Below are 144,179 nucleotides of genomic sequence, written 5' to 3' on the forward strand. Positions count from 1 at the left end.
GGATGTGGACCTGAAGGGTCAGTTCAGAGTCTAAGGTACCCCTAGAACCCGGGGGAAGTGGGGACGGACTGAAAGATGTGCTATTGATCTTGATAGAGAAGTCAGGGGAAGGGGCACGTGGCGTAGGAAATATTAAGAGCTCAGTTTTAGATAGATTCAGTTTGAGTAAGTGGTTTGACATCCAGGCTGATATGTCTGTTTGTAAATCAGTGATGCGTGAGGAGATTGATGGGGTGAGCTGAGGGGCAGGGAGATAGATTTGGGTGTCATCAGCATATAAATGGTAGTGGAAGCCATGGGAGGCTATCAGCTGACCCAGGGAGGACATGTAGATCGAGAATAGCAAAAGTCCAAGTACAGAACCTTGGGGGACCCCAACGGTAAAAGGAGTTGTGACCATCCCACTCAATGTCTAGTCTTATCTTAAGAAAAAAATAAAGTTTTATAGTTTAAGGTAAAAGCACCCAATTGGTGATTAGCAGAACAGGTCGGCAAACTGAGATCTACTGAGGGACTGGCTGAAATGTTCTTGGCATGCTCTGGTTCCACAACCTGGTAATCATGTGAATAGAGTTTTCCTATTATACAGACATGGTGCGACGCAATGCCATATGCCGATGCAATGTAATCTGCCCAGAAAAATGAATCACACATTGGTATTCAACTAGAATAGTTTGGTCACTACAACTCCCAATTCATTGATAAGATATGTGTGCTGATACTGCAGATTTCTCATGAAAAAGTCTGCCTGTCTTACCGACACCTTGGCTTTAACAATTTCATGTAAGCCCATTGGAAATTCTAACTTCACTTTTAGAATGCTTCTTCCAGGTCAATAATTTGGTCAGTACTGAATCTAGTAAGAAGACTAACCTTTTCAGAAGAACACCAGCAATGGCACCTTAAGTATTTCCCAGTAAGGCAGGTGTGCTTAAACTCATTCCTCATTCAGTTGAATATATACACACAAGCCTTGTTAATGTAATAATAATGATAAATTGCTGGTGAGTGACACAGATTCTATCACATCTCTGTATTCAATAATCACTCATAGCGGGGGTTTGGAACTCCCCAAAATGTAAATCAGGAAAGAGATTTTCATTGCAGATGAGCCCAAATGTGGGATGGAAAGACTGAAGATACTAGGTGCTGCAGGTAATGTGGGTTATTATGATGGGAATGAAGAGAACCACTTGTTTGCTGGTCCTGTATGCCTGTTCTAGCAGGAGTGATACCTGAGTTGTGAACCTTCACCCAAACACTACTATTCACTTTACTTATCCAATTATGTGAAAAAATCATTTCTGTTCACTTTAGAGCTGAACTAAAGTCCCCCTGTTCATCACTGTGAGAAAGCGGGCTCTTTATTGCAGAAGAGACATGTAATACAATACTTACCTAGATGCTGGTGAGAGACCATTGGAGGAAAGTCAAGTATAGCTCCCTTTAGTTATGTTTTAAATACCAAACTGTGTGTAGATGCTTTTCACATGATTGCATAATTAAAAATGAGTATTCACAATTTTGTGAGTGAAGATTCCCAGCACAATAATATAGGTTGATAACAGTTTTAGAATAGTACTGGATCCTGTCTATTGATTTTCATTGACTGGTAGCGTATATTACATGACAAGACCTGTAACAGTCAAACATTTAACAATCATGTTTTCCATTAAATATTCAGCTTATGATAAATGTATACTGATTCTCAAGTACAAAGGAAACGTATATAAAAGAGTAGAAACAAATGTTACGCTTTGCTTTGGTTGCAGATTAGATGTTCTCTTCTCATTCAATACCCAAGGTCTTCAGTAAAGCTATTGTATTCTTCATGTACTGTGAATCTGGGTATCCTCTCCTGTTTACAGCAAACACAATGGCTGAAATACCTCCTTTATAAATATCCAATATAAAAACACATTTTCATACATTACCATAGTGCCTATGTATTCTCCTTATTTCTGTTGTGGGATCTTGTTTAGAATGTATTGGAAAGGAAAGAACCTAACCCAGGCTGCTACTACTGATAACTGGAATTTATGACATTTGTATTATTTTTAAAGATCAGCAGCCTTTTAACTTATTCTATAGAGCCGACCCTACCTTTAACTCACCACTGCATGATGTAAAGTTGTTATTTTGTTATTTTCTTGAAATCTTTACATTAAACTCAAACACAATGAACTTGGGTCTAATAACAATTGTGAGTGATACAAGTTTTCCCATCATTTCAAAAGAAGTCTCATTATAAAGATCTATGGTGTTCTAACACAGTTAAACCTACAGCCTGCTAATGCATAGGCCAATCATCATGCAGTTACTGCAGTAATAGACTCCACAGCAATTACATAGGATGTTATGCAATTTAAAACACACTGGGGCAGATCCACAGAGAGAGTACGCCGGCGGCCGGCGTTCTTTCAAATTTCCTGCGCCGTATCTTTAGTTTGAATCCTCAAACCAAGATACAACGGCATCTGGGTTAGATCCGACAGGTGTACGGCTTTGGATCTTAGATGCAATACTTCGGCGTCCGCTGGGTGGAGTTTGCGTTGTTTTCCGCATCCGGTATGCAAATTAGCTATTTCCGACGATCCACGAACCTACGCGCGGCCGTAGCATTCTCTTACGTTGTCTCTAGTCGGCTTTTTCCGGCGTATAGTTAAAGCTGGTGTTTTGCAGCGTATAGTTAGATTTGCCATGTTAAGTATGGCCGTCGTTCCCGCGTTTAATTTGAATTTATTTTTATTTTTTTCGTAAGTCGTCCGTGAATCGGAATGTACGTAATTCACGTCTAAATAAAAAAAATTACGTCCTAGCGACGTCATTTAGCGCAATGCACGGCGGGAAATTTAGAAACGGACCATGCACAGTTTATTCGGCGCGGGGATGCGCTTCATTTAAATGAAATGCCCCCTAATCGCCGATTTGAATTCCGCCGTCAGAGATGGACTACGCCACCATAACTTACGGCGCAAAAACTTTAAGGATTCGAAATAACGCCAGGTAAGGTACGGCGGCGTAGCGTATCTCTGTTACGCTGCGCGGGTGCAGATCTCTGTGGATCTGCCCCATTCTTTTTTTTTTTTTTTGTACTTCACATCTGCTGGCTGCTGTTTTTCTCTCTGTTAACCCTGTGTAATTAAAAGCCTTCACTTGTATTTTTGCTGTCAGGGCTACTGGAGGAGGATTCCTTAATTAAAACGATTTTAAAGGCATAATTTTCTTCCCCTCCAAAAAACATAATTATACACAGAATGGCCCCTCACCTCCTCTTCTGGTGCCCCCCGCTGGTGCTTTCAACTTCTCCTTTTCTCCGAGAGCACCTATAGCAAGCCATTTGCTATGGTCCAGCACAGAAGCCAACAGTGCAGAACGCTACTGGCCTCTGCACACAGCAATCAACTCTGCAGGCGCTCCAGGGATAGAATGCAATCAGCACCTCACAACTGCAGCTTGAGCTGGTGTCGGTGGATGGGCCTGCGGTCTCCACTGACAGCAACCCAGCAGAAGGGCTGGCAACAGGGCAGGGTTCTTCTGGCCTCTGCCCTCAACTAACCAAAGATGGATTTCCCATGGTAGTGGATTGGATTACGGTCTCCACCTGTATACCCCAGGGATGAGGGGGCAGCATGTGGCTGTGCAGACCACCTGTACCTCCTTAATGGATAAATACGGCCCCATGCAAGGATGTATGGATCTATGACCCTGTGTGAATAAGCTCTTAGGGGGGGGGGGGGCTAAGCTGCTGATACAACATTTCTACTGTGAAATGTGATTAAAGGGGTTGTAAAGGTTCGTTTTTTTTTTGTTTGTTTTTTCTAAATAGGTTCTTTTAAGCTAGTGCATTGTTGGTTCACTTACCTTTTCCTTAAATTTCCCTTCTAAATGTTTTTTTTCTTTGTCTGAATTTCTCACTAACTGTTCTGACTGACTTTCCACCGCTCGGATGATGGTGGAAAGCTTACTGAGGAGAAACAGGAAGTGAGAAATTCAGACAAAGAAAAAAAATATTTCGAAGGGAAGTTGAAGGAAAATGTAAGTGAACCAACAATGCGCTAGCTTAAAGGAACCTATTTAGAAAAGAACAAACAAACCTTTACAACCCCTTTAATTGCTCCACAATGCTTACAGTTAAAGAGGTCAAGCAGGTCTTGTTTTTTTATTTAATTTACTGCTCGATATCATGTATAATGTACTGTAAATACTTCAATGTCCTTAGCCTGAACACAGATTGACTTTAAAGTAACTATCTATTATGCAAACATGATCTGAGGTTGTCCTAAAGAGGTATAATGGTGCCAGAGAGAAACCAGTAGGCATTTCAAAATTTCAAAATGTAGTACATTGTTAACAAACACTGGGAAATACGAGCAATAGAATCTTCAGGCCATACTTACATTGCCTTCCCTCCAGATAGGGAAGTCTTATGAGGAATTTTGTGCCATGTCACAAAATCTCCGTCCTTCTTTGGTTCAATTTTAAATGTTAAGTTTTGGTTCAAAGCTTTCTCTAAAAGTGAAAGCAGCTTCTTCCCTTCTCTGTTTTCAGGTAAGTAAGCTTCAAAGGTCCCCCCTTTGTATCGTTCTCTGGGGTGAGGATCTTCTGCCTAAGTAACAGACAACATGATACGCTAGTCACAATATGAAAGGACAGCAAAAGAGAACCAGATTTTAGCACAAAACCTCCACTTCCTTAAAGAGTAGAATCCTCTTTTTGTATAACTCAAGTACATCAAAAAGTAACACTAGCTAAAAGGCTAAATACACAATTGAAGCACTCACACAGGAATGGTTTCACCGGTCAAAGGGTATGTAAAGTAATGTCCATATTCTTGTGGTCTATCCACCCCAGCTGCACAACATGGCTACAAATCTTAAAGTGTTACTAAATCCAGGACCCTGCATTCACTGTATCTGGTCCCCCACAGTACACAGAACATGGAAATGCAATTATTTTAGTAAATATAAACTGATAAATACATTTTCTCATCAGCAGTTAGAGCAGTCTTGTGACTTCTATCAGTATACAGCCAAGCACTGGTTAAAGCTTGTAGGATGCGTTTTCATTCTCCCCTGATTGTCCTATTAGGCTGCAGGACCCACGACCCTCTGTCTGGTCAGTGCTGATTGGCCCTGTGCTGATCACATGCACTCTCCAAAAAAATAACTCTCTAGCAATACACACCAAATTGAGCATGTGCAGCTTGCCCCCAAGGCTCTGTTCTATCAGCAGATAGACAGGGGACTGTGGAAGAAGGGGAGGATCAGAGAAGACAGGATCAAACAGCCTTTTTACACAATGCAGATGATTAACCCCTTAGGTTCAACAGTGAGTATAACAAGCATGCTTTACTGCATACATATACTGTACATACTTATTTTACTGTTGTGGGTTTAGAAACACTTTTTAAAGTTGAATTCCAGACAGCTAAAATACAAATACTATATGTTTAATCTTTGCTTACTATTTTACCCATCATGGACTTTTTTTTTTTCTTTATTGCTACTCTTATGAATTGCACATTTCGGCCACCAAGCATTACCAGGTAGACCAGGCTACTACTTTTTGATTCCACTTTCTTGATCACTTTATTTTCTAGTGCGCATGCTGGAGGCGATGCAGGGCGCTGCATTGCTGAACTAGAAAATAGAGAAGTGACGTGTCTGGCTGTGCAGTGTGGCAGTTATGTGTGAATCAGGGTAAATCAAAAATTGTACTGCTAAAAAGGGAACCTGGTATAGAGTCCAAGTGAGCATATGACATCAAATGTAAAAACCTAAGTTCCTGTATCTAGTCATAAACAAAGTCTTACAGCATCTGTAATATAAGATAGGGAGATAATAAGGGGTATTATATTTTTATTTATTTTTTACGTTCACAGGGGTCAGCCATATATCAATCTCAGCAGCCACCACAAAGCTGGGAAGGTCCCGGCTTAGAACAGGTAAAACAAAAAAGGCAGAGTGCAGAGCAATGCCAGCAGTTTAGAAACTTTATTTAATCTAAAGAAAGCATCTACCTACATGTAGCCTGGCTTGAGAAAGTGGCTAAAAAGCCCAGAAATGCGTTGCCTTTATTCTGTACAAGGCTGACAGTTTAGTACATGCTGGACCTTTCTCCCTTCCCAGCGTCCCAGCTCTAGTCCACAATGACTAATGTGCTGCTATTGCTGTCTGCTCTCATACATCGGCTTTGGGTTGAGGCTGAAAATCCTGGATCCTTCTCTTCTCCTCCACTTGTCAACACCCAGTGATGCTCCTGCTCCATTGCTGTGGCTGGAGTTCGCTAATTTAAATGTATGTGAATGCTTTTGTTAGAATGAATAAAGTTACTAAACTGCTGAAATCGCTCTGTGCACTGCTTTATTTATTTTCCATGTATAATTCAGGGCTGTAGATAATATAGGGTTGGGGGAAAGGGGGGTCCAAACCCATCCAGATTGTCTGCGGCACTGCAGCTAGCGCTGACAGAACACAACTCCTGCTGCCTGTGAGACTTCAAAACATGCAACGACAGTTTAAAAAGGGAGAGTTTCTCTTTAAGGCCCCTTTCACATGGGGCGGATCAGTAATGATCCGCCCCGTAAACCTCCGTATGCTCAGCAGGGATCGCTCCGTTGATAGCCGCTGAGCCGGCAGATGACAGGGCGGTCCCCGCACACTGTGCAGGGACCACCCTGTCTTTTCTCCGCTCTCCCCTATGGGGGGATCGGATGAACACGGACTGTGTGCCCGTGTTCACCCGATCCGATTCACAGACGGATGGAAAAGTAGGGTTTCATCCGCTGACATCCGCGATCTCATAGGGACCAATGTATGTCCAAGAAGCAGAGAGACCCTGAAGATAAAGGAAGCTACTATAGACAGTGATGGACAATACTCAGGATATTGATAGAAGATATACATTTTAATAAGTTGTATAGAAAATCCCTACATAAATAAAATCACAGCAAAAAAGCTACCAATAGCCAATCACAAAAACTAACTAATAAATGCCAGGCAATGTTGCACCAGCAAACAAAGTTTACTGTATTTTTTTGCATGTATGTTTTGGCTACCGCAGTAACCTCGTATAGGAGGAGTGACCACTTACAGGATCCCTAGGTCTATCTAACAGCACATCTATCGGGGGTATGTTCATTTTCTGTTGATTTATAACCAATGTATGTCCCTTTTATCATCCGCAAAGGGATGGATGAAAAAGCGGACATGCGGTCCGCTGGTGTGAAAGGGGCCTAACTCTTCTTTGGCCCTAGTAACATAACACACGACTTCCTTTTACTCTGATGCCCCTCTTGGTGAGGGGGATTCATTAAGTAGAAAGATCTGTATTGGGGGAGGGAAATCTGTGCTGGAGGGAGAGCTGTACTAGGGGAGGGGAATTGGGGGGCTTGGGGACTGAGGTAATTCCTTGTAATTAACTGTCCTAATGCCTGCACCTTATGCAATACAGAACCCTGTTAGAATAAATGCATATACATGTATATCCTTACGGGGCCATTATAAAATGACGCCGGCAGGAACCCTCCCTCTCTCCGGGTGGACGTCATATGACACCTTTTCTTCTAAAATTGATATTTATTAAATCAAAAAGTAAAAAATATTGTGTTTTTTTTTAAATTGTCGCTCTTCTTTTGTTTATAGCGCAAAAAATAAAAACCGCATAGATGATCAATAACCACCAAACGAAAGCTCTTTTTGTGGGGGGGAAAAAAAACAAAGATTTCATTTGGGTACAGTTTTGTCATTCAAGGTGCAAGGGGGTGAAATGCCCTGTATGGAAGTGGTTAAATAAAAATGAATCGATATACTCTGTGATGTATACTTGTGTTAACAATAGCATGTATTAACACTTACAGACAGTAAGCAATAAGGTGCATGCATACACTATAATAGTGCATAAAACAAATCAAATAAACAAAGTGCGATGTGCTCTTCTTTAACCGATATCTCTGAACAGAATCGTATAATAATGTAAAAAAATATCCACTTGTGATCTACAGTGCATCAGATTTCCAAACAATCAAAATGTGATAATCTTCAGCGTTGGTTCCAATATGCCACTATTCCAACTTTAGGTGCAGTGCTCGCTCACCTTAAATATTGACCTATAACAATATAGGTCAATACACTTTAGATATAAAATCCTTTCAGATCCACCATCATGCTATTAGTGCCCACTTCTCATGTTGGGTCCTGCTGCCTCCACTCCGTGTCACTCAAACATACAACAGGGACATTCTCATAGTGTAACACATTTAGAGAGTTAAAACCATTTATTTAAATCCAAGTTGCACTGACATAAGTTTAAAATTACTGTGTGCCAGATAAACCAGTAGCCATTTACTCACCACACTTCCAGTATTTCATCCTAATTGGATGTGACATCACAGGCTCTGCTGTCCTGTGACTTCCTCAGGAGCTTAGCGATTTCCGCCAGCAATTTAAAGCTGCTCACTGTTTACTGGTAGTCATTGTCATGAGTAAATACCAGCAACACAACGCATTGAGTGGAGCTGATGACGTCACATCCGGTTAGGATATTAGTTATTGCCTACGGTCCATAAGTTTAATACCTGCTTTTGTTAACACAAGTATACATTACAGAGTATTTAGATCATTTTTTTATTTAAAATGAGCAACGCACCACTTTTGTATTTTCATTTATTCTGTTTTATTGGTGTTTGAGTACTCTGATTGGGGGGTTGTAACAGTTCCACACCACTGATCTAATACACAGCTCACACATAGCAGCACATGAGTCCATCTAAATATAATAATATTTTTACAGACCCGTTAGACTTTTACTTGTGGCACAGTAACTAAAGAATATTTTTGAGTACAAGGACTGTGCTATATGTTACCATGCACACAGCGTATAGGGTCAAAATGTAAATCCCCTCCACTGTTAGACCAATCTTGCTGTGAGTGCCCCCCCCTCAATTATTTTTCTCAAAGTCCCCAAGTCTGAAATCCCCCAGGACGCATGTCAAATTTTGACATGTGGGCAGGAGCAAGTGCATGAATCCGAATGCACACGGCTGGCATTTGAATCTGTGCACCTGCTCTTATTTGCATATCACATTTTGCCCCCAGTGCCATTATGGCTGGCTGTGATCCCCTGCAGATCCACAGCCATATCCCCACATGTGTGAGCTTCACTGCGCTATATGAAAGGTCCTCTGAAGCCCACACATTATCAGGAGGTTGTAGGCAGGCAGGAAGGGGCCAAACTTCTGCCTGGAACACCTAGGCAATCCCAGCGGAAATGGGAGCTGGTACCTGTCATAACTATGTACCTGCTTCCCTCAAAGGAGAGGGTGGCAGGGTGGCCAAGCAGAAATTCTTTTTTAGGTGGCCCCTAATAGAAAATATTTACTAGTTCCCAATATGTGTGATGATGACAGGGGAAAGAGCACCCCATAATCCAGTGGGTGTCTATTCACAAAACAGTGTAAACACATCATACAAGGAATAATAGAGAGCTGGTCAGGAACTGTTTCACCACCATTTATAAAGTTACTGGACATGTATTCTTTATGTGCAGTACTGAGAGTTTGTTCTCTTTTTTTCCCTGCACTATTTTCTAAGCTCTCTGTTTTTCACTCAAGATATATCCTTGTTGAAACATTTTTGTTTTTTTGGTCACTTGTTTTTCAAAATGATACTTAGTATACATAGTTCTGTTCAAGGCTAGTGACTGAAACATTGTTTTTGTGCTGTGTATGCAACAAATCATTTTATCAAACAAAAAGAGCTTTCTTTTGGTGGTATTTAATCACCACCGGGTTTTTTATTTATTTTTTGCTAAATTAATGAACATTTTTGAAAAAACATGTTTTTCTTCATTTCTGTTATGAAATGTTGGTTGCTACTAGTAACTAACATCCACCATATCACCCAGCTGCCAGACCTCCATCTATCACTTCAGAGACAATGAACAGTCATTTGCGTTGTTTTGTTTTTGTTTATTGGGGGATATACCTTGGTAGGGGAAAGGGGGATATGGGATGCCCATAGAACATGTTGCTTCGCCATCATATTTCGTCAAATTATTTAGCCTTGAAGAACTGATGTACGTCTAACATTTACAGTCTCTTCTCCTGCATATCACCATGCAGATTATTGCTCCTTCTCCTCTGCACTAGCTCCTGCAGACTGTTGCTCCCAGGACTTCACTCCCCCTGCACATAACTACCAATGTAGAACTACTGTATCACTGTAAAACTATTAGATCTCGTCTCATCATCCTTATTATGGCAAAAAGGAATCACTCTTAATAATCCCAACTTGCTGGCTGTAGTTTCTGCATAATTACTAGGCCAGAGGCCTGCAATACCTCTCCCCGGAGGCCAAATGATTTAACAGCTTGTACTGACTGGTGGACTACTGATCCCAGCTATCCCGACTTGCAAATCCTGCGCCCTCAGGCCGCATCGATTTGGCACAATTCCCCACAGCCTCTCCTCTGTTCCGGGACTCCTCATCAATGACCGTGTAAAGATGAGGACTTCATCCATGACAATGTAAGGATGAAGTTCCCTATCAGACTTCCTGGCATGCCTCCGCACCCAGCACTCCCCTGTGGTACACTCAACGACCTTCACCTGCCCCGAGTCCATGATGGAGAACTTTATCTAAACATCTGTTCCAACAGCCTCTCTCCAGCCTCTCTGCTCCAGGAACTCCTCGTCTATGACCGTGTAAAGATTAGGATTTCACCCATGACTATGTAAGGGTGAAGTTCCCTCACAGCTCTCCCAGGCTCCTCCGCGTTCAGCGCACCCCCCCCCCCAGATGGGGGCCACCTTCTGCCACTGTCTAGTACTCCATTCTAGAAGTCACCCGGCTGACAACTCCTCCCCAGTGGCATGTCACCTCAGCTTAAACTGAGTGGGGATTGGTCAGGGCTCCTCACATGAGCTGCCTGCCCCTCCAGGCCTAGGCCCTGCCCCTCTTCCAGAACAATCTCCCAGAAAGCAGGGGAGGCGCCTCAGATCTAGAGCACAGGTGGTCACACCCACTGCTACACTAACCACTCCCTGCCCCCAGATCAAAACAAGCAGGCCTAGCCTGAAGCATAGACCTGCCTAAATGTACCTGCTTACCTGCGCTGACAGTTTCCCTAGAAAGATCCTATTCTAGCACCTACCTACGGTAGAGGGTGCTAAACAAATAATCTTTCTTCATGAATTTACAGTTTTTCTCCATTGTTTTGGCTCATTTCTTGAAACAGAAATGACATTCTCAAAACAACATGGACAAATCTCCAAACCACTTCGCAATTGTTCACAACTGAATGGCATTTCTCATTCATTTCATCAAATTGCAAATGTCTCAGTACATGTCTCACTTTCTCAGTACATCTTTCAAATGATTTAGTACAAGTAGCCTACATTTAGCACAATTTCCAATTGAATAGATCTTGTTGATCTAAACTGATTGTCATTTCTTCAGTCTAATGGTCGTTCTCTCCAAAACGTGTCAGCGTCATTTCATTGTTTAAGTCATCACATGCACAATAGTCTGTTCAATTGTCAAAATTATTCAGGAACATAATACCATGAATACCATATATGAATCTCTTGGAACATTTGATAAAATGATTACAGCAATTGACAGTCGGGTGCAACTAGAACTTGACTAACGAAGGAGGAGTTGGAGTTGGTCTCAGATGACCAATCAAACAGTATGTTTAGTTACTGTACCTGACAGGTGCTGTCCATGATTGTGAATGCTGCCAAACATGTATATATAGAGCTTGACCATGCAGGACCAGTACAATTTCTGATCATGGAGGCACATGGCCAAGTAAATGAACAATGGCAACTGCCTGCTCGAGGAAGAAGAAGAGGAGTAAGGGTGTGTGGTGGTGAAATAGGGGGAAGAGGCCGAGGAGCACGAAGACACCATGAAGACACCATGCTGTCCCTGATAAAATTCGGGCCACAATTATAGACCATGTCATCAACCATGGCCTCACAATCAATGATGGTATTATATAATGTACAGGACAGGACACTGTGCATAGAGCAACAAATATATTCATTTATATTCATTTAGTGTGTGTGATAGGCCTACAGTATAACAGTATCTTACCTCAGTGGGATGTTACGTATGATACTAACAATGACAAGAAAAATATTGTAGATGTAGCGCCTGTGTACTTCCAAGTACCGGTGCTATTACTGTAAAAGTTAAGGGATAATCAGAGTGTAGTTGACTCTGATTCTGATTGCAATTTTACAAAGGGTCTCTGTTTCAGCTGGGCTGTGCTGCGGGTCCATTCTGTGGTTGCTGGGGTGTCATACCACCCCGGGGCGGCAGTGGAGTCCAGGCTGGGGTGCCTCTTGCCAGCAGCAAATCGGGAGGGAGTTTCTCTCACGGGGCATGCTGGGGGAGGGTACTTCTGGAGCAGACGCCATTGAGGCGGGGTTCTTTTCCTGAGGTGGCACCCACCTTTAGGGTGACCACACATCACGGCCCCCCGGCGAGATGGCCTACCAGACAGGGGTGCGCGTGCCACCCGGTGTTCCTGGTTCCGGGACCATGTTGGCCCGGAACATTTAAAGCTGTGGCGGGGCCCCAGTATTCGACTGGGTCCCCAATTCTGAGAAGAACATGTAACCCAGGTTTGGAACCACTGGAATACTGTCCAGTAGTATATTGAACTTGTGGAACATAGAACATTCCTATGTAGCTGTCTGTAACTCTAGTGTATGACTCTTCTGTATGACTGATTTGATGTTTTCTTTTTTTACTCTATTGTAGAGAATAATGGCACTGGAAGGAAACGAGACCTCTCACATACCCGTGTATGTGGATGAGGCTGGCTTCAACCTGGCCAAGGGCCAAAGACGTGGCCGTAATTTTATTGGCCACCGGGCCACGGTGGATGTCCCAGGACAGCGAGGGGGCAATATAACTATGTGTGCTGCCATTTATGAGAATGGTGTGGCCACTCACATCCCCAGTCTTGGCCCATACAATACACAGAAGCTCCTCATCTTCTTGGACCACCTTCATTTGGATTTGATCCCTGAAAATGAGAGAGGTCTCATAGGGCCTCACCTACCACAATATATAATTGTATGGGACAATGTGAATTTTCACCATGGCCCGCTTATCAGGGCCTGGTTCACTGCTCATCCAAGGATGGATATGGTGTTCCTACCACCTTACACTCCTTTCCTCAATCCTATTGAGGAGTTTTTCTCCGCTTGGAGGTGGAGAGTGTATGAGCATCGGGGCTCAAGATCAGAGATCCCTGATCCATACAATGGATGCTGCCTGTGAGGATATTACAGGAGATCAGTGTAGGGGATGGTTGCAACATGCACACCGTTTCTTCCCTCGTTGCATCGCAAGGGAGAATATACACTGTGATGTTGACGAAAATCTGTGGCCAGACAGACAGCAGCGTGTGGATGGGCAGGAGGGTGAGGATGGTGGCCAGGAGAGGGAGGGTGAGGATGGTGGACAGGAGAGGGAGGGTGAGGACGGTGCCCAGGAGAGGGAGGGTGAGGACGGTGGACAGGAGAGGGAGGGTGAGGACAGCGACCAGTGAAGAGATGTTACAGTAGTTGTAAAACTCCAGCTTTATTTACAGCATTGTAGGCTAAATGTAATTTTCCTTGTTTTATGTTTGTGTATTTATATTTCCGTATATATTATGCTATATACATTTTCTTTTTACTCTGAAGTATGGAAGGTACTTTGTGTGTGAATGATAATGGTTACAATACTGTAAAGTAATTTTTCCTTGGCAGTATGAGTGCAATGTGTGATGTCAAACCTTGGAGGTGACTCTTAGGCCTTGTACACATGGGCAAACATGTACGATGAAAATGGTCCGCCGGACCGTTTTCAGCGTACATGTCTGCCCGGAGATTTCTGTATGATGGCTGTACACACCATCATACAGAAATCCGCGCGTACTCGATACGCGGCGACGCCCCCCCCCGGCCCCCCCGACGATGACGCGGTGGCGTGCGCGGCCCTGCCAGTTCAATGCTTCCACGCATGCGTCGAAGTCATTCGACGCATGCGAGGGATGGCGGCCGCTCGGACATGTACGGTAGGTCTGTACAGACGACCGAACATGTCCGACGGACAGGATTCCAGCGGGCTGTTTCTAAACATGTTTAGAAATATTTGCCCGCTCGAAAAAGGCCCGGCGGGCAAATGTTCGCTGGAATCCTGTCCGCTTGGCTGTACAGACGACCGAACATGTCTGCTGAAACTGGTCAGCAGACATGTTCGGTTGTCTGTACGGGGCCTTACCCTAAAATCGTTTCTTTTTTTTCAGTTTTATACACAATTGTATTCAATTAGCTAGACAAAAACTGTACAGTAACCATTGTCAATGAAGGACTGGGCTAAGACTGAAAGGTGGACATGAGGGATATTTCAATGGTCCTCTACCATAGAGACAAAACATCTAAACATTTTGACTTGTGGTGCTTACACAATGCCAAAGGGATGAAGCATTTTGGGGGCACTGACTATTTGAATGAGAAAGAAATTTAGTTTTGACACATGAGTGAACTGTTTTGGGAAAGATATGAACTTTTGAAGATGAACCATGGTGTTGTGCCGAACCATCCAGGTTATTTTGGCAAAAGCACCAAGAGAGCTGAGAACGTCCGGTCTGTATCAAGAAATGAGCCAAAGCAATTGAGAAGAATATTTGCCATTTTGAAGGTACTGACTCTTTATATGGGAAATTAATATGGTTTTGAAGCATGAGTGAACAGTTTTGGGAAAGATATGAGCTTTTGCACGTGAGTTATAGTGTTGTGCTAAACTGTAAGACTGTTATGCCAAATGATCTTAGAGTTTTGAGAATTTAATTTCTGTTTCAAGAAATGAGCCAAAACAATAGAGAAAAACTGTAAACCAAACCTGCTTTGGGGCATATATCAGGCGCGGCACCCACGCTATTCGAACGCTGCCATTGCTGTGTACAGCAAGAGTCACGGTGGAGTTTTCCCGGTAGAGCTTCTCAGAAGGTATGAGTGTTGTCATCAATATTGGGCCTTTATATTAATATAGTCTTGCCCCTTGTTTGATCATCTAAAGCTGTAGGTGGTTACATATGAGCATTCTAACCCCTATTAATTGGTTTGTGTTGTAGGTATTGCTACAGCAGGAGGAGCAGGCTCACCTACTCTTATGCTGTGTACAGACGATCGGACATTCCGACAACAAAACCGTGTTTTTTTTTTCCCGACGGATGTTGGCTCAAACTTGTTTTGCATACACACGGTAACACAAATGTTGTCGGAAATTGCGAACGTCAAACACGCGGTGACATACAACACGTACGACGAGCCCAAAAAAAAGTTCAATAGTCAGTGTGGCTCTTCTGCTTGATTCCGAGCATGCGTGGAATTTTGTGCGTCGGAATTGCGTACACACGCTTGGAATTTCCGACAACAAGTTTTGTTGTCGGAAAATTTGAGAGCCAGCTCTCAAATTTTTGTTGTCGGAAATTCCGGCAGCAAATGTCCGATGGAGCCTACACGGCCAGAATTTCCGACAACAATCTCCCATTGAACATTTGTTGTCGGGACTCGAGTCCCGCGATCGGTCCCCGGAGCTGAAGAACGGGGAGAGCTGTGTGTAAACACAGCTTCCCCGTTCATCACTGTGGCGGCGTCATCGATCGTGTGTTCCCTTATATAGGGAATCACAATCGATGATGTCACACCTACAGCCACACCCCCCTACAGTTAGAAACACAGATGAGGTCACACATAACCCCATCAGCGCCCCCTTGTGGTTAACTCCCAAACTGCAACTGTCATTTTCACAGTAAACAATGCATTTTAAATGCATTTTTTGCTGTGAAAATGACAATGGTCCCAAAAATGCGTCAAAATTGTCCGAAGTGTCTGCCATAATGTCGCAGTCACGAAAAAAATCGCTGATCGCCGCCATTAGTAGTAAAAAAAAATTTGTTATAAAAATGCAATAAAACTATCCCCTATTTTGTAAACGCTATAAATTTTGCGCAAACCAATCGATAAACGCTTTTTGCCAAAAATAGGTAGAAGAATACGTATCGGCCTAAACTGAGGAAAAAATTGTTTTTCTTATATATTTTTGGGGGATATTTATTATAGCAACAAGTAAAAAATATTGCATTTTTTTCAAAATTGTCACTCTATTTTTGTTTATAGCGCAAAAAATAAAAACCGCAGAGGTGATTAAATACCACCAAAAGAAAGCTCTATTTGTGGGGAAAAAAGGACGCCAATTTTGTTTGGGAGCCATGTCGCACGACTGCGCAATTTTCAGTTAAAGCGATGCAGTGCCGAATCGCAAAAAGGGGCCTGGTCCTTTAGCTGCATTATGGTCCGGGTCTTAAGTGGTTAAAGTATGGATTCTAACATAGCTGGCTTTCAGTGCATATGAAGCAACCTGTTGAGTCTGCAGACTTCTTTGCACTTCCTAGGCCAGAGTCCTTTAGTTCACTGGGGGACATGCCACCAGAGTCTGAAAATAGGACCCACCACCAGGGTCAGGAAGTTTAAATTAGCAGGGCAACAACCCATTGGAGGCAGACCACGAAGGGGCATTCGATTCAGGCTGGGTGAAAAGCAGGATTGAAACCGCGCAAAAAGAGCATCCATCAGGAAAACATCAGCAGTAAGCTGGGCATCAGGAACAGGTTTAGCAGGGACCATATCATCGGGCTAGGCAGCAGACTCTGGGTCACCAGGCTGAGCAGCGGGTCATCAGGCTGGGACAGCGGCACTTCAAGCCGAGCAGCGGGCAGAGGCACTTCAAGCCGGTCAGCTGGAAATGAACCAGACATGGTGAGTGAGTGAGTGAAACACTTGTAAAGCGCAGCACATGCGAACTGAATCGCCTCTGGGCGCTGTTTCCATTCCGTGGGAAAGGAACCCTATTTGACCTCAGAAGAGATGGGTTTTAATCCTTCTCCTGAAGGCCAAGTGGTCCGACTCCAGTCGGATGGTAGTTGGTAGCGCATTCCACAGCCGAGGTCCTTGGACTGCAAATCTTCGATCTCCTTTGGACTTGTATTTGGCTTTGGGTATTTGGAGTAGGTTTTGATTTGTGGATCGCAGAATGCGATTTGGGTTATGGGCTTTTATTTTTTCGCATAGGTATTGGGGGGCGTTTCCGTGAATACACTTATGCGTTAGGCAGAGTGCCTTGAAAGTGATTCTGTCTTTTACTGGCAGCCAATGAAGGGATCTCAGCGAAGGTGAGATTGATTCCCATGTTTTTTTGCCAGTCACTAATCGAGCGGCCGTGTTTTGAACGACTTGCAGACGAGTGATTTGGTATTTGGGGAGTCCTAGATAGAGGGCATTTGCGTTGTCTAGTCTGGAGTTGATGATTGTTCCCACCACGACTGCAATGTCCTCTTTCGGGATAAAAGGTGTGAGTCGGCGTAGTAGGCGCAGCAGATGGTGCGATCCGCTGACTACAGACCCTATTTGTGCATCCATTGTCATGTAGGAGTCAAAGATGACTCCGAGACTTTTGACTTTGGTACTAGGGATGATAGTTTTCCCAGAATGGGTGGGGGGGTCCCGGTTGACGCGGGATGACTTTTCCGGTTTGCGTGAAACAGAAGAAGTTCTGTTTTTGACCCATTGGCCCAGATTCAGGTATGACTTGCGCGGGAGTAAGTGTGATTTGCGCCGCGCAAGTACGGATTTGCTCCCAGGCAAATTTGCGGGTGACCCAGAAAGCAAGCTAAGCCTGAAATGTGCCATTTTTGCACGGAGGCAGTTTCTCTGCCCCGGCGCAATTAAGGGGCAATTTTGCTCAGAGAGCAACTTGCGCTCTCATGGTTTTCCCTCAGCAAATATGCAAATTAGGAACTGCCACTGATTCATAAACTTGCGCGTGTGAGGAGCATTTTGCTCCCAAAGCGCGCAAGCTGTTTGGCCGGGGCAAATTTGCACTTTATAAAAGCAGGGGCAAGTTAGCAACAGATGGCCACAGGTCAGCTGGAGAGCAACTACAGCACTCCTCACCGTGTGTAGGGACTACAAAAAAAAAAAAAAAAAACTTTGAGCATAAACTAAATATAGAAAAGCTCCTAATCTGAGCAAAAAAAAAAATATCCCCCAAAAAAAAAAAAAAATATACGCATAATCAAAATAAATAGAAAAAGCTCATTATATGAGCAGCAAGGGATAGGTAAAAAAATACAAAAAATAAAAGGAAAATATATATATATATATTTTTTGGACATCCTTGTGCCAAGGGTGCCCCGGCTCTGGCTCCTCAGTCTGCGTGGTTGAGCCTGTGGTGGGGATGGAGCCTGGGCTAAGGATGGAGCCTGTGGTGGGGATGGAGCCTGGGCTGAGGATGGAGCCTGTGGTGGGGATGGAGCATGGGGTGGGGATGGAGGGGGGGGAGGAGCATCAACCCCTACTTCCTCACTCCTGGCAGGTGGTGCCTGCATGCCCTCCATGGCGTTGGCCAGGCGGGTGAGCACGCTGTTGGTTTGGGCCAACATCCGCAGCTGCCGGGTGGTATTGGTCCTCTGCTGCCGCCGGGTTAATCTCCCCTCCTCCCGCACAGCAGCAGTGTTGGCCTCCACCGCACCTGCCAACCTGCTCACCTCCGCTGTTAGCAAAGCGATGGCGCCCTGCTGCTCGACCATGCAGGTGACCATGGCTCCACAGTTGGCACTGACTTCCTCCAAGCTCTCAGTATCTCGTATCCCCCGGTCAGCATGCAGGGTGAGGGCCTGCTGCAGAGAGGAGGAGGAGGATGCCAGGCTGTCCGCCACCCGCCTCAAGTCTCCCACCATGTCCCCTATATGGCGGGTCTGCCGGGCCTGCTCCTCCTGCAGACCTTCACGGAAGCTGGAGGGTACATCCCCCGGTTTTACATAGAGCCTTCCTTGGAGGAGAGGCTGGGGCATGAACTGAGGGAGAAGAAGGGGAGGGGGCCACACTGGAGGGGGGGACACTGGAGGGGCTTGCCCTGGAGGGGGATGACGTTATGGTCGGGGGGGTGGTGGGGAGGTCAGGGATGGTGGGATCCTCCTGGAGGTACACAGATTCATCCAGGTTGAGGATAATGGACTCCTCCACCACTTCCTCCTCCCTAGATGGACTATGGGCGATATCCTCCTCCACCAACATGCCCAGGATCTGCAGAGTGCCTGACTGCACCCCATGATGTTCTGGGGATGGCGTGGGTCGCCCTACAGCCAACGACGGCCCAGCCTCATCATCAACATCTGTGGATGACACAAAAAAAATATGTTGCTGGAGCAACACACTTATCATATGTTCCCTTCTACCCCCTCCCATGATACACAGCAGATATGAGAAAAAAAACGTACCAGTCCCCAAGTCCCCAACAGTGGAGTCATAGCCTGGGAGTCCCTCCACCTGCTCCAGCGCTAAACTCTGTGCGATAACCTCCTCCTCTGGATTTAATCGTAAAGAGCAGGCTGGTCCTCCTCCCGTGCCCCTGCTATGCTTTCTGATTAGGACAATTTTGTCCCTGACTCGACGACGCATGTCAGTAAATTTTTTTTGTATGTCCTCCCAGGACCTCTCCTCAATGCCCAGGGCATTTATGTCCAATGTAATAGCCTCATATATTGCCCTCCTTTGGGCTACGGTGGTATTCTTCCGCTCTGAACCAAAAAGAACGGCAGTATGGCGCGTCAGTGCCGCAAGCAGTATATCCATCTCAGCGGAGACAAAATTTGCTTTTCTTTTTTTTTTCTTATCAGGAGGTGCCATCTCAGAAAAAAGGGCAAAATTACCTTGCTCAGGGGGGGTGGAACAAGCAGGATGTAATTTTGCACAGGACCTGCGCAGGTCTGCCCCTATTTATTTGCTCAGTGCAAGCAGCTGGGCAGAATTTGCCCTGAAAATAGGCGCAAACCACTGCTGAGTGGAAAAAAAGATCATTTGCATAGGGCACACCCACTTTCACTTGCGCTGCCTTAGGCCCTGATTTTTGCCTTACAAAGGAGCAAGTTAGCAGACAAAAGGAATCCTGAATCAGGTGGCAATCTTTCCAATTTGCCCCAGCGCAGAGCAAATCAGCTGCTCTTCACATGTGCAACTAATGGGCAAATCTACCTGAATCTGGGCCATTGAGTTTAAGATAACTGGATGTCATCCAGCTATCTATTAGAGTGAGGCATTTCTCTAGTCCAAGAGAATGATCCTTTTTGTTGAAGATGCGGAAATACAGTTGTGTGTCATCTGCATAGGAGTGGTAAAGTAGCTTCTGGTTCCTGATGATTTCAAAGAGGGGGCGGAGATAGATATTGAACAATACGGGTGACAAGGGCGACCCATGAGGGACTCCGCATGATACCATACGTTTTTCAGAGCTGAAAGATCCGAGTTTCACTGTTTGTGATCGGTTTTCCAAGAAGGAGGAGAACCAGGGTAAATCACCTTCCGCGACTTTGGCCACTTCGGCTAGCCTAGCTAGTAGTAGTCCGTGGTCTACAGTGTCGAAAGCCGCGCTTAGGTCCAGCAGGATCAGGAGACAAGATTCTCCTTCATCAGCGGCCTCTAGCACGTCGTCCCATATTTTGAGCAACGCCGTTTCTGTTCCGTGACCCGGACGGAAGCCTGATTGGAATGTGTCGAGTAATTTATGGGTGTCTAAATGCCGTTGTAGCTGTTGTACAACTTCTTTCTCCATTACCTTGGAGAAAACATTTAGACCTGTTATCGGCCTATGGGTATCAGGAATGGGACCATAAGACAGGGCATCAGGAACAGGACCAACAGGAACTGGATCGTCAGGCTGGGTACCAGGTACGGGATCACTAAGCAGATCATCGGGCACCAGAACAACAAGCTGGACAGCAGGGACTGAAACATCAGACTGGAAAGTGGGCACCAGATCACACTTAACAGCAGGCACCTCTGAAAAGGCACAAGGGGCTGGACAGCAGGCACTGGAACATCAGAATGAACAGCGAGCACCCTAACATCGGGCTGGACAGCGGGCACATCAGACTGGACAGCGGGCACCAAAATGTCAGACTGGACAGCAGGCACAAGATCATCAGGCTGGAAAGTGGACACCGGAACAGCAGACTGAACAGCGGGAACCGGGGCATCAGACTGAACAGCGGGCACATCAGGCTGGGCAGCGGTCACTGGAACATCAGACTGGGCAGCAGGCACTGGAACATCAGACTGGGCAGCAGGCACAACAGGCTAAACAATAGGGAAATCAGACTGGACAGCAGGCACTGGAACTTCAGGCTGCCCCGTGGGCACAAAACTTCAGGCTGGAGCGGATCAGCTGGTGTGGAGACAGGAGTGGATAATGGCAGGATGGTATGGGTTGGGAAAAACTTCTGCTTCTTTTTGGCTTTAGCAACTGAAGATTTGCATGAGGATACATGGCTATAGGTAGTGGATGCAGCTGGTAGTAGCGGAGAGCAGAAGGATGGTGTGATACATTTGCCTATATGTCTCAGTTTACTGCTCCCTGCTAGCCATATGGGTAGAGGTAGAAAGGAATTTCATGTGTGATTCATTCCTCTGACAGGTTATTGACGTGCTAATGTCCCCTCACTATTCTAAATGTTAATTGATCTATTGTGTTGTGTGAAGAAGATCTGTGTTTACCCTTAAAAGATGTGTATTGTATCATCAGGCTAAATGATTAGAGAAGTAGTATGTTAATTATTCTGATTGCTTCAGTGTATTAATTAACTCCACTGATGTCTTTATCTAAAGAAACGTGTCTGCATGGTCGGCTCCGACTTGTCTCCTATAATCTGTATGGGAAACCCCACTGTGTGAGGGGGGGCGTTCCTAACAGGTTGTAACCACATATAAGCTGAGTTTTTGTAACATTAAAGTGTCTTGTTCTAGCAGTAAGCTTGGCATGTGTGGCTTTCTGGGCGATTCCAGGGATATCCCTCCTCGTGGAATATTGGGGTGATTTTCGTTATGGGAAGAAGGGAACGTTGACGGGGATATCATACCGATACCGTCACAATTGGTTGGTAGCAGTGGGATTTTCCCTTCTATTCCCCTTCACACCCGGATTCCAAGCAGACACTGGAAGAACTACTGGAAGTTCGTGGAAGGATTGCTAGCAACAAAACCAAGCGGGTCATCATAGCAGAATCAATGGAGATAGACCAGGAGGACGGGATTGCAGCAACGCCAGCAGTACAAGAGATGGAGACACCAGTGATTCAGGAGGAGGAATCGCCAGCCAACAAGCTAATGAGAGAGAAGCTAGCGTGGTTCGGCCCGAACCCAACGCCGGATGTGGTGCTGAAAGTGATGGACCTGTTAGTAAACGCAGAGCTACAGAAGGCTAAACAAATAAGAGACGCAGAGCTACAGAAGGATAAACAAATAAGAGACGCAGAGCTACAGTTAAAACTGGCAGCAGTCCAACAAGCAGCCGCACATCCTCCAAACAGTGAGTACAGCACAGCAGACACAAGGAAGATCCCGTTTAGCGCTTTTAAAGCTTTTGATGAAAAGGACTGTGAGATTGATAACTACCTGGCAGACTTTGAGCGACAATGTAACCTGCACCGAATAGCTAGAGGAGACTGGGTTGCAATATTGTCAGGCAAACTGTCAGGCAAAGCTTCTGATGCTTTCCGGACCGTGCCAGATCAGGATATCCATAGCTACGCCCGGGTTAAAGAAGTGCTCCTAGCTCGTTATGCAGTAACCCCAGAGTCCCATCGACAGAAGTTCAGGGACTCACGCAAAACCACGAAAGACTCTTACGCGGAGTGGGCATGCCAGTTGTCCCTGTCGGCCTCTAACTGGGTTAACAGCAGCCAGGCCACCACCGCAGAGGACATTTTGCAACTAATGCTCCTGGAGCAATTTTACAATCACATCCAGACGGATGTCAAAGATTGGGTGAGAGATCGCAGGCCCATGACTCTACCAGAGGCCGCGAAGTTGGCGGATGAATATGCGGATACTCGCAAGACGAACCAGGTCACACCACGGGTACAACCTCCACGACCAACGGCGCCCTCACACCCACCAGCCGCTAGATACCAACCTCCTAACAGACCGGTGACATCTAGCCCTCGCTACCCACGCCAGGAGGACAACGAACAACGCTGCTTCAGGTGCAAACAGCTGGGTCACTTCAAGCAGAATTGCCCCCTGAGTGACAACACCAGGTCAAATTGGTCTCAACCTGGGTACCGCCCACCAGCAGCAGCCCATTGTGTAGACTCGGCTTGGGATCTCCAGGAGCTGGGTCCGGAAGAACCATCGGACACCGTTTACGAAGTCCTCACGGTACAATCTGGTATTACGGACAACAGGGAACACCATTGTCAGCTGGTCATGGGCGACAGCCATGAGACGGAGGGGCCCTGGAGGGAGCTGGGCAGAAAGAGGCACCGCCAGCTACCCCCCAAGAAGAAGAGGTCCTGGAAGCCGTATAACAAGCTGACCTGGGAGGAGAAGAAGCGACTGGAGGAGAGGGAGTCGCAGCGGGCATCCCAGATGCGGGCCGAGATGTTCACCAAGGGCCCACCGGTGGCCCCTTACACCACCACCCAGTTCCTGATGATGAAGAACCACGTGGAAAGCCTGCAGGACATGAGCAAGCAGGAGCTGATCCGTGAGTACATAGAGCTGGAGGAGTGCATAAGCCGCATGGAGGAGGAGAACAACCACCTGAGGTCACAGCAGGCTGACCCCCCCAGGCTCCATGAACTGGAGATGGAGCTGGAGAAGCTCCAAGAGGAGAACCGGCGGCTGCGGAGGGAGCAGGGGGTGGCTGATCTTATGGGGCTCTGATTCCCCTCCCCCCCCCGGACTCTGAGCACCAGTGCTACAGCATTTCAACAAATATAACTTTTTCTTTTTATGAATCTCCTGTGATTGTCACTTCAGAGCCATAACCTGCCCCCTCCCATAGCGGGACACCTAGACGGCGGCGCACAGACCCATTCGCTGTCTTCACACTGACTTCTGGTGACTTTGCAGATCGCACAAAGACTTGGGGACTGACCGGCGTGTGATCTGACGACCCGGTGACATACCTGAGTCTGAAGCAGTTGCCAAGGGAGGTCAGTCATGCCAAACGGAGTTAACCTCGGACTAAAAGCTCTGAACCCGTCAACCCTACTGGACCAGGGAAGGTCCAACCGGGTTTGCCAGAGCAGGGAGCAAAAGGGGGGCCATTGTGATACATTTGCCTATATGTCTCAGTTTACTGCTCCCTGCTAGCCATATGGGTAGAGGTAGAAAGGAATTTCATGTGTGATTCATTCCTCTGACAGGTTATTGACGTGCTAATGTCCCCTCACTATTCTAAATGTTAATTGATCTATTGTGTTGTGTGAAGAAGATCTGTGTTTACCCTTAAAAGATGTGTATTGTATCATCAGGCTAAATGATTAGAGAAGTAGTATGTTAATTATTCTGATTGCTTCAGTGTATTAATTAACTCCACTGATGTCTTTATCTAAAGAAACGTGTCTGCATGGTCGGCTCCGACTTGTCTCCTATAATCTGTATGGGAAACCCCACTGTGTGAGGGGGGGCGTTCCTAACAGGTTGTAACCACATATAAGCTGAGTTTTTGTAACATTAAAGTGTCTTGTTCTAGCAGTAAGCTTGGCATGTGTGGCTTTCTGGGCGATTCCAGGGATATCCCTCCTCGTGGAATATTGGGGTGATTTTCGTTATGGGAAGAAGGGAACGTTGACGGGGATATCATACCGATACCGTCACAGATGGTAAAACAGAGGAAGCAGATTTTAAAGAGAGATTTAGTGGAACTGATGGAGGCAGCCAGGAAGAAGCAGAAGGGTTAAAAGCAGGGTAGGTGCAGCAGGAGGAAAGAAGGTACTGGTACTTCATTGGTAGCAGGGTGTATTGGGCGGCTGTGGTTGTTGGGGGTAAAGGAGAGGAAGACATCCCAGCAGGCTGGGATCTAGTCACAGAAATGGGTAGTTGGGAGCTGACAGAAGCTAAGTACAACAAGCTTGACCAGGCCTATAATAATGATTGCACAAAATCAGGTTTTCATACTGCTCGTCTGACCAGAGACTGTACTGAATCAATACATTCTGCAAGCACCTGTTGAGGACAAGCTGAGTATTGCTTAACCGCTTAAAGACCGCCCACGCCATATATACGTCGGCATAATGGCACGGACAGGCATTATCACGTACCTGTACGTGGTTCTTTAAATGCCTGCCGTGTGGTTGCTATCCCTCCGGCGGCGGCGCGCTTGTGACCCTGCCGCCTTCCCCATGAGTCGGACCGCGGGTCCCGCGGACTCGATCCCCGCGATCGTCTCAGGTATATAGCGAGGAGATGCTTGTGTAAACAAGCATCTCCTTGCTCTGCCTAGTGAGAATGACACTGATCTCGGCTCCATGTACTCGGAGCGGAGATCAGTGTCATGTGACATAGAGCCCATCCCCCCTACAGTTAGGAACACAATGCAGGGAACACTTAACCCCTACAGCGCCACCTAGTGGTTAACCCCTTCACTGCCAGTGTCATTTTCACAGTAACCAGTGCATTTTTATAGCACTGATGGCTGTGAAAATTACAATGGTCCCAAAAATGTCTCAAAAGTGTCCGATGTGTCCGCCATAATGTCGCAGTCACGAAAAAAAAATCACTGATCGCCACCATTACTAGTAAAATATTTTTTTTCTAAAAATGCCATAAAACTATCCCCTATTTTGTAAACGCTATAACTTTTGCGCAAATCAATCAATAAACGCTTATTGCGATTTTTTTTTTACCAGAAATATGTAGAAGAATACGTATCGGCCTAAACTGAGGAAAAAAATAAATGTTTTTATATATTTTTTGGGGATATTTATTATAGCAAAAAGTAAAAATTTTTGCATTTTTTTCTAAATTGTCGCTCTATTTTTGTTTATAGCGCAAATAATAAAAACCAAAGGGGTGAGCAAATACCACCAAAAGAAAGCGCTATTTATGGGGAAAAAAGGGCATCAATTTTGTTTGGGAGCCACGTCGCATGACCGCGCAATTGTCAGTTAAAGCAACACAGTGCCGAATTGCAAAAAGTGGCCTGGTCTTTGACCACCCAAATGGTCCGGGGCTGAAGTGGTTAACGAAAAAGGCTGAGTCATCCTCCAATAGCCAAACCAAAGACTCCTGAGCTGCACGATAAGGGGGTGTATAGTCATCACCTCCACTAGAGGCATCAGACAGGGCCAACTCTGCACAGATCTGAATCAATGGTTGCACGTTCTCAAACAAAAAACTGACTTGATCTATAAAAACATGAGCTAGAGGGATGCATTCTAACAACCGCTCTCTGGTGTGTTCTCTTAATGTCTGATAACAAAATAACTCTGTCATCTGTTGCCAAGAGCGAAAAAATACAGAATATCTTCCAGATGCATCTTTAGTAATTTAGCCAGTGCTCAGATCCAATTCCCAGGTGCAGCCGATATGATTGTATGGCTCCAGAATTCTGTCAAGGGGATGCTATACACAGACATCCAATACAGGTGATCAGATTGTTGGGCTGCACTTAAAGCCCTGGTTCACACTGGGTACGATTTGGAACGATTTGAGATGCGATTTGACATGTCAAATCGCATCTCAAATCGGCGGCATTTGTCGGCAATGGCACTGTCCGAATCGGTGCGACGCCGCATCTGCGGAGCTGCACCGATTTCAAAAAGTAGTTCCTGTACTACTTTTTGCGATTTCGGGCCGTGATTTACATTGAACCCTGCACAGATGTCTCTTAAATCGCGGCCAAAATCGAGGCAAAATCGCAGCCGCGAAATCGCGGTAAAATCGCGATTTTACCGCGATTTTGAATTCGCAGCAGTGTGAACCTAGCCAAAGGGACACTTAGGGCCCTTTCACACGTACGGACCGTATGTCCACATTTTCATCCGTCCGTTTGCAGATGAAAACGGGACATATATGGGTCCCTATGTGATTACGGGTGTCAGCGGATGAACATCCGCTGACACCCGTAATTTGTCCGCCTCCGCAAAGATCCGCATTTGCAGACAGAAGAAATCCTATTTTTCTTCCGTCTGCCGGATCGGATCAGATAAACACGGACATACGGTCCGTGTTCGTCCGATCCCCCATAGGGGAGAGCGGAGGAAACACAGGGCGGTCCCTGCACAGTGTGCGGGGACCGCCCTGTCAGCTGCCAGCTCAGCGGGGATTTTACGGAGGATCCCCGCTGAGCTTTGCGCACACACGGAGCGGATCATTACTGATCCGCTCCGTGTGCAAGGGCCCTTAAGGTTCTTGTTTAAAAATAATAACAAACATGTTATACTTACCTCCACTGTGCAGCTTGTTTTGCTCACAGTGGCCTCGATCCTGGTCTTCTGGGGTCCTTCGGAGGCTGTCTCAGCTCCTCCCCGCATCAGCTAACCCCCTTCATGGGAAGCACTCTCCCAAGGGGGTTAGTTGCGGGCACGCTCCCGTGATACAACCGGTGGCCATAGCCACCGACTGTATCACACGGCCCCACCCCCGGCGCAGCGCGTTATTGCATGTGATTGACAGCAGCGCGAGCCAATGGCTGCGCTGCTATCGATCCAGCAAATCTAGCCAATCGACGGCCAGACTCTGAGGAGAAGCAGAAGCCCACAGCAGATTCAGGGCTCGGGTAAGTAAAACGGGGGGCTGGGGGCCGTCATTGCCAGTTTTTTTTTCACCTTCATGCATAGGATGCATGAAGGTGAAAAAAACAAACCTTTACAACCCCTTTAACCACTTCCCGACCGCCGCATGTATATGTACGTCCACAGAATGGCACGTACAGGCAAATGGGCGTACATGTACGTCCTTGCCTTCTAGCAGGTGGGGGGTCCGATCGGGACCCCCCCCCCCGCTACATGCGGCGGTCGGATTCCCGCGGGGAGCGATCCGGGACGACGGCGCGGCTATTCGTTTTATAGCCGCTCCGTCGCGATCGCTCCCCGGAGCTGAAGAACGGGGAGAGCCGTATGTAAACACGGCTTCCCCGTGCTTCACTGTGGTGGCTGCATCGATCGAGTGATCCCTTATATAGGGAGGCTCGATCGATGACGTCAGTCCTACAGCCACACCCCCCTACAGTTGTAAACACACACTAAGTGAACACTAACTCCTACAGCGCCCCCTGTGGTTAACTCCCAAACTGCAACTGTCATTTTCACAATAAACAATGCAATTTAAATGCATTTTTTGCTGTGAAAATGACAATGGTCCCAAAAATGTGTCAAAATTGTCCGAAGTGTCCGCCATAATGTCGCAGTCACGAAAAAAATCGCTGATCGCCGCCATTAGTAGTAAAAAAAAAAAAAAAAATAATAAAAATGCAATAAAACTATCCCCTATTTTGTAAACGCTATAAATTTTGTGCAAACCAACCGATAAACGATTATTGCGATTTTTTTTTTTACCAAAAATAGGTAGAAGAATACGTATCGGCCTAAACTGAGGAAAAAAAATGTTTTTATATGTGTTTTTGGGGGATATTTATTATAGCAAAAAGTAGAAAATATTGAATTTTTTTCCAAATTGTCGCTCTATTTTTTTTGTTTATAGCGCAAAAAATAAAAACCGCAGAGGTGATCAAATACCACCAAAAGAAAGCTCTATTTGTGGGGAAAAAAGGACGCCAATTTTGCTTGGGAGCCAGGTCGCACGACCGCGCAATTGTCTGTTAAAGCGACGCAGTGCCGAATCGCAAAACCTGGCCTGGGCATTTAGCTGCCTAAAGGTCCGGGGCTTAAGTGGTTAAGGAATCAGGAACAGGAGTAAGTGAAAATATATATTTATTGAAAATAAGGACACACGTGTAATCAAACAACAGCAAACCATAAACAAGAAATTAATACAAAGAGAATACAACAAACCCCAAAAACACCTAATCTAACTATCCAACTAATATATACAAGTAAATGGAACACACATGCATAAACAAGGCAGAGATGAGAGACGAGGAACAGAAGGCCAGGTACTGGGAGCAGTTAGCAAGGGGGAGCTGGAAGCAGGTATCAGGGGACAGGTCTCAGGGATAGGATACAAGAAACAGAGTCCAGGACAAGGCAGGAAACGGATCAAGTTCAGGCAAACAGTTCAGGCAGGGACGAGGCTTACTGAAGGATTTCTGGAGCATTGAGCCTTGGTTAAGGGTGGCATTATATAGTCCAGCAGACCCAGATCAGGTGTGTTTGATGGCTGGTTGAAAGTCTTGGAGCGGAGACACCCTCTGGTGGCCACCAGAACTACACCCACTGGTGCCGAACACAACATTGCCACCAGCAGGTGAGCCCAGTAATGACACCATTCCTGACACAACCTTTGGTGATTAGTTACACTTTTGGGTGAGTGCACTGTTGTACCCCTGTATGTTCCTTCCTATATATACTCTTTATTAGATATATTTAACTTATTGTATTTTTACTATTTTTAAATAACTTTAGGAGTGAGGACCTTTGGTATACCTGCCCATTTTATCTTGATGGTTGTCTTTTCCCCATGATCAACATTCTCTGCACATATTTTGAAGATGATTTCTCTATGCGTTATGTACTTTGTAAGTTTGCTTGTACATCTACATACTGGGTTTGGTCCCTTGCTTATCGTTATCCTGTAGGTCTAGTTTTACTTTGAACACCAAGGATAACATGAATTACTTTAATACAATTCCATATAAGGTTTACACCCCCCCCCCTTTTTTTTTATGTACGGAGCAATCAGTGGCAGCCTGTGTGCTTATGAGCATCTCCATAGTTGTGGCTCCATTGTATGTGTGGTTGCAGTGTACAAGTAGTCCTATGCCCACAGGAGCCAGTATGTGTGCACAGGTGCCGCCCCCTCTCTCCAGCCACCCCCCACTATGACTAATGGATAGATTCATGCATAACATGAATCTATCTATGGCCACAGCTGCCACCCCCTATTCAGGCATCTTGCCCCTTTTCGGACGCAGGGTACCTGAATTCCAGCGGCGGGGGGTGTTTTTTTTTCAAGCACCTGATTAAAGCCATAGGCTCTAATAGGCTTAAAATAGGGGAACTTTGAGCGCAAAGCATTGCGCTCACAGTCTACCAATGAACCGCCTCTCCGCCAATCAGGTCACCTGATTGACTGAAGGCACAGGTGCCCTGATTAGATGCCTAGCGGACTGAAGAAAAGAGGAGGGGGAAGCATGGAGGACACAGGAGCCATCCCACAGCTCGCCGCCATCACCCGCTGCCTGACCCGCCACTAAGATGGGGTAAGTGACGGGCAGACAGCATGCGGACGGGGTCACAGTGGCAGCATTTGATGGGCACAAGTCATGGCATTTGGTGGGCACAAGTGGCTGCCTATGATGGGCACAGTGGCTGCATTTTATGGGCACAATGGCTTAAATTTATGGCACAGTGGCTGCATTTAATGGGCACAATGGCTGCACAGTGTCTGCATTTGATGGGCACAGTGAGGCTGCAATTGATGGGGGTTTTTTTTTCAGTTTGTTTGCGCCCCCACCCCAAAAAAAATATTTTGAGCACCAGCTGCCACTGTCTGTGTGTGTGTGTGTGTTTGTCCCCTATGGCCATGTGAGACATTGTTGTAATTGTCTTGAATACCAATTGTTATTATGATCATTTTTTAACTATATGGTTTACTGTTTTCTGTGCTTATTTAGAACACTTGCCTAAAGCTCCTGAGGAAGCATTGAAGCACGCAATATGTAGAGAAACTTTGCATCATATCCACTTCCACCTAGCCTATATGGACATGAGCTATCGTCTAAATACAGATGTTTGTCTACTACCAAGATTAGGTTATGGTGGTTTTAGTGGTATTGGTTATGATTAAACTGTTGCATTATCTCAAACCAGTCTGTCCATTCTCCTCTGACCTCTGACATCAACAAGGAATTGTTCATCCACACAACGGTCGCTTACTGAATAGTTTCTCTTTTTAGGACCATTCTCTGTAAACCCTAGAGATGGATAATAGAAATTCTGTGCCAAATCACTCAAATTAAAGTGCAGTGTGATTTAAATATTCATAAAAATAGTAAAATCAATAAGATTAAGCTGCTCCTCTGCAGATCAAGTGATACTTAATAAGAATATTTGTGGAAAATTAGGGCGCTAATTTGTGGTAAATTGTGTGTTAAACACTCCTTAACATACAAATACAAATAATATAATACACTTGTGTAATAGTAAATGACCATGTGTGAAAAATAGTGATAAGTCCAACGTCCAGATATTTTCACCACAGTGTACTCAATGTACACTATTAAATAGTCCCAATAATTAAATAGATTCCAATCACTCCAGTGCACAACACTTGAAAGTTGTGACGTAAATCTTGCTTATAGTGAAAAACTCCTTCACCAAATGCGATACTCTGTGTTCACCCAAAAGTGCTCAAATAATTGCTGCGCTTACCAGATGTACCTGACTTCTTTTGTGAGAAAGTCAGATAAAGCTTTTGCAGGATAGTGCCTGCATACACACCACACGGACAGGATACAATGCAAATGCCTCTTGCTCGGAGTTAAAGATCCGATATGAATAAGAGAATATAGACTTCAACGCGCCCTGAAGACGTTCATACGAAACGTACGTCGGCGGCGGACCTGGTCACGTGTTACCTGACGCCAATTCCGGAAATCCGGGTGCTGTATTGTTGCACGCACGCTACCACGGGGGGTGGTGAAAAGAGCGAAACACATACTTTGACAAGCGAGCAGCCTCACCTTTTAATGTAAGAGGCCATCTGGCCGTTTTTTATTTGATTATTTTAAAATAAATGTACAGTATTATGGGATGGGAGTCTATATTCTCTTTTTCATATCGTATCTATAACTCAAGCAAGAGGCATTTGCATTGTATCCTGTCCGTGTGGTGTGTATGCAGGCACTATCCTGCAAAAGCTTTATCTGACTTTCTTTCTCACAAAATAAGTCAGGTACATCTGGTAAGCGCAGCAATTATTTGAGCACTTTTGGGTGAATGCAGAGTATCGCATTTGGTGAAGGAGTATTTCACTATAAGCAAGATTTACGTCACAACTTTCAAGTGTTTGTGCACTGGAGTGATTGGAATCTATTTAATTATTGGGACTATTTAATAGTGTACATTGAGTACACTGTGATGAAAATATCTAGACGTTGGACTTATCACTATTTTTCACACATGTTAATTTACTATTACACAGGTGTTTTATATTATTTGAATGTTAAGGAGTGTTTAATACACAATTTACCACAAATTAGCGCCCTCATTTTCCACAAACCCTAGAGATGGTTGTGTGTAAAAAACGCCCAGTAGATAAACAGTTTTTGAAATACTCAGACCAGCCCCTCTGGCACCTACAACCATGACACGTTCAAAGTCACCTAAACCCCCTTTCTTCTAGATTCTGATGCTCGGTTTGAACTTCAGCAAGTCGTCTTCACCAATTCTAGATGCCTAATAGCATGCTGCCATGCAATTGGCTGATTAGAAATTTGTGTTACCAAGCAATTGAACAGGTGTACCTAATAAAGTGGCGGGTGAATGTACATTGGTATGTCTCAACCCTCTAAATGCTATTTTGTCTGAACAACTTTGTCTGTTACAGTAAGTTGAAAAAAAAGAGACATACTGGCTGGATCACCAGGTGAAACTATAGGAAAAAAAGAAAACAAATGCAGCCATCATATCTAAGAATTGGTAAGCTGCATTTAAAAAAAAAAATTGGTTCTTGGGTTGAACACTGCTTTCAAACAATGTGCATTGTAACATTTATAAAGTACATCTGATGTTAATGTTTAAAACTGTGAAAATACTTATAATAAACCTGGCTTACGCATAGGTATGAAAACAAACACACTTTTAAATCATAATTTAGTAAACTGTGAATAGGGTGTGTTTCCGCGCCAAACTTAAATAAGTATATAGAAAATTTAATCACAATTGAAAAAATAATTAATACTTAAGTGACAAGCTGCTCCTCTGTGACAAAACATATAAGAAAATATATTGTGCAATAGAATCGATGCGTCTAATCAGGACCCCGGCTGATTCTCGTGGGTCACTGCGTATGGAAGGCGCGTTTGATTGTTGCACAGTGTCGGCGTGTCCAGCTGAACCCGCGCCGACACGCCGACACTGTGCAACAATCAAACGCGCCTTCCATACGCAGTGACCCACGAGAATCAGCCGGGGTCCTGATTAGACACAAGCAGTCCTAGTGCCGGGCAGGCAGCCTCCAAGTAAGGGGCCAATCAGCGTTTTTTATATGTGTTTTTTTAATAAAAGTTAATGCACTTAGCTCTTTCCTGTTTTGATATTTTTTGGATGGATGTCCTGGATATTACTGGTTAAAAGATCTGCAGTCTGAACGGTTGAACAGTGTGCAGGCACTGATACCTGCTCAGCCTAATTGACCCATTTTTCACGAAAGGGGTCTGCCGCATCTGGTAAGCCTATCTCCTGACAAGATCACTTCGGGTGTAATCCTAGTGTATGGTGGTGGCTGCAGAAGCACTCAAGACCTTTTGCATGATCTACATTCTGTTGAATTGAATTCACTTATGGAAACAATCACCTATGGACTGTTTTTTTCTGTTTAGTTGTGTTATCCTACTTATTTGAGTTGTCACTTATGAGACGCACTATCGTCTAGTGTTTCCTGTATTTTCACTGATTGCGATAGCGGCTTTGTTGCCTTTAATTTAGCTGCTGTATGATTTATACTGTACACGATTTATTGGAGATACATTATATATATGATTCCTATGGTCACCAGAGTGTTTAATTATTTTCTATATCATTCTCCATAATTTTCCCATTCATACCTTTGGGACCCTCAGATTGAGGGTGTCCCAATTTCAGGTATTTTCTCACTAGCGCCCTCTTCCCCATTTATCGAATCACAGTAAACTGACCTTTTTTTGTTACCAGCGTCCGTAGAAGACCCAGGTTTTATGAGCAAAACAATATCAAAACTGACAAATAAGCCAATACTTTCAGGTTCAGTAATAGTACATTTGTAACGAGTAAAAGAATATCAGAGCTGAGCTAGTAGAAAGTGTAGTTGTATTGGCTAAAATTATTTAGTCAAAGAAGCAGATAAACCAACAAACCTATTCTCTACACACATTGTGGCAAAGAAACTTTGTCAAGAAGGAGGAAACAGGGAAAACAGGCGCCACTTGGGTAAAACTGTATAATTTTAATGAACAAGGTGCACTAAAAAACTCACATGGAAGTTTCTTTAACCACTTCCATACCAGGTACTTACGCAGCTTCCCGCCCAAGCCAATTTTCAGCTTTCAGCACTGTCGCACTTTGAATGGCAATTGCGCGGTCATGCTACACTGTACCCAAACAAAATTGGCGTCCTTTTTTCCCCACAAATAGAGCTTTCTTTTGGTGGTATTCGATCACCTCTGCGATTTTTTTGCGCAACAACTAAAAAAAGGCTGAAAATTTGGAAAAAAAATTACGTTTTTATTTTTTTCTGTTAATTTTTTTGTAAATAAGTAAGTTTTCTCTTTCAATTACGGGCACTGATATGGCGGCACTAATGGGCACCGATGAGATGGCACTGATGGACATCGATGAGGTAGTACTGACGGGCACAGATGAGGTGGCACTGATTGGCGGCGCTGGTATGCGACACTGATGGGCACACATAGGCGGCACTGATGGGCACACATAGGCGGCACTGATGGGCACACATAGGCGGCACTGATGGGCACACATAGGCGGCACTGATGGGCACTCATGGGCGGCACTGGGCACTCATAGGCGGCACAGATGGGCACTCATGGGCGGCACTGATGGATACTTATGGGTGGCACAGATGGGCACTGATAGGTGGGCACTGGGCATGGATGGGCACTGTGGGGTGGCACTGATGGACACTGGGGTGGCACTGATGGACACTGGGGTGGCGCTGATGGACACTGGGGTGGCGCTGATGGACACTGGGGTGGCAGCACTGATTTTTGCCAGGTTGCCAGTCAGTGCCCATTTGTGGGCACTGACTGGCATCTTTTTTTTTTTCTTTATGCTTTTTTTTTTTTTTTTTCTGTCATTTTTTTTTTTCTGTTATTTTTTTTTTTTGCCCACCCTGGTGCTCCAGGGTGGGCATCCCTGGTGGTCCAGTGTGGCGATCCGAGGGGGGGGGGCTGCGCTGATAAACAATCAGCGCTAACCCCCCCTGTCAGGAGAGCCGCCGATCGGCTATCCTCTACTCGCGTCTGTCAGACGCGAGTGAGGAAGAGCCATCGACGGCTCTTCCTGTTTACATCGTGATCAGCCGTGGTTGGACACGGCTGATCACGTGGTAAAGAGTCTCCGCCGGAGGCTCTTTACCGAGATCGGAGATGCAGGGTGTCAGACTGACACCCCGCATCACCGATCGCCGCGATGCGCGCCCCCACGGGCGCGCGCGGCATGAAATCCTGCAGGACGTTCTAGAACGTCCTGTCAGGATTTCATAACCACTTCCCGGACGTAAATCGGCCATAGGCCGGGCGGGAAGTGTTTAAAGAGGCATAGTGAAGTCCAGTAGAACATCAATCTCCGCTCTGGTAGCATCAGGTTTTCCTGTGAAGCCGTGTGGCACAGAGCCTGTCCTGTCCACCAGGATATCTTCCGGCTCTCGGTATAGGAACCAGAACGAGGTCTGGAGCGCAGTCACCTGGTCTCAGGAGCGGGCTAGAATGCAGCATGTAGCGGGATAACTTCACGGACGTGATGCAATGCGTTTCAGACTGCGCACGCTCTGATGCTACCAGCCAGAGCGGAGATCAATGTTCTACTGGACTTCAATAGGTCTCTTAAAAAAAGGGTTGTAAAGGTTCATTTTTTATTTTCTAAATGGGTTCCTTTAGCCCCCATTCACACCTAGGCGTTTTGTCGCCTGTAGTGTGACGCCGCAGCAGCCCCGAGACGCTGGAGGGATGAAAACACATTGCCCTCTATGGAGATGGTTCACATCTCCACGCCGAACGCAGAATGCGGTACGCCTGCCGCCTGAAAAAAAGTCCCAGACCTTTTTTTCAGGCGGCTTTCGGCGTTCGGCATAGGAGATGTGAACCATCTCCATAGAGGGGGTGAGGCTGCATTCACAATCGCGGCGTTTTGTCGCCGCAATTCGCGGGGACAAAACGCCACGATTTTGTACGCCTAGGTGTGAATGCAGCCTAAAGCTAGTGCATTGTTGGTTCACTTACCTTTTCCTTCGATTTCCCTTCTAAATTTTTTTTTTCTTTGTGTGAACACAGCGTCTCCCTGCAGGGATGTAGTTCCAAGGGGGGGGGCGAGCACGCTGACTAACCCCCAGCCAGAACGGCTCGGATGATGGGGGCAAGCTTACTGAGGTGAAACAGGAAGTGAGAAATTCAGACAAAGAAAAAAACATTTAGAAGGGAAATCTAAGGAAAAGGTAAGTGAACCTAGCACTAGCTTAAAAGAACCTATTTAGAAAATAAAAACGAACCTTTGTGTAGGGCCGGGTTACTTTCAAGGTAACCGGTGCTGTCGAAATTTAAGGGGTAATCAGAGTGTAAGGACTCTGATTTTAATTGCAATGTTTAGGTGGGGTCTCTGTTTCAGCTTGGCTGTACTGTGGGCTCATTCTGTTGTTGTTGGGGTGTTATCCCACCCCAGGACGACAGGTGGCACCGGTGGAGTTGAGGTTTGGGCGCCTTTTACCAGCAGCCAATCAGGAGGGAGTGTTCTCGCTGGGCATGCTGGGAGAGGGTACTTCTGGAACAGATGCCATTTTGAGGCAGGGTTCTTTCACAGTGCGGCACCCACCTTTAAGGTGACTGCACCACGGCGCCCCGGCGTTATGGCCTACCTGGCCAGGGTGCGCGTGCCACGCGGTGCTCCTGGTTCCGGGACCACGTTGGTTTGGAACGTTCGAGTCATGGCTGGGCCCCAGTGATCGACTGGGTCCCCAATCCTGAGAAGATCCCAAGCGTTGTTCCTTTGAGAGGAGGCTGTTCGGTGGGGAGTCTGCCTGAGGAGAGCCAAGAGAGGCTGGCAATCCAATAGGGTCTTGACAATCCACCGGGGATCAAGGTAACCGGACACTGAAAGGCTGGACGTTGGTCACCTACAGTAGGTGTTTGTGATATTGTGTTTTTAGCACGACAGCATCGCGCTGATTCTCGGCGACGTGGTGCCGAGATCTCGCACTCACTGGAATAGTGACAGCACATCCCAGCAAGCGCGTCATAGAAGCGACGGGAGATCCGACTTGGATTCCCGCCAATTCTACACGTGTGCGGCGTTTGTTATGAATCCTGAGGGGGAAGTCCCCGCCGGATTTTAAATAAAAATCCGGCATGGGTTCCCCCCTCAGGAGCATACCGGGCCCTTAGGTCTGTTATGGGTTGTAAGGAGAGCCCCCCCTACAATCCATACCAGACCCGTATCCAAAGCACGCTACCCGGCCGGCCAGGAAGGGAGTGGGGACGAGCGAGCGCCCCCCCCCCCCCTCCTGAGCCGTACCAGGCTGCATGCCATCAACATGGGGGGGTTGGGTGCTCTGGGGCAGGGGGGCGCACTGCGGCCCCCCCACCTCAGAGCACCCTGTCCCCATGTTGATGAGGACAGGGCCCCTTCCCGACAACCCTGGCCGTTGGTTGTCGGGGTATGCGGGCGGGAGGCTTATCGGAATCTGGGAGCCCCCTTTAATAAGGGGGCCCCCAGATACCGGCCCCCCACCCTAAGTGAATGGATATGGGGTACATCGTACCCCTAACCATTCACCTAGAGGAAAAATGTCAAAGTTAATAAACACACCACACAAGGGTTTTTAAAATAATTTATTTTTCTGCTCCGGAGGCTCCCCCTGTCTTCTTTATTAGCTCTAATACCAAAAAAAAAGCCCCCACCCCCCGGCGGGTTTTCTCCGGCGTCTTCGGCGGGGGGGCTTCTTCTTCCGCTATCCCGACGGGTCTTCTCCGCTATCCGGGGGGTCTTCTCAACTCTCCGGGGGTCTCCTTCTATGTTCGCCGCTCTCCGCTGTTGACTCGGCGCACCCCGGTTCTTCCTCCAGCTGTCCGGTGCCTTCTCCTTCAGCGCTGAACGTCTATCTTCTTCTTCCGTGCTGTGAAGTATTCTTCTTCTTCCAGGCTGTGACGTCATCTTCTTCACTTCTCCAGATGTTGACACGTCGCCTCTTCTCGCTGAAATGACGGATGCGTGCCTTGCATCGGACCTATATAGGCCTCACAGTCCCATCATGCTCTGTACCTACCCATGTGATACCTACCCACGTGGGTAGGTACCGGAGCATGATGGGACTGTGAGGCCTATATAGGTCCGATGCAAGGCGCGCACCGGTCATTTCAGCGAGAAGAGGCGACGTGTCAACATCGGGAGAAGAGAAGATGACGTCACAGCCCGGAAGAAGAAGAATACGTCACAGCACAGAAGAAGAAGATAGACGTTCAGCGCTGAAGGAGAAGGCACCGGACAGCTGGAGGAAGAACCGGGGTGCGCCGAGTCAACAGCGGAGAGTGGCGAACATAGAAGGAGACCCCCGGAGAGTTGAGAAGACCCCCCGGATAGCGGAGAAGACCCGTCGGGATAGCGGAAGAAGAAGCCCCCCGCCGGAGAAAACCCGCCGGGGGGTGGGGGCTTTTTTAAAAGCGACCCCCCCCGGCGGTGGAAGAGAACCAGACGGCGGCCCCCACCCACCCGAAGACGTCAAAGAAGAAGCCCCCCTGGTATTAGAGCTAATAAAGAAGACAGGGGGGGCCTCCGGAGCAGAAAAATAAATTATTTTAAAAACCCTTGTGTGGTGTGTTTATTAACTTTGACATTTTTCCTCCAGGTGAATGGTTAGGGGTACGATGTACCCCATATCCATTCACTTAGGGTGGGGGGCCGGTATCTGGGGGCCCCCTTATTAAAGGGGGCTCCCAGATTCCGATAAGCCTCCCGCCCGCATACCCCGACAACCAACGGCCAGGGTTGTCGGGAAGGGGCCCTGTCCTCATCAACATGGGGACAGGGTGCTCTGAGGTGGGGGGGCCGCAGTGCGCCCCCCTGCCCCAGAGCACCCAACCCCCCCATGTTGAGGGCATGCAGCCTGGTACGGCTCAGGAGGGGGGGGGGCGCTCGCTCGTCCCCACTCCCTTCCTGGCCGGCCGGGTAGCGTGCTTTGGATACGGGTCTGGTATGGATTGTAGGGGGACCCCCTACGCCGTTTTTTTCGGCGTAGGGGGGGCTCTCCTTACAACCCATAACAGACCTAAGGGCCCGGCATGCTCCTGAGGGGGGAACCCATGCCGGATTTTTATTTAAAATCCGGCGGGGACTTCCCCCTCAGGATTCATAACAAACGCCGCACACGTGTAGAATTGGCGGGAATCCAAGTCGGATCTCCCGTCGCTTCTATGACGGCTCTGTCTCCATCGCGGCAAGCCAGCTCGGCGCTGGCTCCCGCGATGGGGCTCGTAGGTGGTCAATCTCGCCGAGAAAGGGAGCGAGATTGACACAATATCGAGTTCACCTACTGTATCAGTCTGTGACCTAGCCGCAAACTACCTGAAGGAGATCCAGGCACAAAGTCTATCAAGGAGGATTGTCTACGTAATCTAAATTTTGGGGAGGGCCTGTGGCAGAGACTTTCTTCCCTTAAAGTTCCGAGTGATACTCTGGCTGCCAGGTCAGTGAGAGAGGCCTGTCCAGGTACACTAAACCCACTCTAGCGGGAGTGGCAAAGAAAACAAAGTGTTGTTGGAAGCGGGACTGTTTCCTTATTGTTACGCCTGAATCTGCTGTTTTTCCTCCTACTGCATCTTTACTCTTCACCTCAAGTTTTATTGTTTCTACCTCGTTGGGTAAATAAAAGCACAAGAAAAAGACACCTGCTGAACATTCCATTGCTACGGCTCTCATCAACTACCCTAGACGGCGGAGTCACAGAGGTAACATGCCGCCCAAAAACAAACCAGCAGCTCCTTCGGGGGTCAGTGCTACATTTACAACCCCTTTAAAGAAACTTCCATTTGAGTTTTTTGTGCACCTTATTCAATAAAATTATACAGTTTTACCTAAGTGGCGCCTGTTTTCTCTGCTTCCTATTTCTACATGTTTTGGAGTTTTGCTTCAACTCCCCTTGCAAGGCAGCCCTGGGCACAAAAGACTGTCATTTTACACTAGAGCTATGTAGCTCAAAGGACTCTTTTATGGACTTATGTTTACATTGTATGTCACAGTTTTGCGCCACTACCCCCTGTAATTTTTTAATGAAAATTTGTCAAGAGCTACTGGGTTGCCCTCTGTAGGGATCCTAAACATGACATCAACTCCAGGGTCAGACTTAGTTGCATCTTGGATGATGTCGCTTCTGTGAACAAGGCTCCATTAGTGGGCAGTGTTCTCATGCTTAATGGATACACCAGGCGGTTTTTATTTTTTGCCCCTTAACTGTGCGACTCAGCATTTCCTGACAAAGTGGCTGTGGAGCATGGTTTTCCTGGTTTACCTTACTTTGACTGGTAATCTGCCTTCTGCCTACCTGTGGTTTGAGTTCACTTATATTGTGCATCAACATACACCAAAATCAATAATAATGCTCTTACCCTCTGTACTCCATCAGGGACTTCATATTTAATTCGTATACAAGTGTCTCGATCATATCCTGTTAGAAGTAGAGTCGTACTACTATAGGTCATAGTAGCATTTAATACATTTCTGTTACCGCATACTTTTTTGTCAGCGCATACACGGCAAGAGTCCTTGAATGCTGAATGGCAGTTATCACAGATATAGTGGCCACAAGCTAGTGTACTTGCTTTGTCATCTCCCTTGCAGTGGTCGCAAACTCTATCAACTGGATCAGACTCTTGTCCTACTGCAGGTCTTCTCGGCTCAGATAGATTACTAGAATGGATTTTTTTTGCTAAAGATGAATCACAGACATCTGCCTGGAAATTATTGAGGTCAAAACTCTTTGAATTAAGTCCCTCTGGATCCTTTAAACCAATATCTGGAGTTTCTTGTAACTGATGAGGTTTCTGTATATTTTAATTTTGTAATGCTGGAAAGAAATTGCTGAAAGGGGCTTTATCTTCAATAAAGCTTTCTTTTTTGCTATCAACTAAATATTTTTTATGATCCTCTGTAGGTGTCATAAATTCACTTTTATTAAATTCAGGGGAAAAATCTTCTGGACCTTTCAAGTAATTTCTTTCTAAATACTTCACAGAATAATCTGGCTCATTCTCTTGCTCCTTTATAACAGTCGTTAAAGTTGAGTGAACATTATTTACCAAAGATAAGTTGTCGGGGTATTTACTTTTAAGCAAAAAGCGAGCACGTTGTTCGAGAACTTTTTTTTCTGTTACTTTAGGATATATAAGAAGCAGTGCATCTTTCTCCACTTTTAAACTCAGCTTGTCGGAGCAATTGTGGAATACATTGCACCACTCCTTGATTTTTGCATCATCTGGACCTTTAACTTCAAGTATGGAGTACTGAAAGTAAGATTTGGTATAATTCTCACGTTTTTCCTTGTACAGTGATTGCATGCGATCCTTTGCAGACCACACCTTCGTTTTGCTAGATGCTTTTAATTTTAACACAGTGAATTCACTGCGTTTCTCCTCTGTCAGTGTGACTTCAGCACACCAGGTGTCAATGTCTGATTTGTGAAACTCTTTCATATATTGCCAAAGCCAATCTTCCATTAATATTTCATCTTTTATTTCTGATGTTCCTCCTTGATGATCAGGTGAATCTTTGGCATAAACATTGGAAAAGCTACTAGATCTTCTAAGTTTGACTTCTGCTGGTTTAAACTCTATGGACTGAGGGAGAAAATCTATCAAGCTAGAGTAGGGATACTCACTTGATGCTTTAGCGATTCGGACAGGTTGAAGTTTTCCTACACTTTGTGTAGTGGACTTGGCCTGTCTTATATCTACTCTACCAGTTTGTAGTGCAGGAAGAACATCCATTTTTTTGATCTGTGCTAAACCTTTGCTACCAGATTTCTCACTGATTTGTGAAAGGCTGCAGTCTTCAACTTTATTAATATAAGATGATGTGGTATAATCACTTGTCCCCAGCGTCTTGTTACTACGCTCAAGATCAATCTGCTGTTTGTTGTTACTACTGGATGATGTTAAGTATTTATCATCTAGATGGCTCTTCAAGTATGCATTGCTGCCTGTGGATGGATTAAACATGGCAGCAATTCTGTTTCCCCCTTTAATTTTATAATTGTCAGAACTGTTAAATGAAAGTGGCATGAAATCTCTTTTTCCTACTGTAGAGCTCAACTGGCCTCCTGCAGCTTGCATATCATATGACTGTAAAAATCTAGATGGATTATTAAGCTTCAGGTATACATCACAGATGTGTTGTTTGCCTAAAGCCACATCACCACTGTTTCCAATAAGGAAGATATATTGATCATCTTCATGGCAAAGGAGTATAGGAAATAGGGTTTTGAGTTCTTCCAACAATAGTCTGTGAGTATCCTTATCGCTATTCCAGTCTCTCTTGTCGATTTGCTCTTTCCGAAGAATTAATTCCAATCCCTGGTAAAGCTCCATAAGATTGATCTTTGCATCTCTCAAATGTTTCATACAATCCTTATCTCCATGTGGGGTCTGTAGATAGATTGTGGTGATTTCATCGGAACTCTCCTCAACTGCTTCAATATTGTACTTGTTTAATAAATCTCTGTATTCCAAACTGTAAAATTGCTTTATATACCTGAAAATATCAGAGTCCCAAACAAATGGTTCCTGTAGCTGTTCAGTGGTTTCATCTCTTGGCAAAAACTTGACTTGATCAGCACTGACATATGGTCTTGAAGATGTATGATCCTTGACTTGTGAGACCACTGGCACATTTAAATGTTTTCTAAGTGTAGGCTGGTTAGTCTTTGCTTGCCTGTGTGTATTTGATGAATTTTCCTTTGAGCCTTCATGGTCAAATTCAATGCGTTTAATAATCTCTTGGCTCAGTGTCTGAACGTTTGTGTATGATCCACTTATCTCACAGATGCCTAACTTTTCATTAAAATCAAACTTGACTTCTTTGTAAGTCTCTCTCAAACCCTTCAGAAAGTTTTTCAGTTTTTCAGGAAGTATTTTGTAGTTCACAGATAAAGAAGATTTCTTGAATACCTGCAAAAAAGTAAGCAATATTTAAACATAGTCCACGCCCAAATCCAAACAGTCTGGGCCAGATCCTTAAACAAATTACGCCGGCGTATCTATGGATACGCCGCGTAATTTTAAAGTTCCCCCGTCGTATCTCTGTTTTGTATCCACAAAACAAGATACGACGGAATCTGGGCTCGATCTGACAGGTGTGCGTCTTAGTACGTCGTCGGATCGCTGGCCGCTAGGTGGCGTTTCCGTCAAATTCCGCGTTGAGTATGCAAACTAGCTAGATACGGCTAACAACGAACGTACGTCTGGTGGGCACATTTTTTTACGTCGTTTGCGTTCGGCTTTTTCCGGCATATAGTTACCCCTGCTATATGAGGCGTATCCTATGTCAAGTATGGCCGTCGTTCCAGCGTCTAATTTTGAAAATGTTACGTCGTTTGCGTAAGTCGTTCGCGAATAGGGCTTTGCGTCACCGTCGTAAGAATTGGCTTGTTCCGGTTTAATTTCGAGCATGCACACTGGGATACCCCCACGGATGGCGCATGCGCCGTTAAAAAAAAACGTCATTTACGTTGGGTCACGACGTATTAACATAAAACACACCACCATCACATACATTTGAATTGCGCGCCCTTACGCCGCCTAAGTTACACTACGCTGCCGCAACTTACGGCGGGAAATCTTTGAGGATACAAAAAAAAAGTAAGTTACGGCGGCGTAGTGTATCTGAGATGCACTACGCCGGACGGAGAGAAGCGCCGCGCTTTGTGGATCTGGCCCTATATATTTTACCTGGACAGGTATAGTATGGTCAAGCATGCCATCTTAAAGTGGTTGTAACCTTAAAAAAAACATGCTCCTGTCCTTTTAAGGCATGAGATAGCACAGTGCTTCTGTCATGTGAATTGTCTCTTTCTATGTTGTACAATACGTGGTTGATCCTGTCTGTTCCTGTCTCCCCTGGTAAGCTGACTACGTTTATCATGGCTGCTGATCTCTGATAGTGTGGTCAGTTTACGTGCCTCCGCCATCCAGCTATCTCTTTAGTGTCTCTGCATCCCCCCCCCTTCCTCTCTCACTGTCTCTTTAGTCTGTGTGAGAGCCAATCTCCTCCCGCCCCTCCTGACTAGATAGAGCACTCCTCCCCTTTGTTAATATAAAAGATTATGTTACACTGGGTAAATGGATACCAAACGTGGAACACTTTAAAATTGCATACGCCTGTGGAATGGTGCCAAACTACGTTACCTAAAAATCTCTATTAGTGGCCTTTACATGTTACCAGTTTAGAGTTACACAGGGAGGTCTGGTGCTAGAAGTATTGCTCTTGCTCTGTATTGTGGCGATATTGTGTGCGATTATCGTTTATATATGCATTCGCGTTTACACATAAGCATGGGGGAAAGAGGCGCGTAAAAAAATTTATATTCACTTTAGTCAAAACTTTTTTGAGCACATTTAGGCGTGCACGTGCACGTAAGGACGCGCGCGCTCGCAGGTGGGGAGGGAGAACATCTATGGGATTGCACGGCGGGGAGGACGGACCGCTGTAGGTGAATGAAGGGAGGAGACAGCAGCTTTCACCCCGACACGCCGTGCGCTGAGAGCCGCACCAACAGGCACCATCGCATCGCAGCATTGGAGGGGGAAATCTAAGGACACACGCGGCCCCCCCCACAGGTTATACAGTCGGCGAGGAGCGGATGGCTGGAAGCAGGAAAGGGGACATGCTGCGCTGAATCTGCCGAGCATACACAGGCACCCTCATCTCCGGTAACATACAGGCTTCAGATAGAAGCACGGAGGTAAGGTAGGGGTTGGGGAAATCCCTGATGGGAGATGTAAAGGAAGCTCTGTGCCTACTACCAAGCGGCTAAGGAGTGATGGTTGAAAGGTCAGATAAGGGCTACATATAATACTCTCATATAAAACAAAGAAGTGTGTATCCTAAGAGGTGATGAGAACTGATGTTAAAGCTTAGTTTGCATACAGTAAATTGTGAACCGACAGGACTATATTCTGACTGTATAAAAGAACATCCCATCAGCATATAGTACTGTAAAGCTCTGCAAGGCACTGCATGTGGGTTATGTAATGAGCTCGTTCATGGCTATAAGGCAAGAAGGGGTTAAAAAAGCAACTCCCTAATTGAACAAGTTATCTGAATTAAAAAGATTCAATATTCTGTACACTGTACCCTGAAAACCCATGCAATACGCTGCGGTATGAAATCGAATGGATTGGCACTTAAAGTAGTCCTCGGATAAATTGAACTCTGAACTTAGAACATTGAAAATTCATGTAACACTCCTTAGACGGGTACGATATCTCATTGAGGGGTAAATTCTGACCGTATAAGACGGTAGGGGAGAATAAGCCCCTCCTGACATTTGGCATACAGTTTTGTAAAGCTTAGTAAAGCACTGCAGGAGGATCAGGAGGGGAGCTTGACCATGGCTAGGGGGCAAAAAAAAAGGGGTTAAAATATAAACCCCCTAACTAAATAAGGTCTTGCATTTATAAGGATACAACCCCCCCCCCCCTGCATAAGACATAAGGTAACCAACACAGTCAATTTAAAAAGCCCCTTTAAACCTGGAACCCTGAAATCGGCCCAGCAGGCCCTGTGGCCCTCTGTTTTGTGCCTATCTCCCCTTTTTGGTCACCCTCTGTGTCTGTTTTTTCTTTTTTTTTTCTCTACAAGTAATACCCTAGAGATTGGTCAAGAAATCTATCCGCACGACCGCTGGGATATATATAGAAGCAATTAATACACGAGGTGTGACAGAGAAAAATAATAAAAAACATTGATTGGGGAAAGGACCTTGCTTAGAAAATTGACCTGATACTGCGGAGAAGGGGAGGGGGAGAGAATGAGAGGGGAGGGAGAAGGAGAGGGGAGGGGGGGGGAGGAGAGAGAAAGGAAAGGGGAAAAGGGAAGGAAATTTTTTTTTTTTTTTTTTTTGCTCGCCCCCCTACCCCATTAACGTATAGCTATATAGCTCCCCCCGCCCAAAGACGCGATCAGAGACACGTACAAGCGTAGAGGCAAAAATAAGAGAGCAGAGTAGACAGGAGAAGGGGCCGAGCTGGGTAAGAGAATGAGAAGGAGGGGGACAGGGAAGGGGGGAGAGGGAAAAGGAAATTGAAAACAAGAAACCTCAAAGCGGAGACTCAAGAGAAGCTTCAATGGATCCAAGAGAAGGAGGCGTACAGAGCGACTCAGAAGCTAGCAGGATGGAAGAACCCCGGTCAGCTCCACAGTCTCCATCAAAGGATGAAATGGAAGGTATGTTTCTAAGACTAGAGACTAGATTAGAGAACGCTATCAAAGGGGAGATACAGACCCTACGGACAGACTTGGGACACCTTCTATCTAGAGTAGAGTCAGTGGAAGAGAAGACGGATAAGCAAGAGATGGAATCCAATACTTTAAAGGCCCAACTTGAGCAGGTACCGACAGGAAGACCAGGAGAACAGAAATCGGAGACAGAATTTGAGAATTAGATCTATACCAGAGGAGAAAGGGGAAGAGCTTAAAACAACTATACAGAAGATATTTAATCCCTTAATGAAACGTGCACCAGAGGAACAAATTAAGATCGAAAGAGTACATAGAGTGGGAAACCCCAGAAGAGCAGAGACCGATCGACCTAGAGATGTAATCGTAAGGTTTCAGCTATATGAGGATAAAGATAGGATCTGGAAAAAGCTGAAGGGGGCCCCCCCTATAGAGTATCAAGGACTAGAACTCCAGATATTTGCAGATCTTGCTCCAGATACACTGGCAAGACGGCGACTCTTAAAACCACTTCTAAATCAACTTGTAGCCCAGAAAATCAAATATAACTGGGGGTTCCCCGCCTGTCTAACAGCAACAAAAGAAGGGAGGTCTGCGATCTTAAGATTCCCCCAAGATTTAAAGGACTTTTGCAACAGATTAGGAATCCAGCCCCCTGACCTACCGGGATGGGCGTAGACCCTGGAGAGAAAGATTCTGTCCCTTTCTTTTCTGTTTTCCTTCCATTCCCTCCTGCCTTCTCTTTTTCCTTTTTTCTCTCTTTTACTTTTGCGTTTTTTTTCTTCTTCTTTTTTTTTTTGGCTCCCCTTTCTCTCTTTTCCCCGTCCCTCGACTCTCTAGGAGGGAGGGGGATCGGGTGGGAGAGGGGAGAATGATGAGGCCCGTACCCTACTAAAGAGGAGTCGGTAGGACCCCTTCTGGCCCACTCGAAGTCAACGAGTGGGAGGAGGCAATCCCAGCCCCACCTGGAGAGACCCAAGCCAGGACATGGTAACTGACTTGGAGGTCAATAGGTGGCCAAAGGGGGGGGAGGGAGAGGGGAGGGAGGAGAGGGGTGGGGTGGGAGGGGGGTTTTGGGTTTGGGGGGGAGGGACAGGGGATGGGGAGACCTCACCAGATTGGCCAACAAGGAAAAGTATAGGGAAAATGAAATGCTAGTTACAGGGTTGAAGATAAAGAGGAAAAAAAAAGGAAAAAAAAAGAAATGCCAGTAATCAAATGCTTATCCTATAATGTAAAAGGCCTCAACAATCCCGCGAAAAGACATAAAATATTAAAGGAATTGAAAAATTACAGAACAGATATAGCATTTCTACAAGAGACCCATCTCACAATCGATTCTAAAATCAGATTATACTCTCAAGACTATCCAACCTGGTACTACGGGGATACGATCTCTAAAAGAGCCAGAGGAGTGGCAATAGGGATAGCTAAGGGTACACGCTTTACATTATATAATAGAATGACTGACCCAGAGGGGAGGTACCTCTTCTTAAAAGGGAGAATAGAAGAAATGGAATGTACCCTGGTTAACATATATGCACCAAACGATCGTCCAATAAAATTTCTCGAAGAGATCCTAGGAAAATTAAGAGACTTTAGGGCCGGAAAGGTGATCTTGGGAGGAGACTTAAACTTCTGCATGGACCCAAAAATAGACAAGACCTCACAGATCCAGGAATTCGGGAACACACAGACCAGAAAGATAAAAAACAGCTTATATAGAAACCAACTGATAGATATATGGAGAATCCTAAACCCGGGACACAGAGACTATACCTTTTATTCACCGGTACACGGAAGTTATTCTCGGATTGACTACTTCTTACTAGACCACAGCATACTGGAGATGGTTGTCGAAACTAGAATTGAAGTGGCGACAATATCTGATCACGCTCCAATCAGTGTATCCCTGAGAATCATAGGAAACGAGAGGCCGAAAATGATCTGGAGACTCAACGAGTCCCTACTGACGGAGGAGACTAGCCTCAAAAGGGTTAAAAAAGACCTGGAAGAATACTTTAAGACAAACGATACAGACGGAATATCAACAGCTATCTTATGGGACGCCCATAAAGCGGTAATCAGGGGGACTCTAATATCTGAAGGTGCTAGGAATAAAAAAGAAAAAAGCCGCAAAAGGGAAAAATTAATAACGGAGATATACGGATTGGAGCAAAAACATAAAGTAACGGATACTAACCGAGAACTATACCATGAACTGGTGATAAAAATAAATGAACTTAAAGAACTACTAGACCAGGAAACGAGAAGAGAGTTCCATCTCATCGCTCAAGAAAGATACAAGTGGGGAAATAAAACAAATAAACACCTTGCTAGGATGGTACAGAAAAAGAAATCAAGAAATTACATCGAGAAGATCAAAGACGAGAAAGGGAAGGAGGTACATACAACAAAAGACATCGCGGAAACTTTCAGAATATACTATGAAAAACTATATGCAGTAGAGCAGACGATTCGATCGGAGGAGGAGAAAAGAGACAAGATTTCAAAATTTTTGGAAGAAGCAGGACTGACAAAAATGAGTCAAACCGACAGGAGTCTGATGGATCAACCTATCACAGTTAAGGAAATTCAAACGGCCCTGACGGCCAGTATGTCGGGCAAAAGCCCAGGGCCAGATGGCTTCACCGCCCTATACTATAAAAAATGCAAGGAGATCCTTCTGCCAGTGCTTTGTAGATACTTTAACGGAATTGGAAAAGACTATTGCCTGGGTAGAGAGGCCTCTGAGGCAACTATTACAGTAATTCCCAAAGAAGGCAAAGATATCAAAAACTGTGCAGGGTATAGACCTATATCCCTGCTAAATGCGGATTTAAAGTTGTTCTCCAAAGTACTGGCAGAGAGAATTAAGAAAGAGATGGGTAAATTGATCCATCCAGACCAGACGGGGTTCATCAAAGGGAGAGAAGGAAGGGACAACGGACTCAGAGCCTTACTGATCCTTCAAAAAATGAGGGAAAATGGGTCCCCAGGTCTATTCCTGTCGATAGATGCCGAAAAGGCATTCGACAGGGTAGACTGGGGACTCATGTTACAAGTCCTAGAAAACATGGGCTTCGGCCTGAGGATGCTAGACTGGATCAGAGCCCTCTATCGGTCACCAACGGCAAAAATAAAAGTAAATGGCAGCCTTTCAAAATCATTCATGATGAAGAACGGCACAAGGCAGGGTTGTCCCTTGTCCCCACTCCTATTTGTCTTATCTCTAGAACCACTATTGGCTAGGGTACGCAAAAACCCAAGCATAGAGGGAGTAAAAATCGATCAAGAAGAACATAAGCTATCGGCATTTGCGGACGATGTCCTCTTCTACGTTGTGAACCCTATAACATCAATCCCAAAGCTCTTGATCCTAAGCGAGGAATATGGAGAAATCTCAAATTTTAAATTAAATCTCACTAAAACAGAAATCCTAAATGTAAATATTAATAGAACAGAGGAAAGGCTGTTAAGAACGGTGCTCCGACTTCCATGGGTAAAGGAACTCAAATACCTAGGGATCCGGCTGGCTAATACAATCAGGAAAATCTATGAGATCAACTATGTACCTCTATTGGATGAAATTAAGGGTGAAATCAAAAGGGTAAAAAACCGACAAATCTCATGGATTGGGAGGATAAACTTCTGTAAAATGGTCCTATTGCCAAAAATCGTATACAAATTTCAAATGATTCCCATGGCCCTTCCAAAGTCGCTTCTTAATATGTTAAAAAAACTTATCATGAATTACATATGGAATTTTAAGAAGCATAGAATCTCCCTACAGACTCTAAAACAACCAAAAAACAAGGGGGGACTCGCAGTGCCGGACATAAAAAAATATTATGAAGCAGTAGTGGTATCCCGAGTAGTAGAGTGGGCCAGAGTCAACAAAGAAAAAAGGTGGGTCAGTTTAGAGAGCGCACTATCTAAGGTGAGATTAGACACGATAATATGGAATCCCCCTAGACACAGAAAATTTAGCACGAAAATACATGCAATAACAAAAAATGCACTAAAAATTTGGGACACAGTAAATAAAAAAATGGATAGTAAGTTTAACTCACCCCTTATAGCACTAAAAAATAACGAATACTTTGCACCAGGGAAAACACAAGTGGGAGGGAACTGGATAAAGAACGACACAGCACGATTAAGAGATGTAATTAAAGATGGACACTTGATAACATATGAAGAGTTAAAACTGAAAGAAACCTTGATGGAAATTAATGAGTGGAGATATCAACAACTCAGTCGGTTTGTTCAGAAATTACCATCCCCATTGAGAACAGGGGAACAGCTAACAGAAATGGAAAAATTATGTATAACGGAAAACGCCAAAGGCACCATATCAAAAATATATAAGATACTACTGCAGACTGACGAGAGGGTGATACCCCCATTCATTGAAAAATGGGAAAAGGAACTTAAATCACAGCACGACAGGACCCAACTACAGAAAATGTTGAAACTGACATACTCCTCAGCAGTAGATAGCCGAACGGCAGAAACGAACTATAAATGTATTGCCAGATGGTATATAACCCCTAATAAATTAAGCAAATTTAAAGAGGACCAATCCGAAAACTGCTGGAGAGGCTGCGAAACCCTAGGAACCATGGCACATCTATGGTGGGAATGCCCTAAAGTAAAGACTTTCTGGGAGAAGATCTTGATCTATACAGAAGAGATAACAAAAAATAAAATAAAAAAAGATCCCTGGACGGTCTTATTCCACGGAGGCGATATAGGTCTTAGAAGATACAAGGAATCATTGGTGCCACACTTATTGAACGCGGCAAAAAGGCTAATCCCCAGAAAATGGCAAGAGACAGAATGCCCCATGATGTGGGAGTGGATTGACGCCGTTGAAGAGCCATACAGGATGGAAGATCTAAGGAACGGGCTGGAGGGGAACGATATAAGTAAAAGTAAAAAATGGGATGATTGGAGAGAATTTAAGAGGTCATGGAGCTATGCCGAAAATCTGAGGGCTGGTACAGAAATCCCTGATAAAACCCTATAAAGTGGCCATACCTGGTGAGGAGGGGGGGGGGAATAGGGGGGGAGGGAGGGAAGGGGAAATTTAATAGAAAAATATATTGTGTTTGTATTCATAATAAAGTAAATTAAAAAAAAAATTTACATAAACAAAACAAGAAAATAACAAATAAAAATAAGAAATAAAAACAAGAAACTAAATAAAAAAAAAAAAAATGAGTACAAAACAAATTAAAAGCATCGCTTTACTAATGATGTAAAACCAAATAGAGACGCTATGTGGGCTGGCAAAAACGAAAGCTGAGCGCTCTAAAGAAACTCTAGGAGGCGGAACCTGAAGTAAAGGAGAAAAAAAAAAAAAAAAGAAAAAAAAAAAAAACTTTTTTGAGCAACTTTATTGCTTGGCGAACATCAGCGTTTGCGCATGCTCGGTGGCACGTGCAGGGTGTGATAGATTCTAGTGCCCACTGTCCTCACTGTACCTCATCAGCCCAGGAACGCACAATCTCTGCTCCTACTGTGGTGGTTCCACCTTATGAAACACGGGTGCTAACTTCTGAATGTTTTTCCGGTGACCAAAGGAAGTTTAGAGCGTTCAAGAATGCCTGCCTGTTATATTTGGCTTTTCAGCCAAGCACTTTTTCCATAGAGACTGCGTAGGTGGGGTTCATTATCACTCTATTGTCCGATGAACCTCAGGCTTGGGTCCACAACTTGATGGAACATTAGAGCCCTGTTTTAAACTCAGTTAATGCATTCTTTAAAACCATGGCACAACTTTATGATGACCTGCAACACATGACCACCGCTAAAGCCGCCCTGCATACCTTATAGCAGGACGGCACATAGTGGAAGACTATACAGTGAACTTTTGCAAGTGGTTTGCAGATGTGGGCTGGAACAAGGTGGCTCTTAGATACCAATACTTGCTGGGTCTGTCTGAAGCCCTCAAGGATGAGCTAGCTCGAGTAGAGACCCCTATTTCACTAGAAGGTCTCATTCAGCTGGCTATTCAACCTGCTCCTGCATCTGTGTCTGGACCCTCCACCACAGATGCTTCCAAAGGAGAACTTATGCAGATTGGCCTGGTTCACTCTGCCTTAACCCCTGATGAGAGACTACGCTGCCGGCAAGCCAATCTTTGCCTGTATTGTGGAGGAGTCAGACATTTTCTGTGCAACTGTCCTGTGAGACCCAGTAAGTCTTCCCGAAGTAGATCTTCTCCATCTCACATTATTCTCCCTGTTTTGTAGCAGGTGGCGGCAGGGGAAGTCAGGCTTCTAGCAATAATTGACACTGGTGCATGCAGCTGCTTTCTGGACTTGTCCCTGGCTGGCAAAAAAACATTGTATACCTCTCCACAACAAAAGACAGAGACTGGAGGTACATTTAGCTGATGATTCCATGCCCAGCTCAGGACCCAACACACAAGAGACTACACTTATTTTCACTTTGACAGACTCTGACCACCAGGAATCTGTTTCGATATTCTGTGCTCACCATTGTTCCCTGTCATCCTGGGAATTCCATGGCTAACCCACAAATTGACTGGACCAAAAGAGAGGTCTCCTTTACATCCACTTACTGCCTATAGCACTGCTTTGCCCCTGAATCCAGAGACTTTACGAGTTACCTGACTGTCCAGCCAGTACCAAGCACCAGCCAGAATGTTCCGCCATCTTACCACAAGTTTTTGGACAAAAAGAAGGCAGATATCCTTCCACCTCAACAGCCAAACGCTCTTTCCCAAATGTTTCCAGAGACCCCTGAAATTGCAGCACCCAGTACTATTCTATCCACACAGAACTTTTTGTTAATTCAGCCAAATCTGAGAGCATCAATCAGGCAAGCTTCTGACCAGTGTGCCGAACCAGAGGCATTTTCCTTAAGGAGTCTTAAGGGGTTTATTTGGCATCAGGGCAAGATCTTTGTTCCGCAGCCAACTAGACTTCAAGTTCTGAAGACTTTTCATGATCATCAACTTGCTGGGCACTTTGGGGTGCAGAAAACTGATTTTTCTGGTGGCCTGGACTGCAAAAATTATGTGAGCTCATGTATAACTTGTCAGCATAACAATGTTAGGACTTGGGGTTTGTTGAGACCGCTGCCAGTTTCCGGAACAACCGTGGAAATTGATATAGTGGATTTGCCCCCCCTCAGAAAGGTTTACTACCATCTTGGTGGTAGTGGACCATCTCTCCAAAATGGCACAATTCTTGCCTATGATATGCACTCCTGCTTTGGATACAGCAAATATATTTGTGAAAGAAATAGTCAGGTTGCACGGATTACCGGACAATATAGTTTCTGACAGAGGGGTGCAGTTCATCTCTAGATTTTGGAGAACTCTTTGCAGGGGATCTTGGAGATCGAAGATCTTGGAGATTGCTTACCATCCACCGAGCAATGACCAGACGGAAAGAACTAAACAAACTTTGGAACAATACCTTACTTCCTAGTGCTGGATTTGCCTTTAACAACTGCCACCAACCAGTACCCTTTCTGGCAGTCCAAGACAGAGTAAACTTTATTCAAATAAATTACTGGGCACTCTAGGAGGCCATGCAGAGGCTCAAGAGGGCTACAAGAAACACTATGACAACAGGAAGATGGGAAATCCTGTTTTTAAAGCTGGGGGCAAGGTGTGGCTCTCGTCAGAAAATGTTAAGCTTTCTGTTCCTTCCCGGAAGTTGGGGTCAAAATGTATTGGTTCATTTGAAATCTAGAGGGATGTTAACACTGGCATTTGAACTTGCACTGCCAAATTCATAAAAGATTAATCCGGTATTCCATATTTCTCAAGCCAGCTGTACCCAGTCTATTTCCCAGAAGAGAAGAGCCACCTCAATCTCCAGTCTCAGTTGGGGGAGAAACAGAATTTGAAGCTATTCTGTATTGCCAGAAATGAGGTAGATAAATTCAATTTATTCTCATTAAGTGGAAAGGGTCTTCTTCAGATGAGAATTCCTGGGAACCTGCAAGCAATGTGCACGCCCCTAGGCTCTTGCAAAGATTCTTTAACAGATATCCAGAAAAATTGGCCTGTTTAAGCATCCAGAGGCTGCCCCTTGGGGGGGCACTGTCAGGGTAATAGCCAGAGAAGAACTGGTAATGTTGACAATACATTTTGCTTGCTCCCGTGAGCATCGGTGCACACACTGCGCATTGGCACACGCATGTGCATGGCGGTGCAAATCGGTGGGTGCGCGTGTGTGGTGGCACGTGCAGGACGTGATAGATTTTGAGTCCCACTGCCCTTTAAAAGGACAGCTGCTCTGGTCACTAGTTGCTGGATGATCGTCAGCCCCCTGTATTCCTGAGCTTCTGTGTATTCTGATATTGGATTCCCTGTTACCGACCCAGCTTGCCGTTGACATGTCTTGTCTCCATCTCTGGCTCGGACCCCTGGCTTGTACCACTGAATCCGAGCTGCTTATTAAAAAGGGAACAAAGTCTTTACCAAGTAACTATAGACCTGTTAGTTTAACTTCTATAGTTGGGAAGATACTGGAACGTTTAATAAAAGACCACATGGATGAGTTCTTGCTGGAAAAAAACTATTTAAGCAGCAGACAACATGGATTCATGAAAGACAGAAGTTGTCAGACAAACCTGATTTCCTTTTATGAAGAGGTAAGTAAAACCCTGGACAGAGGCGTGGCTGTGGACGTGATATATTTGGATTTTGCAAAAGCGTTCGATACAGTTCTGCACACACGGCTCATGTGTAAGGTAAGGTCTACAGGATTGGATATATCAGTTTGTAAATGGATAGAAAACTGGCTGAAAGACAGAATTCAGAGAGTCGTGGTTAATGATTCTTACTCTGAATGGTCCAAGGTTATCAGTGGTGTACCCCAAGGTTCAGTGCTGGGACCCTTACTTTTCAATATATTTATAAATGATATTGGGTCTGAGATCAAAAGTAACATTTCTGTCTTTGCAGATGACACCAAGCTATGCAGTGGAATAACGTCCTTGCAGGATGTCTCCAATTTACAAGCCGACCTCAATGCTCTGTCTAATTGGGCGACTAAGTGGCAGATGAGGTTTAATGTAGATAAATGTAAGGTTATGCACTTGGGGGCTAAGAATATGCATGCATCATACATACTAGGGGGAGTACAACTGGGGGATCTGTAGTGGAGAAGGATCTGGGGGTTTTAGTTGATTTTAAGCTCAATAATGGCATGCAATGCCAAGCTGCGGTTTCCAAAGCGAGCAAAGTCCTTTCTTGTATTAAGAGAGGTATGGATTCCAGAGACAGAGATATAATTTTGCCCCTGTACAAATCATTAGTAAGACCTCATCTGGAATATGCAGTTCAGTTTTGGGCACCAGTTCTCAAAAAGGACATCGGAGAACTGGAGAAAGTGCAGAGAAGGGCAACCAAACTGATAAGAGGCATGGAGGAGCTCAGCTATGAGGAAAGATTAGAAGAACTAAATTTATTCACTCTTGAGAAGAGGAGAATAAGGGGGGATATGATCAACATGTACAAATATATAAGAGGTCCATACAGTGAACTTGGTGTTGAGTTATTCACTTTACGGTCAACACTGAGGACAAGGGGGCACTCTTTACGTCTAGAGGAAAAGAGATTTCACCTCCAAATACGGAAAGGTTTTTTCACAGTAAGAGCTGTGAAAATGTGGAACAGACTCCCTCCAGAGGTGGTTCTGGCCAGCTCAGTAGATTGCTTTAAGAAAGGCCTGGATTCTTTCCCAAATGTACAGAATATAACTGAGTACTAAGATTTGTAGGTAAAGTTGATCCAGGGTAAATCCGATTGCCTCTCGGGGGATCAGGAAGGAATTTTTTCCCCTGCTGTAGCAAATTGGATCATGCTCTGCTGGGGTTTTTTGCCTTCCTCTGGATCAACTGTGGGTATGGAGTTGGGTGTATAGGATTTTACTGTGTTTTTTTTATTTTTATTTTTTTTATTTTTTGTGGTTGAACTGGATGGACTTGTGTCTTTTTTCAACCTGACTAACTATGTAACTACCTGTGTTTGACCCCAGCTTGTCCCTGATCATGCTAACTGCCTCTGCTCCTAACTGATCACCCTTGCATGACCACTGGCCTGACTCCTGATCCTGCTTCCTGTCTTGCCCTGCTGCCAAGTACGCCTGGAATTTCTGAGGGACACCTGTCCTGCAGTGCATCCTACTTGTTCCTTCCATTATCTGGTGATCATCTCCTCGACTCGTCAGACGACCACAGCAGGCAACCTGTCTTTCTTTTGGCATCACATCTTAACAGGTTATCAACTTCAGGGGTGCTCTGCTCTCAGCTGCAAGGGGAGCCCTCTCAGCACTCTGACCTCCGACCAGTTACATGACAGATCTAACAGACCCCAGATCTCTTCTCAAAGAGGACCTGTCATTTCCCATGCTATTATAAGGGATGTTGCTCATCCTTTGCGATGGCAATAAAGTTGATAAAAAAATGTAAATCCCCCCCGTGCTCATGCGCAAGTACGAACAAATACATGCAAGTCCCACACCCATATATAAACTGTGATCGCACCACACATGTGAGGTATTGTCACTAACATCAGAGCAATAATTTTAGCTCCAGACCTCCTGTGTAACTCTATACTGATATCCCGTAACGGCTTTAAAGGGGAGTTCCAGCCATTTGTATGTTTATTAAAAGTCAGCAGCAACAAAAAGTGTAGCTGCTGGCTTTTAATAAACAGACACTTACCTGCTCCAGCGCTCCAGCGACGCGCCGGCCGGGGCTCCACTCCTCTCCCCCCCTCCCCGGCCGGCGTCTTCATTCTCAGTGTGGGCACCCGGCCGTGACAGCTTTCGGCTTCACGGCCGGGCACCCACTGCGCATGGCGAGCGGCGCAGCGCCGTGTAATTGGCCAGGAGATCGCCTAGGACCTGTGACGTGTCCTAGGCGATCGCCTACAGCAGCCCCTTCCTGAAGGCGATTAAGCTTAGTCGCCTACAGGAAGGAGGAAGTGGGACAGGAAGTCCCACTCTTGCTGAAGCCCCCACTCCCCCCCCAAAAAAATTACATGCCAAATGTGGCATGTAAGGGGGGGGAGGAGTGGGTTAAGAGGAAGTTCCAAATTTGGGTGGAACTCCTCTTTAAGAATGTTTTAAAATGGAGATTTTTAGCTACACAATTTTAAAGCGTGACACGTTAGATATCTGTTTACTTTATTTTTCACATAAATCGAGTGTTATATAGTATTTGTGCGCACTAAAATTCATTACATTTTATTTTTCCCCCAAAAAATTGCATTTGAAAAACTGGACGTGTGAATATTGTGTGACATAAAAACACCCACCATTTTATTCTCTAGGCCCTCTGCTAAAAAATGTATACAATGTTTGGGTTTCTAAGTAATTTTCTAGTAAAACAATGGCGATTTTACATATATGTGAGAAGTGTCAGAAGTGGCCCGGTGCTGAGGTAGATAAGATAAATTGTCATGTTTGCTAGACAGTTCTGCCCATGGAGCGTGACAGGGGAGATGCTTTTTGCCATGCTGCAATGCAAATCTTCACACCAGTGGCATGTGTATACCCCTGTCTGCTGCGTCTGCAATTTAAGGGGAAACAGTTGGGAGGGGACAAATAAAGTATGGCTTAACTGTGTGTTGAGGGACTGATAAATGTAATGCACTGTTGCTTGGACTTGGTAGAGACTGCATTATGACTTTACTGCTTAAGTTGCTTGCAGGATTTATTCTGTTAGTTGCTGCTTAATAAATAATGGGCTGTCTTATCATTAGTTGAACTACTTATTTATTATATTGTGGGTGTTGAGCTCTTGTTACCTGTCATATCTTGGTTACATGTGCAATCTGCAGAGGTTCAGAACATAAATATAAAGATTTCCAGCTTCCTCATTATAGTTGCTATAACTTGCAATAATCTTCACTCTGAACAACATCACTAACACATGATCACCATTAGGGATGAGCCGAACACCCCCCCGGTTCGGTTCACACCAGAACCTGCGAACGGACCGAAAGTTTGCGTGAACTTAAGAACCCCGTTAAAGTCTATGGGACTCGAACGTTCGAAATCAAGTGCTAATTTTAAAGGCTAATATGCAAGTAATTGTCCTAAGAAGGGATTGGGGACTCGGGTCCTGCCCCAGGGGACATGTATCAATGCAAAAAAAAAGTTTTAAAAACGGCCGTTTTTTTTCGGGAGCAGTGATTTTAATGATGCTTAAAGTGAAAAAAGTGAAATATTCCTTTAAATATCATACCTGGGGGGGGTGTCTATAGTATGCCTGTGAAGTTTCCCGGGTTTAGAACTGTCCCTGCACAAAGTGACTTTTCTAAAGGAAAAAAAACGTAATTTAAATGTAATGTCTGGTCCCGGCAATAAGGATAAAAATCATTAAAAAAAATTGCATGGGTCCCCCCACCCCCCCCAGACCATTACCAGCCCCTTTGGGTCTTGTATGGATATTAAGGGGAACCCTGCACCCAAATAAAAAAAAGGAAAGGTGTGGGGCCCCCAGGCCCTATATACTCTGAACAGCAGTATACAGGCGGTGCAAACAAGACATGGACTGTAGGTTTGTTGTTATGTAGAATCTGTTTGTTATTTTGAACTGGTACATTTTTAAAGTGTAGCTCCAGGGGAAAATTTATTTTTAAGCTTTTTGGAAAACATAGGGAAGGGTTATCACCCCTGTAACATTTGTTTAGCTGTCTGTGCACCTGTTCAGAAAATTTCACCTCACTTTTTGTCCCAATTACAAATGTTTTTCGAAAATTTGGGGTTTTTAGTAAAACAAGGATTGGTGATAAAGCATCAGTGGAGAGGAGACACCTGTTTCCCATATTAACTTTTACAGGAGAGAATTTCCCTTCCCAGGGGTAGATTTCCTCTAATTTCCTGTTGTCTCCTTCCATTTGCAAGTAGGAGTCATCTGTAAGTTGGATGTTTGAGGCCTCGTACAGACGAGCGGACATGTCCGATGAAAACGGTCCGCGGACCGTTTTCATCGGACATGTCCGCTCGGAGATTTCGGTCTAATGGTTGTACACACCATCAAACCGAAATCCCAGCGGACAGACAGCGCGGTGACGTGGCGGTGACGTTGACGCCGCCACGTCCGCAAACCAGGAAGTAAAATACTTCCACGCATGCGTCGAATCCATTCAACGCATGCGGGAGATTTCTGTCCGCTGGTTAGGTGTACTAACCAGCGGACATGTCGGACGGACGGGTTACCAGCCGACAAGTTTTAAAGCATGCTTTAAAACTTTTGTCTGCTGGAAACCTGTCTGCTAGGCTGTACACGAGGTCGGATCTGTCCGCTGAAACTGGTCTGCGGACCAGTTTTAGCAGACATGTTCGGTCGTGTGTACAAGGCCTGAAAGTAGGGGCCTGCCGTATATACTCTGCAGAAATTTGGCCCTTAGGTGTTGGTGTTGCCACAACACTGTAAGCCCTCACAGTTACTCTTGGTGGGTGCTGGAACGCCCTGCTGTAAAATATTATATCAAGAATTGTTGAACAGTGTTAGAAAAATTGGGCCTTTGGTGGTGGGTGCCACAACACTGCAACCCCTCACAGATACTCTAGTTGGAGCGCAGGAATGAGCCCTGCTGCAAGGTATTGCATCAAAAATGAGGAGGATCAAGAGGATAGTCACTCAGCATAACAGGATAGTCACTCAGCATCAGCATAGGCAGTCTTGAAGGGATCTGACATTTCAAAAAAAAATATTTAGTTACATCAGCATCAGGTGCTTGGTAGCTGGTGGTGATCCAAGACGGATTCATTTTTATAAAGGTCAGTCGATCAACCGAGTCGGTGGACAGGCGCACCCTGTGATGGGTTACAAAGCCTTCAGCAGCACTGAATGTGCGTTCCGAAAGAACGTTGGATGCAGGACAGGCCAAGTAGCTCAATTGCATACTGTGCAAGCTCTGGCCAGTGATCCATCCTCAAGACCAAGTAGCCCAGAGGATTTTCGGTGGGAAAGGTGTCCAAGTCTGATCTTGCCCCTAGGTATTCCCGCACCATGTAAATCAGACGCTGGCGATGGTTGCTGGAACCGATCATACCTTGGGGCTGCGGACTAAAAAATTGTCTAAACGCATCGGTCAGACGGCCACCTTCTCCACCGCTCCTTCTTTGACTGACCGAAGCCTAAGCAACACGTTGTCCAAGACCAGGAATTTGTAACCTCCCAGTCTCTGGGAACGTGTTGCACAGACCTTTCTGCAAGGCCTCCCGAAGATGTTTCATCCTCTGCTCTCTCTGCGATGGCAAGATAAGGTCCGCAATCTTACCCTTGTAACGTGGATCAAGGAGGGTTGCCAGGGAGGCCATGCAGTAGGGCTGTCAAATATAATCGATGCAGCGATGCATCGCGATTCGACCAGCGGCGATTCTGCATCGATGCGGTTGCTTTAAATAATCGATGCATGTTGATGACGTCATCGTCGCGTCCTGCCGCGCGGAGCCGAAGTTTTGCCGCCTTCCCCTGTGTCACACTCGGAGTCCTGAGGAGAGGAGACGGACACGTGCAGCTCCAGCACAGCGGAGCCCCCCCCCCCCAGAGCGCTCAGACACTTAGCTTTCCTCCGAGTCCCCAGCCGAAGTAAGCGCCGTCTTTTTCCGCCTTCCGCCGACGTCATCCACAGCCGCCCTGTGTCACTTGCTTCACTGGCAGACACGTGAGAGGAGACAGAGTGACACCTGTTGTGAGTTCCGGTCCCAGTTCCCAGAGCTGTCCTCCTCAGCTTACCATTACTATGCAGCGTGCACTGCAGGCTGCCTGGTACAGGGGGAGAACGTTGCCGACTCACAACTGGCTGCTTTTCACCTCTTCCCCACCATCATGCCATTTGAGCGCTCCATCTGAGGCATTGAAAGAGGAATAGGATTCACCACTAGCCCATACCAGCTGAGACATCTCTACACACGCTGAACCCTTGGGGAGATCAAACAAAAAATAGAGGAAAAATAGAGGGACTTACGAGTTCGGTGCTCGTGGATACGAGCCTGAGATCTCTCACTTACACGTGAGTGCACTCCCACTCGTCAAGACCCCAATTTACAGCCCCCCTTTGTGACGTTATTTCACCATCAGCTTTTTTGTTGTCTTTTTACTTTGTTTTTTCATATAACACACTGGACGGAGATCCTTATGTGCTATCTATCTGTGGACTATAAGCATCCAGACCAGGTTGATCTAAACATATTGCGGCTAATTTGAGGTGAGCAGCTGGGTCCACCAAAGGTGTATAGATGTAATCTTGGTGTTGGCTCAACTACTCTATCCCACTGACATTCCGGATCCGAGGGTCTTATATGTACTTTTTCCAGAACTATTCTCAGTGCTTTTTTCCTTAAAAGTGTGTGTTTTTTGTATTATTATTTATACAACACCTGCACCGTTGGAGATTGGATTCATTTTTGATGAAACACACCCATACACGGCAGAATTGTGCCAGATCTGGACTTTTTTCAGAGTGCCGGATTTTATCAAGGATTATTTCTTTTATTCACCATTATTGTATATGTTAGATATTATACTCACTAGTTACTTTGTAGTATATCACCTTATTCCACTATCTGTCCCTCATATTTTACAGCGCAAGTATTTTATTTGACACAAATGGCATATGTTGTTGTAGCTGTTTGTTCAATGCCAGTGTGCCACGAAGATTGGAGAAGGAGAGATAGAGATCACTTTACCAACCGTTTCACTTTCACCGAGTGACCACGGTGGCTAGCAGTAGCACAGATCACAGATAAGATGAGGGTGCATTGTTTTAACACGTAGCGACGGTGCATGGGGTAGAATAATCATCTCCTGAATCATGTCTGCAGTCTCTGACCATCTCCTGTAGTAGGTCTTCAGTCTCTGACCATCTCCTGTAGCAGGTCTGCAGTCTCTGTCCATCTCCTGTAGCATGTCTGCAGTCTCTGACCATCTCTTGTAGCATGTCTGCAGTCTCTGACCATCTCCTGTAGCATGTCTGCAGTCTCTGACCATCTCTTGTAGCATGTCTGCAGTCTCTGACCATCTCTTGTAGCATGTCTGCAGTCTCTGACCATCTCCTGTAGCATGTCTGCAGTCTCTGACCATCTCCTGTAGCATGTCTGCAGTCTCTGACCATCTCCTGTAACATGTCTGCAGTCTCTGACCATCTCCTGTAGCATGTCTGCTGTGTTTAGACTTTGCTACATGCAGGAAGTGTTATTGTGTGTTTTTTTTTTTTTTTTTAAGAACAGATAGAAAAAAAAAATGGAGTACTTAATTTTTTTTTGATGAAAGCCATGCGCACTTGCGCTGCAATCGTGATGCATCGCGGAATCGAATCGAATCGAATCGTGGACTTGATAATCGTAATCGCATCGTATCGTGAGATCAGTGAAGATGCGCAGCCCTACCATGCAGCATAGGTTTGCTGAGGCATTCGGTCCAGAGTCCTCTGGGTCAGTGAGGACGACATGATCTGCAGACACCTCCTCCCAGCCACGTACAAGTCCATGTGTTTCTTGGGACTGTAATTGATCCCTTGAAGACTGCTCCTGATGCTAAGTGGTAGGCTCCACCTCCATGCTGACACAATCCTCCTCCTCCTCTTCCTGTGTAATGGGTAGGCCATCAGGAACGCTGTCTGGATAAAGGGGGCCTTAAGAGGTAAGGAAGTCCTCCTCTTCCTCCCTCTGTTCTGCCTCAAGTGCCCTGTCCATTATTCCATGCAGCGTGTGCTCCAACAGGTAGACAAGAGGGACAGTGTCACTGATGCATGCACTGCCACTGCTCACCATCCTTATGGCTTCCTCAAATGGTGACAGGACAATGCATGCATTCCTGATCATGGCCCACTGGCGTGGGGGAAAAAAACAAGCTCCCCTGACCCTGTCCTGGTGCCATATTGGCACAGATACCTATTGATGGCCCTCTGCTGCGTGTGCAGCCGCTGCTGCATGGCCAAAGTAGAGTTCCACCTGGTGGGCATGTCACAGATTAGGCGGTTCTTGGGCAGGTTGTATTCCTTTTGGAGGTCAGCCAGCCGAGCACTGGCATTATATGACCGGCGGAAATGCACACAGAGTTTCCTGGCCTGCTTCAGGACATCCTGCAAGCCCGGGTACCTGCCCAAAAACTGCTGCACCACCAAGTTAAGAAAGTGAGCTAAACAGGGCACATGGGTCAGTTGTCCCTGTCGGAGGGCGGAGAGGAGGTTGGTGCCATTGTCGCAAACCACCACTCTGAGCCTGCCCCTGCAGAGCTGACAGAACCTCTGCCCCAGTGTGGCTCCTGTCACCCAAACACACCAGCTCAAGCACCGCATGACATCTTTTTGCCTGCGTACTTGCGTAGCTCCTTGAACGCCTACGGAGCACCGCTGGTTCCGAGGACAAAGAACAGGAAGAGGCCATGGAGGGAGTGCGGTGCCATTCGGTGTGATGCAGTCGGTGTGCTGCCCTTAAGCTGGCCCTGGAGGGCATCCTGCCTCGTTGGAGATGTGCCTCCTCCTCCTCTCTCTTATCAGGCACCCACGTAAAGTCAGTGACCTCATCATCCCCTCCCTCCTCATCACTGGAGCAAACCAGGCAGTATGCTGAAGCTGGGGGAACATGACTGCCAGATTACTTTCCTTCTTGGGCACCCCCTCTCTCTGGGCTCACGTTACTGCCTTCCTCTAACTGGGTACCATCATCGGAGCCTTCAAAACGCTGCGCATCCTCCTGCAGCATGTACCTAACACTGTGGTCAAACAGTTCGGGGGACTCCTGAGGAGGACATGGTGGGTCTAGGGAAGGAGTGACTGATGCCATTGAGCCAAGGGAAGAGCTTGCGTTGGCAGCTGCTTTGCCAGACAAAGTACCCTGAGCCTGGTTGAGAGAGGATGAGGAGGATGAGTACGGCTTGGATATCTACCAAGTCTTCGGCATGTTGCGGCTCAACACGGCCAGCTCCTGAAAAAAAAGAACAAGTGTGTCCCACCGCCACGTGCTGATGAGGATGCACCGTGTCCACGACCAGCACTGTTGTCTCTAGACGCAGAGCCTGCTTGCCGTCTTTTATCGGCTTGTAACTGTCTGCCTCTCCTTGTTGTCCTTCCAGACAACAAGGAGCGCATCCACTTTAAACTAAGATGTTTAATAAGTAACATGTAATAGGTTCAGTACCTCATTAAGTTCCAACTTGCCAGAAAGCTTACGGACTTCAAGTTTGTATGTTTTGTCATTTATTTTTAAAAAATGGTCATTCGTTTTCAGGACACTGTCAACCACTGTATAGAAAAAAAAGAACATTCATAAATACTTACATTTGGGTTTTTAAAATGCAACTTATATACACACAACAATTATCTATTAACTATTTTTGCCTTTTAAACCAGGTAAATATGAAATATATATAAATATTATATACATATAGTAAACATGTATATAAACCTAAAATTAAGTTGACCACGACAAAAAAATGTAAAAACACTTCTTTTATAAAACATAAAAAATACAACCTATTCCTGTTACACGCCAACAGAGATGAAGCAAACATTTATTCACAGGTAATTCTGATCTTAAATAAATGTAAGGGGATCTAGATGCAGATACGTGTTCAGTTTTTCAAGATTACTTCATCTTTTTTACTTACCGTCATGTAATATGATTAGGTTTTGTTTTTTTAGGGTTTTCATGATACAGAAATTGTGGGCAGTCATGAAGTAAGTTTGAATAGTAATATGCAAGATGATGTTAATTTTGTCAATAATCATAAGGTCTCAGCTTTCTTGTTGGACTCACATCCAAGAATTTAGGCCCCTTTCACACAGGCGTCTTCTGTTCAGTCATGTTTTTGCCAAGATAAAACAGCTTAAGTTTACATAAATTTTCCATCCATTTTTCAACCACTTCTGTTCTTTAAATGCAACAAAATGCATACAATGGAACCTTGGATTACAAGCATAATCCGTTCCAGGAGAATGCTCGTAAGTCCTCATATATCAAAGCGAGTTTCCCCATTGAAGTCAATGGAAACTAAAATAATTTGTTCCGCATTGACTTTAATGGTATGCAACACCGCATGTGGACAGAGGCGGGGGGGGGGGGCGCCGGAGAGCCTCGGAAATGGCCGAAAAGGCCCGAGGACAGTTTGGCTGACGAACTGTCCTAGGAACCTTCCGTGCATTTCCGAACGGCGCCAATTGGCTGCGATCGGCGCCATTCGCCTCCGGCGGCCCCCCACCTCAGGCCAAACAAGGCACTGTACATCGCTTTGGTCCAAATCCTGCGAGACAACACTCGCAAACCGAGTTAGGAATAATTAGAAATACAGTGCTCGTATTGCAAAACGCTCGTTAACTGCGTTACTCGCAATCCGAGGTTCCACTGTACTTGTTACTTGTTAGAAAAAACAACCTGTACAGAAGCAGATGAAAAACTATGTAAATGTACGACATCCATTTACATCTGTTTTGCTCATAAGAATGCATTTCTGTCTATTTTTCATCAATAGACGGATGGAAAACAGACAGACTTATGATACAAATAATTTTTTACTGTATTCTTTTGATAAAACAGACAGAAGACCAGTGAAAGTGGCCTAAGGGTTCTTTCAGACAAACTGTAAGCTTACCGCTCTCTGTAAATGAATCCACTGCTGATCACTTTTCAGAGGGTGGTATAGCAACAGTGCTACTGACACCTCCCGACACCTGATTTTTGTTTATTTTCCTCTTTTTAATTCACCCCCTTTGCGCCTAAGGGTAAAACAAATCTTAATGCTTAAGCCCAATTTTGCAACTTTGACATGTGTTAGTAAAACTGTATCATCACAACTACTTTTCACATCTAGGTAGATTATACCTTGTTATTTTTAGGACAAATTGGGCTTTCATTTGGCAGTAAATGGTAATGGATATCTCCTGATTTTTTTTTTCTTATTAAAGAAAAACTGTCCCAAAATACTACCATAACCTACCACCAAAGAACAACTCAAAACAAATTATCCCGCTTCTGACGATCCCAGCGAAACCCCATGTGTATGCAACCGTAGTACAGCTCAGAAACAATAGTGCACATTTTGCTTTTTTTTTTTTATCCTACCTAAAACACACTGACACTGACACTAATTTAAAAAGAATCCTGTCAAAAAAATACTGACCCTGATATTGACCTTTGACCCAAACGCTAACCCTGGCATTGAACTAGATCAAACCTTGATCTAGGTATTTACTTATTTTTTTCCTACACACACTTTTTTTCCTATCTCTACAAGGACAGAGATCTCGTCCATTCACAGAGACAGAAAACACGGGGATGGGCTTTACAGTAACTAATCACTGTGACAGCCAATCAGAGGCTATAACAGCGATTAGGTGACCCGGGATCGGACGCTCCAGGTCCCGATCATTATGAATGGAGGTGTGCAAACAGGAATGAACAAAAATTTTACAACACAGGACTGCACCGCAACTCTGAGCCAAGCGTGTGGCCCAATTTACTTCCATGGGCAAGTCTGGCAGTTCGGGGCATGTATACATCCCTATCAAGCTGTAATGCTAGTGTTTGGGTGGGTGGGTGTCCGGGGGTTGGTAAAACGACAGCTTGGTCATCTGTTTTCACCGCCCCTGGCCACTTGTGTGTCATTTCTGCCCTACATATAATAATTAAATAGCAACTAATGGATTAAATAAAGCCATTACTGTTCAGAGCACAAAAGTATCAAGCTCCTTGTTGAGACCCTAAGAGCTTTTTTTATTTTTTGCTTTTTTCACATCTTTCTTTAAACTTTTTTCATCTGAGTATAGAGCTACGGATATGTTTGTGCCAAGCATGTTTAAACCCACCTACTCCCTTCCTCTGTTGGAAGTCTATCTCAAGCATCAACTACTCTTGGTCAGAAAATGCTTTTTAACCACTTCCCGACCGCCGCATGTAGATATACGTCGGCAGAATGGCACGGACAGGCAAATCAACGTACCTGTACGTGCCTGCCTAGACGTGGGTCGGGGGTCCGATCGGGACCCCCCCCGCGCTACATGCGGCGGTCGGATCCCCTCAGGGAGCGATCCGGGATGACGGCGCGGCTATTCGTTTATAGCCACTCCGTCGCGATCGCTCCCCGGAGCTGAAGAACGGGGAGAGCCGTATGTAAACACGGCTTCCCCGTGCTTCACTGTGGCGGCGCATCGATCGTGTCATCCCTTTTATAGGGGAGACACAATCGATGATGTCAGTCCTACAGCCACACCCCCCTACTGTTGTAAACACACACTAGGTGAAGCCTAACACGTTCAGCGCCCCCTGTGGTTAACTCCCAAACTGCAACTGTCATTTTCACAATAAAGAATGCAATTTAAATGCATTTTTTGCTGTGAAAATGACAATGGTCCCAAAAATGTGTCAAAATTGTCCGAAGTGTCCGCCATAATGTCGCAGTCACGAAAAAAATCACTGATCACCGCCATTAGTAGTAAAAAAAAAAAAAATTAATAAAAATGCAATAAAACTATCCCCTATTTTGTAAACGCTATAAATTTTGCGCAAACCAATCGATAAACGCTTATTGCGATTTTTTACCAAAAATAGGTAGACGAATACGTATCGGCCTAAACTGAGGAAAAAATGTTGTTTTAGATATGTTTTTGGGGAATATTTATTATAGCAAAAAGTAAAAAATATTGCATTTTTTTTCAAAATTGTCGCTCTATTTTTGTTTATAGCGCAAAAAATAAAAACCGCAGAGGTGATCAAATACCACCAAAAGAAAGCTCTATTTGTGGGAAAAAAAGGACGCCAATTTTGTTTGGGAGCCACGTCGCACGACCGCGCAATTGTCTGTTAAAGTGACGCAGTGCCGAATTGTAAAAACCCCTTGGGTCATTTAGCTGCATATTGGTCCGGTCCTTAAGTGGTTAAGATTTGTTTTAAACTTTCCACTTGCTAGTTTGAGGTCATGTACCCATGTTCCTAACCCTAGCTTCATACAGAAAATACTGCCTTCCCATTGATGTATTTGAAAGTTGTCTTCCCTTTTCTCCAGACTGTACATATTGCGTTCCTGAAGACTCTCCTCATATGTTTTATCCACCATTTTTGTTGCCTCGCTGAGAAAAGGGGAATGCTTGGCATCAGTAGACATCCAAGATGCTTACATATTCCCATTTACCCACCTCATCAGCGCTTCCTGCTCTACGCAATAGGAGACAAACATTTTAAATTTGTCACACTGCCATTTGGCCTGTCCTCTACACCCAGAGTATTCTGTACCTCTTTCTGCCCTCTTAAAGTGGAGGTTCACCCAAAAACTCAATTTTTAACATTAGATTGAGGCTCATTTTGTCAAGAGGAATCAGGTGTTTTTTTTTAAATCGAAGCAGTACTTACCGTTTTAGAGATAGATCTTCTCCGCCGCTTCCAGGTATGGGCTGCGGGACTGGGCGTTCCTATTCGATTGACAGGCTTCTGACAGGCTTCCGACGGTCGCATACATCGCGTCACGATTTTCCGAAAGTAGCCGAACGTCAGTGCACAGGCGCCGTATAGAGCCGCACCGACGTTCGGCTTCTTTCGGCTACTGGTGACGCGATGTATGCGACCGTCGGAAGCCTGTCAATCAAATAGGAACGCCCAGTCCCGAAGACCATACCCGGAAGCGGCGGAGAAGATCTATCTCTAAAACGGTAAGTACTGCTTCGATTTAAAAAAAAAACACCCGATTCCCCTTGACAAAATGAGCCTCAATCTAATGTTAAAAATTGTTTTTCGGGTGAACTCTCGCTTTAAGAACTCAGGGCATTTAGGTAACTGGGTACCTAGACAACCTTCTGCTGAACAACTCATCTCCTCTTAAACTATCTGCAACCGTCCAAAGGGACTTTTCAGATGCTTCAGGCCTTTGGTTGGGTATTCTTTTTTTGAATCAAAAAAGGTTTTTTATTGAACATAAGATATATCACAACAGTTTCCATTGTACAAAAACTTGCAGAGATTTCACTCCGCAGACAAACACCAGATAAATGCCTAGGTGTAGCACTACAATATTGTACTTCAAAGCTCAGCACACCTGTATAGGTTAGTTTTATGGACATTGTAGAATTCTAGACAACACTAGCTCCCTGGGGCTCAAACCGGGAGTATCCAGCTGTTGAGACCAAATTCTTTCAAACCTTCCCCTGTGCTGGTATATATACTTTTCCATAATAAGAGTATTCCCCATGTGGGCTATCCATGAGGTGGTGGTAGGTGGTAAGGTTGATTTCCATCCCATTAATATAAGCTTTCTGGCTTGAAATAATGCTCTAGAGACTGTGATCCTGGTCAATTCCTCAGGAATCACATCCTCCAGGACCCCCAGCAAACAGCACAGAGGGTCTACAGGGATTGTTGTTTGAAACACTCCGTTAAGCGTACCCACCACCTCATTTCAATATCTGTAAAGCTTTGGACACCTCCACAGGAGATGAATGAGGTCTCCGATGTGCCGTCGACAGCGGTTGCACAAAGGGTCCAGCAACCTACCCATCTTATGAAGTTGTCGGGGTGTAATGAACTCTCAACAAGATATACAGTTGGGACACTTTCTGCGCTACATTTAGGGAGCATAAGATTACGGATTGCATAGCTTCCTCCCACTGGCCACCCGTAAGTTGGCCAAGATCCCTCTCCCACAAGGACTCTGCCTTACAGGGAAATGCTTGCAGGTGTTTCGCTAGCAGCATTTGGTCGCATTGGGAGATGAATCTTTTAGTTTCAGTGCTGGTGAGCAACACATGAAACACGGGGGAAGGTGACTGAACCCATTCCACTGCGTCTCCCTGTGCAGCAACCGCATGCTGGAGCTGAAGGTAGTAGTAATGCATGGTAGCAGGCAAGTCAAACTTGGCTCAGGGAAGGTCAGCAGCCTACCATTTGCAAATATGTGGAACAGCAGAGTTACACCATGGCCACGCCATCTGGGCCCCTGTTGCAACTTGACCACCTCCACATACGACTGATTGTTGCTTATTGTATAAGCGAAGGTGTTGGGGACTGTTTATTGGATTTCAAGAACATTTGCGCCTCCAGCCCCATTGGGATGGTCTCGGCACCAGAGGCTAGCAGCATCAGCCGCGTTGCCAAGCTCCCCGGATCCCGGGACACAGAACTGATCAAATCCTGCAGCTGGGCCGCAATATAGTACAGCCAAGGGTTGGGTACTGCCAACCCTTTACTGTCCTTGGACTGTTGCAGCTGCTCCAGTCAAATTCGAGGGGGCCTGGTATGCCAGAGCAGCCGCCTAAAGAGGGTGTTTACTACTCTAAAGATTTTCAGGTGTATTACAACTGGTGAATTGTGAAGGAAATAAAGCAATTGGGGCATTAAGATAATTTTGATTAAATTGGCCTTGCCCACGATCGACATTTTAAGGGTATTCCATGTATTAATTTTATCCCTGAACCGGGAAAGCAAAGGGTGCACATTAAGGGAGCAGTAATCCCCAAGTCTGGGCGATATCTGCACCCCCAAATATTTAAAACTGGATACCACAGGAATGGGACAGGAGTCAGGAAGGGCTACCTCCTCATCCTCATCCAACATCATCAAAATGGCCAAACTGTGTGATAATAGACATAACCCTCGGAAGGGAATGCATGGGGTCCCCCAGGAAAAGTAGCATTTCGTCTGCATACAACATAATCTTCTCGTGTAATGCGCCGTATTGGAACCCCCGGACGAGAGTGCTAACACGCACCAGGGCCGCTAGCGACTCTATAGCAATCGCAAAGAGCAGGGGAGACAATGGGCAGCCCTGCCTTATCCCCCTGCCCAGAGCGAAAGCCGGTGACATCCTATCAGCCACCCTAATGGTCGCCTGGGGAGAAGCGTAGAGCAACTTGACCCAAGCTATGAATCTTTCCCCAAAGCCAAACTTTTCCAGTACTACCCAAAGAAACCTGTTATAGCCGCTAGCAATAATCAATGTGAATTGAACATTCACTTTGCAAAGTGTCTGGCAACCTTAGGTATAAGCTTTCAAGCAGGTTTTATAAATGTACTTAAATGATCTCACTTTACATATTTAAGTGTTACCTTTATCATCTTCAAATGTGATGATAGCATGCAACGGAGGTCCAGGAAAAATCTCAATATCTTCCACTTCTCCCCCCCCATTTCGAGTTCTCAGGAAGTGTATAGTGAGTTTATCCTTTGCACGATTAGCTGGAATGTCAGTTGGAATTCCTTCTACCCTCAGCTTTTTCCTCTCCATTATTCCCCAGATCCTTCAGGAAACTGTTATCACAAAAAAAGAATTACTTTTTAGAGAAGCAATTACAAAGCAATGGTGCTATTTTTACTCAAAAGAGGAAAAAGTCATAGTATATACAAATAAAAAATAAAAAGTGCCAGGCTTTGGATAAGGTGCAATTTTCATACCAATACTAAAACAGAAGCAAGTGAAATCAAGAAGTGAGTTGATATTATCTGGGAAACAATGCAACTGTACTTAAGTAGGAAAGTCTACCCAATTTCGACAATGTGCCTTCTCAACACATGGGACTGCTGGAAAGTATATTCACGTTTCTTTTACAGGTGACCTACTGAGTAAAAGTGACCACGTGGAGGAAAAAGAAAAACTGTTTGCACATAAATGAATGATTGCATTCAGCACATCCTCCCATCATTCACTAAGCTATGTGAAAATTCACTTTGAAAAAAGAAAATAAGGATAAGTTTTGCTGATATTAATGATCATTCAGTTGTGTGCAAGCAAAATGTATTTAAGCTTTCCTTTCACATGGTAAAGCATTCTTTGCAAAGTGAATGTTTGGTTTATTTCATTCACCAAGTCACAGTTCACAAAGTGAAAATTTGCAACATGCTCACACATATGCGAACACAGACATCGCACACGCATTGATGTGCTGATCACATGCGATGTCTGTACAATGCGAGTTTAGCAATACAGCTGAACTCGTATTGGATTCGTACAAAAAACTACAGGGACTTTTTTTTTCCCCCGCACACCGAAATCTGATCACCCATGTGATCAGATTTCTGTCCAAATCCAAAGTTCACACTGCGATCTGTAAACTGGTCTGGGGATGTCATTAACTTTGTATTGACATCCGCAGTGGTTCGCAGACGGCAGTGTGAACTGCCTGTGGGAGAGATGCGATGCGGGGAACCGGCACTGGCTTTGGTACTGGTTCCCGCATCGCTATAGTGTGAACCTAGGCTGAGTAAACCAATCCCCAGGCTTTCAGAATAAAAGAAACTAGGAGACTAAAATGGATGTTTAGTAATAACTATTTTGTTTTATAAACTGATTAGTAAGGCTCGATTCACACCTATGCATGTTGCTTTTGAGCGTTTCTGCAGTGCTTTTTTGCGGTGCTTGCCGCGTTTTTCGACACAAGTTTTTACAGCAATTTTACCGCGATTTGTGTTTTGCATTTTTTTTTTACACTGTATATAGCTGGTTGCTAAGGAGGGGGCCGCCGCGTCCTTAACAACTGATGAGTCATCAGTTGTCAGCGGGCGAATGTAAAAAAAAAAGAATTGTCGGCTAAAAAAAAAAAAAAAAAACACAATAAAAAAATCAACGTGGAGTTCCCCCAAAATCCATACCAGACCCTTATCCGAGCATTCAGCCCGGCAGGTCAGGAAAGTGATGGGACGAGCTTGCGCCCCCCCCTCCTGAACCATACCAGGCCGCATGCCCTCAACATGGGGGGGATGGGTGCTTTGGGGCAGGGGGGCTCTCCTCCCCCTGCTTCTTCTTCCACTGTTCTTCTGTCTTCCTTGTCCGGTGTTCTTCCTCTGCCGCCGCTCCTCCTGCGATGCTGCGTCCCGCTGATCTGTCAGCGCCGATGTCCTGCATTAATTAAATAACGGCGGGGGCGTGGGAATCGGATTATGTCATCCGGTTACCACGCCTCCTTGTGATGTCACAAGCCCATTTCCCCCGGGCGGTAAAGTCAAAAGGGGGCGTGGCCTCCGAGTGACACAATGCGATTGCCACGCCCCTGCCGTTATTTAAGTAATGCAGGACATCGGCGCCGACAGATTAGCGGGACACAGCATCGGAGAAGGAGCGGCGGCAGAGGAAGAACACCACCGGACAGAAGACAGAAGAACAGCGGAAGAAGAAGCAGGGGGAGGAGAAGACTGGAGGATGAAGATACGGGAGAAGATAGAGGAAGAAGCGGAGGAGATTTTTAATAAAAGACTTGTCAAAAATAGTTTACTGTATTTATTAACACTACTTTACTTTTTTTAGTGAATGGGTAGGGGTACAATAGGGGGGGCAGGCTCTGGGGGCCCCCTTGTTAAAGAGGGCTTCCAGAGCCCCCCCTGCCCCAAAGCACCCATCCCCCCATGTTGAGGGCATGCGGTCTGGTATGGTTCAGGAGGGGGGGAGCTACTTGCTCATCCCCTCCCTTTCCTGACCTGCCAGGCTGCATGCTCGGATAAGGGTCTGGTATGGATTTTGGGGGGACCCCCACACCATTTTTTTTTACATTTTGGTGGGGGGTCCCCTCTGAATCCATACTAGACCAAAGGGCCTGGTATGGACCTGGGGGGACCCCACGCAGTTTTTTCCCACATTTTTTTTCCCGGCAATTCTTTTTTTTTACATTCAGTGGGAAGCCCGCTGACAACTGATGACTGATGCCCCCTCCTTAGCAACCAGCTATATACAGTTTAAAAAAAAAATGCAAACCGTGGCAAAATCGCAGTACTTGCGTTTAGGATGTGGGTCCATTGAATTCTATTACATGCAAAACGCTGCTTTTTGCGGGAAAAAAAGTCCTCGATCCTTTCCAAAAACGCAGAGGCACAAAAAAGCATTGATGTGAACATGTTCCATAGGAACCCATTGTTAAAAAAAGTTCCCTGCATTTCTGCAAAATGGATCAAAAAACGCATTAGTGTGAATCGAGCCTAGCTGTGAAACGACTAGCAGACACATTGGAGTAAGGTGAACTTTTGCACTACAGCACCTCATTTTTCAGGACAAAGCCAATGCAGAGGGACTACCTGTACTTGTAAAGTTTGAGTTGTAGTAGGGAGCAAGAGCCACATAAGCCAATGCCTCCTCTGTAGTGCCGGGGTCCTGTCCCATGCGGAGTGATACCAACTGCACTCCACCTCTTATCCCGGCTAGTGGTCTCCGGATTGGGGCCAGCAGCAAGAATGAAGAGATCAGGTAAGTGTGAAGCAATACACCGGGCATATTAGTATAGGGCTGTTTTCACACTGATGTGCTGTGGTTTACCCACACTGCGGCTGCAGTGCAGTATACCTGTAGCTTTCCTGCAGGTTTGCTGTGCTTAGCCATAGACTTCTATTATATCATGCGGGTTTGGCGCACTTTCTGAATACTGGAGTTTTGGTGTGCTTTCAGAACGTGCACCACACCAGCAGGATATAATAGAAGTCTTTAAAAAAAGCACAGCTAGCCCAGGAAAGTTGCAGATGCACTACGCTTCAGTGTGAAAGCATCCTTATAGGGGGCTCAGAACAGTAAGGGTTCATTTACATTTGCAGTTTAGGGGGATGGTAAAACCCCATAGTTAAGACATGTTTTACCAGCCCAACCGCACCCCCTTTAGCTGCAGTGGCCAAGGTTTATCCATGTCGCAGCCGCAGCAGGAGTTACAAGCCCTGTCATGGTTGGTGGGTGTAGAACCTGCCAAGCATGAACCATTCAAGTGAATGGGGTCACTCTGCAAGTGCCCTACAACCTTGTGCAGTACAAAAAACAAGGGGTTAAAGTAGGCACTGTTGTGTTGCCTTCTCACCACTTTCTTTAACTCCCTGACCCCGCAGAAGCATGCAGTTCCAGTGCCTTAGCAGAGTGGCACCATTTAACTAAATGGGTTGCGATTTGCAGGTGGTAACACCCACCAAAAGCAACAGGAGGTTTTAATTTCTGCTGCTGCATGTGTGCACCTTTGGCTGCTGCCTCAGCAGACAATGGAGGTAGGGATTGGGGGCGGTAAAAGCAACTCAACTGTGCAGCGTTTATTGTGTAACGGAATGACCCGGGACAAACAGAGACTTTGGAAGGATGAGGGGTACTCCTGTGCCAGCGTCATTAATAACTCTTATGTCTAGGGACACCTTATGTCCGATAGGGCCATAGGGTGACTGAGAAATTATATCCTAAATTACAGGACAGGGGACATTACTGATAGCTCATATTGCAATTGGAGATATTGCAAAGTGTTGGTTTATTCTATGACTCATCTCTCTGTGTAGACTGTTGACATGTTAAATAAGGCTGGCTCTTGAAAGGCCTTTCATTGTGTAATAACACTGTTTAAAGCCTATTGATGCTCAGAGGTGTAAATACCTTTCATGCGGAGACAGAACGTCTGTCTAAAGATGTGGATTGAGAGGGATTTATTGTGTGATGGTGTTTTGTTTGAAAATCCCCTGATGCTTGCAAAGCAAAGCCGACATCCTCCTGTCTCGGTGACGCACCATTTTCTGGGGTTGTGTCAGTGAAGACTGAAGTCCCATCCACTGCCCCAGGAACTCCCTCTTCCGTTAAGTGAGAGCAGAGGCTTGTGGCACTCTGCTCTGTTGCCAGCTCTTCCGCTGGGTCACTTTGAGTGGAGACCACAGTCCCATCCACTGCCCCAGGAACTCCCTCTTCCATTAGTTGAGAGCAGAGGCTTGTGGCACTCTGCTCCGTTGCCAGCTCTTCTGCTGGGTTGCTTTGAGGGGAGACCACAGTCCCATCCCCCGATGTCAGCTCAGGCTGCAGTTGTGTGCAGCAGCCAGTAGCATCCTGCCCTGCCGCCAGTGATTCAGCTGGGAGTAAACGCTTTACCACCACAGCTTGTTGCTGGGTTGAGGGGCCAACTGCCCCGGCTCCCTGGAACTCCACTTCCATGGTGACTGGCATCTGTACCTCTCCCCTCTCTTCAGTTGGTTCTGCTGTGACTTCTGCTGCTGCAGCATCTCTTTGCTGTAGCCAAGTGGCATCCACAGCCGCTATAACCCGGTCTATGATCTCCGGTGGAGGATTAGGTCCATACTGTGCCAGTCCACGTCTAACAGCCCGGTCAAAAAACTCTTCCTCTGGTGTCCTGTCTGTTATGCTGGGCCTTTCTGTTACGCTGGGCCTTTCAGCTCTATCCATTTGGACAAGCTCTGTAATAATGTCCCTTCTCATACGATTGCAGGCCGATCTGCCCCGGCTCTCCAGTAAGTCCTTGAGTGAAGAGAGCTTCAGCCGTTCATACAGCGTCTCCATTGTCCTGTGTCCTTGTAGCTGTCCTTCTGACGATGGAAACATCCCACTGCTGCCACCAATTATAACGGTCACCACCGTTTACGACCTTCCATCAACCCACGACAGCTTATCGACACTCCACAATCAGGCAAACGAACACGACCCATAAGAATTCCCCCCCAGACACGAGACACACAGCTCTGTTCTGGTTTCAAATGCAAGACAACTTTAATGGCTAAAGAAAAGAAAAAATTTGCGCCAGCCTAATTGTATAACAATCAAGTCCTTGTGAAAACCAAAATCAATGTGATAATAAAGTCCAAAAAAAATGAAGTTTCTGGAACAAACAACACCCGGTGCACTGATGATTGAGTGAGCCACCACCACATGGACTGAGGCTTACCAGAAAACAGATAAATATCAGCGTTATCAATTACTCCACAGCGGGATATCCAGGGAAATGGGATCACAACACAGGATGGAATCGAAATTTCAGCATAAATCCTTAAACCATAGAATACACAGAGGGATGTGACAGGTTGGTATAGACAGATCCTTATAGCCCGTTCCGGGAGCCCAGCAATATGTCATATAAGGAAAGAACCGCACATAGCGTAATACGTCCAAAAAATTGTTTTAATTAAAATTTAAAAACCTACTTACATCAACAAAGTGTAATACAGGCATGTAAGAAATGAATGCCGGCCGGCATAGACAGGAGCCCTTCTATGCACCGCGTTCATACGAGGAGGAAGGGCTCCTGTCTATGCCGGCCGGCATTCATTTCTTACATGCCTGTATTACACTTTGTTGATGTAAGTAGGTTTTTAAATTTTAATTAAAACAATTTTTTGGACGTATTACGCTATGTGCGGTTCTTTCCTTATATGACATATTGCTGGGCTCCCGGAACGGGCTATAAGGATCTGTCTATACCAACCTGTCACATCCCTCCGTGGATTCTATGGTTTAAGGATTTATGCTGCACTTTCGATTCCATCCTGTGTTGTGATCCCATTTCCCTGGATATCCCGCTGTGGAGTAATTGATAACGCTGATATTTATCTGTTTTCTGGTAAGCCTCAGTCCATGTGGTGGTGGCTCACTCAATCATCAGTGCACCGGGTGTTGTTTGTTCCAGAAACTTCAGTTTTTTTTTACTTTATTATCACATTGATTTTGGTTTTCACAAGGACTTGATTGTTATACAATTAGGCTGGCGCAAATTTTTTATTTTCTTTATATGTTTGTGCTAGGTCACGTTTTTTGCTGCCTCCCCATATATTCACTTATTTAATCTTAATTATTTTTGGTTAGCGCAATTTTTTTCATTTTTCAACTTTAATGGCTAGCTCTCAAGTTTATATACAGTTTAAGCATGAAAGGAACAATCAAACTCTCCACCAACACATCACACCCTGGGGGGGCTTCAATACACCTTCAGATGGCTAATTGCTAAACATTCCAGACATCTCGGTGCCGGGCTATAATTATCATGATCTAATTACTCCACCTGAGAAGTCACATTCCTTCATTAACAGAATTCAAACAAAACACCATCACACAATAAATCCCTCTTAATCCACATCTTTAGACAGATGTTCTGTCTCCGCATGAAAGGTATTCACACCTCTGAGCATCAATAGGCTTTAAACAGTGTTATCACACAATGAAAGGCCTTTCAAGAGCCAGCCTTATTTAACATGTCAACAGTCTACACAGAGAGATGAGTTATAGAATAAACCAACACTTTGCAATCTCCTGCAATATGAGCTATCAGTAATGTCCCCTGTCCTGTAATTTAGGATATAATTTCTCAGTCACCCTATGGCCCTATCGGACATAAGGTGACCCTAGACATAAGAGTTATTAATGACCCTGGCACAGGAGTACCCCTCATCCTTTCAAAGTCTCTGTTTGTCCCGGGTCATTCCGTTACATCTTGTAATCAGTATAAAAAAACAGAACTTCATGACTTTGCTAAACCAAATAAGTTTTACATCATCTGTTGATATCTGCAATTGAAATATGTTTACTTACTAGTAACAACGCTCCTCTTTATTTCAGCATGGAAAGAAGGCCCTGTCATTACAAATGAACTGTCATTAGTGTTCTAATGTGAAAAAGATACTATATTTTCTTTAGATAGAAGCATGCAAACTTTAAAGTAGAACTCCAATCAAAACATTTAGTTTAGCTTTAAATGGGGAAGTGTTTAGAATCTCTGAGAATTTAATAGATTTCTGTTTCCCTATTGGAGAATGTTCTCCTCACCTCCTGTGTTATTGGCCAGAGTCTCCAGGACAGAAAATGAAAGGAGACCTCTTCATCGGGGACAGAGCAATAGAAGGCTTGTCCCTGATGAAGATTTGTGTTGACTATTGTCTTAAAGGGTAACTCCACTTTTGTGGAAAAATATTGCATATAAAAAAATATATAGTACATACAATTTTGACACAAGCCATATTGTAATAGAACACTACAGGGCTGTAATTCCAGTGCAATGAGGCAACCTAGAGGTGTTCTGTACACAGATGAACGTCATTTCCTGCTTGCGTGATTTGCTGATTGATTTCCTAGAAGTCTGCACAAATATACAAATCAGATCATGGGCATCCTTGCATCCTCTCAGACCCTGACACTTTCATCATTAGAAACCTGCAAGTGCAGTAGCTGATCACTAATGAAAAAGTCAGTCCCATTTAGATTCACATGGACACAAACAGCAGTTTTTTCTGAACAAAAAGGTAGGAATCTACAACAATATTTGTTAAAATCCCTGCAATGTATACAGATCATCCAAAGGGGAATGTTTTTTTCTCAACAAAAGTGGGGTACTCTTTAGGTTGAAACATTCAGTCTATGGAAACAAAGTACCTAGCCATCATTTGACCTTGATGGTATCATTGTGTAGACCCCTCATATAAGTGCTCATGGTGGAAGCAACCAAACATCCTGTATGCCTGGATGAGATTAGAGGAAAGCTTTGGCTTGCCTAGAGAAACAGGAAGTTGTTCTACATCATAAGTAAGACTCTTTCTCTGAACAGGGACTTTTTTACTGTTGATATCTAGCATGCTTGTGTTTCATGCTGCTTTGTTGGAGGATTTTATGCAAGAGTGAAAAATAACCAGAGGAACTAAGATATTTACAGGCATGAATTTTGCACATTGGATGAAGTTGCTAGATTGAATAAACCTGCAAGTCAAAGTCATAATGAGCTAGTATGCATGAAATACTTACCTTAGAATGAAGCCATCCAGCGGCGCCCGCACACCTCTGGAATGGCTGACATATTCCCCGGTGTTTCTACCAGGTTCACAGGCTCCAGTGCTGTAAGTGGCTGGAGCTGCAAGGACGTCACCCCCGTGCATGCGCGCGGGTGCCGCTGTTCACGGCACAGGCTCTGAAGAAACGGCACAGCCGTTCCTTTAGAACACAAGTATCGATGAAGTAATTGGCGGCATATACAGTAAATATCTCCTAAAGGGCGCAAGTTTAGGAGATAGTTACAGTACCTATAGGTAAGCCTTATTATAGATTTGACTATGGGTACAACTAATACAGGAAGGGTTACTTCCTTTTTAACCTCCCTGGCGGTATTATTATGTCTGGAATTTTGTACCAAAAGCGGTACAATTTTTTGCATGGAAATTTGGGTTTTTTATACTGTAGACCTGCAAATCTTAGGAATAACTCACTTAAATCTGTCTGAACAAGAGTCTAGTAGACATCTCAGGTATGATAAAGTTTGAAACACAAAATTATAAATTATAATATAATAAATAACTATAAATAATAATACAAATAATAATATAATAAAAATATTAATAAAAAATATTCAATAATGTAATCAAATTAAAAACACTGCAATTTGCTCAGTTGCAGAATTGTCGCTGTCATTATTTTTATTGTTTGATGACAAATTTTTCCACAAATCGCTAATATTGCTGTTTTCTAGCTGCTCTAAAAGCACTTTTGACATAAAGGGACACTTTTTGGTTGCTATGGACAATCTCCAGTTTGCAGGCAGAAAGAACAGTTTTTATTATATAAAAGTGCATGCAGGACACTGGGCAGACCACTAGGGACAAAGGGGGTGTGTATTTATTTCATACAGTACTGTAATCTATAAGATTACAGTATACTGTATGTGTATTGTGTTTTTCACTTTTTGAATTTGGCGGCGAACTCCGTCCCCGTGCGTCGTAACGTCGCAGGGAATGGAGCTCGGCGGCACTGTGAATCAAGCGAGGAGACACAGCGGAGGAGCCCGCACACACAGCGGGAACACATCGCAGGATCCAGGGACAAGATAAGTAACTTCCCCCTGTATCCTGCAATGCAATCCCGAGTTTGGCTCGGTGATACAGCTTTTGGTATAAAAAATTCACCCTGAGCCTGACTCGGGATTATCGCTAAGGAGGTTAAAAGGAGTGAGCATGCTTAAGGAGTCAGGACGCTAAATTCAGACCCCATAGGGTAGAGTACCAAAAACAGTATTTTTGAACCAAAATAATCTTAAGAGGTCATTTAAAAGATAAATATTATTACTATTATTATGTAGTTATACATACTCACCTAGGTGGATACAGCATCATGCTTATTATAAATGTGTATACTGCGCCAAAAATGATATACCTTTGCTGCTCTTCCCAATTCCCTGTGTAATAAACAGTGCTAATAAACAGAAAAAAAAACACGAAAAGCGCTAGGTGCTAATAAATATATGCACAAATTCCCTTAATGTGAATATTTGGCCTAAAAATTACCCTATTCCAAATAATCATGCTTAATAAAATAAGATCAAAAAAAAGTATGTTCTTTGAACTAACTATAAATTCCTTTAGTGGAGTTTCACAAATATACCAGTGCCAAAAACCATATACAAAGTGTATATCCAATGTGTGTAACACTCTTCATGCAAAAGGAAACAGCCTGTCTCCACTCAGTGCTAGTTCGTGCATCCTGTTCCCCTGTGCAATTTAAACTAACCAGGTCCGTTGACCCAGTTGGTCTGGTAACTCTTTTTAGAAGCCTAATGCCGCGTACACACGATAATTTTTCACACGATAATTTTTCGGGTCGTGTGTGGGCTCCAGAGCATTTTTCGGGTTCTGAAAAACGGCCAAATTTTTTTTCGAACATGCTATATTTTTTCACAACGTTTTAAACAATGCCATTTTTCGGGTTGTAAAAAATGATCGTGTGTGGGCTTTAACGACGTGAAAAACCCGCGCATGCTCAGAAGCAAGTTATGAGACGGGAGCGCTCGTTCTGGTAAAACTACCGTTCGCAATGAAGTAAGCACATTCATCACGCTGTAACAGACAGAAAAGCGCAAATCGTCTTTTACTAACACGGAATCAGCTAAAGCAGCCCAAAGGGTGGCGTCATCCGAATGGAACTTTCCCTTTATAGTGCTGTTGTACGTGTTGTACGTCACCGTGCTTTGCTAGAGCATTTTTTTTAACGATCGTGTGCAGGCAAGGCCGTTTTAATGATGAAGTTGAAAAAAACGTCTTTTTTTCTAGAGCCTGAAAAACTTTTTTTTTACAACCCGAAAAATGATTGTGTGTACGCGGCATTAGACTTGTACAGCATGTGAGACCAGTGTCTACTATCTTCCTTCTCCACAGATCCTCATATATAAAAGTATAAACCGCAAACAGCAAGATCATAGTGCAACCCATTTAATAAAAGTCCTCTGCCCACAGAAAGTAAAAAAAATCTACACTCACATTTCATTGTGCACAGCCGGCAACTAGCAGGATTCAGCAGTATAATCTCTAACTCTGTGTCACTGTCCTAGCCCACAAACAAGATGGCAAACTGGCTTGCGTTTCACCCCCCAAACCCCAGACTTAGTTGGGGTAGGCGTTACACTTTGGTGGGGGTGGGTCAGCCACACCCTGTGACCTTTGACCTCTGGGAACCCGCCTTCTGACCTTTGACCTCTGGGGGAGGTCCCTGTTCCAATTCCTGAGTCCTAGCCATATTCTTCAAAGGGAAACCCTAACCCCTAACCCTAACTCTCCCCATCCTAAACCCCTACCTAACCCCTAACTCTAACCTATCCTGCTAGTTGCCAGCTGGGCATGATGATAAGGATAAAACCTGCCTGAGTAAATAATTTAGTAGACCCGGATCAAAACTTTTCCATCAGATGTGCTTAAAAGAGCTTTCTGTTTGGCAACCTCTGAGGCACAGGAGGTAAGGGGGGGTGTGGGGAAGAGTCATAATTGAAAATATTGAATTTGCCTCCACTGACAAAACCTGGGAAGAATCTCTTGCAGAGTTGGCAACATCCAGTTCAGGTTTGTGTGAGTTTTACTGGAGACAGGGTTGCATGATAACTTGGACAGGAAGGAAAAGAACATTTGTGCAGTTGGAACACAATCTATAAACTAAAAATTCCCATGTACACTTTTTAAACTGCTAGGCAATTACTCAACCGGTAAATACAACAAATGTCACCATGGATGCACTCTAGGGGTTAAGAAATCAATGACCCGTTCCTCCAGACAGAGAAAAAAAGAAACAATATAAAAACAATAAGGTGGATAGTATTTTCAACTTTGACACGTTATTAAGAAAGGATCATATACTTATCCTTACTAAAGAGTCTTAAGGAAAAGCTAAATACAACATAATGTATGCAGGTTTGGAATGGAGAAAATGATGGGTAAATGATCACATTGTACAAAAACAGCCTACATGGAAAATCCAGTCATACAGTCCCTACAAACACGAGGGATCTCCTTCTGAAAAGCATGAAAACGATTTCTAGAAAAATGTAAAAAAATATATATATATCATTAAAAGGGGTTGTAAAGCATCGTGTTTTTTCACCTTAATGCTATGCATCCTATGCATTAAGGTGAAAAAACACCTTGCACTCTCGGCCCTCCAGCCCCCCCCCCCATTTTACTTACCTGAGCCACGAAACTCCGTGGGATCGATCCTGCGATGCTTTCCCCCCAGCTCGAGGCAGCTCTTCATTGGAAATTGATAGCGATGACACGGCGCGCCCGGGGCAGGCCGAGTGATACACTTGGCGGCTATGGCCGCCAGTGTATCACACAGGAGCGTGCCCGCAAGCTAACCCCCTTGGGAGAGTGCTTCCCAGAAGGGGGTTAGCTCTTGCGGGGAGGAGCTGAGACAGCCGCCGAGGGACCCCAGAAGATGAGGATCGGGGCCACTCTGTGCAAAACGAACTGCACAGTGGAGGTAAGTATGGTATGTTTATAAAAAAAATAAAAATCTTAACCCTTACAACAAGTAAAACAAACACACATACCAAAACAGTTAAACTCCCAGGCCCGGATCCAGAAAGGACATCTCCAGATACGCCGTCATATGTCCGAATGAGCGCCGTCGTATCTATGCGACTGATTCTTAGAATCAGTTGCGCTTGAATTCGGCCAAGATACAACTGACATAAGTCTCCTACGCCGTCGTATCTTGGGTGCATATTTACGCTGGCCGCTAGGGGCGCTTCCGTAGATTTACGCGTTGAATATGCAAATGAGATAGATACGTCGATTCAGAAACGTACTTGCGTCCGTCAGATTTAGCTACGCCGTTTACGTAAGGCGTCAGTCCAGCGTAACTTTACCCCTCATAAAGCAGGGGTAAGTCATGTTAAGGTATGGACGTCGGAAACGTCAGAACAGCGTTGTATTTTACGTAGTTTGCATAAGTCGTACGTGAATGGGGATGGGCGTAGGTTACGTTCACGTCGACTAAGCATTGAGCTGGCGTAACTTAGGGAGAAAATTCGATGTGATACTGAGCATGCGCGGCATGCGCCGTTGGTTAGGCACGTAATTTATGTGGGGTCACGATTTATTTCCATACAACACGCCTTTGAATTACGCGGGCTTACGCCAGCCCATTTACGCTACGCCGCTGTAACTTAGGGAGCGCAAGTTCTTTGTAAATACGGTACTCTTCTCTCTAAGTTACGGCGGCGTAGCGTATATGAGATGCGCTACGCCCGCCTAAACTTAAGCCATTCTTTCTGAATCCGGGCCCCAGTCATTAAAGTAGTTGTAGACCCATAAAAAAAAAAAAAACCTGCAAGACAAAGGCATAACGAGCTAGTATGCATAGCATACCACTGAAGAGCGTGCCGATGACGTCAGCGCAAGAATATATGTTAAATATCTCCTAAACTGTGCAAGTTTAGGAGATATTTACAGTACCTATAGGTAAGCCTTATTATAGGCTTACCTGTAGGTACAAGTGTGTAACAGGGTTTACAACCACTTTAAGTATTATCAACTAAACCTAATTAAAAATGCAAGACTGATTCACTTTTAGCGACATGGATTTCTATAGGACTTGTTTCCATGCAGTTAAAGCGGAGCTCCACCCTAAAGTGGAACTCACGCTGATCGGAACCCTCCCCCCTCTGGTGTCACATTTGACACCTTTCAGGGGGGAGGGGGGTGCAGATACCTGTCTAAAGACAGGTATTTGCACCCACTTCCAGCCACACAGTTTCGGGTTTACTGCAGGCAGAACGTCACCTCCCGTCCTCCCCCCGTTGTGCTCTGGGAACACTCGGCTCCCAGAGCACAGCGGGAGCCAATCAGCGGCGCAGCGCAACTCGCGCATGCGCCGTAGGGAACCAGGCAGTGAAGCCGAAGCACTTCACTTCCTGGTTCCCTCACTGAGGATGGTGGGGGTAGCAGCAGAGTGACGAGCGATCGCTCGTCCTCTGCTGCGGACGGCGCTTGACTCCAGGACAGGTAAGTGTCCTAATATTAAAAGTCAGCAGCTGCAGTATTGGTAGCTGCTGGCTTTTAATATTTTTTTTTCGTGGCACATCCGCTTTAAAGTTATTATAATTAGTAACAGGAGAATGCCCTTTAAGAAAAAAAAAAATGGATTATAAAATGTACTTCCAATTGTAACAAAGTACTAATGCAGATATCGAGGAACATTTTACTTTAGAACAGGAGAGAAACATTTTATTATATCAGGAGTGGGATACATTAAAAATAATATGTTTTCCAATGTTGGATTCATTCATTTTAGGCAGATAGGGAAATTATTAAACCGATTTGTCTATCCTTTCTTCTCTGAGATTTGAAGGGCTCATTTACATGTGTGTTGATTATGAAGACAGAGCAAGACAAAACATGGCTAGCCCCCATCCACCCGAACAATTTATTGTGGAATACTAATGCCGATGTCCCCTTCACCGCCCTACTACATACCATCAACCTCCTACGCACTGTTTGGAGACAACTAAACCCCCCTACAATCTGAGGCCTCCTTGGTAACAGCTTTTCTTTACAACCCTAAACTACCCGTCAGTTTAACCTCCCAAATGATTTCTCCTTGGTTGCAGAGGAATCTCTTTCAATATGGACATCTGGTGAACCCAGTTTCAAGGAATTTGTTACCCTTTGACGAACTCAGAACTAAAACACAAACTCCCCCGAGGCGCCTTTTTTGGTTACCTCCAAATCAGGTACTACGCACTCACCATTACCTCAACCCTCCAATTTTCTAAGTCATCCCCATTTGAATGCTTCATCTTATCAGGCCCTACACAGAAAGGGCTGACTTCGGACATATATAAGCTTTTAAACTCCTATGATATGGTATCTCGGGGGAAACACAGCTATATGTGTAGATGGGAGGAACATCTTGGACAGGAGCTAACCCTTGAACAATGGGCCATCATATGGTCTTGGGCGGCCAAGAGTTCTATGTGTACTCTTTACAAAGAGAAGACATACAAGGTACTCTTCCACTGGTACCTAACTCCGTCACGCCTGCATGCTATATATCTATCGGCCTCGGATCGCTGCTGGAGGTGTCTCCAGAACCAGGGCAGGCTACTTCATATTTACTGGAGCTGTCCGTCCCTCCAGCCCTATTGGCATTTGGTCCAGGGACTGCTCCATCAGCTTTTCAAGGTAAATATCCCTCTCTCCCCTAAGTTCTTTTTACTGGTCCCCCCTAAATTTTCCACACTAGCCAAAAAGTTGGCAACACAGATTTTCACAGCAGCTTAGTAGCCCTCTAGTGGAAACAATGAAACCCTTCGTCTCTATCTGATCTTTATTCCAGAATTAAGGATGTGGAGGTCATGGAGTCCATGACGGCTAGGCTAGCGAACTGGGTGGACCAACATACAGCAACATGGGAACCATGGCATCAAAGAATAGACCCTCCATAATCTCATGAGACCCCCCTCCGTTCTGCACAATACAATTGCTCGGAGCCCCGGAAATACATGCCTTTCAGATTGGCACTTTCTTATTCTTTTTCCTTCCTCTTCCCCTCTCCTCTCACCCCCCCCCCTTTTTTCTTCTCTCTCTTCTTCTTTCTATTATTCTTCCCTTCCTCCTCTTCTCTTCCTTCTCTGAAAAAGCAGCCACGCAAATATAAATCACGGACCTTACTGATGGTCTGTTTGTTAGAGAAGCCTGCACTGTAATTATTTCAACGCTACCTCTCCCTGTTACTTAGTGCTGTTCCTTGTTGAACTATGTCTGTGGTGGATTGTGTGTTAATTTTGTCATACGTAGACCTCCATGCCCACTCCAGAGCTGTTTGTGACTACTATTTCCCCTTTATTACTTTATTCTCTTTTGTTTATGCTTTAAACTGCTGTATTGCATATGTTGAAACCTAATAAGAATGGTCAATTCTAAAAAAAAGAAGACAGAGCAATGCTCATTAATGTGCATATATCACATTTTCATACTCTTTACCACAAACTGTTACAACATGGCTGCTCTGTACAAACAGGAAGTGGCTGGCGCTGCTCTGTCCTAATTCCCCCCCCCCCCCACGAAAATGATACCCGTGCCCCTCCTCCCGACTCCCGCACGCAAGGCCACTATCAGGGGAGTACTGCTAAGGAGTGCAGTGGCTCGCGCTAGGTGCGGAGGGGGCAGTTTAAATAGGAGCCACCCCCCCCACAGCCATGATTCTGCTGTCGCCAATCATGGGGAGGGAAACAGTGGGCAGGAAGCTGGTCAGCGGCGCAGCAAATCCAATTGGAGCCGCTCTCTCTCTTCTCCCTTCGGCTTACAGAAAGGGGAGGGGGCGGCGGGGGAGATACAGACAGCCTGCAGCTTTCCTCTCCCTTTCACAGCGTTGACAGGAAGGGTGGGTCATATTTAAATTAGGGGGTGCACAAGTTTAGTCAGGCCTAGGGCAGCACAAAACCTAAATACACAACTGACAGGTGTATTTGCCTATGCTGCTGGGGCTTTATTTTTTATTTTTTTTCCATCACCTCTTTTTGAATATCCTCAATAATCATTAAAAGCCTAATCCACACTGCCAAAACAGAAAGCCAAATGAATACCACTTACACTGGTCATGGATGTTCTATGACAGTTTGTCTACCTCATAGATTTAGTAGTTCTCCATTATTATCCAAGCTGTGCCTTTTGCTCACTACATGCTTAGTGCTAACAGTATTAATAAAGTGTTTCTAAAGGCAGGAGTTTTTTTTTCTTCTTAATGCATTCTATGCATTGAGGTGAAAGACCTTCTGTATGAAGCTTCACCTCCAGGCCCGCTTATATTTACCTTGTACTAGCTATGACTAAGCCTTGAAGCTACAGTGCGAAACGCGTTAGTTTTTGTCCAATTTTTGCTGTGGCATGTTCATATTGTGAGTGATTTTAATAAAAGGAAAATTTTTGGAGTGCGGCTGTCCAAGTTTCCTTCATATTTTTGTATATTTACCTGAGCCTGATCTCAATCCAGTGATATGCACAAGAGAAGTGCCACTCTCTCCCCTCATTGATCTCCCGCAGCCGTCAATCACAGGCAGTGAGAAGAGAGTGGGGGCCGAGCCATGCTCTGTATCTTATGGACACATAGAGCGAGGCTCGGGAGGGAGCATGCACGAGTGCCCCTTTAGAAAGTAGCTTCCTATGGGGGAACTCAGCAGGGACAGGGGCCTGGAGCACCGGAGGGGGGTCCAAGAGGAGGAGAATCAGGGTTGCTTTGTGCAAAAACCACTGTACACTGCAGGTAAGTATAACATGTTTGTTATTTATTTATTTTTTATTCAACTTTAATATTAATACTTTTTTTAACAATAAGGTTGGTCTTTATTTAGAAGACATCAAAATACAAATAACAGGCGTACATATTCAACTTTAATATTACTTTAAGTTTATATCTGCTGGTTATGATTGTTTCCTGGAATGCACTTTTATTTTATCTTCTCTTTTTGTGCATTGTATAAAGAGAAAGGAAAAAAACAAAAAAAACACTGCTTAAACACAGGAAAATTACGCATGTGTGAACAAGCCCTAAAAGCTGTCTGTTTTTCCCACAGAGGAGATTTCTTTTTTCTTCCTGCTCTGACAAATGGACACAAGTTTTATCATAGGGGCAAAATAATAACATTTTATCAGAGGTTCTATATCTTGTTCACTCTAAAATGTATTTTTATTGCTGCATGTGTCCCACCTGGAGAGATCTTACCTCACTTCCTGTTTTATTTCCTGTGACTTTATCAGTCACGTGGGTTGTGACGTCACGCGTAGGGAAGGAGAGGCACTCGAGTTGACACTAGCAGACGAGCTTGCAGCTCGTAGGAGATAGGTACAGTGTTTATGTTTCTATGTGAGTACCCTTAAACTATTAACTAATAAAATTATGCACTTTTCAAAAACATACTACACTATCTGGGGTTCCCTTTCTTTTTGTACCTTGCTGCCACTGAGGGACAAAGATCGAGCTCATTATCTGTTGGCCCAAGAGAGGAACCCTACCCTAGGCTTATTTTATATGCGGTTGTCTCATTACCGCAAGGTAAGAGGCCACCCACACTTAAGTGTCTAGTTGCACGAAGAAGAGACTTGCATCTCTCCAGCACTTTTCACCATTTTGCACATCGGAACGATTGATCCATTGCTATTTGTCCACGATTTGATTGCATTTGCACTTTTGGACCCATGGGACTGTATATATCATTTTTGACAGTTGTCCTGATTGCAGTCCTTTGGACACGAATGTCATAAGTAGAGGTCGACCGATATATCGGTTGGCCGATATATCGGCCGATATTTGGCGTATTTAAATTAATCGGCATCGGCCGATTTGTGCTTTAAAAATGCCGATTTAAACTTCAGCACCGCGACTTGCAAAAAGCTTCTGTAAAAGAAGTCAATGCAAGTTGCCTAGTAGGAAGACCGTGATGTCTATGTTCGACATTCACAGGTATCAATGTAAATAAGTGAATAACATTAAAAGTGATATCAATTGGTATAGTGAAAGCACTATGGACCTTATTAACAAGGCAATATCTGTATATGCATAAGTCCACAAGAATATACGTAAAAATAAAAGTCCATATATATAGACGTGGAAAAAAATGGAAATTATTTTTGTTGAAATCATCAATGAGAGATCATAGTGACAAGACACCCACGGTGATTCTATTGGAATGTGATGATAGTGATAACGCCCACCACCAAAGGGGAGGCTTACCGGATGCGATGGACCCAAATGAGCTTATACCCAAAGGGTCAAATAGGCTTGTAGGCAGTACAGATGAGATGGTACAGGAACACGCCAGCGCAAACGGACAACAAACAGCGATAAGATCTTCGCTTGGTATCAGGTGGAGGGGGTACCTCAGCTAGGAGATGGCTCATACAGTTGGAAGAGCATTTTTTCCTACAGCTCTCCACGGGATGAAAAAACCCCCACAAGCTACAACGTCTTGTAAAACCCTCTTGATGGCATCACTCCAATCACATGCAGCAGAATGCATTCACCTTGTACCATTTCCTCCGCTCTATTGATTTATTTCAGGGGGAAATGGTACAAGGTGAATGCATTCTGCTGCATGTGATTGGAGTGATGCCATCAAGAGGGTTTTACAAGACGTTGTAGCTTGTGGGGGTTTTTTCATCCCGTGGAGAGCTGTAGGAAAAAATGCTCTTCCAACTGTATGAGCCATCTCCTAGCTGAGGTACCCCCTCCACCTGATACCAAGCGAAGATCTTATCGCTGTTTGTTGTCCGTTTGCGCTGGCGTGTTCCTGTACCATCTCATCTGTACTGCCTACAAGCCTATTTGACCCTTTGGGTATAAGCTCATTTGGGTCCATCGCATCCGGTAAGCCTCCCCTTTGGTGGTGGGCGTTATCACTATCATCACATTCCAATAGAATCACCGTGGGTGTCTTGTCACTATGATCTCTCATTGATGATTTCAACAAAAATAATTTCCATTTTTTTCCACGTCTATATATATGGACTTTTATTTTTACGTATATTCTTGTGGACTTATGCATATACAGATATTGCCTTGTTAATAAGGTCCATAGTGCTTTCACTATACCAATTGATATCACTTTTAATGTTATTCACTTATTTACATTGATACCTGTGAATGTCGAACATAGACATCACGGTCTTCCTACTATTCATTTTCAGCGCTGCATTTTTTTGAATTTTGTTTGTATTTCTTTCCTTGGTTTCACTGGATTGTATGTAGCTGCTTGTCACCCTGATAGCGCAGATTTATTTTTTATTTTTCTAATGCAAGTTGCCTGAAGCTTCCCGTAGAAGACCTTCTCTCTCTCCTGGGCAGCCTGCCAAGTTTTAGAAAAGATATACAATGTTGCTACTTGTCAATTAACTGAATTCCTTGTAGGAGAATTCTCAGTTTAACCACTACACCGGGGGGGGTTTGTGCTGATCGATTATCAGCCCAGTCCCCCCCTGAGGATGCCCACTGGACCACCAGGGATGCCCACTGGACCACCAGGGATTCCACTAGATCACCAGGGATTTAAATCAAAGGTATGCCACCCTAGACCACCAGGGATGACACATAATGGATGCCAATCAGTGCCACAGTGGACGCCAATCAGTGCCACAGTGGATGCCAATCAGTGCCCACAATGGGCATCACTGATTGGCAGGCATTGTTTGGCACTGATTGGCATCCATTAGTACAACACATTAGTTAGTGCCCATCTATGCCCATCCATGCCGCCTATCAGTGCCCATCCATGCCGCCTATCAGTGTCCATCCATGCCACCTATCAGTGCCCATACATGTCGCCTATCCCTGCCCATCCGTGCCGCCTATCCCTGCCCATCCGTGCCGCCTATCCCTGCCCATCCGTGCCGCCTATCTGTGCCCATCTGTGCCACCTATCCGTGCCGCTCATCAGTGCCCATCCATGCCGCCCATCAGTGCCGCATATTGGTGCCCATCATTAATGCCACCACATCAGTGCCACCTCATCGGTGCCCATCAGTGCAGTACCATCAGTGCCCATTAGTGAAGGAGAAAACATACTTATTTACAATGTTTTATAACGGAAACAAATTTTTTTTTTTTCTACATTTTCGGTAATTTTTTTATTTATTTTTTGCAGAAAATAAAAATCCCAGAGGTGATCAAATACCACCAAAAGAAAGCTCTATTTGTGGGTACAAAATGATAAAAATTTAGTTTGGGTACAGTGTAGCATGACCGCGCAATTGTAATTTAAAGTGCAACAGCACTGAAAGCTAAAAATTGGTCTGGGCAGGAAGGTGTATAAGTTTATAAGGACATACTATACGGGGCTTTCTTTTGGTACACCGTTTTAATAAAACTCCTGATCTGTTTTGTATTTTTTACATTATTTTTTAATACTGTAATTGTACCTGCCAATTGCAGCATTTATAGGAGGCATACATTACACAATTTTCATGTACAATTTTCCTTTAGATTTACCAAACCATATACGGTAATATGAGGTCAAACACTTTGTATGCAATCAGGCAGGCCTTCTAAAGGAACTTGAACAAGAAAACGGTATAATGTATAGCCAGCATAACTGCCATTTCCAGACTGAAGTGACATTTTCAAGCTGAAGGATTATGTTAAGAATAAACCTGCAGCCTGCATGTATTCACTACCGTGTTTCCCCGAAAATAATCCCGGGTCTTATATTAATTATGCCAACAAAAGACACAGTAGGGCTTATTTCCGGGGTAGGTCTTACTATGTAATGTGATGTCTTCTCTCCCCCCCCCCCCCCTCCCTGCCTGTCAGGAATCCCCAGTGTGAACTGAGTTAAAATGCTAGTAAAATCCTATAATCCACTCTATTACAGTATTAAATAATGTACAATGTGTGTGTTTCTGTAATATAATTGTGTCAAATACCTTTGTTATAGAGCCGCTCTGTGCTTCTGTTACCCGCCGGAGCTCTCTTCCCCCACAATTATATTACAGAAACACACACATTGTACATTATATACTACTATAATAGAGTGGATTATAGGATCTTACAAGCATTTTTAACTAGGGCTTATTTTCAGGGTAGGGCTTATATTGCAGCCCTCCTGGAAAATAACGCTAGGTCTTATTTTCAGGGTAGGTCTTATTTTTGGGGAAACAGGGTATGCCATAGCTGGCACAGTGATCATGTGGTCAGTAACAACTGGGATTCAGGCCTGGTTCACACCTATGCATTTTTTAGTGCATTTTCAATTTTGTAGAGACACACTACAGTCCATTTAACATAGTTTCCTATGGATGTTGTTTACATCTGTGCATTTTATGGAAAGGGCCAGGGACTTTTTTCTGTTTTTTGGCTCCATAGACTTCAATGGATCAAAAGCGTGTATTGAAAAATGCAAAATGCACCTGCAAACTGCAACCAGCATAGGTGTGAACTAGGCCTAAATCCTGATCATTAGGCTGCTTTCACACTGAGTCGCTTTACAGGTACTATAGAGCTAAAAATAGCACCTGTAAAGCACCTCTCCTCTCCAGTGTGAAAGCCAGAGGGCTTTTTACATTTGAGCGGTGCGCTGGCAGAATTCTAAAAAAAGTCCTGCAAGCCGCATGTTTGAGGCGCTGTAGGAGCGGTGTATACACCGCTCCTACAGCGCCCCTGCCCATTGAAATCAATGGGGTATTTGAGAACCGCACAAAATCTACAGCATTCTCCTAAGGCCCCTTTCACACGGGCACCTCCGCTATGCGGAATCTGCTTGCTCAACGGAGGATCTCTCTGATGGTTCCCGCTGAGCAGGCGGATGACAGGTCCATGTCTGATATGCAGAGCAGACACAGACACAGTCCCACTCTTTACTATGAGGCAGTCAGATGGAAACAGATCACCTGTCCATTTCCATACGATGCAATCCGATCCGATCCACCAGACTGCTGGAAAATAGGACCACCATCCGTCTGTTTTTGGCAGACAGGATGATATCGGATGGCGATGGGTATTAGCAGACATGTGTCCGCTGAAATCAGCCGCTCCACAGAGGATAATTCAGTATGCAATCAGGTCCTCCTGAATAACTGACAGGCAGACCTGATCGGACAGCCAGTGTGAAAGGGGCCTAAGAGGTACATTGTGCACTGTGGCCTATATTCACATAAATTAAATGGCTGTCCACAGCCTGACAGATGGCATTTCTAATGAAGTAAAAGAAGGCTGCATCATATGCCTATGCAGGTACAATTCAGAAGATTTCTGAAGATTCTGAGCAGAGGTCGTGCAGTGGGCAGCTGCAGTAGCAGATTAGAGTGGGTAAGTGAACTGGCCATTTTGTTTGTCTGCTAGGCAAACTGAACAGCTCGGGTTCTGGTTGAGTTCATGGTCAATCCAAACTCATCCCTTCCTTTTTAATTAATTCAGAGCTGCAACCACAGGAATGTCTGTTGAGTTACAGAAGATATTTAAAGTGGAGGTTCACCCAAAAAATAAATTTTTAACATTAGATTGAGGCTATTTAAGGGGAGCAGAAACGGGTATTTTTTTTAAAATCAATGCCGTACTTACCGTTTTCGAGATAGATGTTCTCCTGCCGCTTCCGGGTATGGGCTGCGGGACTGGGCGTTCCTATTTGAATGACAGCCTTCCGACCGTCGCATACAGCACATCACGAGTTTCCGAAAGTAGCCGAACGTCGGTGCGCAGGCGCCGTATAGAGCTGCACCGACGTTCGGCTTCTTTCGGCAACTGGTGACGCGCTGTATGCGACCGTCGGAAGGCTGTCAATCAAATAGGAACGCCCAGTCCCGAAGATCATACCCGGAAGCGGCGGGAGAACATCTATCTCGAAAACGGTGAGGCCCTGTACACACGGGCAGATATCCGATGAAAACGGTCCGCCGGACCGTTTCCATCGGATATGTCCGCTGGCGGATTTTGATCTGATGGCTGTACACACCATCAGATCAAAATCCCCGCGGAAAACATCCACGGTGACGTGGCCGCGCCGTCGCCGCGACGATGACGTGCGCGACCCTGGAAGGTAAATCATTTCGACGCATGCGAGGGATGGGGATCGGACGGACTTATCCGGTGAGTCTGTACAGACGACCGGATAAGTCCGAAGGATAGGTTTCCAGCGGATAGATTTCTTAGCATGCTAAGAAATTTTTATCCGCTGGAAAACCGTCACCTAGACAAATGTCCGCTTGAAAATGTCCGCTAGGCCCTACACACGACCCGATCTATCTGCTGGAACTGATCCGCGGATAAGATCCGGTCGTGTGTACGGGGCCTAAGTACGGCATTGATTTTAAAAAAAATACCCGTTTCTGCTCCCCTTAATTAGCCTCAAACTAATGTTAAAAACATTTTTGGGTGAACTCCCGCTTTAAATAAATGAAAGATAAGGTACTGAGCTATTTGTAGCTGTCCATGCTGCTAAATGCCACTCCAATCCGGGAAAATAACTTCAGCTAAAATCCTAAAAGGGGTTGTAAAGGTAAAAAAAAAAATTGCCTAAATAGCTTCCTTTACCTTAGTGCAGTCCTCCTTCACTTACCTCATCCTTCCATTTTGCTTTTAAATGTCCTTATTTCTTCTGAGAAATCTTCACTTCCTGTTCTTCTGTCTGTAACTACACACAGTAATGCGAGGCTTTCTCCCTGGTGTGGAGAAAGCCTCTTGAGGGGGGAGGGGGCGAGCAGAAGTGTCAGGACGCCCACTAACACACAGCTCCTTTCTCTATCTGCAAAGTAGAGAGTGTCCTGACTTGCTTGCTCGCCCCCTCCACCCTCAAGAGGCTTTTTTCACACCAGGAAGAAAGTCTTGCATTACTGTGTGGAGTTACAAACAGAAGAACAGGAAGTGAGGATTTCTCAGAAGAAATAAGGACATTTAAAAGAAAAATCGAAGGATGAGGTAAGTGAAGGAGGACTGCACTAAGGTAAAGGAAGCTATTTAGGGGGGGAAAAAATTATCTTTACAAACTCTTTAAGGTCACGGACACTCTCAGCAGTGTTGATCTTCTGGGTGCTCTGCAGCTTTCACTGGCTCATCATGCTGACCTCCATTTCAATGCAGAGTCTTGTAGTGAGGTGAAGGTCAGCAGGGGGAATCAACGAAAGCTGCCCATAAGACTTACAAGACTTCAAGAGCAAATTTCTCATAAACAAAGCCATGGTTGGCGGTTGGCAAGAAAGATGCGTATTTACTATCTTCTTTTATAGCTATGCCTCGCTTAAAGTGACAGTAAATATATTGGGGCAGATCCACGTACATCGACGCATATATAGGCCGGCGTAGCGCATCTCATTTACTCTACGCCGGCTCAACTTAGAGAGGCAAGTACCGTATTCCTCAAAGTATTTGCGCCCAATGTTGCGCCGGCGTAACGTAAATTCCTAGGCGTAAGCCGGCGTAATTGAAAGTAGGAAGGAAGTGGGCGTGTTCCATTGAAATGAGCCGTGACCCCATGCAAATGAAGGGCCGAACGGACGGCGCATGCGCCGTGACGCTGACTATGTTCAGCGCCTCTCTGCGCATGCTCAGAACTAGGCCCGGCGTAATCAGTGAGATACAAACTAGGCCTGCCGTAATTAGTGAGATACGCCCAGGGCATAAATACGCCCAGACATGCGCCCGTCCAGTGCAAAAGTACATCCGTTTGTTTCCCCCCCTGAAGCAAGGTACTTTTGTTCTTTTCCTTGCAGCTGTTTGTTCTTGAGCCATGTCTGCTCCAGCAGCTCCAAAGAAGAGGAAATTAAATTATTCCCCACGGGAGAAGGCGGTCATTATCAGGGCCATGGCCCAGTATGATACCTATCTTCATGGGGCAGAGAGTGCCAATACCACCCAGGCCAGGAGGAAAGAGGTACTGGCACAGATTGCCGCAGATGTCAATGCTTTGGGGAGTGAGGTCAGGACCCCCAATGACATTTTAAAAAAAATAAATGACCTGCGGCGCCTGGTCAAAGGTAAGCTGGCCAGGATGAGCACTCATGCCAGGGGCCCTGGGGGGGGACCAAGACGCTCACTGCTGAGGAGCAGGTGGTTGCCCAGTGCCTCCACAGGCATCAAGTGGAGGGAGTTGAGGGCTTTGACTCCGTTGAGGATGCCTTGAGGACAGGTAAGTGTGTTTTATTTCCTATCTGGTGTGTAGCATGTGTGGGGGTGGAAGGGAACATGTGACAAGTGTGTGGATCCTCCAACATGTGAATGTTTTGTGTCATCCACAGATGTGCAGGAGGGTGCCGGGCCATCTGGCCAGTCCACACCATCCCCCGGACATCAGTCTGAGGCAGACCACCTGGCAAGCCAGGAGTCATCAGTGGAAGGGAGTGGCCACACCTCTCCTCAGGAGGTGGTTGAGGAGGAGGAGGTGATGAGTGGGAATGAGGTGAGGCTCCATTTGGAGGAGTCTTCCCCTGTGGCTGGCACTAGTCAGCTCTCCATCAGGGGTAGCCCCTCCCGCTCCTCCCCCAACAGGGCTTCCCCCCCAAGGGTCTCCCCTTCTCCAAGGCCCCAAACCACTTCTGGACCCAGAAAGGTGTCTAGGAAGACAAGGGGGGTGTCAGATGTTCTCCCAGAACACCTCAGGAGGGACCAGGCCCGCCATCTGGGTGAGGTTGCCATGAGGATGGACCACATGGCACACAGCATGGCCTCCATGAAGGAAGCTGTGCAGTATGTAGGCTGCAATTCCTCAGCTGTGGTCACCTGCCTGGCTGATCTGCAGGCCACCACAGCAGGCCTGGGTCATGAAGTCCGCGCCCTGACAGAAGCTGTCAGGAACAACACAACAGCCATCCAGGCAGGGGGGTGAGGCTGCAGGCGGACACCAATGCGGTCCCCACCCGCATCGCCCTGGCCTTGGAGGGCAGGCCGCCCGGCGTGAAGAGACCAGGGGATGCTCCTCCTCCTGATTCCCCCCCCATGAGTCTCCCATGGGGAGCCGGGGCCGTGGCCGCGGCAGGTGTGGGGCACGGCAGCGCCGTAAAAAAAAATTTTGATTTTTTTCTGTTCGACTCAGGTTATGAGTGTTTTATGTTTATTTTTGGAATATACTCAGGTTATGAGTTTTTTTTTTTGTAGCCCAAGCACACGGTTAGTAGTGCAGGCTACAGTGTGACTGGTGTTTGAATGTGGGGGTGACATTCCTGCCGGAAAAGGGGTGTCACCCTTGGTCGTCGGGGAGAAGTGATCCCCAGGACCAGGGAGAAGTGATCCCCAGGTCCGTGTGAATGGTGTATGAATGGACAGCAACATAATTGGAGCCTTGACGGGGGCGTTGCTGCTCCCAAGTCCTGCTTGGTGGACTTGGGCTAATCCAATGTGATGAGGATGTGGGGTGTGTGTGCTAGGGACCACAGTGGTGTGCATGCGTGCATTCTCCTTGTGCCATGATAAATGTGTGTGTTTAACGTGCAAAGATGCGTTCCACGAGGCATCTCCTGACTGCTCTTCCCTCAGAAGACGGGGTAGCCTCGGTTAGGGTGGGACTGTGTGGTTCGGGGGTCAGGTCATCACGTATGTCAATCTCCAGGCCCTTTCTCACGGCGAAGTTGTGCAGCATGCAACATGCACCGATGATCTGGCACACAAAGTTTGGGGAATACAACAGGATCCCCCCGGACTTATCCAGGCAACGGAAATGGGACTTTAGGAGGCCAAAGGTGCGTTCCACCACTCCACGGGTACGTGTGTGTGCATCATTGTATCTTTGCTCTCCTGGGGTTTCCGGATTTCGAAATGGAGTCATGAGATGGGGTCCAAGTGCATATGCAGAGTCACCTGGAAGGGAAGAGACAGGAGGATGTTAGCCGTGCATGTGCCCCTCGTGATGTCTGCATCATGGGGTTGGACAGTCATGCCTGACTCCCATGTCACTCACCAACCAGCCAGCTGTCCCTATACACGTTCTGTTCAAATTCTGTTGGGATGGGGCTTTGATGGTATATGTAGCTGTCGTGGCTGGACCCTGGGTGTTTGGCACGGACGTGCCATATGAGGCATTGGGCATCGGCTATCACCTGTACGTTAATGGAATGCCAATGCTTACGATTGCGGTATATGTGCTCTGTGTCACAGGGGGGTCGTAGTGCCACATGTGTGCAATCAATGGCCCCCACGGTGCGTGGGAATCCTGCAATACTGTAGAAATCACGCATTGCCTTCACCCGCAAATGCTCCTGGGTGGGTCTGACAATGTGGTGGGCCATGCGTCTGAGGATTGCGGGGACAACCTGGTGCACACATCTGCTAATGGAGGATTGTGCCATCCCAGCCACAACTCCACTTGTACGCTGGAACGAGCCACTGGCAAGGAAATGGAGTGTTGCCAGTACCTTGACCAGTGGCTCCACTGCTTGTGAGCGGTGTGTCTGGCTGGTGATGTTATCCTGCAGGGTTGTGGTTAATTCCAGGATGACAGCAGGGCTGAATCTGAAGATGCGATACACCTCCGAAGCCCCCATGCCAAAGACGTTTAGGCGCGGTCGGTATATCCGCGCCCGTGCCCTCCTCCTTCTATGCGCATGTAAAGCCAGTAGTATAGCTATGACCATGGATGCCCCTGGCATGTTGGCATACAGATTGTTGTCCTGCAAGTGTGGATACTCAGCTCGTCCCTAAGGCCCCGTACACACGTCCGAGGAACTCGACGTGCCAAACACATTGAGTTCCTTGTCGAGTTCTGTGTTGAAGCCGCCGAGGATCTCGGCGAGCCAACTTTCCTCATTGAACAACGAGGAAATAGAGAACATGTTCTCTATTTGGCCCGACGAGTTCCTCGTCGGCTTCCTCGGTGAAAAGTGTACACACGAGTTTCTCGGCAGAATCCAGCTCCGATCGAGTTTCTGGCTGAATTCTGCCAAGAAAGTCGGTCGTGTGTACCTCACGGTGCTGCTGAAGCTGCTCTCCAGCTGACCTGCACACGTCTGGTGCAAAGTTACAGCTGCTATTATGAGGGGTAACTTTAAACCAGACGTATGACTTATGCGCGGCGCGCGGGCTGCGTACGTTCGTGGATCGCCGTATCTCCCTCATTTGCATATTCGAATAGCAAAACAATGATGCATCCAGCGTTTATTTGCGCCCACGATGCGCCGGCGCAGAAAAATTACGTCGGTCGGAAAAAGCCTATTTTCAGGCGTATCTCGTTTTGTGGATACACTGGCGTATATATACACTTACGCCGCGCATCTCGAGATACGCCGGCGTAAGTGCTTTGTGGATCTGCCCCATTGTTTTTCTCCAAAACAAATCCATACACACCACTACTCAATGGCCCTGTAATCCAATCACGGTAATTATTATTTTTTTTTATTAAAAACGATTTTTAATTAAATTGTTTCTTACTGTGTTTTTCTGCCTCCTTCTAATGTCCCCCCACAAGTTCCCAAATGTCTCCTTTTCACCCTTGCTTCCATTTGTTTGGAACGGGAGGTACAGGACAATTTCAGTCATGTGCAGTGCTAAATGCACACTGCAAATCCCAGAGCCCAGCGGTCCTCAACCTTTCTGGCACCAGGGACTGATTTCACGGCAGACCATTTTCTCAAGGACCTGGGGGGGTGCTCGAGGTAGGGGCTATTCACTGAGTCTGTCCTCAGTCCCCCTTTACACCACAGTCTCCCCTTTTTATCAGTGTCCTCAGTTTCCCTTCACATCACAGCCCCCCTTTACATTACAGTGCCCCTTTACAGTACAGCCCCCTTCACATCACAGTACCCCTTTACATTACAGTGCCCCTTTACAGTACAGCCCCCTTCACATCACAGTACCCCTTTACATTAATGTAACAGGGACTGCTCTGTAAAGGAGACTGTACTGTAAAGGGGGCACTGTGATATAAAGAGGACTGCACTGTAATAATTACAGGGCCCCTTTACAGTGCAGTCCCCTTTATATTACAGTGCCCCTTGCAATCACAACCTCCTCCATCACAGTGCGCCTGCAGTCTGCCCCCCCCCCCCCATTTCCACTTTAACATGACACTTCCAATTCTAATGTCTGCCTCCTCTACAAAGGCCTCCTACCTTTGAAAGGGCAGAGACTGTGATCAGTCCATATGTCCTCTCCTGGCTCCCCCGCCCGCCCGACGATGTCATCCTATCAGCAGGGCAGGTTGCGGGAGGAGCTCTTTATTCTGCTCTGCAGCTCCTCCCGCCCCCTGCCCATTGGATGACATTGTCAGCCAGGTGGGCGGAGGAGCCAGGAGAGGAAACACAGGCATGGCACAGCAGGAGGTGAGCGGCACTCACAGTTTGTGATAGCCCTGTGTGGACCATGGTCACCATTCCCCTCCTGCTGTGCAGCCTGGTCATCAACAGGCCTCTGGTTGGGGACCCCTGCCATAGCCGATAGTTACCAATCCATCTAAGGGTTGCTACGTTCCTTTTTTTATCTCAAATAATTTTATTGTAGAGAAAAAGAGCAAACAGAACAAACAATGCAAGTTCCAAAGCATACTCATAAGTGTACTGACAAACAATCAAATTCCACCATTGTAACTATACACAGTGTACTCACAGAAGGCGGCCGCTGTACAATGGTGGCTACGTTCTTATTTACAGTAGGACCACAGAGAGGAACACTCTAACAGGATGTTGGATCAGAGCTGCAAAATAAATAAATGCTTTGGAGGAAGGCCATAGCAATAGAAGGTACTTTACTGAGTTAAGAATACAGCAGTAGCAGAGTTTAGTGTCACCATGCCTAGTGGCAGGGTCATTTTAATCAGAACTTTTAGTGTTGTTAAAAGTGATGTTTTTTTTTTTTTTCCAAAACATTTTATTGAGTATTTCAACGGTACATTGTAGTCAAAATAATGCAAAACACTAAATTCCAAAAAATGCACATACAGAGTGTACGGTATGAATCATAACAATAGACTTGCTATACTCTAGCAACACAACAGTAGATAGTCATTTCGGAAACATAGAATGAATGACATTCATAGACATTATAAAGTGATGTTATTATACTTTGGTTATAACATTTGATCAAATAGAAACACTCAATGGGGTAGATTCACGTACCTTTAGGCGGGCGTAGCGTATCTCCTATACGCTACGCCCCCATAACTTTGAGAGGCGAGTTTGGTATTTTCAAAGATTTTGACGCCGAAGTTACGGCGATGTAGCGTATTAGGGCCGGCGTAAGCCCGCCTAATTCAAATGTTGAAGCTGTGGGCGTGTTTTATGTATATTAACTGTGACCCCACGTGAATGACGTTTCGATCGAACAGCGCATGCGCCGTCCGTGGACGTATCCCAGTGCGCATGCTCCAAATGACGTCGGAAAATAGCCATGCTTTCGACGTGAACGTAAATTACGGCCAGCCCTATTCACGGACGAGTTACGCAAACGACGTAAAATTTGACGAGGTTCCGACGTCCATACTTAAAGTGGGAGTTCACCCATTTCTGTTTTTTTTCCTCTTTTCCCCATAGCTGGATGCTCGTTTTGTCTAGGGGAATCGGCTATTTGTTTTAAAATATGAGCAGTACTTACCCGTTTTCGAGATGCATCCTCTCCGTCGCTTCCGGGTATGGGTCTTCGGGAGCGGGCGTTCCTTCTTGATTGACAGTCTTCCGAGAGGCTTCCGACGGTCGCATCCATCGCGTCACTAGTAGCCGAAAGAAGCCGAACGTCGGTGCGGCTCTATACTGCGCACCGACGTTCGGCTTCTTTCGGAAAATCGTGACGCGATGGATGCGACCGTCGGAAGCCTCTCGGAAGACTGTCAATCAAGAAGGAACGCCCAGTCCCGCAGCCCATACCCGGAAGCGACGGAGAAGATGCATCTCGTAAATGGTAAGTATGGATCATATTTTAAAACAAATAGCCGATTCCCCTAGACAAAACGAGCATTAATCTAAGGGGAAAATGTGTTCTCCATGGGTGAACCTCCGCTTTAACATTGGCTGCGCCATGTTTTTGGTGGTTTATCTTTACGCCTGAAAACCCCTTACGTAAACGGCGTATCTGTCTAGCCGGGCGTACGTTCGTGAATAGGCGTATCTAGCTTATTTACATATTCTAGGCGTAAATCAGCGTACACGCCCCTAGCGGCCAGCGTAAATATGCAGTTAAGATACAACGGCATAGGAGACTTACACCGGTCGTATCTTAGCAATATTTAAGCGTATCTCAGTTTGAGAATATGCTTAAATATACGACGGCGGGGATTCGGACTTACGACGACGTATCTACTGATACGCCCGTCGTAAGTCTTTATGAATCTACCCCAATGACTGTAAACTTGCTGCAAGTCCACTCTTATGCCGCGTACACACCATCACTTTATGTGATGAAAAAAAATGACGTTTTTAAAAACGTCACTTTAATTGACTGTGTGTGGGGGAAAACGTCGTTTTATGTCTTCTAAAAAACGACCAAAAAAAATTGAAGCATGCTTCAATTTTATGTGTCGTTTTTCAAAAGTGCACTTTTTACTTCACAGAAATTGACCGTGTGTAGCAAAAAACGTCGTTTTCTAAGACGTTTTTTCATCCACGCATGCCCAGAAGCTACTTATGAAGCGAGCTTCAATGGTAAAACGTGGTGGAACGTAACCTCACTTTGCTAGAACATTGTGAGAAAAACGATGGTGTGTAGGCAACTTCGTCTTTGAAAATTGAAGTTTCAAAAACGTCATTTTTTACTTCACAGAAAGTGTCGTTTTTTTTCATCACATAAAGTGATGGTGTGTACGCGGCATTAGCCAAACAATTTGACGAAGCAGATACCCTTATCATAAGAATGCTGTCTCTGCTGCCACCCAGTGGACTTGTGTGCTTTTTTTTTTTTCATTTTTTTCATTTCTTTTCCATAAATTTTTTTTACTATGCGATCAGCCATCTGTGTCATCTGTGCTTTTGCATACAGTTTCATAATCCACTGCTATATGTTTTCCTGTGTTTATCCTAAGCCAAATTTTCTTTACTGGGGATAGACCATCTTCTAGCTGAATTTGATGCAGTTCAACTAGATTCCTTTAACTAATTTATAGTGTAAGAATCCTAGGCATTAGACATCCCTGATTCCATGAGACAGTCAATCCTTTTTTTTTTAAATATCTGTCATTTGCAGCTAAATATTCTGGGATTTGAAAATGTATAGAGAGTTTTAAAGAAAGTTGCCCTGCTATGATTTGGGTGGAGAGCATTATGGTTAGTTCTACCTGCTTAAGAGCCCATTTACACTCACAGCCAGGGCCGCCATCAGGAATTATGGGGCCCCTTACACAGCTTCAGGCATGGGCCCCCATTTTCACATTGTTCAGGGTGCTGTGATTGGCCCAGGTACCATTTGATAGCTGTGGGCCAATCACATCATCACAATACTAAGCACAGCTGTTAAGAATGAAACTCATTCATAACAGTTATGTTTACATTGTGATCATGTGATTGCAAAGCTATCATGTGATACCCCAGCCGCTCAAAGCGGCCAGGTCCTGGGAGCCACAATCCACTGTGTCCAGTGGACACAGCAATAGCGGGAGCAGCGCCCAGGGCTGCCGTGTCAAAGTAAATAAACTGTGGCCAGGTGGCAAGCAGTTAACTTAGTTTACTAGTTGGAACTTTCCTGAGCTATCCCGCCAGAAGGCTTTCACTAAGGACCGCCAATCTCCAACTATATTCCACCCCCTTTGCACAGCACCTTAATTCATAGAAGCTACAAAGGGAGAGCATCTGAAAGGGAGACCCTGGTTGGTTACCAACACCCCTAAGTTACATAGGAAAGAAGAATTACCCCAAGGTGGGGCTTTAACGGTAACAATTGATTTAAGAAGCGTATGATTTCAATAAAATGTAATATATAATTTAATACAAAAGATGTGAAAAAACAATGGGGTAGATTCACGTAGAATGGCGTATGTTAGTGCGGGCGTAACGTATCCTATTTACCTTACGCCTCCGCAACTTTTACAGGCAAGTGCCGTATTCTCAAAAGAAAGTTGTGGCGGCGTAGCGTAAATAGGCCGGCGTAAGCCCGCCTAATTCAAATTGTGAAGAGGTGGGCGTGTGTTATGTAAATTAACCCTGACCCGACGTGATTGACGTTTTTCATGAACGGCGCATGCGCCGTCCGTGGAATTTCCCAGTGTGCATTGCTCCAAAGTACGCCACAAGGACGTATTGGTTTCAACGCGAACGTAAATGACGTCCAGCCCCATTCACGGACGACTTACGCAAACAACGTAAATTTTTCAAATTTCGACGCGGGAACGACGGCCATACTTAACATTGGTACGCTGCATATATGCCTCATATAGCAGGGGTAACTTTACGCCGGGAAAAGCCTAACGTAAACGGCGTAACTGTACTGCGTCGGCCGGGCGTACGTTCGTGAATTCGCGTATCTAGCTGATTTACATATTCTAGGCGTAACTCAGCGTACACGCCCCTAGCGGCCAGCGTAAATATGCAATTAAGATCCGACGGCGTAAGAGATTTACGCCGGTCGGATCTAATACAAATCTATGCATAACTGATTTTACGAATCAGGCTCATAGATACGACCGGCCAGACTCAGAGATACGACAGCGTATCTGGAGATATGCCGTCGTATCTCCTTTGTGAATCTACCCCAATTTGTTTAAGAACAAAGTACATAGATGCGTGATGGACTCATCCACAGGGATAAATTCAGGTCCTACGCGTTTCGGAATAAAGTCCCTTCTTCAGGGGCCAAAATCTGTGTGGGGTTGTACCATCACCACGTATATGAACCGTGAAGGACCGGAGGACATCAAAGCGGTGGCGCCAAATTCCTGAGATGGAAAAAACAGGAGCACCAAAGGGCACAGAAGCCGTACTACAGGTTCTACGAATTAATCACTTCAGCGCGGAAGGATTTCCCCTCCTTAATGACCAGGCCATTTTTTGCGATATGGCACTGCGTCGATTTAACTGACAATTGCGTGGTCGTGCGATGTTGTACACAAACAAAATTTATGTCCTTTTTTTTCTCACAAAGAGAAAAAAAAATGTATTTACTTTTTGCTATAATAAATATCCCAAAAAAAATAATTCTTCACCAGTTCAGGCCAATATGTACTGTATTCTTCTACATATTTTTCTTAAAAAAAAAATGCAATAAGTGTATATTGATTGGTTTGCGCCAAAGTTATAGCGTCTACAAATATTATTTTTTTTTACTAGTAATGGCAGACAGATTGGACACTTTTGACACTTTTTTGAGACCAGTGAAATCTATACAGCGATCAGAGCTAAAAATAGCCACTGATTACTGTATAAATGGGCATCTGTCTGTTTACATTGACAGATCCCCATTCTGGTTCTCTGAGGAGCAATCGCAGGCTACCGGCGGACATCATAGCTGCGCACATCGGTATCCGGTGTCTCTCCGTGGGAGCGCGCCATCTCCTATAGCTCTTAATGCGGCCGATGTACACCTACGGCGGTTCGCGCAGCCATGCCAGCCTTCCGCAGTATAATGACGGTGGCTGGTCGGCAAGCAGTTAAACAGAATCTATGAATGATGGGGCAGAGCCTTCAGTCATCTCCCTATCCTCCATTTATAGATCCTGTTTTATTCATTAAAACTATAGTATGGCTTCAATGAATAAAGGAACTAGGTGGAAAGGTCAGGCATATTCGGACATGCTTGATAAATGGTTGTCACAACTCTGTCGGCTGTATTAGCTGCACTGGTAGATTGCAGGGTTGGGAGGGGCATTAGAGGGGGGAGATTTAACCAAACCACCGGGACAGCAGCACAAGGGACACATCACACTGATGGTAAGCAGGGATGAGCGCAGGAACGTTCGTATACTAGTCCAAACCCACCTGAGCTATCCTACCAGTGAGGCCTCGTACACACCACCCAACATGTCCGATGAAAATGGTTCGCGGACCGTTTTCATCGGACATGTCCGCTGGGATCATTTGGTCTGATGTGTGTACACACCATCAGACCAAATTCCCCGCGGACAGAATACGCGGTGACGTGGCAGCGACGTGGCGGCGACGTGATGGCGACAATGACGCTGCGACGTGCGCGCACCAGGAAGTTCAATGCTTCTACGCATGCGTCGAATCACTTCGACACATGCGTGGGATTTCGGGCCAGCGGACATGTCCGATGAGTCGTACTGACCATCGGACATGTCCAACGGACAGGCTTCCAGCGGACAAGTTTCTTAGCATGTTAAGAAACTTTTGTCCGCTGGAAACCTGTCCGCTAGGCCGGGAAACTGTCCGGTCGGCCCTACACACGACCGAACATGTCCGCGGAAACTGGTCCGACGGACCAGTTTCAGCGGACATGTTCGGTCATGTGTACAAGGCCTTAGCTGTCACTGCAGACCACCAATAATAAGTGGCCGAGGTGATCCTTGCCCCATATAGACCCCCATGTCTGCCTTGGCTACCGATGATTGGCGGTCTGCAGTGAGAGCTTCCTGGTGGGATAGCTCAAGCAGGTTCCAAATAGTATCTAAATATGTGTAGGCTGTAATTGTAAATAATGGCCCAGATTCAAAGAGATCTGCGCTCTATTTGCGGAGGCGCAGGCAACGATTTTGCCCTGCGCCCCCGCAAATATTTTGCGCTGCCCTCGATTCACGGAGCAGTAGCTCCGTAAATTGCGAGGGCGCGCCGGCAAAATTGCCCGGCGTTAGCGCGCGCAATGTAAATGATCCCGCCGGGGGCAGGAATCATTTAAATTAGGCGCGCTCCCACGCCGAGCGTAGAGCGCATGCTCCGTCGGGAAACTTTACCGACGTGCATTGCGGCAAATGACGTCGCAAGGACGTAATTTGCTTCAAAGTGAACGTGAATGGCGTCCAGCGCCATTCACAATTCACTTACGCAAACAACGTCGATTTTAAATCTTGCGACGCGGGAACGTGGCTATAGCATTGGCTGCGCCTGCTATTAGGATGTGTAACCTTACGCGAAACCCGACGTACGCAAACTACGTAATTTGCGTACGCAGGCCTCGCGCAACGTTGTGAATCGGTGTTAGTATGCAATTTGCATACTATACACAGATCACAATGGGAGCGTCCCCTAGCGGCCAACGCAAGAATGCAGCCTAAAATCTGCGTGGCATAAGAGCCTTATGCCACGCAGATTTTAGGCTGCAGTCGGCGTAGCGATGTTCCTGAATCAGGAGCATTCGCTACGCCGGAGCAAGTAAGCAATTGCGCTGTGTAACCTATGGTTACACGGGTGCAATTGCTTCTTGAATCTGGCCCAATGTTTTGTGCTTATTTTTATTTTTATTTTTTTTTAACTAAACTAAAGCTGGCCATATTAAAAAAAAAAAAAAAAAAAAAATTCACACATGCAAGGTGAATGGAGGAATCCCCCTGACGGGACATTGTTTTCTTTTAAATCATATTTTATTTATTTGTTATAGGTACAAAGACACAAGTCAAACATGGCTAAGGCATGGATCAGTGTGCAATTTCAGATGCGACTTGAGTCACACAGAATCGCATGACAAGGGAAATCACATTGTTTTCAATTATGTCAATTCAATAGAGCACGGAGTGATTTTGGAAAAAGTTCTTGTATTACTTTGGTGCAATTTTGGCCCTTTATAGACAATGCAAGTCTGATCAAAGTTGTATCCAAGTAGCATTACATAATTGCACTGAGCCCTGGTTCACATTGGTGCGATTTGACATGCGATTCAACATGTTAAATCGGCAACAATTGCACCGCCCTAATCGCTGCACCAATTTCCAAAAGTAGTTTCTCTACTACTTTTGGCGATTTCGGGGTGAGATTTCCATTGACATCTGTGCAGAAATCCGCACAGATGTCTCACTAATAAATCGCTGCTGAATTTGGGACTGACATGCGGGAATGAAAGCGTGCGAGTACAGCTGAACTTGCACGCTTTCATTCCCACACTCAGTGTGAACCTGGGCTAAAGGTTGGATTAAAATATTATTGCGGCAGTGTGAACCTAGCCTTATGCCGCATACACACCATCACTTTATGTGATGAAAAAAAACGAAATTTTCTGTGAAGTAAAAAACGACGTTTTTGAAACTTAAATTTTCAAAGACGAAGTTGCCTACACACCATCGTTTTTTCACAATGCTCTAGCAAAGCGAGGTTACGTTCACCACTTTTTTCCATTGAAGCTCGCTTCATAACTAGCTTCTGGGCATGCGCGGGTGTAAAAACGTCGTTTTAAACGTCGTTTTTTGCTACACACGGTCAATTTCTGTGAAGTAAAAAACGACGTTTTGAAAAACGACACATAAAATTGAAGCATGCTTCAATTTTTTTTTGTCGTTTTTCACAAGACATAAAACAACGTTTTCCCCCACACACGGTCATTTAAAGTGACGTTTTTAAAAACGTCGTTTTTTTTTATCACATAAAGTGATGGTGTGTACGCGGCATTACAGACAAGTATTGTCTAATACACTAATCAACCGAAATCGATTAGCAGGAATGGCCACTTACTGACCAAAATGTTTTCGGGTCTCTGCTGAACTTTGGTCTGTCGTGACACAAGGCCATGCAAGATTGTAATTCCATTCCAACTGCTGAGCTCCAGGCTGCTTAGTGACAGTAACTGGCAGGCTACCAGGTCCTTGGCTGGTACTAACTGAAGGATAAATCGAATATGAATTTAACCAAAGTACATTGCTCAGTACATTGAAGGAAAATATAAATAATATAATCTAACATTACAAAAATAAGGAAAATAATTATATAAAAGTAGTGTGATCTACATCAGCTATTGATACTATAGCAGAGTGTCTCGCAGTCATTTGGGGAATTCAAACATTTCATTTACCTTTCAGGTCCTCTGATCTGCTGATCCACTCTGGGTGCTGCACCTCCCCCTTACAGGCTATGTAGGCCCACCTGGACACACAGGTAATACGATGCAGCCTGGGGAGCTGCACCCCTCTCTTACAGGCTATGTAGGCCCACCTGGACACACAGGTAATACCATGCAGCCTGGGGAGCTGCACCCCCTCTCTTACAGGCTATGTAGGCCCACCTGGACACACAGGTAATACCATGCAGCCTGGGGAGCTGCACCCCTCTCTTACAGGCTATGTAGGCCCACCTGGACACACAGGTATACCATGCAGCCTGGGGAGCTGCACCCCTCTCTTACAGGCTATGTAGGCCCACCTGGACACACAGGTAATACCATGCAGCCTGGGGAGCTGCACCCCTCTCTTACAGGCTATGTAGGCCCACCTGGACACACAGGTAATACCATGCAGCCTGGGGAGCTGCACCCCTCTCTTACAGGCTATGTAGGCCCACCTGGACACACAGGTATACCATGCAGCCTGGGGAGCTGCACCCCTCTCTTACAGGCTATGTAGGCCCACCTGGACACACAGGTAATACGATGCAGCCTGGGGAGCTGCACCCCTCTCTTACAGGCTATGTAGGCCCACCTGGACACACAGGTAATACCATGCAGCCTGGGGAGCTGCACCCCTCTCTTACAGGCTATGTAGGCCCACCTGGACACACAGGTAATACCATGCAGCCTGGGGAGCTGCACCCCTCTCTTACAGGCTATGTAGGCCCACCTGGACACACAGGTAATACCATGCAGCCTGGGGAGCTGCACCTCTCCCTGCCAGGCTATGTAGGCCCACCTGGACACATAGGTAATACCATGCAGCCTGGGGAGCTGCACCCCTCTCTTACAGGCTATGTAGGCCCACCTGGACACATAGGTAATACCATGCAGCCTGGGGATCACAGAACTGTGTTTGTGGAGGCTGACAAGCAGTAGGCATGGACAGCCTGATAGTTAGGATTGTCTGTTGTGCCAGGGCAGCACCTGTAAATAGCAGCAATAAACCCACCACTGTTTGTCACTTTACTACTGGAGTGGCATCTGTGCCTGAAAAGGTTGATTACCCCAGGGAGCATTATACCTGCTACAGCTCAAAACAGATATTCCATTAGTTTTTCTTACCTTAGATTGAAGTATGACAGAGAATGCAACACTTGAAGCTTGTACGGTGTTCAATTCACGTACCAGGAAGAAGAAACTCAATTGCAGAAATGAAAGAAATGAAAGTGAAAGACACGTTGATTGCAATGCATAATTGCTGCCTCAAGGTGGCATTATACTGATGTGGATCTACAATACCATATAAACCTAAAAAGTGTAAACAAACTCAGAGATTTCCTGCAAAGAAGACTAATATGTGCTAAACATTGAGAGTGGGTTAACATTAGTGCAATGCGGGAAACCTTGTGAATCCAGTATTGGATTGCAGATGGTTCACACTGACATCTGCGAACTACAGTACTGCGGGTGTCAATGTAAAGTTAATAACACCTCCAGATCAGTTCACAGATCGCAGTGTGAACTGTGAAATGGTACAGGAATTGGATCGCATAAGTGTGAACACCCAAGCGATTCGATTCCAGTACGGACCAAAAATGTAATGCGAATTCAGCCATACAAAGACTGGATTTGCATCGCACAGACATCGCATGTAATCTGCAGCAATGCAGTGCGAATCACATGCAATGTCTGTTCACACCAGTGTGAACCCAGCCTCAAGTGTATATTGATCGGCCATAACATTATGACCACTGAAAGGTAGGCCTCACGCACAGTGGACGTTTCTTCGGCTGCTTCTAGGGTAAGGTGACCAGATTTTTAAAATGAAATCCGGGGACATATTTTTTCTTTAGTAGTAATGGCAACAATCAGCGACTCTCTGCCCGTCACCGCCCACCTCACAGCCACTCAAGTCTTACTCTTCAGACCCGGCTACTACTGGGTGGGGAGCGGAGGAAGATCACTCCGCCAGGGAAGGCAAGGAGATAGGCAGGTGGCTGGCCAGGACTTGAGCCAAGGCAGAAGAACATGCCAGCGAAGCTGAATGGGCATGCGCCCGAAACTGAAGAAATATTCCCTCCGCTCTGACCAGCACATGATCATCAGAAAGAGGCAGAGATAATGGGAAAAATACAACCCCCCTATGCTAGTAGGCATGGCGGAGCGGGGTGTCTACTTCTAATTTTTTTATTTTAATTCTGCACTGATTGTCTTTAAAATTGCCCCTGCCCCCTATTAAATCCAATCTGGGGACAAAACCAGGGACAGACTTGGTCCGGGGACAGTGTCCTGCAATCAGGGGACTGTCCCCTGAAACTGGGGATGTCTGGTCACCCTAGTCTAGGGGCATTTGCATTTTTTTTAATCTTGCCTATTAACTTTCCTGCACACATAGGCATTTAGAGGACTTTAGAGGCAGGGGGCTTAGATGCAGAAAAAAACCTCACAGCCAGTGTGTCCAGAAGCAGCAGAGTTATGGCAGAAAAAATTGCTTATACGCATGTACACGTGCTTAAGCGCTAGCTGTGTTTATTGATTGAGCCTAAGATCACATGCAATGTCTGTGCAGTGCGAGTTCAGCCATACAGTTGTATGGCTGAACTCACATTGGATTCGCATGAAAATAGTGCAGGGACTTTTTTTCCCTGCACTGGAATCTGATCGCATGGGTGTTCTCACTGCCATCCGATCAGGGGGTGTCATTAACAACCTACTGACACCTGCAGCGGTTCGCAGAGGGCAGTTTGAACTGCCTGCGTGAGAGATGCGATGCGAGAACCGACGCTGTAATCACGCTGGTTCCTGCATGGCACATATGTGAACCTAGGCTGAGCATTAATCCTTTTCAATGGCCAGAATGAAAGGAAAGGGGAAAGAGGTTTCCAGGAACTCCCCTGTGAGTCTAATGCCGCGTACACACGATCAGATTTTCCGACAGCAAAAGTCCGATGTGAGCTTTTGAACGGAAATTCCGACCGTGTGTATGCTCCATCGGACTTTTGCTGTTGGAATTTCCACCAACAAAAGATTGAGAGCTGGTTCCCAAATTTTCCGACAGAAAAAAATCATATTGGAAAATCTGATCGTCTGTGTGCAATTCCGACGCGCAAAAAATCACGCATGCTGAGAATTAAGTACGAGACGGGAGCGCTCAGTCTGGTAAAAATAGAGTTCGTAATGGAGATGGCACATTCGTCGCGCTGCAAATGATTGGATCTTTTAATGCAGCACATTCTTTTGTACTTTATAATGCTACAATAATGAAGTTGTATTGCTGCTCATATTCACACAAGGTTCAGACAACTTATTTCTTTATTATTTCACGTGATCTCATGAATAATTTTTATTTTTCTTAAAGCCAGATCTCCATAATAATGTTTAGAGTTATTTTTTCCATTTTTTTTTTATCAAGATCTCCTGTTTTTTTGATTATTTAACCATTTGCTTACTGGGCAATTAAACCCCCTTCGTACCTGGACCAATTTTCAGCTTTCAGTGCTCTCACACTTTGACAATTACTCAGTCATGTAATACTGTACCCAAATGATTTTTTTGTCCTTTTTTCATACAAACAGAGCTTTCTTTTGGTGGTATTTGATCACCTCTGGATTTTTTATTTTTTGCACTATAAATGAAAAAAGACTACATTTTTCTTAGTTTATTGCGATAAAATTTAGCAAATTATTAATTTTTCTTCATACATTTTGGCCACAATTTATACTGCTACATATCTTTGGTAAAAAAAATAGTGGATATTATTTGGTCTTTGTGAAAGTTAGAGAGTCTACAAGCTGTGGTGCAAATCATAAAAAAATTATCACACCTGATGTACTGGTGGCCTATCTCATTTCTTGCGACCCGAACGAGCCAGGAAAGTACAAATTCCCCCCAAATGACCCCTTTTTTGAAAGTAGATATTCCAAGGTATTTAGTAAGATGCATGGTGAGGTTTTTGATGTTGTAATTTTTCCCCACAATTCTTTGCAGATTTTTTATCCCCCCCCCCCCCCCACACACACAAAATTGTCATTGTAATAGGTTATTTCTCTCACATGTGGCATGTGTATACCACAAATGACGCCCGAAAATACATTCTGCTACTCCTCCTGAGTATGGCGGTACTACGTGTAGCGCTCACCCCCGAAGGAGCCGCTGGTTGATTTGGAATCAGCGTATTAAGTTACCAAATTCTTCTGTCTAGGGGTAATACTTGTGAAGTGTGGATAAAAGAGCAAGTGTCCAGCCAGTAGCGTGAGTTTTCAATGCTTTATTCCAAGGCCAACATGGCCAACATCAATATGACACACAGTAGAGAAAAAGGTTGATGAGTAGGAAGAACTTGTAGCATCAGGCCTTGGATATGAGAAGCATAGAGAGCAAGCCTGCTCTCAGCACAGATGATTCAAAACGTCGCCACCCTCGCCAGGGTGGGTAAGTGCCCCCTGAACAGGCAATTAACTTGAACCTGGCAGCCAAAGGGTCACTTGCAATAATCAAATCACTGGGAGGAAACAATGCCTCTGCCACAGGCTTAGTAAATTTTCTCAGTATAGTCAAAGCGTAAGCATAACGAATCCTCCCAGTAAGTCCTATTCTGTAGGGTCACCTACTGACAGCAAAAAAAGGTACCTGTGAGGCCTTGTACTCACGGCAGGACATGTCCGATGAAAACGGTCTGCAGACCGTTTCCATCGGACATGTCTGGCCGGGGACTGCCCGGGGACTTCTGTTCGATGGCTATACACACCATCGAACAGAAGCCCGCGCGTAAACATTACGCGGGGCGTGTCCGCGGTGTCGCCGCGACAATGACGCGGCGACGTGGGCGGGCCGCCTTAAATATGCTTCCACGCATGCGTCGAAGTCATTCGACGCATGCGAGGGATGCGGGCGGCAGGACATGTACGGTAGGTCTGTACAGACGACCGTACATGTCCGGGCGGACAGGTTTCCAGCGGACTGTTTTAAAACAAGTCCGGGAAACAGTTGTCCGCTGGAAACCTGTCCGATCCGTCCCAAAATGGTCCGCTCGGGCCAACACACGGCCAAACATGTCTGCTGAAACTGGTCTGCGGACCAGTTTCAGCAGACATGTTTGGTCGTGAGTACGGGGCCTCATGTGGCGTGGTGACCGGATCCCCGGTGGTTCGTCCAGGCCTCGCAAACAACCTCTGTACTTAGGTTCTCCCGAGCCAATCCCCCACCGTTCAGCTCCCAGCTTAGGATCTGGAACCCAGCACGCCGCTGGGGTCCCTCTCTTCATCAAAAGAAGGCTCCGCGAGGTGCATAGCTTCAGCCAGGCAGGCCATGAGGACGGGGCCCATGGACGCGCGCACCCTGAAGGTGGATGCCACACCTGGATCTCGGGCCCCGCAGAGAACAACCGAAAAAGGCGGGTGCCAAAGATATACCCCCCGCCAGCATGCCCAAAGAGGAAAAAAAAAGCCCCCCTGATTGGCTGCTGGGGAGAATGGTTCTGTCAGAACCCCTATAGCGCCAACTGTCGCCCAGGGGTGGCAACGCACCCCTGGACACACAGACTGACCCACGAGGCAGTTCCGAACTGGCAACAGCACAAACTAACAATTAGTGAATGGGAGCAACTGAAATCTCCCATTCCCCACTAACTTTAGTGTAACACCCCAATAACTTTAAAGGGGGGGGGGCGCTACATACTCCTCCCACTTGAGTGGACACTGTCCCCAGTGTCCCAAAGCATTCGCATTCGAATGCAGACCTGATACTAAACCAGACAGAAAAGGTAAGAAAAGGAAGGAAGAGAGAGAAAGAGAAAAAAATATATACTTATCAAGGTTATAACATCTCTATATATGACATATACACATACACAACCCCGCTATCTGACTGCCCATTCTCACAGTTGTTGAAAGCAGGTGGGTCCAGAAGAAAACAACCTATAATGAAAAATATAAGGCATATATACACACAAAAACTAGAGTCTGAGATATATGAACACATCTTCCACTAATATATACAATCTCCAGGTTTGGGGCCGAGACTGTACGCACAAAGTCTCCCTCCCTCGCCAGGATAAATTTAAATGTAAGTGCAGTAAGGAGAGAAATACTTAATGCAAGAAATATACAGTAAAACTACAATATAATTCCTATAAAGTCATGATGCAGAGCACTGCCCCTAGCGGTCAGCGCTCTGGTACTGCAATAAGTACACACCAAAAAAAAACTCAAAGGTGCGGAAGTGGCAGTAAAAGAAAAAAGTCCTCCTGATGCCGCAACTAAAAAACCGGCAGTGGAAATAGTTATTTTTTCTTCTGATAAGTCCCCCTATCTGACTGAACCCACCCCCCAAAGAGTCCTGCACATTAGTTCATGTGGCTCTAGAGGAGCAGGGGGAAATAGGGAAACTGGGAAAGAAACACAGAGTGGGGCATACTTGTCCGTAACTTCCCTCTTCTGGACGAGTGCCCCGAGTAAGCACCTCATCGAATTCAAGCACAGGGCCCGCAACTGGAACATCGGGCCCTGACGAGACAACTTGCCCCAGGAGGAGCGGTGAGTCTGACACACAAACAGCACACAACAGACTCACCCGCTCCTTATGGCAAACAAGGGCCACTAGATATTCCCTGAACAGGGAGCTTCTTCCGTCTTCTCCTTCGGGCAGAGCCCCAATACCCCTCAAAACCCTGCTGTTCGGGAAAACGCGGCTCAAACAGATGATCAGGCAAATCATCGCCCTCGACTGTGGAATCACCCGACCGGAATTCCAAATCGGATGAGAGCTCCGCTCCAGCGGGAATGTAGGCCAGCGAGGCAGCAGCTGGGTTAGGTCGGATGAACCTCTGTAGTGCCACCCAATCAATCGGCCGGGAAATCCCATCTCCGAGAGGCTCTTGTGGAACAGGGCCGAGCCAGCCGTAATGACCTCCCGGGAGGTTCCGGCTCGTATAAGAGCTGCTGAGGCCGCTAGATTTCCCAATACGTTCGATTCACCTCCTGAATTTTCCTCCTGGGTTGTAGAGACCCAGGCACTTGGCAGAGAGACCTTCAAGGACAGGTCGGTGGTCTCTCCCTCCTTCGGAGCCTCTGGTTCCATATCCGTCCCGATGAGGGGAGCCTCCTGCCATGAGACCTCCACCTCTGCAGCGACGGCTCCCGAAGACGGATCCACATGATAGTCCCGCGGAGGCCCAACTACTGGCATCACCGAAAACAATGGGGCCCGGCACTGCTGGCACTGAGCAAAAGGTAGAAGGTGAACGGCCAGCCCCTCGCACTTGGGACACAGGAGGCCCAACATTTCAGCTCCTCCGGAGGACAGCAAGACGAGCTGTCCCGCTGTGGACAGCCGAACTCCCGTATCTGTTACAGACATTTTGGACTCCACGGACTCAGTAGGCAGCTCCGACGCAGCAATAGGATGCCTCGGGACAGTCAGGGCTCTTAGATTCTTTGACATGATCCGTATCAACCCGTCCTGGTCAAACGGAAGGGCAACTCTGGCAAATTGCCGCGCCAGTGGGCGTTCCTCCCTTAGATGGCACGAAACTGCTCGACACATGGCGCGCAGGGGAGGGTGGCTCCTCCCACTTGGAGGAACTTGTCCAGGCACGTTATAGGCGCGTGTTTCACTGCACGGGCGCCCAAGTTCAATGGCGTGAGGTTAACTCCCTCACCGCCAGACAGTTCACGTACAACACCGAACATTTGCCGCTCCTCGGCAAATTACATCCACAGTCTTTTCTCATTGTCAATGGCAACAGCCGAATCCCGGACGAGCCCCCACGTGTAGCGTTCACCCCCGAAGGAGCCGCTGGTTGATTTGGGATCGGCGTATTAAGTTACCAAATTCTTCTGTCTAGGGGTAATACTTGTGAAGTGTGGATAAAAGAGCAAGTGTCCAGCCAGTAGTGTGAGTTTTCAATGCTTTATTCCAAGGCCAACATGGCCAACATCAACATGACACACAGTAGAGAAAAAGGTTGATGAGTAGGAAGAACTTGTAGCATCAGGCCTTGGATATCAAAAGCATAGAGAGCAAGCCTGCTCTCAGCACAGACGATTCAAAACGTTGCCACCCTCGCCAGGGTGGGTAAGTGCCCCCTGGACTGGCAATTAACTTGAACCTGGCAGCCAAAGGGTCACTTGCAATAATCAAATCACTGGGAGGAAACAATGCCTCTGCCACAGGCTTAGTAAATGTTCTCAGTATAGTCAAAGCGTATAGGGTACTGAATCCTCCCAGTAAGTCCTATTCTGTAGGGTCACCTACTGACAGCAAAAAAAGGTACCTGTCATGTGGCGTGGTGACCGGATCCCCGGTGGTTCGTCCAGGCCTCGCAAACAACCTCTGTACTTAGGTTCTCCCGAGCCAATCCCCCACCGTTCAGATCCCAGCTTAGGATCTGGAACCCAGCACGCCGATGGGGTCCCTCTCTTCATCAAAAGAAGGCTCCGCGAGGTGCATAGCATCCGCCAGGCAGGCCATGAGGACGGGGCCCATGGATGCGCGCACCCTGAAGGTGGATGCCGCACCTAGATCTCGGGCCCCGCAGAGAACAACCAAAAAAGGCGGGTGCCACAGATATACCCCCCGCCAGCACACCCAAAGAGGGAAAAAAAAGCCCCCCTGATTGGCTGTTGGGGAGAATGGTTCTGTCAGAACCCCTATAGCGCCAACTGTCGCCCAGGGGTGGCAACGCACCCCTGGACACACAGACTGACCCACGAGGCAGTTCCGAACTGGCACTAGCACAAACTAACAATTAGTGAATGGGAGCAACTGAAATCTCCCATTCCCTACTAACTTTAGTGTAATGCCCCACTAACTTTAAAGGGGGGGGGGCGCTACATACATGTGTGGGACTTTTTCACAGCCTAGCCACATAGAGAGGCCCAATATGCAGGGAGCACCATCAGGTGTTCTAGGTGCATAAATTAGACATCTAACCTGTTGACTACCTCTTATGCCGCGTACACACGATCGGTCAAACCGATGAGAACGGTCTGATGGACCGTTTTTATCGGACCAGACCGATCGTGTGTGGGCCCCATCGGTTATTTATCCATAGGTTAAAAAAAGTAATCTTGTTTTAGATTTAACCGATGGATACCTAACCGATAGAAAAAAAAACGATCGTTTGTAGGCACGTCCATCGGTTAAAAATCCACGCATGCTCAGAATCAAGTCGACGCATGCTTGGAAGCATTGAACTTCGTTTTTTTCAGCACGTCGTTGTGTTTTACGTCACCGCGTTCTGACACGATCGTTTTTTTTTAATCGATGGTGTGTAGGCACGACTGACCATCAGTCAGCTTCATTGGTTAACCGATGAAAATGGTCCATCAGACCGTTTTCATCAGATGGACCGATCGTGTGTACAGGGCTTTACAATTTTGAAGGCCCTGGAGCACCAGGACAATGGAAACGCCCACAAAGTGACCCCATTTTGGAAAGATAACACCCCAACGTATAATCTATGATGCATAATGAGTCATTTGAACAGTTAATTTTTTCCCAGAAGTTTTTGGAAAATGTGGAAAGAAAATGAAAACGCAATTTTTTTACACAAAGTTGTCAATTTATAAGATATTGCCAACACATAGCATGTACATAGCAAAAATGACACCCCAAAATACATTCCGCTACTCCTCCTGAGTATGGCGATACCACATGTGTGAGACTTTTACACAGCCTGGCCACATACAGAGGCCCAACATGCAAGGAACACCATCAGGTGTTCTAGGGACACATAGCACGCACATACCAAGAATTACACCCCAAAATACATTATGCTGAGCAAAGGATAAACAAAAGATTAACTGTGGTTTTAGTAGCGCAGTTGTCCACAGGAGGATAGCACTGGTCCAGGCAGCAGGCAGGGACTTGGTCAGCGAACGCAATTGTCCAGGCAACAGGCAGGGATACTGTCCATAGTCAGTACAGGCAGCAGGCAGGGATACTGTCCATATACAGTCCAGGGTCAGTGCAGGCAGAGATTGTCAGCAGTGTCAAAATATTGGTCCTGGTAGTAGGCAGGTCCATGTGGTGTGGACAGTTCATGCGACATGCAGAGGCATGATGGCATAGGTCCTACAGGCAGCAGGCAGAAGTAGGGCCTCGTTCAGGACAGAATGGGGACAGGGGTAGAGGCTTCTCCCACCCAAATCTCTTTGAAGCCTCCGAGTCTCCAGACCCTAATTTAGGAATGAGAAAGCAAAAACAATTGTTTTCTTCATCCAGAAAAACAATTCTGGAGCCCCTCACATACAGTATGTGAGACCCCTGTGCTATGAATCCCACTAGTCCATTGGCAGGGTAAAAGATCAGTCCAACAGGCAGGCAAAAAGCCTAGTCAAACAGTCCAGGGTCAGTTCCAGATCAGGCAGAGGTATGTACAGAATCGGTAGGCAGAAGCATGGTCGAATTATAAGCCGGGGTCAGTTCCAGATCATGCCCCCTGAAGACGTAAACCAACGAAACGTACGTCGGTGGCGGTACCTGTTTGTCTGACTCCATCTCCGGCGCTGTAGGTGCTAGCGAAGTCCGGTGTAACGCACGCCGCCATAGAGGTGAGAGCGAAGCGAAACCCAGAGACACATTGACATATCTGCAGCCCTTTTTAATGTAAGAGGCCATTTGGCATTTCTATTATATTCACCTTTTTTTAATAAAACAGTGTTATGCTATGGGCCTTTCCAATTCTTTTTGCATATCTAACCTGACACTCCGCGAGTGAGGCAATCGGATTAAACTTTTCCTGTCAAATCGGCATGTGTGCAAGCACAATCCTGCTAAAGCTTTATCTGACTTTCTTTTTCATTAAAGAAGTCAGGTAGTTCTGGTAAGTGCATTCAATATCTGTGCACCTTGGGTGACAACAGCTATCTATGTATGGATTAATATCACCTTAAGCAAGATTATATGCTCAGTTGCTAAGAAGATCTATCATTGGATTTATTTCAACACTTATTGGGGCTTTTTTCTTATGATTCAATATCACATAATTGCACTAGTGATGATGCACTATGTTTATGTATTTGGTGTAAATATTTGAATTTTTTATATTATTTACATTTGGTATTTTAGACAACTACAGATTGGTATTTGATAGGCACTATACTGTAGTTGAGCGCCCTCTATATCTACTTTCACAGTGCCAGATCAGGCAAAGGTATGTACAGAATCAGTAGGCAGAAGCGTGGTCAAATAACAGTCCAGGGTCAGTTCCACATCAGGCAGAGGTATGTACAGAATCGGTAGGCAGAAGCATGGTGGAATAACAAGCCAGGGTCAGTTACAGAGCAAGCAGAGGCATAAGGGGTGTGAAGGTAAATGGCAGGAAGTGAGGGTTATGTTTACCATATTTCACTAATAATTTAGTGAGGTATGGTAACAGCGGAAACAGCCAACTACGCATAGGCCTGGTTGGGAAGGACATGGTCTCGGTCGCACAATTTATAGAGCTTCACCCCATAGCGGGCCCTTTTGGTGGGAATAAATTGTTTTATGCCCAGCCTGCCAGAAAATTTGATAAGGGACTCATCCACGCATATGTGTTGGTCTGGGGTAAACAATTGGGGGAAGATTTCAGAAAAATAATTTAGTAGTGGCCGAATTTTATAAAGCTTATGAAAATTTTGGTCATTTTGGGGAGGGCACTGGGTATTGTCATTGTAGTGTAGGAATCTCATAATCATGAGATATCTGGTTTTGGGCATTGCTGAGGAAAAGATGGGCATGTGGTAGATGGGGTGGAATGACCAATATTGCTGAAACTTGGCTTCAGTCCTCACATGACTGGGCTATTAATATTCCTGGCTATGCTTTCTTTCGGAAAGACAAAGGAAAAAGGGTAAAAAGGAAAGGTGGCAGGGGTCTGTCTCTATGTGAGAAGTGACCTCAAAGCAAGAGTGAAAGAGGACCTGGTTGATGGAGAGTGTGATGAGGCTAAAGCATTCTGGGCCAGATTCAGGTACATTTGCGGCGGTCTAACGTATCCCATTTACGTTACACCGCCGCAAGTTTTAAGCGCAAGTGCTTGATTCACAAAGCACTTGCCTGTAAACTAGCGGCGGCATAGCGTAAATGCGACTGGCGCAAGCCCACCTAATTCAAATGGGGCGTGTATCATTTAAATTAGGCACGTTCCCGCGCCGAACGTACTGCGCATGCTCCGTTTTGAAATTTCCCGCCGCGCTTTGTGCGAAATGACGTCGCACCGACGTAATCTTTTGAACGGCGACGTGTGTTACGTCCATTCCTATTCACAGACAATTGCACCACACTTACAAAAAAGAATGATTCATATTCCTCTTTCAGGCCTCAAATCTTTTTGACTCAAGTATCCCTTTTGTTACAGTCTCATAGGGCGTCAAAGAGCTTCCAGACAGGAACCTAGAAACCCCACACCTCCTACCCAAGACCCACGCCCGCGGGATGTGGGGGAAGAAGAAGCAGAGGAAGTAGAAAGTGGCACCAGAACAGGTCAGTGTCATATACCACAGCTTCAGGTAATAGATGTAGGCCTGCATATTTATAATACATGGTGTGTTTCAAAATTTTAGGAGCTTTTCTGGCTGATTTGATTCACACAGCGCCCAGTAGACATGTGCACTGCCAATTTCCGAAAAAAACGAAAAATGAAAAATGAAAAATGAAAAACGAAAAATGAAACGAAAATTAAAAAAATTATTTTCGGAAATTAAAAAAATTCGGAAAATTTCGGAAATGAAAAAATTTCGAAGTACGAAATTTTTTTAATTCGAAATTTCTAAAATTCGAAAATTAAAAAAAAATAAAATTACACAATTTCGGAAACTCCACAATTTCGAAAATTCGAAAATTCAGATTTTTTTAATTTTCGAATTTTAAATTTTTTTATTTTTCGAATTTTTGAATTTTTCAAAAATCAAAATTTCGAAAATGAAAAATTCCAAAAATAGAAATTTCGAAAATGAAAAATTCGAAAATGAAAAATTTGAAATTTCGAAAATGAAAAATTTCGAAAATTCGAAAATGAAAAATTCGAAAATTCTAAATTTCGAAAATTCCAAAATTCGTAATTTCCAAAATTAGAAAATTCGGAATTTCGAAAATTTCGAAAATTCATAAATTAGAAAATTCGAAAAAAAAAATTAAAATTCGAACATTTAAAATTTCGAAATTCGAACATTTAAAATTTCGAAATTCGAACATTTAAAATTTCGAAATTCGAACATTTAAAATTTCGAAATTCGAAAAATCGAAAATGAAAAATTCGAAAATTAAAAAAAAATGAAAAATTCGAAATTTCTAAAATTAAAAGATTCGAAAATAAAAAATGAAAAATTGGAAATTTCGAAAATTCGGAATTTCGAAAATTAAAAAAAAACGAAAATTCGAAATTGAAAATTCGGAAATGTAAAAATTCGGAAATACGAAATTGAAAAATTTGAAAATTCAAAAAATTTGAAATTGGAAAATCCGAAATTGAAAAATTCGAAAAAATAAGAAAATTCGAAAATTGAAAAATTCGAAATTTGAAAATGAAAAATTCGAAATTTGAAAATGAAAAATTCGAAATTTTGAAAATCGAAAATGAAAAATTCGAAATTTAAAATTTCGAAATTCGAAAATTTAAAATTTCGAAATTCGAACATTTAAAATTTCGAAATTCGAACATTTAAAATTTCGAAATTCGAACATTTAAAATTTCGAAATTCGAACATTTAAAATTTCGAAATTCGAACATTTAAAATTTCGAAATTTGAACATTTAAAATTTCAAAATTCGAACATTTAAAATTTCGAAATTTCGAAATTCGAAATTCGAAATTTCGAAATTTCTAAAATTCGAAAATTTAAAAATTCGAAATTTGAAAAATCGAAAATGAAAAATTCGAAAATTAAAAAAAAAATGAAAAATTAGAAATTTCTAAAATTAAAAGATTCGAAAATAAAAAATGAAAAATTGGAAATTTAGAAAATTCGGAATTTCGAGAATTAAAAAAAAAGGAAAATTCGAAATTGAAAATTCGGAAATGTAAAAATTCGGAAATACGAAATTGAAAATTCGAAAAATTTGAAATTGGAAAATTCGAAATTGAAAAATTCGAAAAAATAAGAAAATTCGAAAATTGAAAAATTCGAAATTTGAAAATGAAAAATTAGAAATTTTGAAAATCCAAAATGAAAAATTAGAAAATTAAAAAAATGAAAAATTCGAAATTTCTATAATTGAAAAAATCGAAAATAAAAAATAAAAAATGAAAAAAAAAACGAAAAACTTTCGTATCGGAAATTCGGAAATTCAAAATTTTCGGAAGTCCAAAAATTCGGAAATAAAAAATTTGTTAAAACGAAAATTAGAAATTAACGAATTTTCGGTAAAAAACGAATTAGAAACTAAACGAATTGCACATGTCTAGCGCCCAGATGTTAATTGGCGATGTTATGGCCTGCTCTGCTGACCTGGATGACATCAACACAATCTTGGTGCATATAAGGGAAAAGACAAAGTGGGTGGAGCAAAGGATGAAATATGTGATTGATGTTCTTGGGAGGGTTTAAAAAAAAAAGTTAATATTTTATACTTTTCATTTTGTTTGTTGGTAATGTTTTTTTTTATATAATCTTTATTTTTCAAAATTTTCAGAGAAAAAACATACGTACATACAATCAGCCAACATAGCTCAATAAATGAAATAAGACAGATACGCTGCATGTCATAACGGATCCTGTATCGGGCATTCAAGTGCAACACAGTGGCAGAAAACATTCCGAGGGTGTGCCTACACATGGGAATACATCAGGGGGAATAATTAGCAACATATAAAAGTCACCTTATAAACCTGCTTCATCGTGGATCACCCCACCCGTCCTTCCCTAGCACACCCCTGTGGAAGGTAAACACCTCCACCACCTTCAAATACCTGACCCACGCGCAGTGAGGGAACGGGGAGAGGGAACCCAGAGAGGGGCAAAACAGACAGACGTCAAAATAAAAAGCTAACAAAACAGTACAGAAAAAACAAAAGGTGGGGGGTGGGGTGGGGTGGGGGAAGCGTCTGCAACGCGTACCTCAAAGTGTAGAGAAAACTGTTGTAAATCCACCTAGGCTCTAACATTCTTTGCCATTATCAGGACCTCCAAGAACACCCCTCCCTCCAAATCCGGACCCCCCACCAGAGGAAGTCACCCCCGGAGGGGGCACAGGCACAGGCAGCACATCCGGCCCCATGTAGTGTATCCAGGTGGCCCATATCGAGTAAAATTTATCATATTTGTCCTTACACTGCGCCATCCACTTCTCAGCCTCCATAATTTTGTTGACAAATCCACCCACTCAGAGACATGCTGGAGGTCTCCCTCCCACTCCCTTATGAACCTCGGCTTCCCTTCATCACGCAAGGAATGTATCAGGGCATATAGCAAGGAGATGGCATGGGGGATAGCCGCCGAGGACATGCATAGTCGCTCGAAGGGGGATGCCCGGGTGTGCGACCTAACCCCCTGGGGTAGGGTGGCGAGAAAATGACTGAGTTGCCTGTAGCGCCACTCATCCATGGGGAAGGGGCCATACTGCTCCCTCAATGTAGCCAAAGGCAGCAGGCTCCAGTCCTGAACAAACCTGCCACATCTGGACTCCCCATCCGCCGTCTACGTCCGAAAAAAGGACGGGTGTTCCCCCGGAGTGAACCAGGGGAAGCCGCCAAGGGGTGCCAAAGGTCGACAAAGCGAGCTCCCCAGTCTTATTCAGGGCATCCCAGAGGAAACCAGCGCCGACAAACCTCTATTTTCCTTAGGCACCCACGGGGCATGTGACAGGTTACGCCCCGCCAGGAACTTGTCTAGGGGCACCCAAAATTGGTGTTGGACATTATGATACCAATCCAGAATGCGCTGTAGGGCTATCGCTTCGTAGTACCTGCGAACCACCGGGACCCCCTAACCCACCCGCCGACTTAGGGCGCTGCAAAATGCGGAATGCCAGCCGGGCGCATTTCCCATTCCAAATATACTGGATGAATAAGCTGTTGAGGCTAGAGAAAAAGGCCCTGGGTTATAAGAGAGAAATATATGGGTGGGTGCGCTATACAATTAATAGTGATTTATACTTAAATCTAAATAAATAGACAAATATATAATGATAAAACACCTGGTATTACTAGAAGATCTAGTAAAAAAGTCCTAGAATACAATGATGCTTGATAATAACTCAAAATTGGTGTGCCAAAACGTATTATGTAACATTCAACTGTAGTGAAAGTGTCCAGTTCATACATAAAAGTTAAAAAAGGAGAGGTTGGAAAAAATTCCCATTGACAGTCCTCAATTGAAGAAAGATGCATGCTTCCAATCAATTAGTGTCCCACCTTCACCATAATGCTGACAAACACCCAAAGTGAATGGATAAATTGGCTCCTTACCATATAGAAATGCCCCCTATTTTGATACCAAAAAGGGGGACATGTAAAGCTTTAACAGGATCACCTGTAGTGTTAAATACGTCCTGGCTGTGATGGTTGTTGCAATCAATGGTGGCCCGATGAGTGCATGCAAAACAGAATATTGCCAAACATAGTGTAACTTGTTTATTGGAGTTAAAATAAATACAGAGGGAGCCAAGTGGGCGCTTACTTATTGAGGTGCCTCAAACCCGGCACTGAGGCACTGAGGCTCGATTGCGTTGGATCGAATGTAAGATCCTGGGCGCTGTGTGCTATGCTTGCAGCTCGAGCGTGCGTTCCACCTCTGCGATGTTGGAAACCAGCGATGCAGGAAGTGACAGGTACGTTTGCGTGGTTAGGTACCGCCCCGACGTACGTTTCGTTGTGAACGTCCTCAGGAGGCGTACCCAACCACGCTGGTTTGATGTATTTATGTGTCCGTCAATTAGTGTGGGCGGGGAACAATTTATGACAGCCTCAGTAGCGGATTCAATGCTGAAATAATATATTCGGCGGCATTACCGTCACGCCCCCTACGGTGTACAGAACTCAGACAGTTTGTATACAACTCTTGCAGTAATAAACTACATCGAATGTCTATACAATCAGGATTCTAAAAATATACAGAAATGCTTCTGGATTGGGTATAAAATTACAACCAAAGAACCCAAAATGCATAGTGAATGTTCACTATGCATTTTGGGTTCTTTGGTTGTAATTTTATACCCAATCCAGAAGCATTTCTGTATACAGACTGGAAATTATGTGTGCTGTATCTAGGTTAACCCTATGTTGTACTAATAGGATTGGTCATGGACAACATGCCATTCTTAACCTAGATTGGCAATATTTAATATTATTTAAAGTAATAATTAATTAATTACTTAATCAATTAATTTAAAACATGTTTTTTAAATGAAAATTAAAATATGATAAAAATTATTGTTTTTAAAATACATAAAATAAATGATTTTATATAAACTCAATACCCTGTATTAATAGTTGGTGAGAAAGCAGTTCAGGTCCAGTTCAATGTTGAGGCCATGCGGGTGCATCGTCCCCAAACGATGGATCCACATGGTCTCGTTTTGTGAGACAGCCTGTAGCATGTTGGTGCCTCTCCAGTGACTGGTAACCCTATCTATGCCAACAAATGAAAGCTTGCTGGGGTCTTGGTCGTGGCATTGTGCAAAGTGCCGTGACACGCTATGATTAGGGAAACCATTTTTAATATTAGCCACGTGTTCGTTAATTCTTATTCTCAGTTTTCTGGTGGTGCGACCCACGTACTGTAAAGAACACGGGCACTCTAATAGGTAGGTAACATGGTGAGAATCACAGGTTATAAGAGGTTTAACTGTATAATCTTTTTTTGTAATGTTAGATTTAAATTTAGTTATTTTTCTGCTTGTTCTAGTGGTACTTTTACATGATTTGCACCTAGTGCAGTGATGGAAGCCTGATCCATCTAGAAAAGTGGGAGGTCGAGGTGGAGGATCCGGTACATTTGGAGCAATCATGTTCCGTAGACCTGGAGCCCTCCTATACACAAATTTGGGTTTGGGGGGTAAAATTGCGGACAAGTCGTTATCTTTAAGCAAGATGGGCCAATGTTTCTTAAAGATTTTTTCGATGCTTTGATATTGACGGTGAAAACCTGAGAAGAAAGCCAAATCTCCTGAAAACGGGGCCTTTTTCTTGGAAGTCAAAAGTTGTTCCCGATCCATATTCGATACTTCTAGTGTTGTTTTTTCTAGTATTTGGGGGAGGTATCCTTTTTCTTTGAACTTCTCCGTTAGGATCTGGGATTGAGATTGAAAGTCTGTAATAGTGTCGCAGTTGCGACAAATGCACATGTACTGTCCTTTAGGAATGGTACTTAACCATTTTGGATGATGGCAACTATTTACTGGTACAAAAGCATTTCTATCTGTACTTTTGAAGTACGTGCGTGTACTGACTTTATCACCATTTTTGGTTAGAATTAGATCTAAGTAATTGATAGATACTAAGCTGGACGTAGCTGTAAATTTGAGTCTGTATTGGTTGTTGTTCAATCCCTTCAAAAATATTTCCAAGGTAGCCCAAGACCCCTCCCACATGAGAATGATGTCATCTATATATCTTATGTAGTAAATGAGGGGTACATGGTTGTCTTGATAGATGGTTTCCTCCTCCCATTTGTTCAATACCAGGTTTGCAACACTGGGGGCATACCGAGCCCCCATTGCAACTCCCTTGATTTGATTGTAAAATGATCCTAGTGCCCAGAAGTAATTGTTTCCCATTGCCTTTTGGAGTCCATCAACAAGAAATTTGACTTGAACCTCCGGTAGTCTGGGATCAGTCTTTAATGCCAGAGTCACTGCCTCTAAGGCATCCTCCTGTCGAATGTTCGTATACAAAGACTCTACGTCTACTGTAACCAGCCAAGTAGATTCTTTGACTGTTAAGGAGGATAAAGACTTAATGAGTTCCCGGCTGTCTTTCAGGTATGACTTGCCTTTAGTGACCAAGGGCTGAAGAAATGTGTCCAGGTATTCCCCAATCCTGGAATATAGGGATCCAATTCCGCTTATTATGGGCCTCCCTGGTGGGTTGACCTTATCTTTGTGCACCTTGGGAACTATATAAAGGACAGGGGTTCTAGGTGTATTGGGAACTAAATACCGTGCTTCCTTTGTAGTCAATATGGACTTGGCTGTGCCCTCTGATGTCCACAGTTGGAGTTGCTCTTTCAGCTTCACCAGGGGGTCTCCTCGAAGTAATTTGTATGTGGCTACATCTTCCAATAGCCTTTGAATTTCCCCGTAGTAGTTCTCTTTGGTGAGAACTACTACGCCTCCCCCTTTGTCTGCGGGACGAATGATAATGTTTTTGTTTTCCTCTAGCTTTTTAATTTCTTCCGTTATTAAACCTTTGTTATTGGCGTGTTTGACCTCCAATTCTTTGATGTCTCCTTGGATCATATTTTTAAAAACCTCCACATGATGATGGGTTCCCTTTTTGGGATTGAAAACAGAATTGTTCTTCAACCCTGTGTGAACAAAGGTGTCATCATCAACAGTAGGTGTACTAGTACTCTGTTGCAAATTTTTTTTTTTAATATTAAGTTTCCTTATGTATTTTTCAACCTCTATGAAAACTTAAAATTTATTAATATTTTTATCTGGACAGAATGTCATGCCTTTTGACAGAACTTCCAGTTCTGCACTGGAGAACTCAACTCCTGCCAGATTAAATATACCCTCACTCAGTTGTCTCGAGGTCTTTTTCGTCCTGGCTCCCCCTCGTCTCCCTCTTTTTCGGGGTCTGTTTTCTGGGAGTGGACAGGGGTGGTAGGGGTTTTGTGGGGGATTTTGTAAGGGATTTTGTAAGGTTCTTTCCATCCCCTCCATTCCCCCCCTGTGATGGATGGCTTTGTTGTTGGGCCGGTCTTCCCCTAAAGTTCCCTCTAAATTGACCTCTTGAGGGTCTGGGTGCATATTGGCTCGGTGGGGGATTGTAATGATAGTGGTCATAATCCCCTGAGTAGTTCTCCAGTGGAGCATATCTGTTATAATTAGATCCTCCATATGGCGCTGGATAATACTCATATTGAGCTGGATGGTTTCCATGGTCACTGGGGGGGGGACCCCTCCCAGGCTGATTGTTATTCCCTTTAAGGGGTGCTGAAAGCTTCATCTTTTTAGGGGTATGAGTTTTGCTTTTTTGTTTTACTTTGCTAACTACATGAGAGACTTGATTGTGGACTTCCATTTCCCTAGTTACGGGTGGCTCATTAGAGCTGGCAGGATCAAGTTCAGCTTGCCAATTGTAGGCTTTATGTTCTTTATAATCCCTAATGTCCCTCTGATATTTTTTGAGTTTTTTATTTTTGATTTCTGCGTCATACTTAGAAAGGTGAGCTTGTAACCTCTGAGACCTCTCCAAATATTCCTCAGAACCAATCATGGGTCCTATTTTTTCTTTTAGATCACTAATGTTTGCCTCTATAAGTACATTTTTGGCTTTACGCCGTCTGATCATCAGTTGTAATAATTTCTGTTCACATGCATTGAAAAACTGAAACCAGTTGTCTATGAGTGTGAGATCTTCAACCCCATCATTTGGGTGCACATCCCACCTCAAACTCCTAGGAGTGAGGTTTTTGCTGATGTACACTTCAAATGACGCGATGTCCCACCACAGACGGATCTGCTTTTCCATATCATATTGCAATTGCTTGAACCCTCTGTCAAGGTCCAAGTTAGGACTAGGTGTTTCTTGAAATATATCCTCTATGTTAGTCTGCCGACTTTTCATAAAGTTAAATATGTCCATGTCAGCGTAGATAAAAAACCTGGTAGATTTGTGGTATGTGTATTTGTGATATCTTGCGCAAAAAGTTAAACTAGAAATAGAAATAAAAAGCTGCTACCCAAAATAATCAGATGATTATAACAGTGAGAAATATATGGGTGGGTGCGCTATACAATTAATAGTGATTTATACTTAAATCTAAATAAATAGACAAATATATAATGATAAAACACCTGGTAGTACTAGAAGATCTAGTAAAAAAGTCCTAGAATACAATGATGCTTGATAATAATAACTCAAAATTGGTGTGCCAAAACGTATTATGTAACATTCAACTGTAGTGAAAGTGTCCAGTTCATATATTTCAGGGAGGATTGGCACCAGGTAAAGGGGGAGGCGGATTGTGGCTGGGCGCGTAACCCCGGGGGAACATTCAGTGACAGAATCTCCGACTTGGCGTAGTCTATCTTAAAGTTGGACAAGAGGTTGAACTCGTTCAACTCCGTCATAATGTTAGGCAACGAGACCAGGGGTTCAGACACGTAGAACAAAACGTCATCAGCGTAGGCGGACAATTTATGTTCCCTTGGGCCAACTGATGTTATTATTGAGGCGAATCCAATTAAGCAACGGTTCGAGCGTTAAAGAACACGAGGGGCGACAAAGGACACCCCTGTCGTGTCACATTGCTAATCGGGAAGGCATCAGATAGAAGCCCATTCACCTTTACTCTGGCGGATGGGGAGCTATACAGGGAGGAAATCCAGGCCAACATATTTGAACCCAATCCTAGCTTGGTCAAATCTATTTTAATATATGTCCAATCCACCCTGTCAAATGCCTTCTCGGCATCGGTGGAAAGCAAGAGACATGGGTGCGTTGCTGCCTGCGATTCTACCCAGTGTATCAATTGGAGTGCCCGGTTAGCATTATCCCTTGCCTCCCTACCCATGATAAAACCAGTCTGATCGGGGTGTACAACTGACGGGAGGACCGGCTTAAGCCTATTGGCCAGAATTTTGGCCAATATCTTAATATCGGTGTTCAAGAGTGATATGGGTCTGTAGCTGCCCGGCAAGGAATGGTCTTTCCCCTTCTTCGGCAGGACCGAAATGTGGGCCATAAATGCTTCCGAGGGCATTGCCGTACCAGAGGTCAGGGCTGTAAAGTAAGCACACATGGGGCCAGACAGCTCCTCCACATATTTTTTGTAGTAGGCATTAGTATAGCCAGCTGGGCCAGGGCTTTTCCCATTAGGGAGGTCCTTCACCGCCGCCCGAATCTCCGCAACGGCAATAGGGGCATCAAGCTGTTTGCCCACCGATGTCTTTAGCTGTGGGAATTGCGCCTCTGCAAGATATTGGTGAATTCGGGCAACCCGTTGCGGTTCCGAAACGCCAGTTAAGTCCTTGAACGCCGCAGCTATCTTGGATGAATGTACAATCGGCGCCCCCGTTGTGGATTTAAGTCTATGTACATGGCCCGAGTCCTGTTGGCCCCTAATGGCCCTAGCCAGCATCCTCCCACGTTTATTCCCGAACTCGTAGAACTTGTGTGTCAGGTATCGCAGCCGCGCCCTGATTTTGGAGTCTAGCAGGCTAGCCAAGTCATGGTGAAGGGAGGCCAGCTCCGCCGCCAGCGACGGGGTAACATTTTTCTAATGTGTGAGCTCCGCTACACGGAGTTTGGATAGGAGGGCCTGTAGTTTACCCTCCTGGGCCTTCTTCAGCCTCACCCCCTGGGATATCAGTTCTCCCTGCACCACCGCCTTGTGGCCCTCCCAAATGGAACCCATGCCCACCTCTCCAGGTGTATTCTCTGCAAAATACATGGAGATGGTACCTGAGACCCGTTTCTGGGCGACCGCATCATCCAGGATGCCATCATTCAGGCACCAGGTCCAAGTTCGCGCCTCCACCGAAAGGGAATGCAAGGAGATGGATACAGGCGCGTGATCAGAAATGGTAATGGAGCCAATGGAGCCAATGTTCTGCAAAAAAAGAACATGTGCCCCCATGCGTTTCATCTCAAGCCACAACTTACTGCATTTCATCGGGGAGCCCAGGCCACGCACATTGTAGGATACGACTTTCACATTAGCCATTACTGGGGATCAGGGAAAGGAGCCACCCAGCCGTTGACAAGAAGTGGAAGGGACCATCCACACACCTCCGCCAGCAGACAGGAGCACACAGGACACACCGAGCCTTGCAGGAGCCTAGGAAACAGAGTACGGTTATAGCAGATGCGCAAAACAGATAATACAAGGAACAGGGAAAATAAAAACAGTTAAACAAGAAAAAACAAAAGGCCCAAAGGGCACGGCATAGTGCAACAGCACCACCGGTTGGGGGCCCCCCCGCCTCCCAAAACATGAGAGACGGCGGGGGCCAGCGAGCAGAGGTAGTCCCCAAAAAGGAGCATAACTCCAAAGGAGTTGGCCTATTGGGGGGTTAGTGACGAGGCACAAAGAGTGAGTCCGTCCTGCGACCCACGGGTGACAAATAAAGCAGCATCTGCCCCTGAGCCCAGGGGAGACTAATGTAACAGCAGTTGGGGGGGATTTTGTCAGACAATGTCAAACAACATCTCAAGGGCCAGGAACAACAGAAGCAACAGTTCACGCTTCTCCCTGCGGGGAATGGGGAAGCGGAGTATGGCCAGGCGGGCCCCTCCTGGGGCCACGGCGACGCTTGCGGCGGTGAGCCGGGAGCCACTGTTCAGGACGGTTAGGAAAAGGTATGTCTGGCGATGTTCTCCAATCCGGAATGTCCACTTGAGGAAGCCCCAGGAACTCCAAGAATCAGGGAAGGTCATCGTCGGTACGAAGAGTATGCGTCTGGCCATCTGTGACGGTATTAGAATGATATCCCCGTCAAAGTCTTCCCTTCTTCCCATAAAGATAATCACCCAATATTCCACAAGGGGGAATATTCCTGGAGTCGCCCCAATAAGCCACACATGCCAAGCTTACTGCTGGAGCAACAATGAAATCTCCACCCCCTAATCACACACTAAGGCTAATTACTAAAACATTCTAGACAGGTCGGCACCGACCGACAATTATCATGTCTAATCACTGCACATTCCTTAAACAGCATAACAACAAACCACCTTCACACACTTGAGTTTTCTAGGCAGAAGTTTCGTCTGCATCCAGTTTGACACCTATTAACACCTCTGAGCATCACTAGGTTGTAGACAGCGTTATCACACAATTAAAGGCCTTTCAAAAGCTAGCCTTATTTAACATATGAACAGTCTTTACAGAGAGAGATGAGTCACACATGAAAACAACTGTTACCTCTAACCCACAGCATTAAAATAGCAGGGAGAGAATTATGCCGCGTACACACCATCGCTTTATGCGATGAAAAAAAATGACGTTTTTAAAAACGTCACTTTAATTGACTGTGTGTGGGGGAAAACGTTGTTTTATGTCTTGTAAAAAACTACCAAAAAAAATTGAAGCATGCTTCAATTTTATGTGTCGTTTTTCAAAAGTGCACTTTTTACTTCACAGAAATTGACCGTGTGTAGCAAAAAACGTTGTTTTCTAAGACGTTTTTTCATCCGCGCATGCCCAGAAGCTACTTATGAAGCAAGCTTCAATGGTAAAACGTGGTGGAACGTAACCTCACTTTGCAAGAACATTGTGAGAAAAACGATGGTGTGTAGGCAACTTCGTCTTTGAAAATTGAAGTTTCAAAAACGTCATTTTTTACTTCACAGAAAGTGTCGTTTTTTTTCATCACATAAAGTGATGGTGTGTACGCGGCATTAGACTGAAGCATATAGGCAAAAAGTCCTTCACACCATCTTAAGTAGCAGAAAGGCTAAATGGAAAGCCCCATCGGTAGATCAGCTGGGCATCTTGGAGAACCCCCAGAAGGGGCTTGAGGGCACGGTGTTGCATCAGCGTGCGTCTGGACAGATCCGGGAAAAAGGTTAACTGCACACCATCAAAGTGCACGTGCCTGACCCCTCTGACTTGATTCATAATGCGTTCCTTGAGGGAATACTTGTGCAGCTTACAAATAATGTCCCGAGGCTTATCAGGGTCATCAGAGGGAGGACGTAGGGCACGGTGCGCCCGATCAATTTCAATATATTCGGGTGCTTGACGGCCCAGGATTTGTTTAAAAACCCCCTGCAAGGTGGGGATAATATCCCTCGGGCCTGTCGCTTCAGGTAGGCCTCTGATGCAAATATTCACCCTGCGGCTTCTGTTCTCAAAATCGTCCATCTGATCAAGCAGGGCCTCAAGCCTGCGATCCTGCCTCCTACAATGTTCAGTAAGTGCCTCTAAAGCAGGGGTAGTTTCTTCCCACTGTGTCTCCAAGGTCTCCACTCTGCCTCCAAGGTGGGCTGTATCCACCTGCAGATCCTCAATGTTCTGCCTCAGGGCCTTCTCCACAGTATGAGCAAAGCGCTCTAAGTCAGCTTTAGTGGGGAGGGAGAGTATGTGGGAACGAATGTCCTTATCGCCCCATGGGTCACCCCCAGTCACAGGCTCATCAATGCTTTCAGAGCCGGAGGGGGAGAAGGAGTGAGGCTGTGCAGAGACATATTTTATACTTTTAATTTTGTTTGTTGGTAATGTTTTAATTGTTTTTATTTGGATTTTAAATAATAATGTAATTTTTTAGAATCTGAATTTTTAGTTTTACTTGCTAAAACGCATGAACAATGTCAAACTTGAAAAAAGTTACATTGTTCATGCGTTTTAACAAGAAAAAACAAAATTTTAGATTCTAAAAAAAAATTGATTTAAAATCATTTTTTTTTTATATTATCTAAAAAAAAAACAAAAAAATTTTTTTACAAAAACAAAAAAAAATTTTTGGGAAAAAAAAAAGTTTTCACAAAAAAACATATATTTAAAAAAATAACAAAAAATAAATGAACCCAAAAAAATGACACATTTAAAATGACAATAAAAAATGTTTTATACTCAACAATGTGTGGCTCCTTATATCAATGTTGCCTAAAAGAACAAATAAATGTGTGGTGTTTACATTGACAATGATGGGTATTTAGTAAAGGAAAATACACATGGCACTACCATGGCACTAGGATAACCTAGGAGAAAGATAAAAGAAACACAAATTAGAAAATAAAAATAATAAAACAGACTTTTTCATTACAAAATAAAATGTTATTTAACATTTTTCCTCAAAGATCATCAGGCATTGCAATAGCCCCCCTACCCATAAAATAATCCACATATTTTTGCCGGACATCACGGGCACTTTGGGGGGCCAAGCCTGTAGGGCCAGCTTCATGGGCCGGCAATGGCATTTGTGATTGTTGAATGGCCTCATCAGGCCCAATGGATAAATAATTTGTAGAATTTTGCTTTAAAAAGTTATGTAGAATGCAACAGCATATTATTACATGGTTCCATTTGTACTCCGCAAGGTTGATGGAGGTGAGAACTTAAGCGGAAACGGCTGGTCATTATGCCGAAGACATTTTCTACCACCCTTCTGACTCTGGTCAGCCTATAATTAAACACCCTCCTCTCAGGGGTGAGGGTCCTTTGGGGAAAAGGCTTCATCAGGTGGGGACCCAGCGCAAACGCCTCATCAGCAATGAACTTGAAGGGTAGTCCCTCTTCATTCTCTGCTGCAGGTGGCAATGCCAGGTCATCCTATTGGAGCCATTGGGCGAACTCGGTCTGGGCAAACACTCCGCTGTCAGACATCCACCCATTTTTTCCCACATCCACAAATAAGAAATCATAATTGGCCGACACCACCGCCATCATCACGATACTGTGGAATAGTGTTGCTCACGAATATTCGCATTGCGAATATTCGACTCGAATATAGCATATTCGAGAAATCGCGCTATATTTCGAATTTCGCGGTGAATATTCGCAATTCCGAATATTCGATTTTTTACAATTTTTTTTTTAAAACAGATCACATCCTAGATATCTCCATCGACGTCTAAAAGCATTGCTGGTATGATTAGAGACCCTGGGCCGAGTAGCTGAAGCGTTCATTGAATTTTCTCGAAAAATCGCAATGCGATTATTCGGCAAACGCAATATCGCGCGATTATTTTCTTCGCCCCTATCTTCCGCATCAGAGCGATTTTTACAGTTTCATTTTTAAAACAGATCACATCCTAGTGATCTCCATAGACGTCTAAAAGCATTGCTGGTATGATTAGAGACCTTGGGCCGAGTAGCTGAAGCGATCATTTTATATTGCCGAATATTCGCAATGCGAATATTCGGCAATAGGAATATTGCGCGATTATTTTCTCCGCCCTTTTGCATCAGAGCCAATCAGAGTTCTCCTTCCACACTCGTCAGAGGTTAGCAACCAATAGGAACCTGCCTGCATGGACATTATATAAGCTCACTCCCAGCACCATTTCATTGCAGATTCAGAAGCTGGCTAGAGAGTGTGGAGGCTGTTTCTGTGTTCCTGTGTCTGTTCCTGATTGATTTATATCATCACCAGCATAGTGCTGCATTGCTATTTAGTGATTCCAGTGCATCTTTTCCAGTATATCAACTGCTTTTTTCAAAGCAATAGACCCAAGAGCTTTTTTCAAAGCTACGTTTTGTGCTGTTTTGTTCATTTGTGTTACTGTTTGATCCTGCATCTTTGCTGTTCAGTGATATTTGCTAGTGATTTCAGTGCACATTTTGCTGAGCTTTCTAAAAGAGCTTTTCTAAAAGCTAAGTTTTGTTCATCTTGTGTTACTGTTTGATCTTGCAGCTTCGCTGTTTAGTGATATTTGCTAGTCATTTCAGTGCACATTTTGCTTAGTTTTTCCTAAAGAGCTTGTGTAGTAAGTGTACACACTGTTAGTGTACATTTATTTCATCTAGCTTAGCTTAGTGTGTGTTTAGTGTCTGTGTTTTGTGTTTAAAAAAAAAAAAAAAAAAAAAAAGTTAGTGTTTGTTTAGTGCTTTTTTTTTTTTCTTTAATTTTGTAGTCCTTGTCTTTGGTGTACTACTTTTCTTATAGTTTAGTAGCTGTCTGTGTACGTCTTTGTCTGCGTGCCTGTCTTGTAAAAAAAACACAAAAACACATTTTCTTCACATTTCCCCCCCCCAATAAAGTTTACCCCCCCCCACACACATATCAGCAATTATGAGCGGCATCCGTGGCCGTGGCAGCAGGGGTAGGGGAGTTACTCCCAGTGCTGGGTCGCTGCCAGCACGGGGTACCTCTCGTGCCCCTACTAGTGGTAGAGGATCGGGTGCAAGGGGAGTCCGCCTGATCCGGGAGTTCTTCCCATCGGGCAGCCGCCCGATATTGCCATCTCAGGCTGAAGTAGTGGTGGACTACATGGGGCACAGCAGTGCCACTGAGTCGTCGGTCCCGACTCACAGTAGTACCACCATTACACCGGTGCCTGTAGTACCCCCCCAGCCCCCAAGAGTCCAGCATCTTACTGTTCGACAGCGACAGTGAGAGGGATATCTTGGGGGAGGCCATGCATCAGGCAGACCTTCAGCTCTGTCCTGATGGTCAGGACCTTTTTGAAGGGATGGATGAGGAGGATGGGATACCTGCTGGCAGTATCCCAGAGACATCCCTTCAAACTGGGGCTGCTGTTTTGGTGCAGGAAACAGCAGCACCTAGTCAGACCCAGGCGTGGGTGAGAGGACAGCGGAGCCAGGCTAGAGGCTCCATGTCAGTTGGTTCCCTCAGACCAACACATCTCAGCCCTTGGTCTGACATCTCTGGGGGCGAAGAGGGTGACCCATCATGGTTGCCATCTGACGCGTCGGCTCACTACGTCAGTGACGACGGGGAAGGTAGGCACCCTGGTGAAACGGTGCGCCAGGTCACCACCAGGGAGACCATCGTCAGGGTCTCCACTGGTAATGGCAGCAGGAGGTGTCAGGAGGAGCAGCAGCAGCAGCAGGCAGCTCCACCTGTGCGCACCGAGTCCCAGCAGGTGCAAGTAAGCGTCACCCCATCTGACAGGAGGGCGGTGCTGAAGTCACCTGTCTGGAACTACTTTACCCTGGTGGCAGACAACCCTACCGTGGCCATCTGCCGGATTTGTAAAGTGAGGGTGAAGAGAGGGAAGTGTTTGGCTCGGGTGGGTACCACAGCCCTGAACCAGCACCTGAGGATAAACCACTGGGCGGTGTTTGACGAGATGAAGCGTGGTGGTGGTAGCAGCGCCACCACCACAAGTGAGCAGGGTACAGCAGCCCCTGCCACATCTTCATCTCTTTCCAGCAGGTCATGCCCCCCCGCTCCCTCTAGTAGAGGTACTGGTACCGGCAGCCAGACCTCTACTTCCACAGCACCCTCCACGTCTGTGTCCCGCACTGCCGTCCGGCGCCAGGCATCAATTTCAGACGCCTTTGACCGCACCACTCCCTTCCCCCCTGGAGACCGACGTGTGCGTTCCCTCAATGGGCTCCTGGCAAGGGTTATTGCCCAACATCTGCTGCCCTTCAACATAGTTGACAGCAACCCCTTCAGGCAGATGTTGGAGCAGGCCCAACCCCAATGGCGTGTCCCCAGCCGCCATTTCTTTGCCAGGACTGGTGTCCCTGCCCTACACCAGCACATTGTGCAGAATGTAACCCTGTCGCTGGATCACGCTGTCAGCGACAGGGTTCATCTGACAATGGATGGCTGGACCAGCAGGCATGGGCAGGGGCGCTACATCAGCTTCACGGCCCATTGGGTTTCCCTCCGAGGCATCGGTGAGGGATCGGCGGCAACCGATCTTGTGGTGCCGCCCCGGGGGGTCCAGGGGAGAACTGCTGGTCTCCCTCAAGCCACTGTCTCCGCAGCTGCTGAGCCTCCCAGCAAGCGCCCCCGTAGCTACTCAAGTGTGGGGCACGTGCGCTGTCAGGCCGTGCTCCAGCTTGTTAGTTTAGGGGACCGGAGACACACTGGAGAAGAAGTGCTGAAAGCACTTCAGGCTCAGGTCCAGAAGTGGCTGACACCCCGAAGGCTCCAGGCAGGTATGGTTGTCTGCGATAACGGCAGCAACCTACTCGCCGCCCTCAGTGCTGGCAGTCTGACCCACGTGCCCTGTCTGGCACATGTCCTCAACCTGGTGGTGCAGAAGTTCCTGCGCACTTATCCCGGGTTGAGTGACATTGTGGCAAAGGCGCGTAGGATTGCCAGCCACTTCAGGCGCTCCCCAACCGCTACCCCGCGTCCCTGTCCCAGTTGCAGCGGAAGTACAGTCTGCCCCTTCACAGGCTGATTGTGGACAGTGTGACGCGGTGGAACTCCACCCTCCACATGCTGAAGAGGTTGTGGGAGCAGCAAAGGGCGGTGAGGGAGTACCTGATGGAACTACGCACTGAGAGGGCTTCACCACAACTCCCTTTCATCGCCTGTGCGGAGTGGGGGCAGATAAAGCAGGTCTGCCAAGTGTTGTCCTCCTTCGAGCAGGCGACCAAGATGGTCAGCAGTGAGCACGTCGGCCTCAATAGCGTGCTGCCAATAGTGTTCATGCTGGAGAGGACACTAGATCGCCTGCTCGAAGCTGGGGAGAGTGCCTTGGTGGAGCAGGAGGAGTCAGCAATGCTCCACCGAGACCAGGGCCAGGACGAGGAGGAGGAGGAGGAGGATGATGATGATGAGGAGGAGGAGGTTGCTGGTGTCGTCCCGGAGTCAGGGCCTGGTCAGGAGGGAGAGCCGGTGTTGGGGGCACCGATAGTCCGGGGGTTGGGCATCTCTGAGTTTGACCAGCAGCGCCTCAGGGATGAAGAGTCGGACCTCATTCACCTGGCCAGCAGTGAGCAGTCACAGCGGGCTGTGCTCTTCCCCATGGCTGCCCACATGCTGAGATGCCTCAGGAGGGACCCCCGGGTTAAGACCATCAAGGCGAGGGATGATTTCTGGATGGCCACCCTTTTGGATCCCAGGTGCAAGGGGAAACTGGAGCAGTTCATCCCAGCCAGCCGGAGGCAGCACCGGATGGAGGAACTGCAGGCAGGCATTGTCAGACGGTTGGAGCAGGCAACTCCCCGGCCTCCAGTTGTCCCCCCTCATCTCACCCAGCAGGTGGCTGCACCCAGCAGCAGCCGAGCAGGGACCTAATGGATGAGATGAGGATGTTCTTCCAAACCGAGCGACCCAGTACCCAGCACCAGCAGCAGCAGCAGTCACCACCAGCGGCTGGCCCACATGGTGGCAGACTACATGGCGTCCGTCGGTGCTTCTGACAGTATGAGCACCGACGACCCCATGGAGTACTGGGTTGCCAGATTGGACACCTGCCGCGAGCTCGCTCAGTATGCGCTGGAGTTATTGTCTTGCCCCCCCCAGCGTACTATCTGAGCGGACATTCAGCGCGGCAGGTGGGGTGGTCACGGACAAGAGGACCCGTCTGTCCACAGACTCCGTGGACAGACTCACATTCATAAAGATGAATGAGTCCTGGATCGGCGGTGACTTTCTGGCACCCATCGTCGGTTCAGGGCGCTGAAGGGTCCCTTGTCATGCATTCCCTGATGGAGCCCCGGACCTGATGTATTTACAGTGCTGAATATAACTATTTTAACATCTGAGAAAATCAATGTTAATATTTGGTACAGTAGGCTTTCTTTGCAATTACAGCGGTCAAACCTTTCTTGTAGTTTTACACCAGCTTTGCACACACTGGAGGAGGGATTTTGGCCCACTCCTCCACACAGATCTTCTCTACATCAGTCAGGTTTCTGGGCTCTCGCTGAGAAACACGGAGTTTGAGCTCCCTCCAAAGATTCTCTATTGGGTTTAGGTCTGGAGACTGGCTAGGCCACGCCAGAACCTTGATATGCTCCTTACAGAGCCAATCCTTGGTTATCCTGGCTGTGTGCTTTGGGTCATTGTCATGTTGGAAGACCCAGCCTCGACCCATCTTCAAAGCTCTAACTCAGGGAAGGAGGTTGTTGCCCAAAATCTCGCAATACATGGCCACGGTCATCCTCTCCTTAATACAGTGCAGTCACCCTGTCCCATGTGCAGAAAAACACCACCAAAGCATGATGCTACCACCACCATGCTTCACATTAGGGATGGCGTTCTTGGCATGGTACTCATCATTATTCTTCCTCCGAACACGGTTAGTGAAATTATGATCAAAAAGTTATATTATGGTCTCATCTGACCACATGATTTTCTCCCATGACTCCTCTGGATCAGTCAAGACACCTATGTCAGCAGTTATTTCACACCCTATATACTCTTAATAACACTGCTGTTCATCATGGCACCTCCTGCCCAAGTGATATGACTCTGTATCAACTACTACTGGTAATACTACTACTGCTGCTTCTGCTGCTGCTGCCCAGTCAATACACCTATGTCAGCAGTTATTTCACACTCTATATACTCCTATTCCTACTGCTGTTCATCATGGCACCTCCTGCCCATGTGATATGACTCTGTATCAACTACTACTGCTAATACTACTACTGCTGCTTCTGCTGCTGCTGCCCAGTCAATACACCTATGTCAGCAGTTATTTCACACTCTATATACTCCTATTCCTACTGCTGTTCATCATGGCACCTCCTGCCCAAGTGATATGACTCTGTATCAACTACTACTGGTAATACTACTACTACTGCTGCTTCTGCTGCCCAGTCAAGACATCTATGTCAGCAGTTATTTCACACTCTATATACTCCTATTCTTACTGCTGTTCATCATGGCACCTCCTGCCCAAGTGATATGACTCTGTATCAACTACTACTGCCAATACTACTACTGCTGCTTCTGCTGCTCAGTCAATACACCTATGTCAGCAGTTAATTCACACTCTATATACTCCTATTACCACTGCTGTTCATCATGGCACCTCCTGCCCAAGTGATATGACTCTGTATTGTCAATGTCTACTACTACTACTACTGCTCAATCAAGACACCTATGTCACTAGTTATTTGCCACTCTATACTACTATTACCACTACTGATGCTGCTGCTGCTGTTCATCATGGCACCTCTTGCCCGAGTGATTTGACACTGTATTGTCAATGTCTACTACTACTATTACAGCTCAGTCAAGACACCTGTGTCCCAATTTTTTGGTACACTATTGACTACTATGACCACTACTGATGCTGTAAAGTATTCCCCAAGTGTTTTTTATGCTATCTAGTACTATTACCACTACTGCTTGTAAATCATGCCTGTGTGATACTTAGTGGGAATGCTTTAATAAGCATTCCCAGTATGGATACCCGTAAATGTATTAATCTTAATTAGTGTGAATGCTTTAATAAACATTTCCAGTATTGATATCCGTAAATTTAGTAATCTTATTATTCCTTACGTTTTTTGGTTCTGCGTAACTTCGGCATACTTTCAGCTATTGAGACCATTCAACTGTAAAAATGTTCGTCTCGTTCAGCTAATGATGGGACTTCTTCAAGTTTTTTTCGACTATTTACACTTTTATAAATTTTAAGCTTTTAGACCCTTTTTTTTAACATTGAAGTCAATGAGAACATCCTTTTCCCCTTTGAATTCACATGCCCTGCCAAAAGTTTCAGCTACTTCATACTTTCACTTACAGACACTAAACAAACTTTAAAGCGGTCACAAAATATTTAGCTATCCGGCTATGACTTTTCAGATCGTTATCGTTTACAATTTTTTGGTGAAAACGCAATTTACGTTTGGCGAATTTTTCACAAAAATGCAATCGGTTATAATGTAATCCTATGGAGGGGATTTAGAGTCTGTCATGTGACCTTAACATTGGAGATCTTTGTAATTAAAAATATCTTTAGAAAAAGGGGAAACAAATTGGTCTCACGCCCACAAGATCTACTTTTCATACACAATTTTTATATCAAAACGTAGCTATGCTTGTCTGGTTTCTGGCCATGTGATCAATTCTGCGATACGTATTTTAGTTTTAGTTATTGGAGCAACAGCCAGAAATTATGTCTCATAGACTCATGTTAAATTATCTAAAAAATGTTGCTGCAGAACTCACAAAGACGCTCTTTTCTAAATCGCAGATATGGCCACATTTTTAAGTTTATCAACATAAATTTCATATCGATGCGTTTACAAGGGCCGTGTATTTCAAACGGTGTAGTCGTTGTATCGATCGCATGTACGGTTGAGGATTTATTAAGCTTTGTTTGGAGGCTTAAATCATGTATTAGATCTGTGAATTAAAAGCGTTTGTAATGTTATTTCTTTCCATAAATAACTTTCCTGACCTCAGTGCAATATTCCTCCTCACTGACCTGGGGGGGAGGGGAAACCTATTGAGGGGGGAGGGGCGACCAGGAAGTCAGCATACTCTATACTTTGCAGATAGAGAAAGAAGCTGTGTGTCCTAAAGATAGTGTAGTGGTTATGGTGAATGTCTTTGGCAAGGGGCTCACCAATTAAGCTATTCAGCATTCCCACTCGCATTTTCCTCAGGAAATGCATTGTCTAGTTATATTATATTTTAATACTCCTGCTGCTGCCTCCATGCTGAGTAAAGCTTCATGACCTCTCTGGCACAGCGGATCCACCAACAGCCTCCGCTACAAGCTACCAGACCGGATCTAAACAGCAAGTGTAACTATAACAATGAACCTTATGTTAAACCCTGTTTTGCGGCATTTATACTGCAACCATTGGCTGTCTGCAAGAGCTCATCTGCATTCTCTCTCTCTTTCTTGCTCTCCCTCTCTCTCTCTTTGTATATATATATATATTGTTGCTTTTGTTATGTTCATTTTTCAACAGTTTATTTTGTGTTCGTCGTGTCTGTGTCGTGTGCTTTAGTTTGTCCTAGGTTACTGTTAAATAAAATAATAGTATAAAATGTTTTTGCTTATTATGAAGTTAAATGTGTTGATGTTGATTTGT

At 45.3% G+C, this 144,179-nt stretch overlaps 1 protein-coding gene across 4 annotated transcripts; it reads right to left on the bottom strand.

Annotated features, from left to right (window-relative positions):
• Positions 1-1,079: 1,079 nt before the first annotated feature.
• On the bottom strand, positions 1,080-110,871 carry LOC120919291. 4 transcript variants are annotated; one of them, XR_005744548.1, is made up of 8 exons: positions 110,776-110,869; positions 101,356-101,443; positions 78,634-78,675; positions 71,436-71,636; positions 64,548-64,651; positions 40,554-43,109; positions 4,401-4,609; positions 1,080-1,858 (listed from the first exon to the last, which is right to left on the bottom strand). XR_005744548.1 is itself a non-coding variant. In XM_040331372.1 (5 exons), exons 3-5 carry the CDS (start codon positions 71,611-71,613, stop codon positions 40,998-41,000), a joined length of 2,394 nt encoding a protein of 797 aa, XP_040187306.1. In that variant the 5' UTR covers positions 71,614-71,636; positions 78,634-78,675; positions 110,776-110,868; the 3' UTR covers positions 39,925-40,997. The 4 variants fall into 4 exon arrangements, 1 of the variants encoding a protein (XP_040187306.1); XR_005744547.1 differs by lacking the exon at positions 101,356-101,443 and having other exon boundaries at positions 110,776-110,868; XR_005744549.1 differs by lacking the exons at positions 78,634-78,675; positions 101,356-101,443 and having other exon boundaries at positions 110,776-110,871.
• Positions 110,872-144,179: the final 33,308 nt, after the last annotated feature.

Source organism: Rana temporaria, chromosome 12 (assembly GCF_905171775.1).
Source record: "Rana temporaria chromosome 12, aRanTem1.1, whole genome shotgun sequence".
NCBI lineage: Eukaryota > Metazoa > Chordata > Amphibia > Anura > Ranidae > Rana > Rana temporaria.

What these genes read in the sequence shown, in the direction of transcription:
- LOC120919291 (XM_040331372.1), bottom strand. Translation starts at nt 71,613, where the DNA reads ATGGAGAGGAAAAAGCTGAGGGTAGAAGGAATTCCAACTGACATTCCA. An exon ending in CACATTTGAAGATGATAAAG is followed by an intron (nt 64,652 to 71,435) that starts GTAACACTTAAA and finishes TTTTCTATACAG; the next exon opens with TGGTTGACAGTGTCCTGAAA. An exon ending in GCAAGTTGGAACTTAATGAG is followed by an intron (nt 43,110 to 64,547) that starts GTACTGAACCTA and finishes ACTTTTTTGCAG; the next exon opens with GTATTCAAGAAATCTTCTTT.